The sequence below is a fragment of the Barbus barbus genome (assembly GCF_936440315.1).
Source record: "Barbus barbus genome assembly, chromosome: 17".
In the NCBI taxonomy this organism is placed as follows: domain Eukaryota; kingdom Metazoa; phylum Chordata; class Actinopteri; order Cypriniformes; family Cyprinidae; genus Barbus; species Barbus barbus.
The window spans coordinates 12,331,563-12,462,518 of NC_136745.1; the positions used below are offsets into that span (position 1 = coordinate 12,331,563).

Below are 130,956 nucleotides of genomic sequence, written 5' to 3' on the forward strand. Positions count from 1 at the left end.
AAAATCACTTGGGCGCATTCTCATCAGGCTATTTTAAAGAAATTGAAGAATAAAACTAAAGTTTAATTTAAAGACAATAGACATCATGACTTACTTTAGTGACACAAAGTGTTTAAAACTGTAGGTGTAATTGTTTACTGAGAAGTTTTAAGTGAAATGTATATTTGTTCTTTTACAGTACACATACTATCTACAGTCTAGATTAAAATGAAAGCATTTCTTAAATAACAACAAAAAGTAAAAACAACATATACGATTTTGCTCGTATTTAAAATTTAGCATACTCAGATTTGTGTGTATGTTTTCTTTATCTATCTAATTTAGGTCCCATTCCTAAAGAAAAATCTGTGTAAGTGTCTTGCGTTACTCAGAGGATCGTTTGACTGCTTCTAATCCTTGCTCTAGTCTAAAGGATTGTGGTTTTAGGTTTGAAAGATCTAAAAACTTATTTGTTAAAAGTTATATCATTGTTTAATCATGCTACTTTTCATCACCTTGTAAAGATACCCAGTGTGATTCTAAAAGTTTTTAAAAAAGGTTTGCATGAGACATCGTAAAAGTCTAAATATTTAACTGTATGGTTGTTTATGTGGATGTTTATGTGTAGATGTGTTGAGTGTTTGTTTATTTTTGTGAATGTGTTGACTGTTTGTGTTTGTGTGTATGCGTGCGTGCATGTTTATGTTTGTGTTGAGGGTTGAAAAATATATGAGTGAAAAAATAAATAACAAAACTAGGTAAAATGAAGTAAATAAAAAACAAGTAAATAAAAGGTATTAAGCGTGAATAACGGTAATGTAGGTGTGGCCTGACAGCGCTCGTAAGCTCCTTCTGAGTCTGACACAGAAGCGAGAGGTTATCTGACGGATGGTCAGGGCTTTTTCTTTTTGTTTAACTTTATGTCAGTGTAGCTAATGATAGACTACAAGATAGATTTCGACAAGTATCTTATGCTGGTGTTTTAACGATTGCTGTAAGATACACATTTGTTTAACTTTTCTCCTTCTTTTTAACTTTGTCAAACTAACTAGTTTTAAATTCTAATGATAGAAAAACTAACGTATCTAATGCTTTTTTCTATTTTCTAAGTTTTTTCCTAAAACTGTTTTAACAACACTGTCTTGACTTGTAGGGGGGGGCAACCGTTGTAACTTGTATGTGAAAACACTTTAATAAAAACTTCCCTTTACTCCATTTAACACAATTTCACCATTTAAAGTTTAAACCACATTACATTGCGCCCCCCCCCCCCACACACACACAAAAACACATTGTCATAAATTCCTTAAGATTACCCGGGTGGATGAAACAGATGGTCACTTAGACGGGTGAGGGGTGTACAAAACAGGTGTCCAAACAGGTGTCCAGTTATGGGGGGGTTATGAGGGGCAATAAATAAATGATTTTGACACATGGTGCATTTATTTCTCTCTGCTCTCTGTTCACATTATTAATACCATGAATTTAATTATTTGATTAATTATTAAAGTGCAAATCATTGTTTTGTTTTTTTAATCTTACATTAAGCCCTAAAACATTTTCAATATGGTCTTCTCTTACACTTATGGACTCCACTGCACTTCCTTATCCACATGTAAATATGGACTTTGTATGTTAAATATTTTATACTGTTTTATAGTCTACTTACATTTAATTTTGAAGGCAACATATATTTGTGTATATATCTTTTATTTTTTAAGATTAGCCTACTTGTAGTGTGCATTAAAAACCATTTGGAAAACATAACTCCAGACTTGTTTGGACAAGGACTGAAAAGTGAAAGTGAAAGTGAATGACCAGATAAAGAAGGTGTGTTGTGAAAGCGAAGACAGAACCAACCAATAAAGACAGAGTGCGAGAGAAAGAGAGGTCAGAAGATTGCACGGAAGAGACGAGGCAATAAATCAAACTGGTCACAATCAAAGCTAAGGTAAGCTTGAACATGTATTATAATTTCTTATAATCAACCTTCTTATAATTTGAAATGTACAGTAATTGTATTAGAAGGCAAAATATCAAAAGCAAGCAGCATTATAGGTGAAAGAAAGCACAAGGATACTTTTAAACCTTTTATCTGATGCACTTAATACATGGCTTTAGAGTCCAAATATTTTTGGGGACCAGTGTATGTGTTTAAACTTCGCAAATCAGTTTATTTTTTATAGGTTATTGCATTTAACATTTTTATTAGCTGAACGTTCCCACACCGGAGGTATGACTTTCTAAAACGGGGGATAGATAAAAGAAAATAAATATATGTTTTTAATCGTTTATCAAATCTTTCTAAAACTGCATTTGAATTGAAGCGAATCCACCCAAAAACTCACACCCCTTTCGACTGTTAGATAATGACACTGAGCATGATTGATAGTCCACTGGTAGTCAACACCGAACAAGCCGTTTTATCTTTATGAAGTTTTGTATGCGTCAGGGTTAAAGTCGAGTAATTTCTGTGGTTACAGTATATCGAAATAGTTGGATATCGAAATAAAGCAGCAGGTGCTGAGAATCTCTCACACAACTGTAGCAGGTGTTTTTCCCCTCACTTGTGATTTGCGTTGTCCTTATCTTTATGGTGAAGCTCTCCATCTGTCATATCTGAAATGCAAACAAGCTCCACTAAATTATATCCAAATGGCATTCATTAAACTAGTAATAGGCTAGCTCCCATAAACCCAGGTCATCTGTACGATGAAATCCATTGCACATCTGTAATACAACACTATGTCCAAAACAAGAACCCATTCAGAATTGAAAGTAGAAATAGAATTTATCTGAAATTTAGACGTATGAAGCACAATAAAAATAGATTTAGATGTAGATGGGTGTTTCTTTAACTATGGACAGTTTTTTCATATTAAAGATATCACAGGGGAATTCTGTAATAAAAACCATAAACATTTCCACCAAATCCTAAATTCTGTGTTGTTTTTAAAAGCATTCTGTAGTGGAAATGTTAGTGCTGGAAATGACATTTTTGGAACATTTTAGTCTTGCGAAGGATAATTTCACTTTAAATGTCCTGAATAATAATAATATAAAAAAAACAACAATCACATTATAATCTAAGAAATTAAATTCATGATAAATATATAAATAATCAAAACATAAGGGTTTAAACCTGATAGTTTTGATAAGAATCAACCACTGGGGCATGAAAGTGCATTATATCTGTGGAGTTAATGATTGGTTGATATCTACACTGTGAATGTGATGTGTTCAGATGTCTGGTGTGATGGGAGAGGACGGTCTGGTCCCCAGAGTGCGCAGCAGGCTGCCAGTGGTGTGTTCAGCTGGACTGGGGCTTCTCATGCTGCTGTTTGCTTGGCTGCTGGACCCTAACAGGTTCAGTGAGAGAGCTGGAATGATCGCTTTTTGTATCACAGTAGAAAGGTTTATTCACAGTATGTGCTTGCTTGCAGAGGAGTGGCTCTTCCATTCAAGGCAAAGGTTAGAAAACAAGTTGTATACCATGTATGTCATTGTATTATACAGTTTAGTTGCAGAATGTGATGAAATATTGTCTTCACTTTTAAAAATAAAGATTCTAAAATGTCTTTTTGTGCAGCAATGCCATAGAAGAACTATTTTTGATTCCCCAAAGAACCTTAAAAAAAAATCTAAAGAACCTATTGCACTATTTTGTGGGATGGAAAGTTTCCATGGATGTTAAAAGTTCTTCATGGAATTATTTGCCAAAAAAAAAAAAAAACATTGTGTTGGATGAAAGTATTCAAAAATGTATTGTTTCAATATATAATTATGCTCTTTTCTAGGTATCACGGCAGAATAAATGAGATCTTTCAGGCTTGCTTTAGAGGGCATGTCGTTTTCGGAATGTGTGCAATATTCCTGATGCTAATGTTGGGTGGAGTTTCATTCTCTGGAGAACAGTGGAGCACCATAGCCCTCATGTGTGCTGTTTACCTGTTACTCAAAAGCTTGGGGTGTCTGGTAAGATTCATCACATGCCAGGAGAGCAAAGTCTAAATCAAAGGATTATGTGAATAATATTCAGTGCATACTTGTTCAACTGGTTCAGTTACATGCAAATGGAACAGTATGCAATGTAGCACAGCACTTTACGTTTGCAGTGGTTTTCAAGTGGTCTACACAGAATCTATAAATAGAGGGCCTTCAAAAATATCAGATAATCACATTCAAAAAGCAGTTTGGAAAATAAAAGACATTCAGTCTTCATTTGAAATGCTACACAGGAAAACACACCCAGTACTGAAAAACATTCTTCACTTTTGCTTTAACAGAGACTGGTGGGATTTATCAGGACACCTGATTCTGATATTTAATACTGATATTAATGGCTCACAGATGTTCAGAATACGCCTGTGGTTTTCTGATCGCAGTTTCTCTCTTCAGCTCGGGTTTCCAACTAAAACCACATCTAATTTTTTATATTTATAAATTACTATTCATATTGAACGTTACACAATATCATCCTCCACAGCAGCTTGGTTCATTACTTGTTCTTAACTTCAGGATTACTGTGGAAGCTAAAATTTCCATTCCAGCCATACATTCAGAGGCGGACAGGAACTAAGTACTTGAGTATTGTACTTAAGTATACCTTTTGAGTATCTGTACTCTACTTGAGTATTATTTTTCCTGGAAACTTATGACTTTAACTTCACTACATTTGAAAGACAAATATTGTACTTTTCACTCCACTACATTTCTATCAAGGTCCTCGAAGTAGAAAGTCGTTACTATGTAGCAGCTTTGAGTCAGTGGGTGATTTTTTGTTCTCCAAAACGATTAGACAGCATTTTTAAATTTTTTGTTTTGATGTCAAATAAGTATTGCTGTTTTGCTTTTTTGTTAAAGCAGTGTTGCTACCGTTGTGTTGCTGGGTTTTAAAGCAGGTTTGATTTTTTTTTATATTAACTGTATTTAGGATTTCACTGTCCACTCTGTTCAAACGTGGATGAATTGTTACACATAGATGTGTGCACACACTATCTGAGCTGTGTGAGATCACTACCATCCTGCTTTTCCCCATAGGTTTTTAACATTCTAGAAGCTCTTTATTCCAAAGATACTACAAGCTAGTCAGTGTATTCAGTAGGTGTAATTTATTGTAAGTTGCTTCAGAGGTATTGCAAGTATTACATACAACAATAAAGCAGTGCATTGACATAAAAAGGGAAATTTACTTTTGGTACTTAAGTACTTTTAAAAGAAAGTACTTCTGTACTTTTACTTAAGTAAAAATCTGTTTTTACAACTTTTACTTGTAATGGAGTAATATTTGACCAGCAGTATCTGTACTTTCACTCAAGTAATGGAGTTGTGTAGCCTACTTTGTCTGCCTCTGCATACATTTATCTCCATACATAAACATCTCACTTAATTATAATTTCTTGCAAAAAACTATATGTTTGTACAGCAACTTATCTGTGGATGGTCAAAAATAAAACAAAAAGAAAACAAAAAAACCCCCTCCAAATTAAACAAGTATATATATTTATCAAAATTATATATTTTTGTGTTTTTGCAGGGTCCTGCTCCAGTTGAGATCTCAGAAATCTGTGAAATGAAGAAGATGAATGTGGCACATGGTTTGGCCTGGTCTTTCTATACCGGCTACCTCAAATTTGTCCTTCCAGGTACATTCGTTTGCACTCTACATGCGAGACCATATTTGTTGAGGCCTCTAGGGGGCAGTAATGACACACGGTTTACTCAAAGGCTGATAACTTTTAAATAGCTATTAATCATGTCATAGTTGTAACTTAGATTCATTTAAACTAAAAAAGCCAGCAAATAATTAAAAGTAAAGATAAAATTGTTCTTGTGAGATCCCATAAAGTAATAACAAGCTATCTTGTAGTAGTAGGCTAATTATTGGCTGCATAGACCTTAGTCAGGGTAGGCCTTTAATTTTTGACAGGAATGAAAACGAGGCTGTAATAGTCCTGTAGCTTAAATAATAAAACATGGTGCAAGCAATACCAAGGTGAATGCAATATAAGTCACTTTGGATAAAAGTGCCAAATAATGTTGTGTATCCACAACTAAAGAATAGGTTAGACTAAGGCTGATGATACATGGGACAGCTTTTTGAGCAATGTTGCTGTCAATGGGCAACGGGGTGAGACACAGGGCCCATGACCGATCTAAAGTAACCAGATTGAAATTTGTTACCCATTCTCAATGGGAAAGTGCCCAAGCAGCATTGCTCAAAAAAAGTAGCCCAGCAAAATTGCTCAAAATGTTGGCCCATGTATCATCAGCTTGATAACAGCCTAGCATTATGCAGCTCTAAATGTGGTTGACGTTGTGTATGACTATGCTTTTTGTGTAACATTAAGGGAGATTTTTGCAGAAAGTGCATAAATAAAAACAAAGGATCATTTACACAACAACATACCACAACGTTGTCAAAATGATCCCCTTTCAAACTGACCAGCGAAAACAACAAAAAATGCTACATTATGGTTGTCAATACTTGTGCATGTCTATAGACCAAACATGTAATACGCAGGTGCATGATGTCATTGTTTTTATTGTAGTTCACACAGAGACAATAACAATATTATTTTTAAAAACTTGCACTTTGAAACCCGTTTTCAGGCCCCCAAAATGCCATTGTCGTGTAAATTATATAATACAAACAATAATATATATGTATAATACAAACTAACAGCAGACAACTTTGCCACATTCTTCATTAATAAAATTACAAACCTCACTGCACAATTTTCCACACCACAATCTGTCAAACACATCTTACCAGCAAACATACACTCATTCACACCCTTCTCTCCACTCTCTGAGTCTCTAAACTCATCCTTTCCAGTCATCCAACTACTTGTCGGCTTGATCCTATTCCATCTCATCTCCTTCAAGCCATTTCTCCTGCAGTTGTACCTGCACTCACTCACATCGTTAACACATCCCTTCACACTGGAATTTTTCCCTCAGCATTTAAACAGGCTCGTATAACCCCACTTCTTAAAAAAAAAAACACTCTTAACCCAACTCTTTTAGGGAACTATAGACCAGTATCCCTTCTACCTTTCATTGCAAAAACACTTGAACGAGTTGTGTTCAACCAAGTCTCTGCTTTTCTCACACAGAACAACCTCCTGGACAGCAACCAATCTGGCTTCAGAAGTGGACATTTGACCGAAATTGCCTTGCTCTCAGTTGTTGAAGCCTTAATTTGCAAGAGCGGCTTCCAAGTCTTCATTACCTATCTTGCTGGATCTGTCTGCTGCTTTTGATACGGTCAACCACCAGATCCTCCTGTCAACCCTATTGAGAAAGGGCATCTCAGGAACCGCACTCCAGTGGTTTGAGTCTTACCTCTCAGATAGGGTCTTCAAGGTATCGCAACATCTAGCTACTGGGGTGCCTCAGGGCTCAGTTCTTGGACCACTTCTCTTTTCTGTCTACATGGCATCACAAGGTTCTGTCATTCAGAAACATGGCTTTTCATATCACTGCTATACTCAACACTACTTCTCATTCCATCCTGATGATCCGACGTTAGCTGCTCGCATCTCAGCATGTCTAACAGATATTTCTTGCTGGATGAAGGACCATCACCTTCAACTCAACTCAACCTAGCTAAAACAGAACTGCTTGTAGTTTCAGCAAACCCATCACTTCATCACAACTTCACCTTCCAGTTAGGCTCAACAACTATAACTCCTTCAAAAACAGCCAGAAACCTTGGAGTTGTGACTGATGATAAGCTGAATTTCTCAGACCACATTGCTAAAACTGCCCGGTCCTGCAGATTTGCATTATGTAATATTAAGAAGATCAGGCCCTTTCTCTCGGAACACATGCAACACAACTCCTTGTTCAGGCTCTTGTTCTGTCCAGACTTGACTATTGCAATGCTCTCTTGGCAAACCTTCTAGCCAATTCCATCAAACCTCTACAATTAATCCAAAATGCCGCTTCAAGAACGCATGTCACACCTCTGTTCATCAATTTGCACTGACTACCAATAGCTGCTCGCATTAAATTCAAGGCATTAATGTTTGCCTACAGAACCACCACTGGCTCTGCACACTTTTACCTAAATTCATTACTTCAGACTTATGTGCCCTCTAGAAGCTTGCGTTCTGCAAGTGAATGACACATTATTGTTCCATCCCAAAGAGGCACAAAATCCCTTTCACTGACTTTTTCATGTTACTTTTAAAACACATCTCTTCCATCTTTATTTTACCCTCTAACTCTTCTTTTTATTAAAAAAACACACACACATTTGACCCTCTATCAATTGCATATTTATTCGCTAACTGCTAGCTTTCTTTTTTCTATTCTATCTACTTGTTTCATATAAAAAACAAAAAACATTAGGTTTCTTTTTTCTATATTCTATCTACTCGTTTTCTTTAAAAGAAAAAACAAAAAAAACCTTTCTACATGTGCTGGGTTAGGCTAATCAAGACTTGTAATAGCACTTGCATGTTGATGCTCTTTTGTTGGTTTTGATTTCTTGTAATGTCCTCATTTGTAAGTCGCTTTGGATAAAAGTGTCTGCTAAATGACAATGTAAATGAACAGCCAAAACGCAAAATGTTTTCTGTTTGTAGTTGAAAATGGTGTCATGTGAACGCCACCTAAAGATTATATAGAAATATTATAATAAGGACTTAAAATTTGTGTTCTTCACATACACAAAGTTATTAAATGGCTTCAGAAAATGGAAAATTTAGTGCACAAGACTAATGTGAACTAATTTTATGGTGGTTTTTGGGGCACGGCGGTCCCTGACCACTTTATGGTTTCATATGAAAGTGTGCGGTGCATGTGCACATTCTTCATAATTTCAAAGTCATGTTTCCAATGTGTGATTAAAATGATGACCCTGAGCTGTAAAACCATCTGATCATATTCAAGATTCTGCTCACTTTCCACATTCATGTTTCTGTTCTTTCACCTGCAGATTTACAGAACAAGGTGAGCCAGTACTCCTCCACCAGGGGGAAACTGAGCTCTCCACGTCTACATATCCTTCTGCCAGTCAACGCAAAGGTTCCAGACAAACCTGAAGAGGAGGACACTAATGTGATCTTCCACGAGAACCTTCCAGAACTGGAGCGGGATACAGCAGGGGTGCGGAAACGTAGCTACAAGAACAGTGTCTACAAGATCACCCAGGACAAAGAGGTGGGCTAATGCTGATTACTGATTATTGAACTTCTTTGATACTGGAAATGATCAAGAACTTTTTCAAAGAAATCATTGCAAAGATATGATATACAGAGCATTTAAACTAGCACAAGTGTGTCCAGAGATAAATGTATTGTCTGTTAATGTACATGTTTCTAGTCTGCACTTCCATACTTTTAAGTAGGCTGTGTGGTAAGGTTATATGCCAGAACTGATGCAGAAGTTTGCACATCTTAGTGATGAGAGAAACAAAAGTTTATGAAACTTTGAATCAACAGAATCAGTTGCTTCGCAAAATGATAAACACCACACGCTGGTGACACTGGTAAAAAAATTATTTTGTTTTTTTCACTTTTTACGTTTTATTGAAAGTGTTATCTATTAAATGCAATTAACAAAGCATCTAATATCATTAACATTGTTATTTTATTAAACTGCAGAGCTTGTTTTATTTTTTGTTTTATAGAGAACTTGGTTAATCAGGCTAATAGACTATTAACTACAACTCCTTTTTGTTATACAAATGTGCCTTTAAAAATGTTTACAAATTTATAAAACAGATCCGAGACCAGGTAAAAACCATACAGACACTTATTCATGGGCTCACAGAATCACACCCGATAGCAGCAAACCACTGAAAATTGTAAAAGTTTCAACATAGTTATGGTGTAACAAAGCCTCATTTACTGAAATCACTGAATCACATGAGTTTGGCATTTTCTCCGAATCAACAAATGATCCACAAAGGTTTCAAAGCTTCACAAAGCGCTCATCACCAGCACACACATAACTGAATTAATGTTTTGTTTTTTCTTCAAAACCATCTACATGTTTTTGCCTAAAAGCTTGGATTACTTTAAGACAAATATAAATGGTTTTTAGATAAAAAATATATTTCCTTAAAATAAATGAACTGCCTTAAAATGTTATAATATTTGATTACAAATTGAAAGACAAGTGGCAGCTTTGATCTTCTATTCCTCACCAACTGAAAATGTGAGCACTAGTGTTGCACTGATGCTACGATAGTTTTTGATAATATTTTGAATTAGATTTTTATATATATATATATATATATATATACTTTCTGTTTTCACTTTAATTTTAGTTAAAGTCTTAGTCATTTTGTTATATTTGTTGTGAAAATCCACCTGAAATACTAGGCACCACAAGCATACAGTTTTCAATGAAGTGTATTGAAATAGCAGGGATAGTAAAGTATAGGATGGATAATATGCAAATTGAGATGCAGCAACACAAACATTTGACTGTCAAAACAGCATCTCTTTGTGGCTAAAAGCTGCAGTGGCACTGAAAATAAATCCAAGGTCTTACCTTCTCTTTGTGTTCCTATAGACTTTTAGCTGTGTTCTGGAATACGCCACGCCACTGCTGACGCTGTATCAGATGTCCCATGAGAGCAGTGCAGGGTTTGGAGAAAGAGAACGAAAACAGCAGGTCCTGTTGTTCTACAGAACGCTCAGCCAAATTCTGGAAGATTCTCTAGAGTGCCGGAACCGTTACCGGCTCGTCCTGCTCAACGGTCAGAATTAAAATAGACTATAAAATCTTATCTGGATAAAATTCTTGTAGTTTTCTCCAACAGTTCTCCTACATATCTAATACTAAATTTTATACACCTGTTTTTCAGATGAGTATACAGGTGACCCTCATTACCTCTCCAGAGAGATCATCCAACACCTCAAACAGCAGGACGGAGAGATTCACATGGACCCCATTCAAGAGCTACCAAATGAAGTTCATCCTGTTCCAGAAGTGGGTCCGATTAGGAATTTTAATGGTGTGCATCCAGAAGACCCAATAAGCAATGACCCCACCCTCATGTTCAGCCAACCACAATCCTTAAGATCTGAACCAGTGGAGACCACTGATTATTTTATTCAACCTAATACAAAGCGATTGAGATGAGATTGAATCATGCAGTGCTCTGTGTGAGTTCTTGGTTGCTTGTGTTCAGTCTTAGAATTATTTAATAGAATAGACCTTGATGTAATAATAATATTTAAGAATCCATCAAATCAGCTGCTCATTAGCACCCTCATTTTCTCTGTTTCATCTCTGTCGTTTCTTGTTCTGTAAATTTGGACAGTTTCAATGAGTATTATCTGCAAGCACCCGAATAAAGGCTGATGACACATTCACACTTTCAGTGTTATTTTAAAAGCATTTATATTTTAGTATATTACTTTATTATTATAATATCATTGTTATTTTATTACAACCTGAATTCCGGAAATGTTGGGACGTTTTTTAAATTTGAATAAAATGAAAACTAAAAGAATTTCTAATCACATGAGCCAATATTTTATTCTCATTAGAACATAGATAACATAACAAATGTTTAAACTGAGAAATTTGACAATTTTATGCACAAAATGAGCTCATTTCAAATTTGATGCCTGCTACAGGTCTCAAAATAGTTGGGACACATAGGTATGTTTACTATGGTGTAGCATCTCCTCTTCTTTTCAAAACAGTTTGAAGACGTCTTGGGCATTTGGGAGGTTATGAGTTTCTGGAGTTTTAGTGTTGCAATTTGGTCCCATGTCCTGATATAGGTTTCCAGCTGCTGAAGAGTTTGTGGTCAACTTTGACGTATTTTTCATTTAATTATGCACCAAATGTTCTCTGTAGGTGAAAGATCTGGACTGCAGGCAGGCCAATTCAGCAGCCGGACTCTTCTACTATGAAGCCATGCTGTTGTAATAGCTGCAGTATGTGGTTTTGCATTGTTCTGCTGAAATACACAAGGCCTTCCCTGAAATAGACGTCGTCTGGAGGGGAGCATATGTTGCTCTAAAACCTTTATATACCTTTCAGCATTCATAGTGCCTTCAAAAACATGCAAGCTGCCCATACCGAATGCACTTATGCACCCCCATACCATCAGAGAAGCTGGCTTTTGAACTGAATGCTGATAACACGCTGGAAGGTCTCCCTCCTATTTAGTCAAATTTGGACTCGTCTGACCATAGAACACTTTTCCACTTTGAAACAGTCCATTTTAAATGAGCCTTAGCCCACAGGACACGGCGGCGCTTCTGGACCATGTTCACATATGGCTTCCTTTTTGCATGATAGAGCTTTAGTTGGCATCTGCAGATGGCACGGTGGATTGTGTTTACCGACAGTGGTTTCTGGAAGTGTGGCACAGCCATATCACCCTGCAGCCCAAGACTGGTTGCCCACTGAAGCTAAGCAGGGTTGAGCCTGGTCAGTACCTGGATGGGAGACCTCCTGGGAAAACTAGGTTGCTGTTGGAAGAGGTGTTAGTGAGGCCAGCAGGGGGTGCTCCCCCTGTGGTCTGTGTGGGTCCTAACGCCCCAGCATAGTGACGGGGACACTATACTGTAAAAAGCACCATCTTTCAGATGAGACGTTAAAACCGAGGTCCTGACTCTCTGTGGTCACTAAAAATCCCATGGCACTTCTCCTAAAGAGTAGGGCTGTAACCCTGGTGTCCTGGCGAAATTCCCTCCACTGGCCCTTATCAATCATGGCCTCCTAGTAATCCCCATCCACTTGATTGGCTCTATCACACTCTCCTCTCCACCTGTAGCTGGTGTGTGGTAAGTGTTCTGGCGCCGTTGTACTGTGGCTGCCGTCTGCCAAGTGGATGCAGCACACTGGTGGTGGTTGAGGAGAGACCCCCACATGATTGTAAAGCGCTTTGGGTGTACAGCAATACACAATAAAAGCGCTATATAAATGCATCATTCATTCATTCATTCATTCATATTGGAGGGCCTCTGTCCATCTTTACTTCTGAGAGACTCTGCCTCTGTAAGACATCCCTTTTATAGCTAATCATGTTATAGACCTGATGTCAATTAACTTACTTAGCTGCTAGATGTTCTCCCAGTTGAATTTTTGCCAAATGTTTTGCTTTTTCAGCCCATTGTTGCCCCCGTGCCAGCTTTTTTGAGACATGTAGTAGGCATCAAATTTGAAATGAGCTCATTTAGTGGATAAAAGTGTAAAATTTCTCCGTTTAAACATGTTCTCTATGTGAGAATAAAATATTGGCTCATGTGATTGAAGGTCTTTTAGTTTTCATTTTATTCAAATTTAAAAAACATCCCAACATTTCCGTAATTCGGGTTGTATTTCTTTTTTAATATGCTATAGTTTTTGTTAATTTTGTGAATTCTTTATATTTTCTGTTTCAGTTTGTTTTTAGTTAAGGTTTTAGTAATTTTGTTGTATGTTTTGGTCATTTTTATTTAGCTTTTTAAAAATGTGTCTATATAGTTTTGATTATTTCTTATTTTTATTAGTTTATTTAGTTTTAGTTACTTTAGTACTTCAACTTACAAGAAATCAACTTAAACTTAAATAAAAAAAAAGGTTAAAGATTTTTTATATTTTATTTTATTTTATTTCAGTTAATGTTTACTTCATTTCAAGTAATGAATGTTTTTATGATACCTATGCCACTAATAAATGTAGCATCATTTATTTACACATTTTTATATTATATAGGGTTTTTTATGCATCAGAGACATATGAATCTTTGAATATGTTGAAAGATATTGCTTTGCTAACACCTACAAAAACTTTTACGTAAAGATGTTTTGAGGGCTTACTGTTGCTAAAAAAAAAAAAAAGATTTTACAAGAAATAAAATTCTTTTTTGCCTTAATTAAATTAAATGTTAACCTTAAAATAAATGTCTTTATTCCTGTGAATGCTTTTTCCCTACTACTTATTCTCAGTTAATGCTGTTGAAAAATTCCTTACTTCTTCCAGTGAAACAGCTCTACTCTGACTGACTCTTTTACTTTCCATGTCCTGCGGCAGAACAATTACAGTGAATGAGAAAAACAAGTTTAAACAAGTCACGATGACAAAGGTGATGCATAACACTGGGAATGATCATTTAAGCTGAATCACACTGCTCGGCCATGACAAACATGTTTAAATCTAACATTTCATTCCACAGATCAAATGTCTTATCCAGTTGAGATAGCTAATTTGAAATAATCTATAAAGAGTTTACTCTGAAGCTGAGCAATTTAGCTGAGCAATATTTTTTTATGAAGCCATAAACTAGTCCATCAGGTTTCTGCAGCTGAGCTGATGTAATTTGGATGGTGTATAAAATTATTTATCCGACACTCAGATGATAAATGAAAACTAGGCGTTAAGTTTATGGATGGTTTATCTCTCTGCACATTTGATCATCTTTTTATTGTTTAAAAATGACTTGAGGGGTTTCCTATGAAGGGATCCATATGCAGCTGATTGAAAGAACATGTCCATCAGGTTTTGATTTGACAGTGATAGATGATCTATCACGGGTTTCTGTTTGTGATCAAAATCAACAAAGACTGGAGTCGTGAGGGGTTGTGAACTGGAAAGGAGGAAAAACTACAAATCATTCAAAACATATGGTTGGAATAAGTTTAGTCTAAGGTCACATGAATGTATTATCTGATTCAGTGAAGACAACCATTTTCTGTATGTCACATTATGAAAGCACTCCATGGTCAAAGGTTTTCAAATAGTTTACTCTTCCTTCCTCGTTCACCCACTCAGTAAAACATATACGATATACGAGATCTGTGGTTCATTTATTCTGCCCTCATTTACATAACTTCTGGAAGGTGCTTCTACAGATGTCTCTTCTAGTTCCTCATTGTAATATCGTAAGATGATTCTCCACTTCTGAGTGGGGCAATGTGACGTCACAGCGCAACCGGTTGGTTAATGACAGAGAACAAAGGTGAGGTCATGAGGAAAAGTCCCTCATCGTGACTTAGAGACAGACAGACGGCAAACAGACAGTTGCTGATGATGCCAGTAAAACTGTCAAAGCACTTTCTAGATCAAACCTGCAGCAGATCAGAGAGACTTAAGTCACAGATTTGCTTTCTTTTGGTTTATATTGTATTATTTACTTTATTAAGACATTTTTTGTGTGAAAACAGTCAGAAAAAGAAACTTAATGTTAAAGCTGTAAATTAAGCAAATCTAAACAGGAACTAAAGGGGTAAAAAGGTTATGTTTGTTTATTAATTAAATGTCATTTGAAATATTAAGGCTTCACAGAGTAATTGTAATAAGAGTGTAAACGTGTTTCATAGAGAAGGCTGCTGAACTGGATTTTACTGACCACATGTTTGTCTCTCTGGTCATGTGAGTCTCACCTGTGAATAATCACACCTCATCTCACACCGTCTGAATCACCCAGAAATCACATTTTTAGTACAGCACATACTTGTTCTTTCCATTAGCATTTATGTGCATGGGTGTTGTCAGTTTGAATGACCTGTCACAATAATTAAGACATATAGGCACTTCTGTTTATTTAAAGGTCACTAACCTTTACACTAAATTTCTTTGTCTAATTGATAAATTATTAGAATATTTTTTTTTTCATGTTGTTTCAGTGGTTGTAACTTCTTTTTTTTTTTTATCCAAGGGTCTCAAATGTAATATTCCCATAGTTGTCCGCAATAGGCTATTATTTGAGAAACTATACATGTAAAATAAGTAAATAAATAAATATGCAAGGAATCATTTCAGGACTAGTACATTTGGAAAAAAGGTAAAAGTAGATTAACAACTGTGGAAAAAGAAATAGTAAATAAAATATAAAAATACTATATATACAAAAATATATATAATATTTCCATAAATGGCTGCTATGGATGAAAGTAGTTTAATAATGTTTAGGATATCATATTATTTGTGAAACTACATGTGAAAAAACAACAACAAATTAATATTTTAATTAAGGAATGAATAAATATTGCAGGATACTTGAGTTCATTTCAAAAACGTTATAAAGGTCGATTAAAAATTGTGGAAAAGAAGTAGTAAATTAAATACAAAAATGGGGGGGGAAGTTATATATTTTTCCCATAACTGTCTGCTATGAATTTAGTTAAGTACTGTTTATGATCTCATATTATTTGAGAAACTGCATGTAAACTAACAAACAAATATACAATTAAATGAATTAATAAATTAATATTGCAGGACTAAACGTTAAAAGTTGATTAAAAAATTGTGGGAAAAGAAATAGCGAATAAAATACAATAAATAAACAACACAATAAAATAAATAATAATGCTATATTCCCATAATTGTCTGCCACTGATTAAAACAGTTTAGCTGTGTTTATGACCTAATATACTACATGTAAATTACATAAATAATAACTGTTGTATTATTTTATAGCATTTTTTAATAATAATAAAAAAAGTTAAATGATTAAAATTGTTGAAAAAGAAAAAAAAAATCTAGAACAAACTGCCTGGCTAAAAATTATCAAACATATAAAGGTTATTAAAAAATTTCTTTTTAAAAAAGAAAATGTGACCAGCCAGATTATCGTAAAATATACAATTTCCATAAAAGAAACAGTCTACATAAAATGTTATCCAAAAAGTGAATGTCCATGTTTATTTGTCAGCTACTGTTTGCTTAATATAAAGTTAATATAATATAATATAACCGCAAGAAGCCGGCTCGGTTGCATGTACTCGAGGCGTAATGTAGCCCATCCCACAAACTTCAGCTGATGCAACATTACATCTCAGTATAAAACCGGCTGCCGCCAGAAGAGCAACACATTCAACCTCTCGGCTCTCGCATTCATGGAAGGAACAAAGAAACATTCTGTGGAAGAGCTGCGCGAGCTGTCGGCGAAACACTCAAAATTCACGTTAAAATGGTCTATACACAAGCCCTTGTGCTCGGTAACGGGATGTCCGTCAGGAACGAGCAGGAAAACCTAGCTGAGGACCTGAGCTTTCTACAGCACTTCAGATCAGACGGACACAAACTCAAACACTGCGGCAAACTCATGAAAGCACACAGCTCGTCAAGTAAGTATCCTATTCCTGTCTAAATCATATATTGTAAGAGAAGCCGGGGCTAATTGTCACAGCTAGGCGCTCTCTCTCTCTCAGTAACAAAAAGCAAAAGTTTTGGTTTTGCATGTTGATTTGAATTAACCTAGCTCAAATGTTAAATTGATATATTTAAATAAATAAACGTGGGTCACGTGCTTTGTGTAGGCCTACATTTTTATATTTTTTTAAAATGACAGAATATCCCCATTATGTCAACTTATCCCTTATAGTGTACTAAACCTTTCTTTTAATGTTCAAAAGCTTTTAGATCAGACATATGATTATTTATGAGCAGGGATGTTCATTGTTCCAGCTTTCCAAAATTGCAACACATTAATTCTAACCACTTAAGTCCATGGCACTTTAGATCAGCTGATGACACTGTATCAGAGGCTGACGGTGTTAGTTTCTTGATTCTAATCTAATGAGCCACTGGTCACTCTCAAACTGCTGAGGCGTAAAGTTCCTGTCCGGTCAGCTGAGCCTGACGTGTTCTTATTTACTCATTCACAGGTCTGGGATCAGAGTGCAGTTTGGAAGAGGAAGAAGAAGACGTGTGTCTTCAATTCGACCTGGCCAAACGCATCGAGAAGTGCCTTTATGAGGCCAAAGGAGCCAGTCTGAGCTGTCAGGAGCTGCGTCTGCCCAGGCACATGACCACACGCGTGGCCGGAGACATCCTGCGCTCATCCACGGATGAGCCATGTGGGATACGAGGCGCGCTGATCCACATATTCATGGAAAGCAAGGGCACGCTACTGAAACTGGGCACCATCATTCCCGATCAGAGTCTCACACCGACTTTTGAGGTCTCGGTAGTCCTGAACCCTGATCTGGGTGGATGGCCTCCACTGAAGATCCTGTTCAGAGGCGGGAAGGTCTTGAGCCTCAGACGGGAATATCGGCTGATCAAGAGGAAGCTCTACTCGTCCGCCACTCCTACTGTACTTGAGTTTTGTTAAAAGTTTGGTATTAAGAGTAAAGGGGAGGAGAAGACAATGCCTGAGGTCTTAGAGGAAGAGGACAACTTTAGGAAAAGCTCATTTTGCACATTATTGTTATAACTGTTACATCAATGTATTTCAGAGTTCACTGAATGGTGTTTAAAAACGTAGATGATAATGTTCAGTTCAATGAAAGAAGGTGATCTTGTGCAACTGAAATTTCTAACAACGTATGAGCAGCTGTTGTTATAATACTGCATTATGCTTGCTTAAAATATCATTTAATATGCATACAAATAGCTATAACTTCGAACCTGATGCATATACACTATCATTCAAAAGTTGGGGTCAGTAAGTTTTCCATTTCAATAAAATGTATTTATTAATTTGATGGCAAATCTGCATTTTTGGCAGGCATTACTTCAGTCTTAAACCTTCAGAAATCATTTTGATTTGGTGCTCAAGAAACAGCATTATTATCAATGTTGAAAACAGCGGTTGCTTAATTTTACATTTAATTAATATATTACATATACATTGTTTTTAGGATTCCCTTGATGATCAGGAAGTTCAAAAGAACACCATTTATGCCTAAAAGTAATAATTTCTTTCATTAAAAAAAATCTCACTGACCCAGAGCTTTTAGAACGGTAATAATATTCATGAGATTTTACATTGTTGTAAAAGCTCAAAGCATTGTCATATCTTGAGGTTTGTGACAAACACTACTGTCAGGTGACACGGCACATGAGATCAGATCATCTTTGTATGACTATGATGGGTGTGTTGAGACTGCAGTATATTCAGTTTCAATTCTCCACTATTGTTTACTGATGTTCAGGGATATAGGATGGTTCACATTGTATATGAATCACGCCACTGATACATGTTGATGGCATTAATGGATATTGAGTGGTTGGTTTTTTTTTGTGTGACTTTGAACAGGACAAGCTGGTATTGTCCTCCCGGTTAAGCATTTGTACTATTATTTTTGTTTGAAAGCACAAGTTGAATAAATTATTCCTAAAATGACATCTTGTAATTGCAGACTCTCATGTTTTATTAAAACATTTCACAACACAATATACAAAAACACTGTACACAAAGACCCTGTACAAAACTATGTTCTTTCTAAACACAGATGTCAAATTAACTCGCTTACAGAATGAAAACAAACTGAACATAGTACAGTAGGCCTTTAACTGTAAACCAAAGCATCCATAATCCTGACTATAGGCAAAAATGGAGTCAAAAGAAACTTCAGATCCATCTTCATTCCTATAGAAGAAAAAAAGCTTACTTTTATTGCTCCTTCCTCTGTCGTTCAGCGTTCCACATCATCTCAAACTGATAAGGCGACAGTAATCTTTGTTTTGAACAATGGTTTTGTTTCATTCTTAGCTAGAAAATGACATTCTGATTTCTAACCATCTAGTGGTCATGACAGTGGTACATTCAGCTTTTTATTTGATTTTATTTTTTTAAAGGCCAGTGATAACAGCTAAATCTGACATCAACACTCTTAAAAATAAAGGTGCTTAAAAGGTTCTTCACAGAGACGCCATAGATGAACCATTTTTAGTTCCACAAAGAACCATTCAGTCACAGCTTCTTTAAAGAACCATCTCTTTCTTACCTTTTTATAATCTGAAGAACCTTCTTTCACCACAAAGAACCTTTTGTGAAACAGAAAGGTTCTTCAGATGTTAAAACTTCTTTAAATGGAACCATTTAGACAAAAAAAAAAAAAAAAAAAAAAGGTTCTTCTATGGCATCCTGAAGCACCTTTATTTTTAAGAGTGAAGTCAAAAACTTTTAAGCAACTATAAACTCAAATAGACACAGGGTCAGTTTGTCCTGTCCTGTGAGTCTAGAATCAGAGCACACTTGACCAGTGTTTCCGGTCTAGGACTGAAGGGATTCTGTGAAGGTGGGTCAAGCCCTTCAAAAAAATTACCTTCTTTCTGTGTCCTTCTGTAATTAGACTGTCAAATTGCTTCGTCAAGCCACCGAGGCATCGAGTAACAACTTAGCCAGAATGTCTAAACAAAACAGGGAAATAACGCCTATTTGAACTTCAGTAACAGCTGCAGTGTGGCATCTCAGTTCACTTTTTCATCTTCATATCGGCCTCAATGGCACTGCGGCGCCCTCTGGTGCCACCATCCTGGAAGAGCAGAGAAGCAGGCCAGCCGTGAGAAAGTGCAAACAGCCTCACTGCACTAACACACCAGACCATCAGTGTGAGAAACTAACTAGTTTGAACTAACTAGTCAGGAAGAGTGAGAGTGAGAGTGAGAGAGAGTGTGTGTGTGTGTGTGTGTGTGACTAGAACAAGCACTTCATCATCTAGAACAAGTGACTTCAGAACAGTGCAATACATAGCTACGAAATTGAAGAGTACAGGCTGAAAAACTGCCACAATAATAGTGCTTAGGAGTGAATGTGTTAATAGTTCAAGTTGCTCACGGAGGTGTTGTGTCATTTCTTGAAGACAAATAAAAATGAGTAAAACTCAAACTGAACCATTTTAAAAGGAAAGTTCTCCCAAAAATAATTTATAATTTATAATTTTTTTGGTTTTAAAAACATCTCTTGTGCTCATCAAGGCTGTATTCCCTTTGATTAAAAATACCATAAAAAATAGTAATATTGTCAAATATTATTACAATTTAAAATGCCTGTTTTCTATTTTAATATATTTTAAAATGTAATTTATTCTGGTGTTGGACAGCTGAATTTTCAGCATCATTGCTGCAGTCTTGTCATGTCACATGATCCTTCGGAAATCATTGTAATGTTGATTTGCTGCTCATTAAAACATTTTCATTAGTATCAATGTTGAAAACCGCTGTCCTGCTTAATATTTTGTGGAAACAGTGACACATTTTTGTTCAGGATTCTTTTGATTAACCCTTAAATGTCCAATCATTATTACTTATTCAGATCTTTAGCATCCCGGGCCTATATAACCAACATGGATGGATCTCGAACTACTGCAATAGCATAAAATTCTCCTCATATTTTAATAACAATTACAAAAGAATGAAATAAAAACATATTTCATTACTTTTGAAACATAGAAGGGTTCAATTTGAGCAGATGCTTTTACCATCGTCACCATCAGAGCGCATTTCCCCACTACATTCATAATCTGGCTCATATTCGCAATCTCAACCATATTCTCAAAATTATCATTTTCAATTACTTCAAAAATCAATATTGTGATAGCTGGCAGCTTATTCACCACATGCACCATCAAATGACAGTGACACTTATATTTAAGTGCTTACAATAATTGCTCTGCAGTAAAAGCCATTCAAGCAATTCAGTCAGGTTCAATATTGCTGATGATATTCTTTTGTTTTATGCCTAAGGTAATTATGAATAAAACATCACGCCATCATTGTCTAACAAACAGTGCCGCCTTGAGGAATAAATGTGATTATTTGTTTTACAAAAAATGTATCAGAAAACATTTTTATATATTTTTTTTCTTGTTATATTGCTTATAATGAATAGATTAAGGAATACTAAGATAGTTGACTTTAAAAAAAATGAAAGAGGGAGAGGGTAGTGAATGACGTCCCTGGTCGCTAAAGACCCGAGGTATGTATTTAAGGGTTAACCGAGTTTCAAAACAAAAGAATTTATTTGAAAGAAAAATGTTACATTAAAATGTTTTGACTGTCACTTTGACCAATTTATCACACCCTTGCTGAATAAAAGCATTCAAACCTTAAAATAAATCTTGATGGAAAAGAAATTAGGATTTAATAAATGAAGACAATTTATTCACTACCTTTTAACATACAAACCTGGACCCAAGAGAGTGATCGGCTCTAACCAATCAGAGAACTGTGTCAGAGAATAAATGTGTGTAATTGTGTTTGGTAAGAAGGGATGGGAAATATCTTGTGATCTTGAGCCTGGATACTTACAAAGAGAGAGAGAAGGAAAGCAGGAGAGGCCATGGAGAGGCTGTCCTGTAGAAGGACAAACAGCACAGTGAGAAAAAGAGAGTTCACTATTTAAAACCTATTCTAGACACAGTCAGAGAGACAGACGTACAACAGAGCAAAAGCAGGTGTTACGGGAGCACACAGCAGGTATACTATTCTAAAACCCTGATCATGAGATGGAAAATATCAGAGACATGTGCAGAGAGACTAGAATGACCAGATGTTTTTTTTATGAGACATATCCAATGTCTTGATGGACTTGCATTCACTTGACCCATTAATTCTTTAGTTTTTAGTTTGATTGCTAGAAATAGAGCAGAGTGGATGGGATATCTGTTGCTTTCCCTTTATACTATGAAGAGATAAGATGAAAATATCTGTCATGCATGTGCAAAATGATTGACAATTTTTAAGGAGAAACAGATGCTCTTATTTCATTGTTCTGACAATAAAATCTGAAAAAACATGATTTAATTGTCGTCTAATTGCTTATAAAAACAAACCTACTCATAACAAATTAATTATTTTAAATTTACACATTTTGCAGACACACTTTTTTTAATCTGGCAAACCATTTACATTGCCAGTCATCATAAAAACATCTTACGGTGACATGACGCCAACAAAACATTTGCTTTCCACTGGATTTTTTTCCCAGATGGTTGTGAATTAAAACATGAACGTTTCCAGTGGGATGGATCTGAACTCTAGTTTCCTGCATATAAAACGTGGGAGGACAGAGCAGTTTTCTATCACGGTCATCTGGTCACCCTAGAAGCTTCTCTACATACAGACACACGCGGCTGAGAAAGAAAAGGAGGATGAAATGGAATCACGAAAAAGCATGGAAAAGAGAATCCTAAGGCTGCAGATAGTAAAGAGAGGATTTGAGGGGTTGGTGAGTAACAGTGATGTGTATATATGTGTGTTAGCCGGATGAAGACATGAGGTGTTCATGTATGTGTGAGTGTTGTAACCGTTTCCATGATGACCGCAGCACTCCAACATAAACTCAAATAGATGGAGATGAAATGAGTGTCCAGTCATTTGAATGACCTCAATCACACTGCAAACAGCTCAGTGTGAAAGCATCACTGAGACTGAAACCAAAAAAATAACTTGCATAACTTTGGTCTGGTGTGTGTTAAAAATAAAAAATGGCACACGGATTCAACAAAAGAAAACGTCAAGTGGCTGTTTAACCCAACTCTTGCATCACACACATACAAATACATTATTTACATGCTTACAATAATCACATTTCTATTCTGTTTATAATAAAATAATACAATACTGTTCAAAAATTGTTTAATACTTACTAAATAAAATACTAAAAATATCTATATCTCTATCTATCTATCTATCTATCTATCTATATGATTAAATAGCTGGAGTAATGATGCTGAAAATTCAGCTTTTGAATCAAAATATCACAAAAACATTACAAAAAGATTTTACTGACACTAAACTTTTGAACAATATTGTGTATAAGCAGACAGACAGGTAGATAGTCAGATATTCTCCCATATTTCTGAAAATGTTTGATTATTCTACGCATAACCGCACTTGCGATTCAATTATTTACAGAACAACTGGGTCACAAATATGGTGCCATGTGGAAACCTGGAAGAGAAACTCGAGTGTGAGACTCACGGTGTTTGTGCATGGGTTAGTACAGAAGACAGTCCTCTCACCTGCAGTGCCCTTGATTCTCACCTGTGAGTGTGTGTTTGTGTGTGTACAGCACTGACCTTCTCATTAGTGTCTTGTTTGGAGTTGTTCCTTTTCCTTCTGGCTGGTGGTTCTGGCTCTAAATGAGGGTCTTTGTGTGCAGGACTCAGGGTCTACATACGAGACTGTGTGTTAGTGCAAGTAACGCTAACCTTACTGTCAGGGACTTCAGCAGTTCACTTGTGTGTGTGTGTGTGTGTATATATATATATATATGAGTGGGTGTAAGGGACACAAAAAGTATTTTATTTGGGTCCTATCAGAAGGGGTTTCATCTATGTGAAACGTGTAGAAACCAATCGCTTTTGGATGAATCTCACACAAACATGTCCGGCCCCATTTCTGCCCAAAATAAAAGGTACAGTGCATTCAGAAAAACTCAATAACTCACTTTTTTTGTGTTGTAGATTTAAAATGCTTTGTATTATTATTTTTTTCACATCCATCTATACTCCATACCCTATAAAGCTACATTTTTGAGTCTATTATTTCAGTTGCATGTGATATTTCAGTTTTTAATTTTTAAATCTTTCCCCGCCAGCATTTTAAAAAAAAAAGTTGCCGGCCACCACCAGCATCTTTGATGATTTTCGCTAAAATTCATGGCCCCTAGAATATTTTGTTGTATGAATATCTGAACATGCAGTATATCAAAATAAAGAAGAGAGACTCTACTTTAAAAAAAAAAAAAATCTGTTTTATTCTAGCTTCAAGCATTCTTTTTTTTATCAACACTTGTATGTAGGCAGGTTTCATAAAAAGGCTACATTTTGAGCAAAAAGCTGAGAAAATGGCATTTTTATCAAACACTATGTCTGGATCATATTCAGCACGATGATCAAAGCAAAGATGCAGTAGATGGCTTCCATCAGTACCCCCAAAGCTTGCACATTTCCATTTACATGCTGTTTATTGTTGATGATCACATTATTTTCCATATGCATCTGCGATTGCTCGTTTTTGCATCTTAATCGCCTGTGTTTTTGATCGAGACATTTTAGACTCATTCAGGAGATGCATAATAGCGCCCTGAGTGTATAACAGCAAGAATGCAGAAACCCCAAAAATTCTGTGTTTGGTGGGGAAAGAGTTCATTAATGTGTAAAAACATTACAAGTCTGGTTTTAACTTTATTATTGGCTATGGATTGTAGATTGCTGTGAAATTATGTGCATTTTAAGGCTGCCACATAATAAATATATGAAAAAAATGAAGGGGTCTGAATACTTTCTAAATGCATTGTATTTTTTATTTGCCATAAAGAAACAGAACTATTGTCATGACAATTAAACATCTGGTTCTTATTTTATGCTTCTCATTTTGGGGTGAAATATGAACGAGGTTTTGTGAGATTCACCATACAAGGTTTGCATTTCTGAGTTCGTACAGAAAGTATTTGGACAGTGACACTTTTTCCTGCATTTCAGCATTTTTGGATTTTAAATAAAAACTTAGCTCAGGGACTAAGTGCTGAAACGACAATTTGAGCGCAGCCATCCCATTAAGAGCTAGAAAATCAATTTGTGCAGATTACCTATGAGTATTACAACAATGTCATGTGCAGTTCGTGGTCGCAAATCCATTTTGTGTGTACTGACAGCCATTAAGTCTGCAGGCTAAAGACATTATGAGTCATATTTCCTGATGATGCTTCAGTTTGTGCTTTCCCCTTCATTCGCAGATGGACTGAAATCAGGTCAATTTGCAGGTACTGGCTGTTTGGTGCCACTGCCAGCCGATAGTTAGAGGCAAATGGTTTTAAAGTGATGTTTTCAGGACACTTTTGAATTAATGCTGCTTCAACAGAGACAGAAATAAGAGCCAATCCCACAGCTTCATCCTCACAGATAAAGCTTCATGCTGTGATGTACAGGAAGCTGTTTTTTACTTTCCTTTCTATGACTCTAAGCTCACTCTTCCTAAACTGTTTCACTGTCCGCAATACTTCACCTCAGATGTCCACAGACTCTTTGATGTCCTGATTGAGACGTTTGAAGCTTCTAGCCTGCTCTCTGAAAAACATCTCAGCCTATATCCTGGAAAAGGATCAAGCATCTTGATTTGTTCTAGAGATGCTATTTTTCTTTATAACTGCACATACCAGTCCAGTGTTGTTGTCAACTAAAAGTAAAATTATTAAAAATAATTTTAGAGAACTGAAATAAAGATGTAATAAAATTAAATATAAGTATTAGAAAAAAAAAAAAAAAAAGCTGCCTTGGTAAAAACTGAAATAAGTAAAATAAATAAAAAACAAAAAAAAATGACTAACAAAATTTATAAAATTAAAAAGATATACCAAATATAAAAATAACAACTAATTAAAAATATTAATAACTAAAGTCGCATGTAAATAATACTAAAATAACCGTCTTAAATATATTTTAATGTCTTCCTGCTTCTTTAAGCTCTCTTTTGTCTAACTGAATAGTTTGTCTGTTGAATAACTATTAAATGTCACTGGTCAGATACTTAGCAGTGAAAGCCCTGTGTGATTGTGCCTCCTTATAGTGTCACTGTGTGTGCGTGTGTGTGTTGATATTCCTCCAACCTTCTCCACAGCGTCTTGTTTCCACTTGTGGTTTCGGTGTGTGTGTGTGTGTGTGACTATGCATGTGTGTCTCTAACCTTCTCATTGGGGTCTTGTTTGCGGTTGGCCTCCCTTCCGCGCAGGCTCTTGGTGCTGATGCCTGATTCTGATGTCTGCATGATCAGCTGAGTGGCCAAGAACTGCTGGATCTGTTCCAGAACATCTCTCTGCATCTCTAGGGCCATGTGGTAGACGTCATGATCCGAGCTGTTGTACATCACCGCGTTCTGGAACATCAGCATGATGTCACGCTGGAACTCTGCCGTCGTGCGGATCTGCCCAGACTCGATGTTCTTCTTGATGGCTGATAGGTCCATCGGTCTGAGGTGGTGGAGATTTCAGGAAGGACAAAAACATAATGAGCCAACAGAAAAACTGGTAACACTGCAGCTCATGAAAGTCAAAATACAGTATCTCAAAATATTAGAATATTTCCTACAAGAGATACCCTGAATTTATACTGTAGAGATGGTCGTTTAATGAAACTCAAATATAAATATTCTAATATATTCAGATACTGGATTTCGACTTTCATTAGCTCTAAGCTCTAATCATCAAAATTAAAACAAAAAAACTTTTGAAATGTCTTACTTTACATGTTATGAATGTAAAATATATATGAAAGTTTAACTTTTTGAAATAAGCTACAAAAAAAAATGCAGTTTTTCACGATATTCAAATTTATTTTAGATGTACCTGTACATTAACATAAACTAACAGCTGTTTGGACTCTCATTTTAAATGGCACCCATTCACTGCAGAGGATCTACTTCAAGTAATGTAATGTAAATTTCTCCAAATCTGTTCTGATGAAGAAACTAATTCATCTACATCTTGGATGGAGTACATTTTCAGCAAATTTTCATTTTTCTGTGAACTATTCCCACAATACTAGTAAATGTTGACGTTAACATAGATCAGTAAAACCTTTAGAAGTAGTTTTCATTGTCAGTTCTCACATTTTTATGATAACGTTGTTTTTGGTTTTAATTTGTTTGGACACTTATGTTTTCATGGTTAAATATTAGCAATTTTAGTCATTAAAAAGCATGTCTATTCCCTTGAAGTCACAAAACGTATACTATTTAACCAAAATGACATTTTTACAGCCCTATGAAATGTCTTTTATTTTTTCCCAAACTGTGTTTTATTCTTCCCACATTCCATGTTTGCGGTTTTAATTTTTCTAAACTTCATTTTAATTAATTAAATATATTTTAATAAAAAGCACATCAAATTAATGCATGACACTAACAATTTAATAACCTATTATCATTTTTTACAACAATCGGGCCCTATGAACCATTTTATTTATTCATTCATTCATTCATTTATTCATAATTTTTTAATAAAACTTTATTATTATTATTCAAACACACTCATCCATATCTTGATTTGGTTAATTATTCAGATTTATTCACCCAAAATTTGCCATTCGGTGTTATACAGTAAATTCAATTTTTATGACTGGATTACAAGTTTTCTGCATCACAAAAATCAGTCATAATATGATTATTATGACTACATACTCAAAAAATTAAGAGAGTCTCATCTTGATACCTGTGTACAATGCTGTGATAACCAGGGGCGATATCATCAGACACAGGCTGCAGAAACACACTTGCATACCTGAAACACAAAACAATAAATGACAAACGCATACAACACATTTCCGTCTACAGGTCAGTGCTCATCATAAAACAGCAGCTGAGGCAAGTATGAATGAGAAGCTCACCTGTGATTGGCTGCGGCCCGCCACACCAGCATGATGGCTTTCTTCCAGATCTTCTGAGCCTGCAAGGCCTCTTGATCTTCACTGCACATGGAGCTGAGAGAAAGAGTTGTTAAAGGCAAATGAAAGATTGAAACACAATTCAAGCTCACACACAAACACTCACAACTGTGACGAGGCAGGACTGCTGGCGGTGGAGTCCGCTGTGGTGTAGCGCTGAGAGTGACTGCCGTATCCATCCTCACTCTCACTGGCAGGAGGATCGACCTCTGAGAGATACGGCCCCTCTCCGTCCCCATCGCCACACTCTTTCATCTCCATCCCTTCATCCACATCCACCTCACTGCCTCCATCCTCTTCCTTCACCTCCTACAGCATTTGAAGAAGGAATATTAAACAGTGTTGCTAATTCATCCTTTAAGTCAATCTGTGAGGGAAATGCAGGGGGTTTATGAGTTGAAGAGTAAAATTTTAAATAAAAAATAAAAAAACTATTTGCTTACCTGTATGTCATGTGACAATTAACCAACATCAGAGAACCAAGAATATTTGAATTTGTTAAATTATTAAAATACTAACATTAAAATCTCAGAGGTACCTATTTTAGGTCAAAAGGGTTAAAAAAATGCAGTTTCTGTTATAATTAGCTCATCCTAATTCTTCTGAATTGCTTTTCTAAAAGGAAAAAATAGCCTTTTTTGCAGAATGTCCCAATTATGTTGTTACTGAATCATTTTCTTACAATTCACTACAGCTCAAATCACATTTGCATTCAGTCATTTAAATATAGCGAGTCATCATGCTTCAGACCAGGTTTGATGCCTAATGTGTCTTGTCAAACATATTTGAATGCAAATAAGATTGAGTTTCAAAAGGTATAATTTTTAGTGATTAATAACATAAATTTTGTTCTTTTACTCACATAAAGCCTTGTTGTGCATGTGTATTATAGACCATTTTTATGGTGCTTTTTTTTGTCATTTTTGGAGGTAATCAGTGTCTTTGTTCATTCACTTTCTAGAAAAAAACATTTGTTTGTAACATTTTATGCTTTCATCTGACACTATAATTGTAAGTGTTTTATAGTAGACTAAGCTAAATGTTTTTCCAAACATGTTATGAAAGCATGTTAATATTGTGAACTATTATTACGAAATAAAATAACTTTTAAATTTTAAAATGTATTTTAATCCAGTGATGGCAAAGCTTTTTTTCAGCATCACTACTCCAGTCTTCAGTGTCACATGATCCTTCAGAAATACATTCTAATATGCTGATCTAATATGCCGAGTAACATTTCTTATTATTATTAATGTTGAAAACAATTGTGCTGCTTCATAATTTTGTGGAAAACATGATACATTTGGATCAGAATTCTTAGATGAATAGAAAGTTCAAAAGAACAACACATGTATATGAAGACAGTTTTCATTTTGTTGCTGTTTGCTGATACCTTTGTATCTTTTGCCGAGGCTGAGCTATCTTCTGAGTCCAGACAGGGCGTCACAGTCTCTGGCTGAACCCAGTCATCCCTCTCACACTTCACAGTTGGACTCGGGGTTCTGTTCTCCTGCTGCGTTTCCTCCATCCCTCCTTTTCCCTCTCCTTCCCTCTCACCCTCAGTCTTAACCTCAGAGTCCTGGCTCTGCTCTGTGTCAGGGGCGGCAGGCGCCACAGTGTCCCCTGTCACTTCGGCAACTGCTTCGGTTTCTGTAGCCTCCTCTACCAGAACCTCCATTTCTCCCTGCACACCCACAGGGTCAGGGCAGCTCTGTGTGACTGCTGGGGCAGGACTTTGCTGGACGATGGGCTCTGGTTCAGCTGCCTTAAAGGTCTGTGACTCCCAAGGGCTGGTGAGGGGGTGGCCACCAACTGCTGGGTCCTCACAGAGAGAGAGAGCCGCCTCCACTGCGGCTGCGTCCAAAGCCTCCACAGGATCGTCCACCTAAGACAGATATATTAGTTTACTTCATTTCAGATTTGGCAACAGAAAAGAAAAGCTTTTGAGTCTATTTAAAAAATGGAGGGAACTGTGAAAGTACTTGGTGGGTCAGAGAGTTGAATGGTACCCACAGACATCCATGATATATTTTTTTTCATACTATGGAAGTCAATGACTACCGTCAACTGGTTAGTTAGCAAAATTCTTCAGAATATCTTTTTTTTGTGCTCAAGAGAAGAAAGAAAATGTACAGGTTTGGAACAACTTGAGGGTAAGTAAATGATGACAGAACTTTCATGACATGAACTATCCCCTTTGACACTACATGAAGAAGCAACCAATCGCACCATGACAACCATACATGTGTCTGGGTGCATATACCTTCTCTTCTATGATTGCAATGATGTCTCCCACGGTCTCCAGGTCCAGTTCGTGAGCCATGTATGACACTGACACAACTGTGTCCTCCTCCACCAGCTCTGCCTCCTTCCCCTCCACCTCCGCTGGTGTGGACGACCCCGCCATTACCGCTTCTGCTCCAGAACCTTCAGCAACGGCTGCAGCTCCTAAACACAACAGGAAACATATCGCTTAGAGTACTCTTACTATGGTTAATTTCTTTCATGAGTACTCTGAAGAGGAAGTAATGACTCTTTTTAAGAGGAAAAACCACAACTTTTTTAAAGGGGTAGGTTACCCAAGAATGAAAATTCTGTCATCATTTACTCACCCTCATCACTGTTCCAAACAATAAGTCACTTAAAAAAATACTATGGAGGTGAATAGCTCCCATTAACATTTGACTGTAGCCATTGATTTGCATAGCATGGGAAACTAAATACTAGGGCTAGTCAGTGGCTACTGTTTGGTTACCAACATTCTTCAAAATATCTTCTTTTGAGTTTAATAGTTTTGGAAAAATTAGAGGTTGAGGAAATGATGACAGAATTTAGATTTTGAACCCTTTAAAGGCTGAATTTGGCCTTTGCGGTCAGTGCCATTACTTTTGAAAGAAATAAATGCTTTTATTCAGCAAAGATGCATTATATTGATCAAAAGTGACAAATACATTTATAATGTTTCAAAAGATTTTATTTTTGTATTCATGAAATGAATCCTGAAAAAAAAAAAAAAAAAAAAAAAAAAAACATACATGTATATATATATATATATATATATATATAAAATTTTTATATAAACTGTTTTCAACATTGTTAAGAAGAAATATTTCTTGAGCAGCAAATCAGCATATTAGAATAATTTCTGAAGGATAACGTGACACTGAAGACTGGAGCAATGATGCTGAAAATTCAGCTTTGCATCACAGGAATAAATTACATTTTAAAATATCATAACTTGGAAACAGTTATTTTAAGTTGTATTAAAGTTTCACAGTATTACTCTATTTTTGATTAAATAAATGCAGCCTTGATAAGCATAAGAGACTTCCTTCAAGAACATTAAAAAAATATATATTGTCGACCACAAACTTTGTATTAACTGTTATTCTAGAATATAATCCAAGAACTCTAGCACTGTCAGTGCAGTCTGAATGATTTGTGATTGGATGAAAAGAAACTACACATCACATGACACAAACAGCAAACAGACTGCCTAAGCAAAAACAGATTGACCGTTTTACAGAGAGAGTGCTGAAGAGAGGAAATCAGAGAGATCAGAGACCTGTTTTGGGCACAGAGAGGTGGTCCGGGGCTGGGGGGAACACTGTGGGGGGCTTAGGGGGATCAGCACTAACAGGTTGCTGTGCTGGGGTGGCGCTCTCCAACAGACGAGATAACGTAGGAGCATCTGACACAGAGACACACACATATAGCGCTACAAACACACACACTAAAGCACACAGCTACTCTCACAATAATCAAACTACACAGTAATAATGTACTACAGAGCATGAAATCTAAAACTTGCATGCAGGATGCATGGTAAAAATGCAAAAGAATTGTGCTAAAAGAAAATCAAACCAAAACAAACAGCATAACTCAAAATTCTGTTTGTTCAATGACACGGAAAATGTTTAATGTTGAAGAGAGACATTTAAAACATACAGAAAGAAAAGTGTGTATTTGTTTACCAGCTGTAATGTCTTGATTAGCAGGCAGAGCGGTTGCAGCAGTGTGAAGCTCAACTCCATGAGATCCATTACTCAAACCTGTGGCCACGTCACCTTCAACCACCTGCCCAACAGACACACGCACACAACAATATTATGAGAAACCATTCTCTAAATCTACAAACACATTCGCTACTTTTAATGTATGTTAGTCAAGGTTTCTTGCACCAAAATCAATCATAGTTTAGTTTTTACACTGGGTTATTATCGTTAACTAAAAATAACACTATTTATGAAACATTTTTGTTAATGCAAATTAGGCTGAAATAAAATAAAAATAGCCTAAATATTCAATGAAAAACCTTGCACAAAAATTCTAAATCTTGCCTAATTAATATGAGAAAACTACTAATAAAACAAGTAATAAATATGAGAAATATATATATATATATAAAACAGTGAATAATACTAAAACAACACTAGCTATACGGCTGCTTTCTGACTCATATTAGTAAACATGCAGTTTTGTCACAGCACCTCTAAAAATGCTGTTCACATAAACATAGGGCGAAGGAATTGCAAATAATGCTGTCAAGTGGATATTTACAAACAACCGAAAAGCAGCAAAGCACAACCTAAAAAAGTGTTTGGTGTAAACGGCCCCTAAAACCTTCATATATAAATGTACTGTTATGACCGGCTAACATTGTTGCATGTGGAATGAGGACTAAAAACTTGGCCCTTGTCAAAATGCAGAATACTCAATGTAAACTTTTGTTGTTAAATGTTAATGTGCTAATCTTTGTGATGTAAATATCAGAATGTCTGATTGTCCATATTTGCAGTTTAGTTAGTATAAATGGGCTGGCCTGAAGAGGGAGCTTTACATTGTGAATGTTAGAGTATGTTGACTACCACCAGAACCATGGGGTTCTGGTGACTTTATTTATAGGACAATATAAAATAGACATGAATATAGGGTTGAGAAAGGGAAAATGGGTCTGGGACATGACAGGCAAAATCCTATTTGCTGTAACATGCCCTTTTTAATCAAAAGGTTTAAACATTGAGTGCTTCACAGTATCCCACACTCACCAGTCTAGAACTGGCAGCGATGAGACTTCCCTTCTTCAGCAATTCAGACAGCAGCGGGGAGGGAGGTGGTGTGGCTTTTGGGGCAAGGTGCTTCTTCTGCGGGGAGTCATCTACCATAGGGGCCAGACCTGACTCTTTGGGCCCTGGACCCGTGACCTCTGACATAGGCATGAAGACGTTCAGTCCTTGAGCCTAGACGGAGAAATCATGAGTATGACCTCTTATTAGAGTCAACTTTAAGTTTAAATTTTAATAAAAAAGAGGCAGGAATTCACCATGGAACTGCCACAGGATTCATCCGTCGTTGGCTGCAGTGTGTCTGGCTGCGAGACGTCCATGCTGGGAGAACTAGCACTGGGTGGAGAACGTATCGTCACGCTGGAAACTCTCTTTGGTGTGTTTTTAGCTGCCTGACGAACTGGAAAAAAAAAAGAGAAAAATGTATTATTGTTTTATGTAAAATAAATGTATATCATATATTTATGCAAAATAAACATTTCACTGCCAGAAACAACCCCAAAGTAATAAAAACTTCAATTTCCTAATATTAAAAATTCAATATTTGCAATAAGATGCATGGTAAACTAATATTATTTGCAAGTACATCAGCAATATATTACACTGCTGAGTTAATATAATTTTAAAAAATAGTTTCTTTTGTGGAGGCATTAACTTTTGGAAGTGCTGAGTGAATGTAAAACTCACCCTGATATGCTGCCTCAGTCGCCCTCTTCTTCTGCTCCGCCTCCTCTTCTTCCTGCTTCCTCTTTCTGACAAGCATGAGAACACACAATCTCATGATGATACATTCACAGCATACGCAGGTTTTTTATTGAATTTTTAAGTTTGAATTATGTTTGAAGATTATGAGTCACAAAATGTTTTGTCTGTGTTCAGATTTGAATAATCACGATGCGAAAACTGACAACAAAATCGAAAACTTTGACAAAGTAGTCATTGATATCTAAATATATATATCCAAATGCAACAACTAATAAAAGTATGTCTGAAAACACACACACACACACATATATAATTAAAAAGGAATAAAATGTATTTTTATAATATTTGTTTTACTTAACACAGGGATAGGCAACGTCGGTCCTGGAGTGCCGCTGTCCTGCAGAGTTTAGCTCCAACCCTAATCAAACACACCTGAACAAGCTAATTAAGGTCTTCAGAATTACTAGGGCTGTATCCGAAATCACCTGCATTCTGGGGATTTTCTAGCCGTTGAGTGTACATCGGTTGTACACTCGTTTTTGCAGTGCATTGTGGGATTGAATGAGTGCACTCGAGAACGTCCACTATGGTTTCGGAAACCACTAAAAATGGCCGTCCCCTCAAATAGTGCCCTATTTGAGGGTATAGGGGGCGATTTCGGATACAGCCTAGGGCTACAGGCAGGTGAGGTTTTTTTTCAAGGTTGGAGCTAAACCCTGCAGGACATCGGCACTCCAGGACCGACGTTGCCAATCCCTGATTTAACATATATACATGATGCATAATTTGATGAATACCAAATTAATATTGTGTAATACTATGTAATCCTCTCGAAATACATAATATAAAAAAAAAAAAAAATAAATACTTTTTTGTAATGAAATAGAGTGCATTCATTTCATAAAAACAGGAAAAATGAAATGAAAGCCCAATAAGATAAATGACAGAAATGACAGAAAAAAGCAAAACCGGTACAGAATTGTCTTACAGCTCTATATCTGCCCACAGCTCCTCCAGTTTAGGGTCCAGATGGCCCACCTGGATCAAATCCACCTCTTTCTTCAGTTTCCTGAAGGGACAGAACACATTTATCACATATATGTGAAAGATACAGACAGTGAGAGGGAAAAGTAGGTGGAGATGTACCTGTATTTCTCCTGTGTGTCTTTGATCAGCCTCTTGAGCTCCTCGATCCTCTCTGTTGTCAATCTACGCACAATCACATCCTCAATGGTCTCGACCACCTCCCCTTTCTCACCCCGTTTACGTCTGCAGGGAGTGAACATGTCAAACTTACCAATGAACTTGTGAATATGCACTGAGATGGTTTAGGTTGCCAGACTACACAACAAAACTACTACAACATGCTAACTGGCTAAGACAATAGCCAGAAGTCTAATTACCCAATGTCTGTGCAAAAATCATAAAATGCTTATTCTCATGTTTACTGCTTTCCATGCACAAATATCAAGTACAGCTTCTATGCTGATTATTAGTTTTCATTGTATACACAGACTAGGTCGTAAAATGTAACTCTTTTGGGTTTTGAGAGAGCAATGGCAATATTTAATAAAGACGCTCAGCACAAATGTTTTGAGAATGAGAGAGAGATTTACTTACTTTGGGGCCTCTGTGGTTTCCAGCAGCTCAGAATATTGGGAGGCACAATGCTGCAGAGATCATATTGATATGTTAAAACATGAATCACTAAGCAAATCACTAATACTAATAAAATCACTCACAGTCGCTCATTTAAATTACCTTCTGGGAGAACCAGTCTGGGGGTCGTCCAGACTCTGAGAAGGGCTTGATGGCTCTGCTTACAGACACCCTGACAAAAAATATAACAGTGTATCATACATATTTAACAGTAATTCTTTATCAATAATGACATACATGAAAATTTGGTGTAGAAACAATTTTCACCCAAAAAATTGCTATTAAACTTCACAAACAATTACAAAGAAACAAGTAACACATTGAATTAAATTAGTGCTGTCAAACGATTAATCGCATCCAAAATAAAAGTTTTAATTTACATAATAAATGTCTGTACTGTTTATATGTATTATGTATATGTAAATACACACATACAGTATATATATTGAAAATATTTATATTTATTTACATGAATATATTTCTATTCATATAATTTATTATATAAGAATATGTTTAATATAAATATAACATATTTTTCTTAAATATGTACATACATGTGTGGGTATTTATATATTTATACATTTTTAAGTAGAAAGATTGAAATAGTATTTTCTTTTAAAATGTACTCCAGTAATCTTTGTTTTATTTACAACTTCTTGGATAATATATTCAAACTCTAAACTTGGAAATAAAAACAATATGTTTTACAATTTTAAAAACATAAATGTGATTTCCATAAATGTGTGTTTTTCTTAAGCACAGAATCCTCTTTGAAACACTTTCAAATCTCAATCTCTATTTAAATTATGCTCATAATGTAATTTGTAATGAAAAAAAAGAAAAGAAAGACAAAAATAGATATATTTTTTACTAGTGGCTCCCATTGTAAATATTCTTATTTTTGTTTTATACATTAATGAATGGATCTTCAAACAGCCAAAAATGTCACTGCACAAACTACAACTGATCTGTTTAGCAATGCTCGCTGATTACGTATTAATGAATTGCAATATTAGAAATTAATTGCATTAATTTATTAACAAAACACTTTATATTACTAACAGTACATTGTTATTTAAACTAGAAGCAATCATAGATATTTTATTATTAGTATTGAGTTTTGTTGTAATAATCCTGTTAATAATAACTTTAAAATTAAAATGTGTTTGAGAAAAAAAAAAGTTACAAGTTATGCCATAAATTTAAAAAAAATTCACTGCCAGCAATAAACTCACAGTAATAAAAAGTAATAAAATTATCATAAGCTGCATTGCTTAGGTAATGTTAAACTAATATTTTCTGAAAATACAGAAGCAAAGTGTTGTGCTGCACCGCTAATTTATTATTACTAAAACAGTATCAATTAAATTAGACATTTTAAATGGTAAGTAAATCATAAATATATTATTTTGTTTAAAGTGATTCAAGTTTAGAATTATTTAAAAAAATATTACTATTACAAGAATTACTATTTTGGGTAACTCCATATATTAGTGATGGTCGCTTTTGAAACCTTTGCGAATCATTTGTTTCGAAACAGTGGTTCGGAGCGCGTATCAAACTACGCAATATCGCGTTCATTAACGCAGATGAATCTCCTTTAATAATGAACGTGATATTGCGTAGCCTGTCAGTGATCTACGGCTCAGTGTAGATCACGGAACCGGCTTTACTGGCGAGATGCGCATGATCATCGCATGCGATATATCGCCCAGTCTCTATCTCGGATCAGTTTTATCAATTCGTAGACATTTTTAACAAGACACTTGCGTAATTAAAAGTAGTAGTTGAAGTGCCCCTATTATGGATTTTTGAAAATTGCCTTTCATGCAGTAACACAGCTCTAAGTGAACGAGAACATCCTGCAAAATTTTAAATCTGAAAGTGCACCGTGTATAAAGTTATTGTCTCTCAAAGGAAAGACTCGACTTTAAATCATTGAAACAACTCATTTTTAAAACGAATCCCAAGCCGTTTCATGTTGACATCAACATGAAACATTAGCATATTGCAAATTCATTCTTTGCCACCAGATGTCGCTTTTGGAGCAGGAAAATACGCTGTACACAAAGCAGCACTGCTCTCACAAACGCTGCTTTATCAGACATTACCGGCAAGATGAAATGAAAATGATACCAATCGGACCAATCACCACAGATACACTCACGCAAAGGATGGGCTTGGAAAAATAAGTAAGGTAAAAACCCGTTTTTTGACCTTGCATGCATGTCAACCTGTTGTTGGGGACTCCCAAAACCAAAATATGAGCCTTTCATTACCCATTATTGGGGCACTTTACTTTCTTACTGGCCCGTTTAGACAAGCTCTCCATTAAACAAACAAAACAAGCCCTGAAAATGCATGACAATTATTTTAAAAACGCATGTTATACAGACACTTCATATATAATGGCATTTCATTATTTTGATTGCATTTAATATATTATACTTTCAAGAAAGCATCAGCATTGCTCTTGTAAAAGCCTTTCTTTTTCTTTTTTTTTTGCCTGTTACTTGCAGTTTTGACCAGCAGGCGTCACCAGCGTGTGGTATTTCGAGTTTCTCTCATCACTACCATATAACATTACCCCTCCTGAGGGCATCTGTCCCCCCGCAGCTCCAGAAGGGGGGTTAGCTCAGATGGTAGAGCGCTCGCGGGATCGATGCCCGCATCCTCCAATTATTATCTTGCGTCCTAATCATAACTACTAACATAAATCTGCCACAATCCTCTCTAAAAGTTTTAAATTCACGTTTGATTAAGGGTGATTAACAGTATACTCATATATTAAGAAAAGCTACAAGCCTCTGCAACGGGGTAAAGCGCTGCATTATGTAACATGCTTCAGTCTTAACACAGTTGTATGATCACGAAGGTTAATTGTTTATTCTTACCAGTTCTGATCTCCGCTTCTCATCACTGAGGAGGCGAGGCAGAGTTTCTCCCGAATTGACCAGGGTTCAGTCGGACCCAGAGACAGCATCTTGTGTTCTAGTTAGGTGTTGAAAATATGAGTTTTATTTGAATGCAATTCATGACACAAAACCTTGGGGGGGAAATTATGGCAAAATAAAAAAAGGCTGATCATAATGTAGTATGACGTTAGGTGCTTCTTTAAAACATTTATTTAACACAAGACCATTTGTTAAACACAATTATTTATATGACATATACAGAACGCAAAATAGCACATTTTGTTCAAGAACAATGTAAACATTGATCGTCTTTGTTATGAAGCCAGCTAGCGCAGCAACTAAGCGTTACTAAGAGCATTAGCTACTCTATTAAAACAGGATAAAATACTTCAGAATCCAATTTACAATGTGATTTGATTTTAGACTGTATTTTGAATATGTTGAGGAAATAAAATAACACTTACTTCCCACCCCGGTCGACATTTTCGCCTATTTGTAACAGGCCGCGCGACTGGTTCTACTCACTTCCGCCGGAACTATTGTAGTGTAACACTCTCATGAGGTGTCGCACAAATATCCTTCCGACAGTCAGGCTAGCAGAGGGGGATTAGCTCAGATGGTAGAGCGCTCGCTTAGCATGCGAGAGGTAGCGGGATCGATGCCCGCATCCTCCATTTATGGTGCTAATTTTAATAACTTCAAGTAGGTACAACACAGGAAACACACAGAAGCGATTGAGGATTATTGAGAGAACACTAAAAACCCAAGTAGTTTGCTATCCCCTTATAGATATTGTAGCAATGAAACATTTGATATTTGCTCTATAAACGAAATGGGAATCTGAAAAAAACCAAAACATTATAAGCGTCATTAAATACATATTTAAAATATATTGTCATATATTTTGCTGTATCTTTTCTATAGCACAAATAGTAATTCACGCATTGTAAATGTAAAATGACTTTTGTTACCTTTAAACTAGGAAAAAAGAAAAACAAAACAACTTTCAAGCCTGATGCATGGCCTCGTGGTGGAAGAAAACACAGGAACCACCAGGTAAAAACTCTGTGTATTGTATTGATTTACAACCAAGCTGTGGTTTTGTCAAATTGTGCAAAACATGTGAAAGTGTATATTTGTGCACAGCCTATTAGTCTTCGTAAGACAATCAAGCCGGCCATTTTATTCCACAAATGTTTAAAATATAATATGCATACACAATGTATAATTTGAGATGGTGGCGGAAATGTTCATGCCTTAAGAAATATAACGTTAACAAAAAAAGTATTTTCTGAAACACCACAGGGCCAAAATTGGCCAAAGGTAAAGAAACCTCAACAGCTAAGTGCCTTTATTTTAAGCATAAATAAATGTCACTGTCCGTTAGATAAAGATTTGTTTACTTATTTGACGTGGGTGCAATGAGCCAAACACCATAAAATACGTATGATTCATGTCTCTGTATGTATAGAGCTCAAATTAATCGTGTAGTTTCCTTTGCAGCCACCAGGTGACAACAGCACATTGCAATAGAAAGTATTTGAACGCATGTATCATTCACACTTAAGAGGGCCCTGAAGATGCCTGCCTCAAAATCCCCATTTATGAGAGACTCGTACTCATTTTATGGTTAAGATGTGTTTTATTGAATTATATAGGCCTAATACTTATATAAGGATTTTCACAGTTACTATTGTTATTATGCCTATTGAAATATAGCATACCTCCCACCTGTTAGTTTGGATACCTATTGTATATTTAGAAGCCCAAATGGGAAATGTTTATTACTAGCAGTAAGTTGTGGCCATCAGAACTATTACTCCTCTTAAAATGATAAGAACATGACTTGACAGCAAACTCTACATCAAAAAAAAGCAATCATTCTGAAATGATCAAGCCACCCAGGATCTACCAATAATTTAAGCAGGCATTCTTGTCTGAGTAAAAGTGCTTATTTGTCAGGATGAGTTAGCATTAACATTTAATATGAACATTTTGTCTGAAGAATATACTTATCAGGATGTACCGTTGTAAATGTGCCTTTGTCATGAAGAAATTACCTGTAACCCTAACACTAGGCCTAAACTGGCAAACAGTGCAATAATTGCAGTGACAGCTATATTTGTGGCAACAAATGAGAATCATATGTTCAATTAACAACATTGTTTTGCTAACTGACGATTTTTAGAAGAAACATAGCATGAAGGTTCACCACAAACCTAGCTGCCAGTGGGCTGTAAGCAGATATATAAAAACAAGAGTGTACTAATCCAAATGTACAAGTTAAAGGAACTTTAACTAAAAATGAAAATATACTCACCCTCAGGCCATCTAAGATGTAGATTAGTTTGCTTCTTCATTGAAACAGATTTGGAGAAATTTAGCATAGCATCACTTGCTCACCAGTGGATCCTTTGCTGTGAATGGGTGCCGTCAGAATGAGAGTCCACACAGCTGATAAAACGGTGAAGCAGTGCTTGATGTGTTCATTTTTCTCTCCTGATTCAGACAAGGTGACTTTATTCACTTAAGAAAGATATATTTTGGATAGAGGACTCATGTTTTAGTTGGAAGCAACAAATTGAAGTTAAAAACATCTTAATAATGGATTTGTTTCTTATAAACATGCAGCTTTTTGCTGTACAAAATGTTAATTGATGGACTGGAGTCATGTGGGTTACTTGTAAATTGTTTTGATTTTATTAGCTTTTTAAACACTATTCCTGACAGCACCCATTCACTGCAGAGGATCCATATAACTGTAAATCAATGGTTATGTAATGCTACATTTCTCCAATTCTATGCCAATGAAGAAGCAAACTCATCTTGGATTGCCTGAGGGTGAGTGAATTTTCAGCAAATTTTTATTTTTGGGTGAACCATTTCTCTAACATGAATTATCCGCCAATTCTCCAAAACGTAAATTGCCACGAGTGCTGCATTTTTTAAAGCCTGAGCGTGGATAATATCCTTCTAGGTTCTCTTTTTCAGGACACCTGCCAAATATGCCAATCAGACACAGTAATTGTCCAAAACAATACTGATATCCAGATCTGGCCGAATTATGACTAATTAATAAAAACCCTGAATAGCTACATTTTCACAGTTTGCGCTATTGAGCTGTAAGTTTATTCGTCAGCACTATCAGACTAACAGATCCATGTTGAATTTCTGAGCACTCCACCAGAGAACCTGCTCTGTCTGTGTTCTACAGCAAATATTAATGAACGCATCGGCATAATACGATGTCCTCGGGCGTCTCCACGGTTATAACACCATTCACTTGAATCAATATCTCTGTTGCATTTAATTGATGGGCTCATCTTATTCAGCGAAGGGCTGAGAAACGCCTGGGGCAAAAGAAGAGTGTGAGGTGAATGTCTGAGGATAAGTGGCTGGGTTTTGTTGAGGAGAACCTCACTGATGTATATGCTGTAATCACACTGATGTGTCGGTCAGACGGGACCGCACAGCGGACCGGGGCACCCAGCCTTGTAGTGTGGGTTGAGTTCATTGCGTTCACTTCTCTTGCCCGTAGGGGGTTTGAGGAGCAGCTACACAACAACAGCTGTTGCTAGCGAGAGAGAGGGAGGTCATATTGAGACCAAAAGAGAGGAGTGTCAGATAAAGAAATGGGATGTTGGAGACCAACAGCTCAGAGGCGTAAACACAAGACCTGTTTTCAGTAGCTAATGAAACTACGGTTGAATATTGACCCATTTTCCCCTTTCAGTGCAGCAATAGAATTGAATTGGACTCACTCACTAAGGTGACTAGATTTAAGAAATTAAAACCAGGGACATTTCTAGTTCAGCGATCAATTTACATTTCCAATGATATAAACTATGAATTAAATAATTAGGAGGGAAAAAATTCTGGTTTTGTGTACTTTGACTGTGGTAATTGTTAGTATTATGGTAAATCATACTCTGTCATAGTATTGTAAACTACTTTATTTAAAGGACACAGAATATTCTGTTTTTAATTGTCTTCATTTCAATGAGTTTTTTCCACCTAAAATTCTGTGAACAGTTGAAGTTGAAATTGAAATTACCCATTGTATGCTGTGGTGATAAAGGCCTAATATTTTGCATGCAACATCTGGCTTATTACATATAATTTCACTTTTCAGGCTGTAGACGCACAAGACAGCTCCAGACGGGGACCAAAAAAATGAGGACTGCCCCCAGAAAACTGGAACGCCTGGTCACTGTGGAAAGAGAGTGGTTAGTTACACATGAGCCGAAATGATTTTATTTGGCCCTGCTGTGTTAATACGAGCCATTAATGCATCATACTTTCAATAACTCTCTCTCTGTCTCTCTCTCTCTCTGTTCATCTCCACTGTCTTTTCTGCCCACCGAGTCCATTAAGCACAGAAAACTGAAACGGTGTACAGGCTGATGATAGTTTCTCTCTCAGCCTCTGGCCCTCTCCACTCCATCAACCTCTTTCTCTTTTTATCTGTCCCCCCTCTCTCTTTCTGTATCTCTACATTTTCTGTCTTTGCTTTCATAAACTCTACCCCTTTTTGTGTTAGCTGAGGTTAAAAACCTCACTGAAGTATGTGTGTGTGTGTGTGTGTGTGTGTGTGTGTGTGTTTCATGTGTCCTCTGGGCCAAATTGTGTTGGTATTCCTGGCTGAAATCAGGGCATGCATCATGATGGCCTCAATTGGCTCATTAGGGCAGAACCCACCTGAGCCCCAGAATTACACACACAAACAGAGTTAACTACAGAGTTAAAGCAAGATATCTTCATTAGTGGCACTTACTAAGGCACACATTACTATTACTTTTATTGCACAGTTTGTAACACTGCACTTTGTGCTACAGACATGAATGATACCTAAAATTGTTGAGCAGAGGTGTTTTACAGAGTTCAAGAGTTGGGTTCTGGAAGTAAAAATGCCATTTATTTCCTCTATATGGAAATTGATTTGAACAATAACTTGTATTGTAAACATAAAGGGGTAGTCCACCAAAAAAAAAAAAATGACATAATTTATTCCGTCTCATTTTGTTCCAAACCTGTATGACTGACCAAAAGAAGATAGTTTCATCAATCTGGTTAACCTAATGGTTTTAGGTCACACTGACTTCCATAATATGGACAAAAATCCTTTGGAAGTCAATGATTTTAATGTCACTCAGAATGCTTCATGGGATTAGTTCTTTCCCTCATTAACTCTGTTAGGGACACAATCTTGTACCTTTGTCTTTTTGTCCAATTTCCAAATGCCTTAATGCTTCAAATCAAAGTTTGTAATGTGATTCACCTCATAGCTGGTTGGTTTAATTCACAGCTTATAACTCTTAAACAAAGTCTTTTTTAAAATCCCTGTGGAAAAAAATATTCCAGGAAATGAGGCTGCTGAAAAAGTAGACTCTCACTTTTGCACTCTATTACTTTTCTAAGTGACTGAACTTGTCATTTTCAACCCTAACGCTATATGTGCAATAGTGATGCTTGCCTTTGCATGCATCACAAAAATACTAGGGTAGTATATAGTGCACAGTAAACAGTGCACTAACCATTCCGGATGGCATTCCAGGTGGCATGTCTCTTTCCTCACCTTCCCCTCCCGCCTCTTCTCTGGGGGATTCTATAATATCATGTCTCTGTGTCACCCCCCTCTGCCCCGCCTCTCTCCCTTGGGACATTAGCCAATTTGCCAAAGTGCCTGAGCGCCCAACCCCCCAACACCCTCTCGCTCACACTCGACCTTTGACCTCACCATTATCAGTGCGGTGTGACACCATAGCGTGACACTTCGCTGAGGCAATGGGCCCGCACGTGCTCGTAACAGCAACAAATCACCAACGCAGCCATTTGTGTGTGTGTGTGTGTGTGAGTGTGAGTGTGTGCACGCACATGTGTGTGTGTGTGTGTGTGTGTGTGTGAACGAACAAAGAGGGGGAGTCATGTGGGATTGGATGTGTTGGCTTGTTCGAATGTGTGTAAAATTCTGATATATGGAACATGGGCGAACTAGCAGTATGTGTGTGTCTGACTAATGATAGCACATATGTGTGTGGGGTGTAAAATAGATTTAACCTCAGTCAGCAGGGACTGCGCCATCTGAGAGTTGTTCTCTGATGATAAGCTGTTTTGCGCGGCTGGTTTTGCACACACGCGCCTGCACAAACACTCACAGAAACTGTCCATACTAACTCACTGTACAGATGGACCTGACGGAGTGACGCGCACACACATACACACTTCTTAGAGTGACGCCATCCTCAGCCTTCAGCTGGTGATAAATCATACTACTCTTCCACACTCCATCACGCAAGAGAGAGAGAGTAGAGATAGAAAAAAAGGAGAGATGTCACTGGGCAGTCCATCACCTTTTTGTGAAAGAGACCAAAGGTAGAAAGATGGTGAGGGGGAAACAGAAAGCACTAGAGAGACGTTCCATCAGCTCTTTCCAAGGACAGGTGTGCAATCTTGTGAATGTCATAATTGAAAGCTGCTTTTTTCTTTAAGCTGAGCCAGATCGAATTCTTTTCTACAGCCGAGTCTTTCCTGAAAATACCCACGTTGCACTGCTCTGCAGGAGCGCTGTATTATTTGAAAAATTCCCCAAGATAAATATAGGGTTATGTACGGTGTAAGTGGATAGGCAAAGTGCTCAAGAAAACGGATTGTAAAGAAACACATAAAAACAACAGCAAACTACCATGGTGGCTTTTCAGTCTGTGGGGTTTTATTTGAGTATTTGAGTATAATCTGTGGATTTCTAAAAAACTTTCTTTGATGATTTTGAAGGAAAATTGCAGAATGGATTTGAACAGGGTAAAATATGATAATGGAAATTAATATTATGTTCCAGTTTATTCACTCACATGTCGTTCTAAACCTGAAGGATTTTCTTTGTTGAACAACAAATTTTTTTTAGCAGAATGTTCAAGCTAATTGGGTGATGTTAAGCTCTAAAAATAGCTAAATTAAATACAATAAAGGTATTCATTTAAGGGAGAGTTCACTAAAAATTAACATCCACAGAAGACTGCCATAGTATTGGTTACCAGCATTCGTCAAAATATCTATTTTTGTGTGTTCAACAGAAGAAACAAACTCATGCCAATGACTAAATGATGGCAGAACTGTCCTTTTTGGGTGAACTATCCTTTTAAGTTTGTCATTCCTCCGTCACAGCATTCAAAGTTGTTCAAAAGTTTGAATTTGTAAAATGAAAAAAAAAAAAAAGTTTTTGAAGGAAGTCTCTCATGATCTCCAAGGTTCTATTTATTTAATCACAAATACAGTAATAACAGGAATATTGTAAAATATTAACATTTTACAAAAAAATTTTTTTTTAAATGTAATTTACTCTTGTGATGGCAAAGCTGAATTTTCAGCATCATTACTCCAGTCTTCAGTGTCACACGATCCTTTAGAAATCATACTAATATGCTGATTTGGTGATCAAGAAACAATTCTTATTATGATCAGTCTTGATCAATCATTATTAGTGGAAACTAACATTTTTTCAGGATTATTTGATTAATAGAAAGTTCAAAAGACCAACATTTGTTTAATCTTTTATAATATTATAAAGGTCATTGCTGTCATTGCATTGTATTGATTTAGTACATCCTTGTTGAATAAAAGCATTAATTTAAAAAAAACGTCTCCTGATTTTGAAAAGTTGTGTATATTCAAATATGGTGCAGTTGATATATCCATGATGCCAAACATCATAAGTTTCATCATTGATCACATAACCCAGTGAAGTTGAATATTTCCAGTGAATAAACAGAGCACAGAGACCTACGTTCTTAGATTGGCATCTGAAAGCATTATCAAATTAGCCCAAATATTTAATAAACAAACCCTCAAGGGGAACTCTGGGAATAGCGAGCATTCCAATTCTGATTAGTTATCTGCGGCGATTTCTCTGGACACAGATTCCATGTGGGCCTGTCCGTTGCATAAAACGAGGCATTGAGATCTGACCTCAGAATGCCTCAGAGCGAGTGGCATTACCTTTGACCCTTGTGCCCTCTGCCACATTGATCTCTGTGCTGATTGGAGCGAGAGTGGAGGGTTTTTGTGGCTAAGTGGTGGAAATGAATGAGGTTTTGTTCTGAAATGAAAGAAAGGAAGCTTTTGGCCTGACTGAGCCGTTGTTGAAGCGCTGCGGTTGTTTTGTTTTCCCTCATAATTCTGTAATGACATCATAATGCTCATAACGATGTCATAATGATAAAAGCCGCCCACTTTCAAATGCATTTAGAATGCTACTATTCATCCCAGGTGTCAAAATTTTTTCCTCGTTCCTGTTGCTAGGCCTCTCCATTCCTTTTTCTCCGCGTCCCTCTTTCTCAGTCCTTCTCTGTTCTGAGTCAGGTATAAGGGACAGCAGAGAGGGACGCGTGTTTGTGTGTGCGCTGACAGTTGATTGGATTAGAGAGGGATGCGTTTGTAATCGGGGGGTATTATCTCTGTTCGTCTTGTGCATTAGGGAGCATTAGCTCTCTTGGGATGGGGTGGGGGTGGGGGGGGGGGGGTACTGCTGCAGGGGTACTGTACACACTACCTGCCCTCCTGCTTTCTATCTCCCTCCATCCACCCCCGGGGGACCTGCAGATAGCACCCATTACTGTCAGCCTCGCCTGCCTCTAATTGGTCCAGATAGGAGCCCATCGCTGCTGAGGGAGGGGTTTTAGATTCTATTAAGAGTTTTGATATGCCGTTTCTAAATTTTTAATGACCAGTAACTGAAAAACAATGCAGCACGTTAAATGGAGCGGGCAACCCAAGTTGACCGAGCCAAAACAAAAACCTAGAGACATATGATGCTGGGACAACTGGATGTGCAGGACGTTTATGGCCCCCAGGTGCAAATCAGGAGTGTTTTAAGAGAAATTTTATGATTACGAAGGGAGTTTGCTGAACTCATAAACTCTTTACTGAAACTAGTGAGCTGCCTTGCTGTCTGCTGCGTACATAGACAACTTTCTAACTGAAACTGTCTGATAATAAGTGACTTGATTTTGTTTCGTAACTCCACTGGCCCAAAAAGCTTTGCTACACAGGAGACTTGATACACGGAACTGATTCCGGTAGAGTTTGGTAGTAGCATGTTGCTAAGCTTACTATGTTAAAAATACATATAACTCACAAATATTTAGAAAAATTCTGTCATTAGAAAAAGTATAATGTTTATATAAAGTACCCTTCAATTAGTAAGCATAAAATATTAGTAAGCATGAAAACATTAATAAAAAGACTTTAATAATAAAGACTGCTTTTTCAGTCTTTCTATTTTAAACTTTTATGCTTAATATTCAAATAAATCATATCATATATATATATATATATATATATATATATATATATATATATATATATATATATATATATATATATATATATATATATATATGAAGAGTTCATTTGCAAAAACAGATAACTCCATTTTTAACTATTCTCAGAAATCATGTTTTTTCATTGTGCATTCCAATTAATCTCATTCAAACTGCAGTTGGGTTATTTTGAACAGGTTAAAAAAAATAACGAAGAAATATAGCTGCAAGCAGCAATTACAGGGCCAAGCACTCCAGCGGCAAAATGAGGAGCTAAGCATAGCATGGAGCATCAGACCAACTGCAGAAATGAGTAATTGAAGCCATTTTAGGATTATTTTAGTCAAAATCATTTATTTAAAATCATAAATAAACCTTTAGTAATATGATTTATTGGCTTATCACGTTTGACCAATAGGTGGCGCTGTTATCAAATCGATGTAGTGTGTTCTGTGTGACTTGACAATGGCACACAAAGTTTTGTGTCAATATGCCAAAGCGTTGCAGAGATCCAGCCTCAAGTGTCATTTTGGCATCATACCTCAAATTCGTTAAAATGGTATGCTAAAATGGTTTTGTCTATTGATACGAAATCCATAACTATTGATACTATCCATAAATAGTCTGAAGATGATATGATTCGATTTTGGTGAAAATCGGACCGACGGTCTAGGAGGAGTTCGAAAAAGTAGGTTTTTAAAGAAAATCAAAATGCAGACAGGAAGTTTGGCTGACTATGGCAACATTGGTATCACTGTTCTCAGCAAGACCCAAGGAATCTATTAATACCAGTCTCATTACAATAGGCAAAATTCACAGAAAGCTATTAGCATGTATTTGAAATTTCATTGTAACTTTTAACCACAAGGTGGCACTGTTTCAAAACATTTTGAGTACTTTCAGGCCATGGTCTCGATGGTACATACAAAGATTTGTAATGGTACACCTATGCATTCAAAAAATATAACATTTTATATCATAATACTCTATTGTAGTCAATGGCAATTTCATGTTTTGTTCAGTTATAGCGCCACCAAGAGACACAATCCCACCAAATTTTTTATTTGTCCTTAGTGTACCCATACATATGTGTGTCAAATTTGGTGAAAATATCTCATTTTGTTTTGGAGTTATAGACATATTTGTATATGAGTAGATGAAAAATGACTGACTGTTGACTTTGTTTGCATTTTTGTGCCACTTACTATCAAAATTTTGGCAACTGGGTATTAGTGTATAGCTGGCATGCTATGTTTTCAAACGGTGTCCTACGGTGGTTTTGTGTCGATCGGAGTAACGTTTCTAAGATATTGGCAAATGTTTTTTAAGCGCTAAAATGCAACGTAGCACAAACCATAATGGTAAGTTTGGTATCGCTGGACTCTGCAAGGATTCAGGACTCCAAAAAGGTAACGCCGGTGAAAATAACTCAACCACACCCAAAGTTATAAGCATATCAATATCTGATTTTACCACTAGGTGGCGCTGGCTCAAAACTTCTCGGGTTCCTTCAGGGCATCGTGCTGATGACCCATACCAAGTTTTGTAACGACACGTCAATGTGTTCGTACAAAACAGCATTTTAGTACAAAAATGGTCGACGCCCAAAATGGCTGATATGGGAAAATTAGATATGGCTCGACTGATGCACCGAATCTAAAGAGACCAGTTTTGTGATTTTTGGCCAAACCATTGAGAAGTTCTAAGCAAATATAGCCATTTTTCGTATCTCCTGACCACTAGGTGGCACAGCGCCGAAACACTGCAGGTAGTCTCAGATCATGCTTGTTATAACACACAACAAGTTTGGTCTCAATACGCCAAACCGTTGTGGAGGAATAGCCTCCGATCCGTTATTCAAGAACAGTTTGACTAATCGACTTGAATTCCATAACTTTTTGCTAGCATGGTCTGTAGATGATCTGAGCAAATTTTGGTAAAAATCAGATGAACCGTCTAGGACGAGTTTGAAAAAGTAGGTTTTACGAACAATCGTAAATAGCAAAAAAACTAAACCTTACGATTTTTTTATTTTGGAGTTCATTAGACTCGCCATGAGCCAAGGAATCACAGGGAAAATTTTCTGAATTTTCCTTCTGTGCCTCATGATTCAAAAGTTATTAGCATAAACATGAGTGAAATTTTGGACAAGTGGTGGCACTAGAGAGTTTGAGATAGAGAATCCAAATTTGCTATGGTTAATGTTGTTATCAGTGTGCCAAATTTTACAACTTTCCTGCAAGTGGTTCTACGGGCTGCCATAGGCTCAAGAGTGGAAGAAGAAGAAGAAGAAGAAGAAGAAGAACGCCAACGGATGCAATAGTTGCCTACGCACCTTCGGTGCTTGGCCCCTAAAAACAGCAAACTAACACAATACAACACAATAAAAACATGATAACATAATAAAAAACATGATTTTTGAAAATTTTTAAAAATGGTGTTATCTGTTTTTGCAAATAAACTCTTCATATATATATATATATACACATGTATATATATAAATAAAGAAATGGATGGATGAATCGGTCAATTAATAATTTCTCATTCAGATAATTTTTTATACTGGTCTCATAGCATTGCATTCTGAGATTGGTTTATCTGTGAAGGATGCATGTGATGTTGCCTTTGAACTTGGTTACAGTGATCTTAGAAGGCTTAATTTTGCTGCCTATACCTTTTGTAACATTTTTGCATCGGTAACATTACAATGCTGTCTATGTAGGAAGCAGACACAGACTTGGAGCTAAAGTTGGCCTGACTGGAATACAGTTCACTAAATTTCCCATTGGAGCTATGTGTCATTCTACCTTTAACTTTGGACTTTTACTGTACACTAAAACTTTATGACTAATACTACAGTTTACTCTGAACTCAGTCAGCAGTATGAACTCTGTACATTAAAGAACAGAGTCAAAGCGAGAACGAGATGTGGTTATAAGGAGAGAGAGCTTTATTTGTTCCAGCCTAAAAAATGAAATAATGTTCAATCAACACGGCATTCTGTTCTGCGTCTTGAGGTCTTTCACTAGTTTGCGTTTCCCAGTAGATTCAGACTTTATTTATTCAACAAAGCTCCGGCGCTCTCTGCTGATCGCAAAGCCAATACGCTAACAATGTGCAAAAGAGCTACAACATCTCTTAAATAATGTACAACCTTCAGAGCATCTCTAATATTCTTCATCTCATGCACGGAGTTGACATGGTGGCATGTCATAATACAGCTGATACTCAGGCTATTAACTTGTTGACACTTTGGGGTCAGTTTGACAGAGGCCTAATGCTCAGTGTGACAGAGTGGAACCTCTTCATTATCTCCAATGTAATGGTCTCATCGCTGAGGGCTTTCTTCTCCTCTCTCTCCGTCTCTGTCTCCTTCTCTCTCTCCCTCGCGTTCCCCTCATTCCTAATTTGCAGCCTGGTTCAGTTCGGCAACATTCTCCTTATTTCCTTCACCTATATCCTTCCTTTCTGCTCTCGCTCATCCCTCATTCTCTTGCTCAGCATCCTGTCCTGCTCCTCTGGCCTTCATTATTCACCCTCCATCTTTCATTTCTCTCGTTTGGCTCATCACTTCATCTTTTACTCCTTCTTCCTCATGTTCTCTCTCTCTCTCTCTCTCTCTCTCAGCTGTTCATACATTCACCACCACATTTTCTCCTTCTTTGCTCATCTATTCTTTATTCCATCTGCAATATCTGAGAGAATTTCACAAAACCGTCAAGAACAAGTCAGAATCATATTTCACCCCAAAAACAGAGCGATTACAGGCGTTTTGCTAACTTCTGCTAGATTTAGCCACTGAACTGGAACCACACACACTCTCCAAAAAACTTACATGTGTTTAATTTAAATAAATCCTTATAAACTAGCTGTTGTCAACAATAGAGAAGCTTCCTGTGGTTTTTGTTAAAATAAAAGTTTGTTATTTAATGTTTCAAAATAAAAAACATTACTCTATTATTTTTGCAGAGATATATTGACATATAAATTATTTATTTATTTAAAAGTATTATTATTATTATTTTTTAGGCAGACAGTTGGAGAGATTTTTTTCTGATTGGCTTAAAAATGATGGGCAGCTCCCTAAAGCTTTGTTTTGGAAGTATTGGTTTTAATCAATACATTGGTTTCAAGTTATTGTGATTTGCATAAAAAAACATTGTATTACAGTAATTATTTATTCTAATGAGATAATCTAATGGTTAACACTTGAGAGTTCAAAAAATCTAAAGTAAAATGTCTATCCATTACGGTAACGGGATTTTGGTGGGAAAATGTGCTTAATTGTCAAGAAAATAATGTCTTAAAAATCTTAATGGTCCTTAAAAATAGGCTTCATTTTCTTAATTCAAAATGTGTTTTACATTTTTTATTTTGCTTTTGGGCCAAAATATAAACTGGATATGTTTTTGTGAAATCTTCCTGCTCATTTTCTCTCTCTCTGTGTGTCTACAATTTTGACCCGCCTCCGTTTCCACCTTCTTTTCCCTTTCAATTTGTATTCCTCCTCTCCACCTCCCTCCTCTTCTCTAATTCTCTCTTCTTTCCCCTCCCTCTATTTTTTCCACTTTATTACTTTCTTCGATTATCCACTCCTATCTTCCCCACTCAATACTTTAATTTCATGCTCCTCTCCTCTAATCTTTCACCCAATTTCTCCCTCGTTTGCTCCTGTCTTCCTGTTTTCTCTGTTTTAAGAGGGTGTCCCATGCTTGCCTCACTCTGTCTGCCTCTCTTTCACATTCTTCTCATGTTTTCTCACCTCATTCTCACGTTTTCTCTCGTTCGCTCCAGTCAGCTGAAAAGTTCCTCGGTATTCACCTCCACCGACTTTACAGGTGAATCTCACAACTAAATATCTGGGTTATATTTCACCCCAATGTTGAAAGAATAAAATAAGATAGAAATAATATTTTTGCATGAAGCTTAATGAAAATGAAGCCTCCTTTAGCACTATTAAGTTTGATTCATTTAAAAATAATTTTAATTTTATAAATAATAAAATGATTGATTTGTGATTTGGTGCACAATAAACATTGCTTATTATTATCAGTGTTGAAAACAGTTGTGCTGCTTAATAGTTGTGTGTAAGCATAATCTTTTATTATTAAATCCTGAATAAAAAGTTCAACAGAACAGAATTTTTTAATTTGAATATTTTCTAACATTATAAATGTTTTTACTGTCACTTTTGATCAATTTAATGCTTTCTGAATCAAATTTAAAATAAAATTTAGTTAGGCCAAGCACAACTGTTTTCAAATTTGATAATAATAATAATAATAATAACAATAATAAATGTTTCTTGATCAGCAAATCAGCATATTAGAATTATTTCTCAAGGATCATGTGACACTGAGTAATGATGCTGAAAATTCAGCTTTGCATTAGAATAAGTTACATTTTAAAAGATATTAAAATAGAAAACGGTTTCATTTGTAATAATATTTCACAATATTACTGTTTTTACTGTATTTTTGATCAAATAAATGCAGCCTTGGTGAGCATAAGAGTCTTCTTTACAAAACAATAAAAAATCTTAAAAGGCAATCACAGTTTCTGTTTCCTGCCGACTTGAACAGTTTTTGTAAGATCCTTTCAACCATTTCTGCTGTACTGCAATCCCTAGTTTCCCTGGGGAAAAACTGAACCCAGTCTACTGAACTGACCGGGAAAGGCTTTTAACTTTTTCACATGCCACTACATGCACACTTAAGAAAAAAAATGATGGCATAAACAATTGAAAACATGCTGTCTTGGCACAGCTAATACACTCTCTCTCTCACACACACACACACACACACTTGATCTCTTTTCGTCTGTGCTCTATCATTCTGTCATAGCATCCCTCCATCTCTGCAGGAGTGTATTTGCTGATGCCTGCAGACGTAATTTACTACGCCTCATTCCCACATGCCGGCTGACTCACAACTTACTCACCGCAAACTTACCTTCATAAACGCTGCCCTGTGTGTGTGCAATGGCAATCACTTAAAAGGACGTTCTTATAAGTATGTCACAGTGTGAGCCCATTGGGTTCTCAGAAGTTGTTAATTCAGGAAATATTCAAGTTGCGTTTCACTGAAGTACTATCTTATACATGGTTATTCAAATAATAGTGAATGCGACAATACTTGACATACAAACTTGACAAAAAAATAAATAAATGGAAAAACAATATTTTTTTCTTACCATTGGCAGATATTTTGTCTCGTTTTAAACAAAACTCAATTTTCATACATTTGTCAGAAAACAAGACTTAATATCTTATTTCATTTTGCTTCTCAAGTAAATTCATCTGAATTTAAGAATGTTTATATTTTTGGACAGAAAACAAAAACACAGAGTAAGGTTTTTTTCAATTTAGAGGTCGTACAGAGATTGAGTTTGAGACACTCTCTTCTGAAATTCTCAAGGAGAACTAACAATCAAAAGTCTCTTTTTCGCTTCATTTGATCTCATTGCTGTCTAGTTGAAACAAATAAGATATCAAAGAGCTCTCATTTTTGTTTGGGTTTATTTGTGCATTTTAGCACAAATAAACACGCACATATGCTCAAACATCATGGTACCGCTGCACAGATGGCTACATTATCCCAATATGATCACATGATTTTGACGGACCACACCAGTGATTAGACTGATACCTTCATTGACCAATCAGACGTCCCGACTTCCCTCCTGCTCCCTAACATCTCTGATGCCGTATAGTCCTGTCACCTCCCTGGACTTAGCAGTGCTAATACATCATGTGACGGTCCGTCTGGCCGTCCTACATGCGCGAGTCGTAAATGTATAGATCAGAACGGGTGACAGTCTCACGGCCCCACGGTAAAAACCTCACGGCATTGATGGATGTGTACCCCAGAGAGAACATCAGCCAGCAGCTATCAATCAAAAGCACAACAGGAAACAGCAGTTCTGCTTGACGTGGGGTTTTGTGCTACAAGACTCTAATTAGAGGATGAGATACAGGGAAAATCAGATCCCTCGCTGCCAAAAATCACTTTTTGGATCAGTAGTTTTTGCCTGGTTATCTTAAATATAGATTTACACTATGTTCAAAAGTTTTGGGTGAGTTTTTTTTTTTTACATTTTTGGGGGAAACACTTTAGTTTATCATGTATATTATGAGCATATTAGCCTTATTGCCTTAGTCTGTATGATCATATTTTAGATTCCTTAGTCCACCCCATATCTAAACTTAACAACTACCTTACTAACTATTAATGAGCAGCAAATTCGAGGCAAAAGTTCTGGTTAATAGTTAGTTAATAGTGAGAATTGGTCACCAAAGTAAACTGTGCATCACCAAGACTGCATTTATTTGATCAAAAATGCAGTAAAACAGTAATATTGTGAAATTGTATTACTATTTAAAATAACTGTTTTATATTTTAATATATTTAAAAATGTAATTTATTCCTGTGATGCAAAGCAAAATTTTCAGCATCATTACTCAAGTCTTCCGTGTCACATGATCCTTCAGAAATCATTCTAATATGCTGATTTGGTGCTTAAGAAACATTTCTTATTATTATCTCTGATGAATAGAAAGTTCAAATAAACAACATTTATTTGAAATAAAAATATTTTTTACATTATGCATGTCTTTTGTTTTACTTTTGATCAGTTTAATGGCATTGTTGCTAAATAAAAGCTTCTATCCTAAATAAATAAATAATCCCATTTTTGGGGGGTTTCAGTGTTAAAGATTAATTCTGAGCCACTAACATCACCAAACAGAATTGCATAAATATTTTATAAAAATATTTCTGACAGGTTTCTTCATATCCCATTGGTTAGCCCAAAAAAATGTAGGAAATCTAGATAAAATCTGCAGAAAATCGTGTCATGTATAATTGTGAGTCCACCTGGACTCCAGAGTGTAGCTGTCTGCAATGCCTGGTCAAACAAAAATGTCTAATACATACAGAATAAAAATACACTGTAAAAAAAAATAAAAATCTGTTACATTCATGATAAAAAGGGCAACTGCGTTTGCCAGAACTTTACTGTAAAAATATGGTAACATTTTAGGTTTTATGGATTCAACTTGCATTAACAAAAAAATAAAATAAATAAAAGTCATGTATTTCATTAACTGATTTATAATGTTAATGCAGAGTTTCTTGAGAAGGTCTTAATTTGCCCATCCACAAATTAAGGCCTGAAAAAGTCCTTGGAGAAAGTCTTAAATTCATAAAGTCATGGCATTAAATGTTGCACTGCAAAAAATGTATCTTCTTCAGTATTACTGTCTTGTTTTGAAGTGCAAATATCTCATCTTTAAATCAAGATACATGCCAGAGATAATTGATATGATATGAAAATTAAAACAAGAACAAATATCTGCTAATGGGAAAAAGTAACTTGTTTTCCTTTTGAAAAGGTCATTTTATTTGCAGATATTTATTGTTTTGATAAACATTTAATTTGTCCCCTTCCATTTTCTTTGCTTTGTCTCATAAAGGGCTTAAAAATTACCATCATAAAACCTGCAGAAATCATGCAATGTGTCTCATCTGACACAGTTTTGCTTCTCAAGTAAATATGTCTTGTTGTAAGGGTGTTCAGATGCATTACTGGAAAACAAGACAAAATACTGATTAAGAAAATTCTGTTTTACAGTGCAAACGACAGGAGCTGTGATATGCTGCCTATGTGTGTTTATGCCCGCTGTACAGCGCCAGCCATATGTCAGCATTCTGTGGTCACATCTGTCGAAGGGGGCACTCACAGATTGGGAGTGTGTGAATGTGTGTGCATAAGAGAGAAAGAGAAATAGAGAGAGAGAGATTTCCGAGCCCTATACGCCTGCCATATCTCATATTCATGTCTCTTTCTGTCACCTGTTCATTTGTATGGCTGTGACAGATCTCATTATGGCTTTGGCACCGCTTCAGCCCGTCTTGCCAATGCAGCATTCCGGGATGGAATTTTGAACGTGTGCGCTTGTTCTGCATCGCGTGCGCACGCACACACCCGCCCGCATCACCAATTACTGCCGTTGTCCGCTGCTACAAACATGACAGAAACAACAGCATTAATTATCTGTACACAGATAGAGCGGTTTGAGCGTGTCGATGGCGACGCCGTCAGTTGCTGAGAGTGTTTTAATTGTCGAATAGCTAACGAGGGCCTAATTAACGAGAAAAAACGATTAGTACCATCTGTCATGCGAATGTCAGGGATATTGTCATGCTGCAAGATGTTGATTAGCAACAATGGGTTTTTGACCTGCAGGCTGCAACACCTCAAGTTAGGGTTAGTCTTAATGACAAGGTTAACCTGCTAACAGAATGTTATGTGTAGAGTGGGTTTAATGGCACTACCTAAACACAATATGGGTACAACTATTGTAGGGCAAAGGTCATTTGCAGGGACTTGAACAATATTCTTGTTTACATAATATATTTTGGAACTTTTCATAATTTCCTTTTGAAATGTACTTGAATCTATACTTCCTGTTTTTCGTTGCAAAGCAGCTTTGTTAATATGCTGCATGTTGATTGATTATAACTAAGCCATCCGCTATGTTACATGGAGAGCTTAAAAATGTTAAAGTTGCTATTTTCCATAAAACAGAAATGGATAGCTAGCATTAAGAAGTTAAACCACGTTTTTTTTTTTTTTTTTTTAGGTTTTTCATTAATAATGAATGTTTTTCATTGTCCCATGAATTTATTTATTTATTTATTTATTCATTCATTCATTCATTATCCTTAACTTTATTTATTTTCATTTATTAAATGTATTTATTTCCATTATATTTCATTATTCAACTTTATTTGTTTTCTTTCATTAGTTAATTAACATTTATTTATTTACTTTTTTCATTCATTTTTTTCATGAATTAAGTAACTTATTTTAATTCATTTTAATCAAGTAATTGGCATTATTTACATTTTAAATAATGTTTTTCTTTATTATTTTCGCTTTTATTAATTAACTTTTTAAAATTATTTTATTTTAATTATTTGTTGTGAATTCATTAACATTTATTTTCTGTTTTCATTATTTTTAATTCATAATTTCATAATTTTCTATAAGTTACTTAAAATGTATGTATTTATTTACTTGTTTATTTATTAATAATTGTTTTTATGAATTAATGAACTTTATTTATTTATGTATTTATTTATTGATTGATTGATTGATTTTTATTAATTAATTCATACTTTTTTATCTTAAATTATATTTATAATATATATATATATATATATATATATATATATATATATATAGAGAGAGAGAGAGATTTATTGGGTGATTAATTGGCCATTAATTGAACTCTATTTCTCTTGCTAGGTTCAAAAACTTCTATATACTGTGTTATATATCCTTAAGACTCATGCAATGCAGATCAGTGCATTAACTGAATGAAAAAGAAGTGTTGCTGTTGTTTAGTGTATTTAAGTATATGGTTAGGGCCAATTATCCTTCACATACTATAAGAATTGTTAATGGAATCATTAACTGTTCAGTGGATTCAGAACCAGAATCGTTAAATTCTTCACAATTTCCCATCCCTAATGGCAATGTTGGTTAAAAATCATCTCTGACTTGCTTTTTGGGAAATGTTGTGAATTGCAGCGTCTGGTAATATGTCTTAAGGTAATGGCTGTTAACGCAGCGTTCTTCATTGTGAAGAGCGCATTTGATAACGTCAGACGGATAATGTATGAAGTGTCAGGGAAGATGATTTGCTCTCTTCTCATCTCTCCGTGCTGCATATGGCCCTTATTGATTAAGATTAAACCCTCATCCTTTCTGCTTATTAAAATATTGATCAGGGAGCAGAGAGCAGCCGACGGGGGAGTCCAAAATGGAACTGTGCGTGTGTGTGTGTGTGTGTGTGTATGAGCGTGTGAGTGAGAGAGAAAGAGATTTTTGAGCGAGTATCTGCATATAATGTTGTTGTCAGCTCCTTTTTTGTTGTGGGACAATAAAATTATAAAAATGACACTTATTAAAATGGTGTTATTAATTGTACAGTGAAAGCTAAACAGATGGGGGTGACAGTGATAAACAATGCAGCGTGTATGTGTGTGTGTGTGTGCGTGCGTGTGTGTGCGTGCGTGTGTGTGAGCGTGTATGTGTGCGCGTGTGTCTAGAGACAAGTTTAAGTGTGAGAATATGTGTGAGAGAGTGTTTATAAGTTTTATTGTGTGTCTGAAGTGTGATTGTGTGTTAAATGTTTGTGTGTCCATCACTTACGAATCACTCCAATGGTATTACCATCATTTTTATGATAAAGTACCATGGTAATATTATGATTTTCAGACATGCATAATCCCATAGTTTTTCAGACATAATACCATGGTAGTGCCATGTTTTTATTTTTTGTTTTTGGGATCTTGGATATCTTACTATAGTATTTTACCATAGTACCTTTTTTTTAAGATATATCATGGTATATTAATGGTATTCCAAGGTATTACCAAGTTTTTGTACATGGTACCGTAATAATTCCGCTATTTTGCCTGATATATTTACCAAATATTACCATGGTAATACTACACTATTTTGAACCTTTACCATGGTATATTGGTATTCTTGAAAGTTCCATATAAAACCATATTGCATTATACCATTACTGTATTATTATTATTATTATTATTATTTAGTCATTTAGCAGACGCTTTTATCCAAAGCGACTTACAAATGAGGACAACAGAAGCAATCAATTGTAGTATTAAAACAACTAAAAACAGATCCAAAACTAAAAGCTAAAACTTTATAAATACTACCTATACATATTTTAAAAATAAAGAAATTAAATAAAAATGAGATATGCATACAACAAAATTTCAAAACTTAACATTTAAATGAAAAAAATAAATAAAATAAAGCTAAAAACAATTCAAAATATTAAAGAACAAAAGGTATAAGAGTATAATAATGATGAAAATGTCTTTACCACCTAGTATACTTGTACTGGAGTACCACCACAGCACTTATTTATAATGACTGTGTGACAGTGTGTTTATGGTTTGTGTGTGGTCTGTAGGAAACATAAGGAGCTATTGTTTTGTGACCTGCGAGAACGCTGCCATTGAAGGGATTTCAGAGGGTGAAACAGTGAAAATGTCGTGTCCCACACACATACACAAGCTTTCTTTTGCACTTGTGTACCTCTGGTGATGTCATCAGCGATGTCAGTTTTCGGTCGTGTTACTCCCATTGGGAGGTGTGTGTGGAAGGTTTTTATTTATTTGGAAAGTTTTGTGTGTGTGAGGTACAGTGTGTTAGTTTAGTGTGTTTGCTTGTGTGTGTTCCAGATAGAGAGGATTGTGTGTTTATTTGTGAGAAGTAGGGAAATGTTTTGCATTATGCTGTACTCCCCTACAGAGGCAGTAACTGCACATTTCATGTAATTATGTGAATTATGAATGAAAATGTATCTAGACCAAGGGTTTTCAAACTGGGATTGCAAAAGAGTGCTGTGGGTCCATTGAGAAGTTCAAGGAAATAATAAAATAAAATATCAAATAATATTTGATTCTTCTTTCCAAAGACTAGAACCTGAGATTATCTGATTAATCACAGTTGTTTTATTCTATTCACAATATTTTGTGTTTCCCTTCAGGTTTTATGTAATTAGTAATTTAATGTTAAGTAGAAAAACTGTGATGGACAGGCTTGACTAAGTTATGCTAAGAGTGTAAAAAAAAGAGTGGTTATAAAAACTGAAAGAGAAGTGAAACACAGGATTTATATATTTTTTTGAAGTAGGGATATGTTGTGTTACAGTGCTAGTGTGTGTGATTTAGGAGGGTGTTTTTATTAGCATGTGTGTGTATGGTAGGGAGGTGTTTTGTGCTCAGACAGGTGTGTAATAGGTGGATGAAAGCATCATGTTACACACACCTTTACACACGATCACTGCTGACCTGAAAGAGAGAGAGAGAGAGAGAGAGAGAGAGAGAGAGAGAGAGAGTGCATATCACACATTGAGCTGTAGTGAAGGAGGGAGGAGCAGATGTACTGATAGAGAGATGCTCTTAGTAGAATTGTTATTTCAGATTGATGTGTTGAATAAATAAAGTGCTTCATCCTTCCCTCTCTTGCTCGTTCCATCCAGCCGATGAGTGGTATCAATCTCTGCCCCAATGTAATGAAATACCCTCTCCCATCATTTCACACACACAAACACACACATCTCTTTTGGTTCAAGTTCAATCTGATTATGGTCTGTCTAAATATTTTGCCCCACAGAGATATGATATGAAGATATCTGTCCTGAGGAGCCAGAGAGAGAGAAAGAGAACATGAAGAAGGGAGGGGTAATGATGCTCGGTGAGTGATAAAAAGAGACTCAACCTTCCCCCTGAGGACCACACACACACACACATATTGACTTTTACTATCTAACACAAAAATGTACACAAAACCATTATTGTCATAAGCCTCACAGCAATAACAGTTCAAATTCTCACTTGTGCACACACTCTTTAGGGTATAGCTGTTGTGGAGACGATAAGGATATGATAATGTTATTGAGTGATCGGTGTAGACAGGGGAAAACAGAAGGGAACCGGAAGTAAAAATCCCATTCATTTTCTTCATAGAGAAATTGATTTTTGTGATAACACATAAACCTTTCCAGACAGACCTACCATGAGCTCCAAGGTTATTAATCGATGGTGTAGGCCTACATCTCTGAAGAAGCCACATCAGTGTGATTTGAACTTCATTTTTCAAAGAAATACACTATCCTCAATCTCTATAGACCTAAAGAGAGACCAACCAACCAGAGACGTTGTTGTTGCTGTGGTAAATAAACTCAGCAGTGACTGTTTGCTCCAATGCGGCTTTGTGAATGATATATTTGAATACATTTTAATATTTATTTATCTATTTATGACTTATAATCAATAGCTTGTAAACACATCACAATAATCCACAAGTAATCCGCATGACTCCAGTCCATCAATTAACATCTTGTGAAGTGAGATGTTAGCTGGTGTTTGTAATAAACAAATTGATAAAGACAATTTTAACTTCAGATCATGGATTCTGTCCAAAATACGAGTGCATAATCCATAATAACGCTTCCTCAGTGAAAACATGCAGCTTTTCCCTTCACAAGATGTAAACTGATGAGGATTACTTGTGGATTATTGTGATGTTTTTTCAGCTGTTTAAACTCTCAATCTGACGGCACCCATTCAATGCAGAGGATCCATTGGCGAACAAGTGATGTAATGCTAAATTTGGAGTTAAATTTCAATTTAATTCCAAATCTGTTTTGATGAATAAACAAACTCATATACAGCTTAGATGACCTGAGTAAGTTTTTGGGCAGATTTTAATTTGGGGGGGAACTATTCATTTAAGTCTTGCACACTTCTTTTATTTCCAAAATTTTCCAGAAACCCTTTATGCCTCAAATCAAATATTTATTGAAGATATTTTAAAACGCTTATGGAGAAAATGAATGGAAAAAATAGTGCTGCTGAAAACGTGGCCGGTCCTTGTAGCTAACCTTGAGACCTCTCAGTCACATCTGTTGTTTTTAATATAAACTGATGCACAGTTCAACTAGATCAGCACTTCTCAACTGGCATTGCTTAAGGATGCAGATTTTACATTAGACACAAAGAACAGGGTTGAGAACCATTAATTAGACACTAGATAATTAGACATGACATAATGATGCCTTGGGACATGGTGCAAAATCTGTTTTCTTATAAATGTATGCATTTTTTCTAATTAAATGAAATTGAAATCTTAAAATTAAACATTGCAATGTATGAGTATTACCACCATGAATCAAAATGTGAATATTTATATATAAACATAAATATAAGCTATGTTGGGGAAAGTTACTTCTAAAAGTAATGCATTAGAATATTGCATTACTCCCTAAAAAAGTAACTGATTGTTTTACTTAGTTGCTTTTTATGGAAAGTAATGTGTTATGTTACTTTTGTGTAGACATTGGTAAATAAAATGGGATAAAATAGATAAAGGATATTTGTGTTTCTTAACATATATACAGTAATTATTGCAAGTTTGTCATATTCTGAGTTTGCATTTCACTATTTTTATTCGTTTTGAGGAATACTGAATCTGTCTTTGTGCAAGTGAGATGAGTGAATGCATGTTCACATTTATTCTAGAACTACAGTAACGCCATGTTCACACAGCGCACACAACGCCTTTACACTTACTCCCAATTTCCCTCAACATGCAGACAGAAGAGCTGTCAGTCAATTAATGGATTTTGTACACAAAGAAAGCAAAAATAATGACTTTATTCAACAATTCTTCTCCTGCTCATCCCGTCTGCTGCGTCGCGTCGCCATTGTGGACAGAGTATCACAACGCATGCGCTTGCTTCCGCTTCATGTAAACAGAGTCATGTGAAAACGAATGCGCATGGTGCTGCTGCTTATATTTAACACGCACATGCGTCAGCATGCGCATGCGTCGTTTACATGAAGCGAAGCAAGCACATGCGTCGTGATACTCTATCCACTGTCTGTGCTGTCTATTGAAGGTCAGAAAGCTCTCGGATTTCACCAAAAATATCTTAATTTGTGTTCCGAAGATGAACAAACATCTTCGAGGTTTTGAACGGCATGAGGGTGAGTAATTAATGACAGAATTTTCATTTTTGAACTATCCCTTTAAGTTTTTCATATTTAACATTTCATAATTAAATGTTACTTGCCATTTCTTTGTAATTATTTGTAAAATTTGCTAGCATTGGTTTCAAATAAATCCTACTCAAAAAAATGTTTTTGTGTGTGGTAGGTGTTTTCCCCTTTATTGTAAATGTTGATTAGTGCATTTAATTTGTTATCCTAAATATGGTTGGTTATATAGTTAGTTATAATAATTTGGCTTATTTTTTTATTAAATATGAAAGTGACCTGCAAACCATTTTGAGTCTCTATTTTTCTGAGGACTTTCTCAGAAATTTCATGCCTACAGGAAAACCAAAAGCACACACACACACATTCAACATTGCAGGATCCTGGCATCATTAATTTCTCTCATTAAGCCTCATTGTATCTAATGAGAGTCTTGGTGTCAACATCCCTGCTGTGTTAGAATGGCCCTCTGCAGACACTTACCATATCAAGCAAACCTTTCGTTCATAATCACATAAATGTCACCGGCATAAACAGAAACAGACTGAAGTTCGTCTTCATAGCTCGTCAAACTCTCAGACATGATCTGTCTGAGACGTGGCAGGATTGAGGTTGACATTGAGAGATTGTCCACTATCTGCCACCTGCCTGGAGCTCTGAACCTAATTCACATCTGCGTGATTCTTTTTTTCCCTTCATGTCACCCTCTAATGAGACTGCTAATGACCAACACCTGTCTAACAGTCCATCCCGATCTGAGAACGGTTTCTTTTGCTCTGTGTCTAATCCCGTCACTAATGAAGAGTCTACATCTGTGGATCTCAGATCAGTACTTGCTATTTTCCTCATTCGATAGCAGCATGAGCTCAGGTTTGTGTTCCAGCTGATTAAACTCTTTTTCAAACGTGTGAGAATGTGCTTTAATGGAAATGGTTTGGAATAAAAGCGGTGTTTTGTTGCAGACAGTTGTGCTGTGGTTTGGCGTGGAGTTCACAGCGTTGATGGAGGCCCAGGGGAAGAGCTCTATTCACAGCGAAGCGAGATGGACACTTGTGCTGGATGAGGGAACAGCAGGAGGACTGAACTCAGAAGCTGTGTGAACGGTTTAGTGCTTGTGTGTTGCAGAATGAATATGAGTGTTGGGTGAGTATCAATGTGTTTTAGTTCTGTGTCTGAAAACCGAAAAATGCTGTCTTTGTAGAGTTAGGAAGCAATGAGTACAATTTCAATGTTCGCGCAACATCCTATCTACTAAGATTCCTGCATCATGGTCGGATTTTGATATTTGACTGTGATATCCCACAATCCTTTCTGTGTGGTTTTGCATTTGTTGTAAAGAATAAAAATGGTCTTAAAAGGAGTAAATTTATTTATCATTTCTGTTAACTTATGACTCCATTTATACTGAGAAATAAGCACTGAGGTCTCTAAATGTTTACTTGGTTGTGATTAAAGCTCACTTGAATTTGTTCTAGATCATTAGACATGACATATAATGGTGTCTTGGAACCCAGTCTAAAAAAACTATCAGTCTAAAATAGGAATGTGCTGGAAAGGGAATATTAGTGTACTACTTACTAATGTGTGTGTATATAAATATAATATGTCTGTACATAATGTGTGTTTGTGAATAAATATTATCTATATAAAAAATAAAATATCTAAAAATAATAACACACCTGTAGAAATGTACGTGCACACACACACATGCACACATCAAGAAAGCAAACACACAGCAAACACTTTGCACCGCTACATCATCTTCTCTTCCGTCTTCTGCCGCAGTCTGAACTTCCCTCAGCCTCGGAGACAAAATGTCCTATAAAATAGAGCAATTTGTGTGTGTTAGATGCGTTTAATGTTTATTTTATCGTCCTCAGGGAAAAATTACATTTGAAGAGTAAAAAAAGAACAAAACCAAGTGATGTGCGCTAGAAATTTAATTAGGCTGAATCTGTGTTTGTGTGGCTTGTGCAGATGTACAAGTGTGTGTGTATGTGTGTGTATGTGTGTGAGAGACACTTGTATAATGGCTAGATCAGACACAGAGACAGCGATTCAATTACTGCGGCCTGTTCTCACTCACACCCCCTGGCGATACACCAGCTCTCATTTAAACACACACACACACACACACACACATTACTCATTACACATTACTCAAAGCTCTGTAATATTGCAGGAAACGTAATATATAGCTCGCTGTACGACAGCATAAGAAAATAAAACAAACAGAGAAAGCGCACAAATAATCTTAAGAGATCAATCGTCAAACCCCGGCGGAAGAGAGCGGATGATCGGTGTATTGGAAAGCAATCAGTGAGCTTTTTGTAATTATGATTATTTATACAGGCCTTTAACTTTGGTATTGTGCCTGACATCAAATGAATATGACAATCGATCGTGTGGATTCCTCTGCAGGGCGCACATTTCTCATGGCCTACATTTCTCCTCATCCTCTTTCCCTGGCTCTTGCTCTTTCTTTAAAGAAAACACACACCCACAAGCTTACACGTGCACACACACACATATCAGTGCAGCTGACACTATTTTAATGGTAATGTGTATAATTTATACAATATATAGTTTTACTAGCTTTGCCAAACAGAACTGTATAATAATTAGGGATGCACAATATAACGGCACAATATCGGTTGATATTAGTATTTTTTTTTATATTAATATTAAATATATTTTATCTAGATTATATTATTAAATATATAGTACTAATATTATTTATATATTAGTTGATTTTGGATGTTTAATTGTGCATGCTCATTTCTTCATTTTAACATTTAGATGCTCACTTAAAGTTAATCTTCAAAACCATGAATATTTTTACGAACACTCTTAAGTCTTTGAAAATGAATCATAATGTTGTGAGGCATAAAGCATTTAAAATGAATGTATCTAATACACGTAATTATGAGCGCAAATGTAAATTTTACAATTTCTTTTAAATTACAAATATCGTATATTTGTTATAATTACATTGTTATAAAATTATAGTAATATAATAATACTAATAATAATGTCATTATTTAATTTTATATGATTAAATTTATTTTTATATAATTATACATGTATTTAAAATTTAATTTTAATGTAGACATTAAAATTTTACTTAATATTGTTATTTTTGGAGAGTGTTCTAATATTTTTCCCTTTCTGAGATATTTGTTGTTTAATATACAGTTATGTGCAGCATGATTTTAGGCCAATAGCATTTGACTGTGGGCGGAGATTTCCTGTGTGATTCTCCACAAATATAATCTTTGTAAAATATTTTATGGGCTGTTTGCAGCTGATTAGGATAAACTCTGATTTAAGAAGACGAGTTTTTATTGCTTTTCACTCTATCGTGTGATTCTTTTAAATTGTCACTGTTTTCTTGTCTTGTTCTTTTCACTGGTGCTGTTTTCTCTTTCTGTCTGTTTCTCTCATTGAGTTTTCACTGTGTTTCATATTTCATCCACAGGTCTCACTCGAAATCTCTGCCGCAGGGATAATCCAAAGCAACATGTACGCAAACCCTCCTGAAATCTCTGAAAAAAATCTATACGGGAGTGCAGGGTCCAAGGACATCACAAACACACACGTGCACCTTCCTTGAACCATCGGCTGCTGTTTATCAATCCTCAGTGCTGCAGGTCTGACAGCAGCTACACCTCCATCTCGGGCTGTCAGCTCTAACACACCACACCATCTGATGAAGAAGGAACAGGAGGAAGATAACATAGTCAGATAGCATGCTAAAGGTCAGCATTGCTGGTGTTGCTTGACTTTGTAGGTGTCTGGTATCTCAACATTATCCTATCAGCTGTTTTTGCTACTTCATTCCTCAGTGTTTCGACATAACCCAGAGGAAAATTCAGTTGCCCTGAGGTTGCTTTCTCGTGGATAGCTCAGTTATGAACTATATTTGCTGAAAATTGTTCACTTTGCCACTACTCTAAAAACTCATTTCTGTACAGATTTGACATCAACGCCAAAATGTTATTGGAGCTAGTGTGTCATATAAAAGATTTGTTGATGAAATAATGTTTATTATCAACTTTGGTCTCAGATGTTTCTTTAAAAATAAGACATATAAGTAGAATTTTAATATTGATGAATGAAAAAAAATAAAAATAAATATTAAAAAGTAATATTTAAATGTAATAATATATAAATATACAGTATATTATAAATACAGTGCCCTCCACTAATATTGCCACCCTTAATAAATATGAGCAAAGGCAGTTGTGAAATTAAATCTGCATTGTTTATCCTTTTGATCTTTCACTCAAAAAATGCACAAAATTCTAACCCATCATTGAAGTAAAACAATTGAAAGTGGGGATAAAATCTCATTATGAAATAAATGTTTTTCTCCAATGAATGTTGGCCACAATTATTGGCTCCCCTAGAAATTCTCATGAGTAAAATACCTCTGAAGTATATATTTCCATTTTTTAGCACACCAGGGTGAAATTGCCCAGCCATGACTTCCTGTTCCACAGGATTATAAATATGAGGAACACAAAGGCCAAATTCCCTTAATCATCTGTCACAAGGAGTAAAACCAAAGAATATAGTTATGATGTGCAGAACAAGATTGTTGAGCTTCACAAAATAGAAAGTGGCTGTAAGAAAAGAGCTAAAACATTAAAACTGTTTATAATTAAGAGGTTCCAATCAACTAAAGATGTTAAAAATCTGCCTGAAAGAGGACGTGTCTATATCGTCCTAATGCGCGGTGAGGAGCAGAGACTCTCCAAGGATCACAGCTGGAGATTTGTAGAGATTAGTTGAGTCTCGGGATCAGAAACCTAAAAAAATATATATATCAAACACCACCTACATCACCACATGTTGTTTGGGAGGGTTTCAAGGAAAATTCTCCTCACTCATCCAAAAACAAACTCCAGCATATTCAGTTATCAGACAAGACTGGAACTTCAAATGGGACTGGCTTCTATGGTCAGATGAAACTGAAAAAAAGAGCTTTTTGGCAGCAAGCCCACCAGATGAGTTTAGTACAAACAGGGATAAAAAAGTACTGCATATGCACGGTTAAATATGCTGCTGGATCCTGGTCCTGGACGTCTTGTTCAGAGACATGACAATACCAACAGATAAAAAAATCTAAACCTGACTGCCTCTGTTAGAAATCTTATAATGGGCCTTGTTTGGATCGTCCACCAGGACAACAATCCAAAACAAATATGAAAATAAACACAAAAATGGGTCACTGAGCACAAAATAAATCTTTTACCATGGATGTCCCTGTCCTCTGACCTGAACCCTACAGAAACTGAGTGGGATGAACTTAAGAGAAGAAGTACTAACATGGAGCTGTGAATCTGAAGGATCTGGAGAGATTCTGTATGAAGAAAATGGTCTCTGATCTCTTATCAGGTGTTCTCCAAACTCTTCAGGCGTTATAGGAGAAAACTCTGAGCTGTTACCCTGGCAAAAGGACGCTGCATTAATTGGGTGCCAATAATTCTGGCAAACATGAACTAGAGAAAGCATTTATTTCACAATGAGATTTCCCCCCTGCTTTCAATTGTTTTACTTCAATGATAGGTTGGAATTTTGTGATTTTTTTTAATCAAAGATAAAAAGGATAAACAATGCAGATTTATTTTCACAGTTGCCTTTGCTCTTACAGTGCCCTCCATAAGTATTGGAACAGTAAAAGACACAATTGCTCTGTTGGCTGTGGAGTCAAGACATTTGCAAATATGATTAAAAGATGAATATGAGACAAAACTACAGAATGTCACATTTTATTATTAGCCGTTTCAACTCATAAGTGTTTTACCAAATAAAAAGAACAGCACTTTTAGAGTTCATACCACTCATTGATGTGAGCATAAGTATTGGGACAGTTGAACATAAGGCAGATATAAAAGATTAAAAGCTATTATTTAGTTGCAGATCCCTTGCGCACAATCACAGCAGTGAGTCTGTGACCCATAGACATCACCAGACTCTTGGTCTCATCCTTTGAAATAATTTTCCCAGCCTTTAATGCAGCCAATCCCAATTGTTGCTTGTTTTGGGGAGTTTCTGCCTTTACTCTCCTCTTCAGCTGGAGAAATTCATGTTCAATTGGATTTAAATCTGGAGATTGACTTGGGCAATCTAAGACTGTATGCTTGGGATCATTGCAGTTCCCTTTTTTTTCTCCACATTTTTGCTTTCCCATCACTTAGATAAAGGTTCATCTTTGTCTCATCGGTCCATAAACACAGTTCCAAAACTCTTCTGGCTCACCTTTGTGATTTTTTGCAAACTCTAATCTTGCCTTTCTATTTTTGGTGCTGGTCAGAGGTTTGCATCTTGCTGTGTAGCATCTGTAATTCTGTGTCAAAGTCTCCTGAGGACAGTAGATTGTCAGAGCATCACCCCAGCTTTCTGGAAGTTGTTGGTGATTTTACAGACACGTCTTTTAGGATTAATTTTCACAGCTTTTATGATTTGTCTTTCATCAACTACTGTTGTTTTCTCAGCCGATCAGGCCGTTGTTGATTGCTGGTGTCGCTGGTGGTTTCCAAACTCTTGATTTCTCCGTGCCCTTTGTTTTTGCAGAGCTCTAACTGACTTCCTCTTTTCTTTTAGTATCCAAATTGCTTGCTTTTCTCTCAAAGTCAGCTCCCTCATTTTCATCCTGGTTTGTGTGTGTCATCATCGAATGCAAGATTCAGAATACAGAAGTAATGGATATAACTGATACGACACATTCCCTGCTTTTAATATGTGAAGAATTAATGCAACAGGACACAGCTGATCACTTAGAAAGACCTGTGAGGCAACTGTTCCAATACTTATGCTCACATCAGATAGAGGGATGAACTCTAAAAGTGCTGTTCTTTTTATTTGGTAAAACACTTATGAGTTGAAACGGCTAATAATAAAATGTGACATTCTGTAGTTTTGTCTCATATTCATCATATTTGTAAATGTCTTGACTCCACAGCCAACAGAGCAATTTTGTCTTTACTGTTCCAATACTTTTGGAGGGCACTGTATTTACCAAGGGTGCCAATATTAGTGGAGGGCACTGTATATAAATATATTTCAGTTCTTAATCTAATTAAGAACCGTTCTTAATCTAATTTCAGTTCTTAAAGTGCATATTGCAGGTAAAAAAATATGAATATATAACCTTTTATGAAAATACCATATGAACCGTTAATGCAGGATTTGAAAATGTTTTACAAGACACGAGGGCACAAATTTAGATGAAAAAGTGACGCTTTCCTTGACAGAGTTCTCAAAAAACGCTTTTTTTCAACATCGCGTCATATTACGTCACATAAGGGAGTCGTGTGCCGCACTCTGCTTTGAGCGCGCGCGAGTCAGTGTGTTTTCGGTAGTTATTTTTATGAAAATTTTTCATTGTCATGGTAAATTATTGTGTTTGTGGAGGTTGCACAAACTCCAGCCTGTCAGGACATCGAGTCCACAGGTTTCCTAACAAGAAATAGGACGGTATCTTCCGGGCCTCAGTGCGTTACTGCAGGTGAAGAGACGGGACTTCACTAATGCATCTGCTTCAAACACTGCGGTGGTGTGTAACTTAACAGATGTGATGGAGGCCAAGTGGAAAAGCATGGTCAGCAGTGAATGTGATCTAAACTTGTGTTTGCTTCTCCCAGCATATGCCGTCTGAGAGAGGAATACTGCAGGTCACCACAGGCTCCAGGAGAACACAGCACTGTCATGTCCACTACACCTGCACCTCTTTCCTGCTCCATTTTCCTTATTAGTTTCTATTACTGGTAAGTATCAATACTCAGATGATCAATACTAGCATTGCTATTAGCTAACGTGTGTATATCTGTAAGCTAACACTGATCTCTCACCAAACACTCTTGGCTGCATAGCAGGCTCATAATTTTATCTGTGGTCCGTCATACGAGTGTAAATACACATTTAACATTTCCTCAGCGTCCGAACTGTCTGCGATCCATTGTTTTCCTGGGGTTTAAATGGACCGCTCTCCCTTTTGATGCGTCACTTCCGGTTTCAGATGCGGAAGTAAAATTCTCTCACAAAAACGACTCCAGAAGCCTTAATAGCGTATTTTAAAGAAAATCTAGTTCTTACAGTATTTTTCTATACATCGACTCACTGGAGTCTCTAACCTGCAATATGCCCTTTAATCTCATTTTTGTTCAAATATATCACATGAAGATGTGTCATGATCAGTTTGAAATTAACACCAAAATGCTATTGGTTCTCATGACATAAAAAGATTAGATAGTGAAATTATTTTAATATTTCTGTAATCTTTACATCTTTTCTAGATATTTCTTTAAAAAATGAGAAATAAAAGTACAAATTTCATATTGAGGATGAAATAAAATGTAAAATCTATTTAAATATTAAAATGTATATTTAATTATATAGGCTATATATTTTTACATTCATTAATCTCATTTCCATTCCAATATGTCACATAAAGATGTGTAGTAGTCGGTTTGAAATCAACACCAAAATACTGTCGGTTCTCAAATGACATAAAATAATTCATGATGAAAAAACATTTTTGTGTGAATGAAGTATAAACTTGGTCTTACATATTTCTTATAAAATTAAAAATACAAATATAATTTTAATATACTGTAGATTATTAAATATATCTTTATAAAAATGATCAATATTATTTAAATATAACTATACATATTAACTCTTAAATCTTATTTCTGTTGAAATATGTTGCATAAAGACGTGTCGTGGTCAGTTTGAAATCAACACCAAAAATCTATCGGTTCTTGTGTGTCATATAAAAGTTTAATTTAAAAAAAGTTGTCATTATTTCATAAAAAGTTGAAATAATAAAAATATTTCTTCTAATTATTACTGTAAGTATCTACTTGACCTAAGAAGTTTCTTTACAAATGAGAAACATAACTAGACTTTTAATATTGGTGATGAAATGTTTATAAAATTTCGATGTTATTTAAATTGTAATAAATTATTGTTGTCGTGCAGTAAAATATAGAGCTATAAACTGAATGTGGATAGTGTCACTTCAGTTTGGTCTTGGGAGAATCTGACGAGAAATATTTGAGTTCAAATTGAGATTTGATTGCAGACTTTGGTGTCTTAACAAATATAAACTATATATATATAAAGTTTAACCCATCCAAGTGCACACACACAGCAGTGAGTAGTGAACAAATGCACACACACACACACACACACACACAGTGAACACACACCCGGAGCAGTGGGCAGCCATGCTGCAGCGCCCGGGGAGCAGTTGGGGGTTCGGTGCCTTGCTCAAGGGCACCTCAGTCGTGGTATTGAGGGTGGAGAGAGCGCTGGACATTCACTCCCCCCACCTACAATCCCTGCTGGCCGGGGACTCGAACCTGCAACCTTTCGATTACGAGTCCGACTCTCTAACCATTAGGCCACGACTTCCCCAATATGAGAGCAATCTGAGACATTAAGACCTTCTCAATCTCTAAAAGAGACCCATGTGAGATTACTGGGACCTTTTTCTCAGGAGAATAGTCCTCTTGTGCTCTCCTAATCTAACCAAGAGAGAAATTAAGAAATTAAGGCATTTTTCATCTCAGTAAGGAGAAATCAAAGAAAGAAAGAAAGTAAAGCAGAAGCGATCAAATGGATTTATAGTAGAACGAAGAGGAAGGGCAGGAATCGGCAGCATTTCTGTTCAGATCAGAGCAGAAGTTTGAAGTGTAGATGAGAAAGTGATGAAGTAGAATCACGACCTTGAGAGAGAGCTGCATAAATTATTCACCTCAGTAAAAACACACAGAGAGATTTGCTGTACGTTAGCTGCTCTCAGTATCGACCTCTAACCCCTGCGGTGTGCGTCAGGGCGGCTTACGGGTAAACAGCCACGCACTTGGCTGGTGTGTGAACGTGTGTGTGTGTGTGTAGGAGCCGATCTGTGTGATGTTACAGTGTGTTACGTGTGCGTGTGTGCTGTGGGAACACGTGTTTGTGTTGAAACCCCCATGAGAAAGGGTTTGTCTAAAGTTTATGAATATAATCAGGTGATGCTCATTTCAAGGTCTGTTTTACCTTTTTTATAGTGGTATAATTTGACAGTTAAGTACCTAATTCTCGTTACAGTTATGTGTCCAGATGTTGTACTTCTGACAGTTTTTGTAACTCCCATTATTCTTATATTTATCTTTAGATTTTTATTGATGTAAAATAGGAATGAAAATGAACCTATTTAGACATTTTTTAAATATTTTTAAATATTGAAATAAACATAAATTAATCATTAACATATAATATTTAAAATAAATAAATAATATTAAATAATTCTGCTTTATGCTGATATATCATATTTCATATGGTAATTTTCTTCTATAATTTCAAGTATAGTCAAGCTTTATTGTCCAGTGTGCAAAATACAATTAATTTCTTACTTTAGACAATATACGTTTGTATATTAGTGCACACTAAATAAAATACAAAATATTATGCCAATAATAAAAAGGAAAAAATAATGTAAAATAAAAAAAATTGACAAAATGAAATTCTAAAATATATATATAAAAAAAAAAAAATATATATATATATATATATATATATATATATATATATTATATCCCTATAGTGAAAAATAAAAAATACTCAACTGTACTTTTAAATACATTTATTTCATGCTAAATATACTACAAAGACATTTACATATTTATGTACTTAATAAAAATGACCTGCAATTGTACTTTTAGTACACTAAACTGGTATACTCAAAGTCTGCTAAATTGGAACAACTAATTTTCTACTTAATGCACTTTATTGGACTGAATATTTGATTGTGCTAAAGTGGAACTATTGCAAGTACACTTTAAGTATCATGCACCAATATTATTCAAAGATCATACTGCCCTCGTCAATAGTGACATTAAAACACATTTTATGCTTAATATTAAGAAATGTGCATTGTGCACAAACTAGTACTCCAAATAAAGTTGAATTAAAATGTTTATATCAGTAAGTCTTGAGCAACATGTCAGTAGTTAATAGATTGGAACTAAATTAAATAAATGTATTTTAAATATATTACTTTTTTACTAGTAATATATAGTATAACATTAATATAAAAGATTAAATGTGTACAAAAAAAACTAAACAAAAATGACGAAATGTAATATTATGTATATTTAGGGTGAAATATGACCAAGACATTTTCTTGACAGAGTTTGTGAGATTCACCCAGGCTCTCTTTTCTGACAAGAGGAATGGTTTGCTGAGAGCCTTTGTGATGTCTATGTGCCCACAAATTTTATGGTTATTTAAAATATAAAGTCTCATCTCCTCAATGATCAGGCTTATATGAGCAAAAGTGACGACAAGAAAGAGACAGAGATAGCAACTGATGGAGAATTTCCGAACATGAGAGATGGATAATGTGTTTTATTCAGAAGCCCATGATTGACAGTCCATTTACCTCTTAAAGTACTTGAGAACAGTGAACGTCTCTGTCCTGATTGTTTCTTGGGAGAGGTATCTAAGGAGAGCCGTGTTCCTCCATTTAGCTCTCTGCTTCCATCTTTTCACTTAAAGTTTCGCAGAGGCCTGGAGATTGACTCCTGTTGTGTCAGAGTGAAAAGCATGTTCTCCGAAAAGCTCATCACCCCATCCGGGAATTATGTGAGTCATCCGCAGGTTCTTGAACACGGTGCTTCCGATTGCATTCGCTCCTTTAAAAGATTACATTGAAAATTTCCAACTGTCCCGGATTGTGTAAAAATGGCTGGAAAAATAATTGGCTGCAGCTTGCAATGTGCTTTTCTCAGAATAGCTAAAAATATTGCAGATTTTATTATATTCTAGCAAAGAATATTACACCGTTTACACACCTGCTTTATAGGACCTACGTTAATTGCTTGAAATGTTCACTGAAATTATTTTGTCCTATCTGCAAATAGACGAAATGAAAAGGAGTGTTGTCTTTCTTAATTTAACTTACTTTTAACTCATGTTTCTTATTTAATTAATGAAATTGTGACATTTTTGGGCAGGATTTCCAATTGCATTTGACATATTGCACAAATTAGAGTTAAACAGTCTATTCAGTCTATTCTTTATTCTTTTCTATCTGTCTATACATGTTTTCTTTAGTATATATATACAGTATATATATTTTTTTAAAATTTTAAGATATGTTGTGTGTGTGTGTGTGTGTGTGTGCGTGTGCGTGCGTGCGTGTGTAATTATTTATTGTTTCAAATTTATTTTTAATACATTTTATTGAAAATAATATCTCATATATAAATTAAAAAATATCTCCAATTGCGTATGACATATTGCAAAAATTAGATTAGTAAGGATTTTGACCAACAAACTGCTTCTGCAAGTCAAAACAGGTCAGATGGATATTATATTTAATAGAAACTGACAAACCGCTGCGGTTATGATTTAAATGCATTGAATGTACAGATGAAAAAGCATGTCAGCAGAAATAAGGTAACTATGGGTAATGTGCCTACATATGAAGTAAAAGCAGCAGGTTCTGTGTGCATATATATATATATATATATATATATATATATATTATCAACCCCCTCCAGCCTGTCCTTCCTCAGTAGAAATGTACTGCATTTTATTACTTATATATAAATAATAAAACTCATCTATCAGTGACCCTGACTTTGTCAGACTTTGCTATAAAAACTTTCTGAATATGTCATGCTGTTACTTGCATTATACAGCAGGTCTACAAAGGAAAGGAAATCTGAGAACGCATAATTGGGAATATTTTGAATAGTGTTGGTCTAGTTTTATTAATCATTTGGTTGGTTTTTGATTGGTTTTATTGATTATTTGGTTGGTTTTGGGTTGGTTTCAATTGGTCATTGGGGTGTTTTTATTGCACAGACCTGGCAACCATGTATTTTTGTGAAAATCCAAAGGCAAATTTGCACAGTAGTGAACAATTACTGTGATATATAATATAATATAATATAAATAACTTGGACTTGTGGCTCGCATGCGACCACCAGCTGTGGCAAAATGATGCAGTTGAGAAAGAAAGCTCACATGTAATGATCCAAACAAATGCCTACAAGAAAAAATGAAAGAGAAGGAAGAGAAAAAAGGCGACAAAGTCATGACAGAAGTTTTTGTGTGTGTGTGTGTGTGTGTGTGAGAACTTCTCATTGTACAGAGGAGGTTTTGAAGTTTCTCTCTCTGCTCTTTCCCCATGAGAACTGGCCTCCCTCTTTCTTCCTGTCAGCCCTCCAGATTGTTCTCTTTTCTCTGCAGCACTCTTTCCCTCCATCCTGCACAAACGAGTGTCGGGTTGCACTCAGCACCTGTTGGGGGTTGAAAGCATGTGGGATTAGACTGTTCACAGCTAACGAGTTCAAGGACTCCATTACTGCATCCACAGAACAAGCCAGACACAGCAGTAGTCGCAGGGCCAGGTGTAGATGTGTGATAGAGAGAGAAACTGCTTTCTGAAGTGTTCGTTGCTCCCTACATACTGGGATATATCTAGAAGTTCACTAGACAAAATACAATATATATGAAAACAATATATTGCAAAGTTACCCAATTTTTTATTGCTTTTAATTATTATTTTATTTAGTAATTATTTTCGATATTCAATCTATTCTTTATTCTTTAAAAATCTGTCTATAAATGTTATATATATATATATATATATAGTTATAGTTTTATATATATATATATATATATATATATATATATACACAAATATATACATATGCATAGTTCTGCATATACATAGTTTGAAGTTTATTATTAATACATTTTTAAGTTTAAATAATATATCACATATAAATACAAAAATATCTAAAATCTCCAACTGCATTATAATAATAGATTATTATAATAATTATAATATTGTATAATGTTAGAATAATAGATTAATTATTTATTTTTAAAAAGTAAAAAATAAAATGCTTAAAAACCCTATATAGCCTAATTAAAAATATAAAACTTGTGAATATCTTAAATGTGTTTCGGCATTCAGTATACTTTCCCTTAAGCATTAAAATTTATATGAAGTTGATAGCATATTTGCATAAGTCCACCAGTTAGATTTTTCTGCCAACTGAATAGACAAAATCCCCTTTCATACTGTACTCCATATGAACACCCTGAAAAGAGCACTTGACAGGGCACAATATCGGGCGATTGAAACGTACTCAGAGAGAGAGGTGACCCCCCTGACGGAAAAATAAAGAGGAGAAGAGCGAGAGGAAGTGAGAGCGATAGATCTGATGTCATCTTGAATTAATGACAAGGAAAGAGTGAGAAAAATGGATGGAAGCAGCGCACAAACAGAGTGATGGATGGAGCGACGGAGAGATAAAAAGCTCAGATATGCACAAGGTTCTGCAGATGGACAGTGGGGGTGGGAAGGGAAGGGAAGGGAAGAGAACAGAGCGAAGAGGGGAAAAAATTAAAAGAGGACGAGAAAAAGGGGGGAAGAACAGGAAGACAGAATTTTAGCGCCTGAGGTGATGGCATGAGCAAGCATCAGAGAGAGAGAGAGATGAAGAAGGAGAGAGTGGCCAGACGAGCGTGACTGTGTGGAGCAGGTGTATTAAACATGCTGATGCCTTTAAAACAGACAACAGACTATAAATTACTGCAGCGGCTGTTATTAGTGCAGCACAAGAGCAGTGAAGTATAGAAAGACTTCAGTTACCACCCTACACCCATACTAATGCACCAAGAGAGAACAAGAGTAATTAAACTACAGAAAAGAAAGAAGTGGAGTGGAGAAATGCTGTTCAGGTGATGGAGGGATGGAGATGGAGAGAGAGAGGGGTGATAAAGAAGTAATGAAGGGGACCGAATATGAGAGTGTGCAAACGGCTAGAGCTTAGTGCTCATTAAAAACACAGGCCCCATTAGAGAGCAAACTACCCGTTTGAAAACACACTCGCACACACACCCTGAAAGAGTGCAAGAGGCTGAGGAGAAAAAGAGACAAAATCAGATAGTAGGACATTGTCATACTGTTTGGAAACAATGTTTTTTAACATCCGAACAAATCATTGTCTCATATCTGCATTAGCAGACATATTTACCCAGCCGTACGCAAATGAGATCTCTTTAGTATGTCAGTTTTTTTCTCTGGGAAAATAAATATTTCATCCATAGAATTATCATTTTGCCATTATTTACACACAAAAAAGACTTTTCTTGGCTGTTATTTTCAATATAATGTCAGTGAATGAGGACTGGTGCTCGCAAGCTCCAAAATTACCAAAAAGCATCATGAAAGGACCATAAAAGCGGTTAATTTTTTTCGGTTAATTTTTGTGATAAACAGTCCAAAAAATGTAGATCCTAGCGCTGAGTTGCCAGATTTGTGAATGTATAATTCTTTTGAGTCTGATCAGTTGATTCAGGTCACAAAAATGAATTAGACTTATTTGGTTATCAATTTCAACCCAATTATTCGGTCACAACCTAAATTTCAGCCTGTTCATGGCGCAAAGCTATCAAATGACTTCAGAAGACCTATATATAGGTCTATATACCTTAACTTCTATCTCAGTATTTTTGTCTGGTTTGCTAGTAAAAATATTTAAACACTCTTAAATCAAGCAAATTAGTCAATATATGAAGTTTTGTTTTCTAAAAAATGCAATCAAAATGAGTTTATGCCTAAAACAGAAAAGAAAAAAAAACCTAATGGGCTAAGAAAAATAACCTTGTTTGCCCTTTGAATTAATTTTATTTTTCTTATCACTCGGGCAGATGTTTTTCTTGTTTTAAGCACAAACCCACTTCATTTTCATGCATTTTTCAGAAAACTAGTCTTAATATCTTAAGGCACTTCCCGAGTAAATATATCTTGATTATGAGAAAGCTCCGATAATTATGCATTGCATTGTTTATAGTGATTTTACATATAGTTTGAGTCCTGAAAGCTCCCGTCTTCATTCATTGCAAGTGCGTGGAAATAAAAGACCAATGCACACTTCAAACTTTTGCTTATGTATCCTGCCTCTCAGAGCGAACACTGTTTCTGTTGTTACTAGTGTTACTTGGACTCTGGTACTTGGTGAGTGTTGTTCTGGTGACTATAACTGGTCTATATTTGCTGTTTGTTTGTTTTATTTATCAATATTAAATTGGCAGTGTTATGCACTAAGAAATTCCATTGCTTTGGCAAAGCCATTGCAGAACAGTCAAACTAGATCTGAATCCAGACTATTGATGTTGTGCTGTCTCTTAATCAGATGTAGGAAGAGCAGCAGAAACAGACGGAGCCTTCGAGAGACACAGACCGACTGCTGAGCTACTGCTGTAATGAAATAAAGATGTTCTGGAATGATGCCTGGCGCTCTGGACACCAGCGGGGATCTTCACAGAACAAACCTCTCACAGGCTGGACTGGGCTGAACCACAGTCTCTCTAAAGCATGTCACTCCTCGGCGGCCATCACAGCTATGCTATTGTCATGTGAGTATCTGTTTGTATGGGAAAAGCCTGAGACCTCCAATCATGTTTGCCTAGCTTGCATCACATCACTACCAAAATTCAACAAACATGGTATCTTAGTAATAGTTTGTCTTTTTCATGTTGGTTCAGCTCATGGAGGTGTATAATACCTAGAGCAAGCTATTCGTTCTCAATTTCGTTCATTTCCATTTAACTCTAAGACTTGAAAGGCAACAAAAAAAAGAAAAATAAAGGGCTATTTTACACCATAATATTCAATTTAAATTAAAAACAATATATTAATACTATATGTGTATTATATTTACTTAGTTAGAAAATCTTATTTTAATATTTTATATTTTATGTGTTATTTCAGATGAAATAATACATATAAAAATTCAATTGTGTAAAATTTAATTTGATTCGTTTTTACACCTTTAAGGCCTGTTCACACCATAACTGTAAAGATAACTTTAACAATAACTATATTAGCATTCACACCAATGGTTGATAACATTGTTTATTATAAGCTCACACTGATCTCAAGCTCTTTAAAGTGGGCATGGATTCTGATTGACTGTCAATGTTTTTATTTTTAATTAGCTGGGGGAAAATGCTCTGAAAGTGATTCTAAAGATATTGTTCCTCTGTGTCATTATCATTATAGTTGGTGTAGACTTTCCTATTCTCATAGAATTAGAACGATTAAAACGTTATTGTAAGCATTATAGTTATTGTCCTTGGTGTGAACCCACCTTTATACTGTCTGTGGCCAATTCAGACAGATCTACAGAAACCTAACAACCCCCGAATGAATCAGGTTATACAGAACTAAAATGACAAAAGACAAATGGATTCAGTCTGTGACTACAGGTCGATCAGTCTATGACACAGTATTTCTTTGTTCTCATTGTGTTCTATGAAATGGCTCACTTTGACCCCTGTCAGAAGGAAAATTCTGGATCATTTTCATTGTGTGTGACTCAATTAAGGGTTTTAATACAGAAAGTACCATAAAAGAGCACATTATGACACGCTTCAGTAGACAGTATTGATATCACAACCCTATCTCACTCTCTCTCTCTGCAGTGCAGTGTTCTGTGTTTCCTGTGACAACCTATCAGTGTACTCAAATCTATGAGCCATGGAGATGCACGGCCGCCTCCAGCCCTACTCTCAAAAAGCATGACTCAACAATCCAGAGAGTCCTCCCACTCCATAATCCTCTGCCTAAGAGATGGTCACCACTCGAGACCAAAGCCATGTTGCCGAAGGTAAAGCCTTGCTCGCGATAATGGATACATTTCCTTAATGTGATGCCTTGCGAAAAATGTGATATGTGGCGGTGAAAAAAAATGCAATGAAAAATTTCCACTGTAAGCACTAACATCTGAGACCTTCACCTGAAGCAGGTAAATGGATGACTCCTGCACGAGTTTTATGCGAGTCTGCTTGACCTTTTGACCCTCAAGGATTTTGATAGACGTGGAACTAATCAGAGTCAATTTCTTACAAAAGCCTGTGCCAATTTGTCAGCAAGTCTGTATTGGCCCGCTGTTCCAGTTTCAGCATTTTCTAAAAATATCCATTTGTGAAGACGACGTCCTCAGGGAAAAAATGGAATAAAATCACATATTCAAGAAGAATAATGAGATATTTTTGTGGGTTATTAAGTGGACTTGAGGGGAAAATTTACTTTTTTTCAGAGTAACAGAAAAGTTTGTCTCGGACAACAACGAGTGTCGAATCTAATTGAGAACCTGATTTATTAACACATAAAGTCAGATTTGCTTGGCTAAGGAATGTGTGCTATGATTGGTGGGTAAACTGTGGATGTGAGCAGTGATTGGTTGGCTTACTGGGAATGATTGTAGCGACCGGCTACTGTGAGCTTGAGACAGAGTGTATCATTCATTGATCAAAATTGACAATAAAGACATTTATGATGTTGATTTTTTTTTTTTATTCCTGAAAAAGTATTAAGTAGCAACAATAAAAAGCATTGCTAATAAGAAATGTTTCTAGAATAGATAATCAAATCAGCTTTTAGAATGATTTTTGAAGGATCATTTGACTGAAGACTGGAGTAATAATGCTGAAAATTAAACTTTATATCACTGGAATAAATTACATTTTAAAATGTATTAAAATAGAAACTGTTGTTTCCAATTGTAATATATATATATATATATATATATATATATATATATATATATATATATATATATATTTGTTTTTTTTTTTTTTTTATTTATTTTTTTTTTACAATATTACTATTTTACTTTATATTTGATCAAATAAATGCAGCATTGGTGAACATAATCAGAATCAGAATCTGAATGAGCTTTATTGGCCAGGTATGTTTACACATACGAGGAATTTGTTATAGTGACAGAAGCTCCACAGTGCAACAGAGAAACAGCAACAGGACAGGACACAGATAATAAAAGAATAATATACAAATAGGCAATGTACAAAATAGCAAAAACACAATATATAATATAGACAATTATATGTGTACAGGTCTGATATGTGCAAATTTTAAATGAAAAAATAAGTATGTGTGGTGAATAAATAATGTATAATAGTTTTGTGTGTTCCACGTTTAATGTCAAGTGTTCATGAGATGGATTGACTGAGGGAAGAAACTGTTTCTGTGTCTGGTCGTTCTGGTGCTCAGAGCTCTGTAGCGTCGACCAGATGGTAACAGTTCAAAGAGGGAGTGTGCTGGGTGTGAGGGGTCCAGAGTGATTTTGCCAGCCCTTTTGCTCACTCTGGATGAGTACAGTTCTTGGAGAGTGGGGAGGGTTGTACCAATGATTCGCTCAGCAGTCCGGACTACCCGCCGTAGTCTTCTGAGGTCAGATTTTGTAGGTGAGCTGAACCAGACAGTTATTGAAGTGCAGAGGACGGATTCAATGATGGCGGAGTAGAACTGTATCAGCAGCTCCTGTGGCAGGTTGAACTTCCTCTACTGGCGAAGGAAGTACAACCTCTGCTGGGCCTTTTTCACAATAGAGTCAATGTGAATGCCCCACTTCAGGTCCTGAGAGATGGTGGTGCCCAGGAATCTGATTGACTCCACTGCAGTCACAGTGCTGTTCATGATGGTGAGTGGGGGGAGAGCAGGGGGGTTTCTCCTGAAGTCCACTATCATCTCCACAGTTTTGAGCGTGTTAAGCTCCAGGTTGTTAAGACTGCACCAGACAGCCAGCTCCTTAACCTCCTGTCTGTAAGCATCTTCTTTGCCCTGACGGAGGTGTCTGAGTTTTGGAGTGAACCATGGTTTGTCGTTGTTGTAAGTTAGATGAGTCTTAGGAATGCACATATCCTCACAGAAACTGATATAAGAAGTTACAGTCTCTGTGAGCTCGTCCAGATCATTTGCAGCAGCTTCGAAAACAGTCCAATCAGTAAGGTCGAAGCAGGCTTGTAAAACCCGCTCTGTTTCATTAGTCCATCTTTTAACAGTTCTTAATACAGGTTTTGCAGATTCAAGTTTCTGCCTGTAGGTCGGTATGAGATGAACTAAACAGTGATCAGAGAGTCCTAAAGCTGCTCGTGGAACCGAATGATATGTGTCCTTTATCGCTGTGTAACAGTGATCCAATATATTACTGTCTCTGGTGGGACATGTGATGTGCTGTCTGTATTTTGGCAGTTCGCGGGAGAGATTTGCTGTTTAAAGTCCCCAAGAATGATTAAAATAGAGTCTGGGTGTTTTTGTTCTGTGTCTGTGATCAGATCAGCGAGTTTCTGTAAAGCTGATTTCACATTCGCTTGCGGTGGAATGTAGACACTCACGAGAATGAACGAACAAATCTCCCGTGGCGAATAGAACGGCTTGCAGTTAATGAAGAGCGTTTCTAGATCAGAACACCACATCTTCTTTAACACAGTTTCATCTGTACACCACCTCTCATTGATGTAAAAGCACGTCCCACCGCCGCGTGATTTCTCTATTGATTCTGTGTCGCGATCTGCTCTGATCAGCTGGAAGTTAGGCAGATGTAGCACACTGTCCAGTATGGCATCATTCAGCCAGGTTTTCGTGAAACGCAGAGCAGCAGAGTTTGAAAAATCCCTGTTTGTCCGGGAGAGCACAAGGAGTTCGTCCGTTTTGTTGGGTAGAGAGTGGAGATTCGCTAGATGGATGCTAGGCAATGCCGTTCTAAATCCGCGCTGACGAAGCTTCACAAGCGCGCCGGCTCGCTTCCCCCATCTGCGCGTCCTGAAGCTTTGACCAGAGCTACAGCTCCGCCAACTACAATGTCCAGCAAAACGTCCGAATAATCAAAATCCAGTAAAAGATTTTGTGCTGTGTTCTGCCGATTGTTCATCAGGTCATCCCTGGTAAAACTGATCGTGTTTGAGAAACAAAAAACAGGAAAAACAAACAAAAACAGTACAAACACTGAAGAGCAAAGCACTGTAGCTGCCATCTGCGGCACCATCTTACAAGCATAAAAGAGCATATTTTTAAAAAGCATATTTTTACATAATAGACTTATATAAAAAGCATTCAAAAGTCATACCGACCCCAACTTTTGAACCGTGTGTATATGTGTATAGTGTATATTTCCTCATATTTAAGAATTTAACTTTTGTGGGTGGATGAACACATCATTGCCCAAAATGCATTACATGTGTTAAATTAATTTGAATTGCAATCTAGTCAGTTCCTCTTTCTGTCTTTCTAATTGAACATTCTGTGAAATATAGCCAATTAAAATCAAATTCACACTTCTGAATTGAAAGAGAGCAAATATTTAATTCTAAATTTGACCCAACCCTAATGTGAGCAGTCATTGGTCAGTTTCGTAGTAAACGTAAGCAGAGATTAATCAGTTCCTGTCAGGGCAAAGATTCATTATATAACTGGTTTAATGTATGCAGGCTAGCATTAAAGGGGCCCTTGGCCCTCCAGGGCCCCGTATTGTGGCTCTAAAAGTGAATCAGCCTGCTGTCTGAAGTCAAAATTGATACAACTAATGTCAAGTTTGCACTATTGTCTTCCGCAGCATTAGCCACATGAATGTTTAATACAAACCCAAACATTTTTTGTGCTTAAGCTATTAAATGAATCAGACCATCCCTCCATTAACAGATTAAAAGCTTTACATTGTCTCCTTGTGTTCTCCATCTCTACCTCCCTCCTCCATTTCTCCATTTCTAATTGACTGTAGATAGAGTGGAGTAGAATAAAGCTACCCCGGGGGACCTGGCTGGTTACAGCGGGAATCTCAGTACTGAATCATCCCAATGTTTACAAGAATAGTTCAGCCACAGATGAAAACTCTGTCATCATTTACTCACCTTCAAGTCGTTCCAAACCCCTATGACTTTCGTTATTTCGTGGAAAATGTTTGAATGATGTAATGTTCGCTCTTTTGAGTCACAATGGGGACTGAATCTTTCAAGCTTCAAAATAGCAAAAGCTCCATAAAAAATAGTCTTGACTTGTGCACTCTGTTTCAGGTCTACTGAAGCCATACGATAACTTTGTGTGAGGAACAAACTGAAATTAAAATCGTTATTCACTAATAATCTCACCTCCAGTAAGCTATTAATGGCAATTAAGAACCGGATCTGTTCTTTTTTTGTGAACTGGATCAATCGATTCATTAAAAATCTGACTTAAAATAATGATTCGTTCACAAAACTCTAATGACTTTCAGTGAATAATGACTGTTCCTCACACAAAGCTATTAAATGACATCCAGAGATATTATTTTGAACTAAAACTGTTTAAAAATATATTTTTTAATAAATTTAAATAAAATGTGTTTTATTAAAGTACTGAAAAATTACTTAAAAGTACTGAACATTTTTACAATTACAATGAAAATGTATTAAAAAAAACTTAAAATATAACAATAAAAAATTAAAACTGAAAAATATAACAATAAAAGCTAATTCAAAATATTAATAAAATCTAATAGTTCATATGTTCATGAAATAGTAATAGTTCCAGCCCGATCTCACGGCAATTCGTACATGTTGTACGAGGTGGCTAATTCGTACGAATTCGTACGACCGCACTTGTACAAATTCATACGAGTTTTGCCAAATCGTACGTATTTTGACCTACACCTAACCCCGCCCCTAAACATACCCGTCACTGAGGTTTAGACAAATCATACAAATTCATGCGACTGAGGTCAGACAAATTCGTATGAATCAGCCACCTAAAACTGATGACAGGCCTGAAAGGTTCTCATGGACTGCTTTTATGTTACTTTTATTAAAGACATTACACTGAAATTATTCATCAGTATATTTAAAAAAAAAAATCACATGCATGTTCCATGGAAGAAAGTAAGTCAGACATGAGGTTGAGTAGTTAATGACAGTGTTTTCATTTGTGGATCTCTTTAAAGAAAAACAGAGAGAGCGAGAGAGAGAGAGAGAGTCTGACTGATGTAGTCGATTGCCTTATTAAATGATAAAACTATCAAGCCTGCCTTCTGGCTAGAGAAGGAGACGCTGCACAATTATAGAGCAAAACAGAGAGACGCAGAGGAGGGGTGCTGGATTTCTCGAGCCATCAGGCAGAGACAAATCCTCGCAAACACAAAACCCAAACATTCCCCGGTGTAAAAGTTGATGTCTCTTTGGAGAATTATGATCCGAAGTGCTCATCGGAGGGCAGTGGCTTTGGCAGGAGTGTGTTCACGTATGCTTCTGCTAACAGAGATGTATTCTGGGAGGGGAAAGTCAGAGATCGCAGACAGTGTGATTAAACTCAGTGGGACACAGAGAAATCTGATTAATAAATAAACGCTTTCTCACCGGCTTCCATATGCCGGAGAGACTCCACCAGAACCTCGGCTGCCTGTATCAGAGGTGATGATGCTCTGATTAATCCAGATGCAATTAGAACAATGACATGCCCCAGGGGAGGTCACCGACTGCACAAACTCACTTCAGAGCCACTGTGAATCACTGATAATATATGCAAAACATCAAACATTAAACACACACCCAGATCACAATTAAAAAGGAAAGTTCACTCAAAATGAAAATTCTGTCATAATTTACTCAAACCTGAATGACTTTCTTTCTTCTCCAAGATCTTTTGAAAAACCTATTTTGTGTACACAATAAAAGTCAATGGGGTCCAATGTGGCTGTTGGACAATAATACACGTACCCCCGGTTTCACAGACGAGGCTTAAGCTAGTCCCAGACTAAAATGCATGTTTGAGCTGTCTCAACTGAAAATATCTTGCTCGGACATATCTTAAAATATGTCAGTGTCATGGTTCTGTGTCAAGATGCACACCTTAATGTTTTCTTCTAAGGCATTTTTGTAAAAATTGCTTAAATATCTTAATTTAACTACGGCCTAGTCCAGGCTTAAGCTAAGCCCCGTTTGTGAAACCGGGCCAAAATATCTTCTTTTGTGTTCCACTTAAGTCTTAATTGTTTAATTCAGTAATTAGCTTTATCTCAGATGTTTCTCCTAAAAGCCTAATGAATAGATTTACCACCACAATGTTTGAGGGGTTTCCAGGGTGTTGCTAGGTAGTTTCTAACTCAAAAGATTCCACTTGTATATTTCTTTGATATTCTGATTTCTAGATTCGAATCCTTCCTTCAGTTAAAGTCTCTGCGATTTTTCTTGTCTGATTGCCTTTGCAAGCAAAAATCATTCATGAGTCGAATGTTGACATACACTATACCGTTCAAAAGTTTGCAGTCAGTATATTTAAAAGAAAAGATACTTCAATTCATAAAGAATGCATTAAATTTATCAAAAGTGACTGTAAAGACATTTATAATGTTACAAAATATTTCTATTTAAAAACCACTTTTGAACCTTTGAACTTTCTATTCATCAAAGAATCATAAATCAAGGTTTCCACAAAAATAATAAGCAGCTCAACTGTTTTCAACATTGATAATCAATAATTTAATTATTTATCATCAATTATGCCATCATTTAAAATATAATACAAAACCATTATTTTAAATTATAATTATATTTCACAATATTACTTTTTTACTGTATTTTTGAGCATAACAGACTTTTAAAAAGTATTTAAGAAGTGAAAGTAAGAGACTTATAGAGCTATAAAATAAATAATTTAATTATTATAAATTATCTCATAATTTAAAATATAATACAAAACTGTTATTTTAATTATATTTCACAATATTACTGTTTTTACTGTATTTTTGAGAATAACAGACTTTTAAAAAGTATCAAATTAGTAAGAGACTTTTAAAAACATGAATTATTCTTATCAACAGTAGTCTAGAGCTATAATTTGAATATAGATAATTCGAAAAGAGTTTGAGAAATGCTTTAGCTCGTATTGAATCTGTTTTGACTGCAGACTTCATGTGGAAACACACAGGCTTTTTCTCCAGCGAAACCCCTGAGAAGCAGCAGACTTATGCAAAAGTCTCAGTTTGAGCTCCATTTAATCTCATTTTTGTGCATTCATGCTGACACACGCTGCGTATCTCAGCTACCGCAGGTAGAGAAGATGACATCTAGACAAGCACGGTTGATTTGTTTTCTTTCTTTTATTTGAGATGGTACATTATCATGGATCACAGAAACAGTGGATTCTCATTTTACACCTGATAGGAAACAGGGCACATTAACAGAAGATGAGCAGAGGAAAGAACCGGCACAGTAAAACAGGTCCGAAAAGTGACCTAGAGGGCAGTGGTCGAGGAAGGGTTCAAGTGTGTTTGTGTGGAGGAGGTTTGTTAAAGGCAAGTTCAACATTGCACAGAGAGACATGCTCGAACCACAGCACACTCCATATCTCCACTCAACCAGTCAACTAATTGCAAGTAGTTCAAGTATAATGACTATTAAAACTTAATCTTGTGTGCTATTTAAGTGTTTTCCCACTTCAGTTCCTTAATGTTTTTGAAGTGTCACATGAAGCATTGAGCATGACTGAGCATGTGCAGTAATGAGGGAGCTCTGATTGGCCGGCTGCATGACTCTGGGTTATGATGGACACAATCATCATTCAGCGCCAACATTGAGGCAAATAATCAGGCCCAGATGGAATCAGCACACGTTTCTGCACTGGATTGGAGGTAAAAGCACAGTAAAATGTGTGTGCGGTTGTTGTCAAGCTACACCAGTCACTTCTATTCAATCCTGATTCTTTGTTGATTAGTAGATTCAGCTGTTGATGCATACAGAACTCATATTTGGTCAACTCTGACCTGCAAATTTGTGTAGTGAAAAGATTTTTCACCAAAAATGTAATGTTTTCTTGTTTTGTATTCCTCATTTGTAAGTTGCTTTGGGGAAAAAAACTGTCTGCTACACCACAAAAAAAATTATTTTCTTAATGAGTATGTTTAACTTGCTTTACAGTACAAATATCTAAACATTCTTAAATCAAGATACATTTACTTTAAAAAGCAAAGTTAGTTAAGGTTTGAAGTCTTGTTTTCTGAGTTATTAATAAAAATTAAGTGAGTTTATACTTAAAACAAGATGGTAAGAAATGGGGTAAGAAAAATAAACTTAATTCAAAGTGAAGTGCTTTAAGCGTGAAGTCACTTAATTTTGATAATTTATTCAGAAAACTATTTTTTTGTAACTTATATAATTTTGCATAATCTTGATTTAAGAATGTTTAGATATGTACCAAAAAACAAGACAAAAACTACTTGTTTAGAAAATCATGTTTTTGCTTTGTAAATCAATACACATAAATGTAAATTTAACATTATTGACCTCATATCTCAATGCAAAGAATAAGAGCGGCATGTTTTGCAGTGCAATAAATTAAAGCAGTGCAATCAAGAGTGCTTTTATAAAATCAGATAACTGCATTGGGATAAAAGTGACCAACGTTCAATAAATAATTTGTTAATGATAAGCAGAATAAACAATTATCCTGCCAAATCTTATACTTCATTAGCACAATTAAAGCCTAAAGTGTGACTGCACTTAAATTTGGAGTTGCAATGACACTCACCTACAAGTTTCTATGTTGAAATACATTCCTATTTCAGCTGAATATACAGAGAAAACTATACGTAAGCAATTTGTAGACTGGCAAAAAAGCCCTTTCAAATCTTTTCTCTTTTTGTGAATCCTGGGCTGGACTATCAGTTTTACAGACCATTGGCAGAATCTTCGGGCAACCTGTTTGAAAGCAATTTACGTAATCCGTGTGCAAAGTCGATTGCATTTTAATAAACAAACACGTTCCAATTCTCCAGAAATCAGCAGCCGCTGATTCCATGTGGGCCTGCAACGTTTAAGTATAGTAGAGTGCTCATTGCTGATAGTTTCATTAAAATTAACAGCAAAACAAGAGAAAATAAATCTGTCAAGCCATTATTAAAAGTTAAAATACAGCACTGTGAAAAAAACATAAGTGCACTCCATAAAAGAAGATTAAATACAGACTATTTTGGGCATCTTCATTAGAAAAACATTAGCAGTGGTGATTATTTTCATGCAATTGATGGTGCATTGTGGGGTGACAAACAGTGGCACACAGTCCAGTGGGCTCACAATGCAGAGCCAGAGGAGAGAGAGTGAATCAACATCAGTACAACTGAAATGAGTTTCAGTACGGGTGCCTGCAGCCACCAAATAAATCAGTGTCCGCATACTATAATAATAAAGCTATGAGCCTACAGGGTAAACTCCTATCTCTCCTCTCTCTCTCTCTCTCTCTCTCTCCTGCAGTCTTCCCGCTCCTCTCTTTCTCTCTCCATCATGCTTGCAGCTGTCTCGCCGGGGTGCTTTTTTCTCTAACCCATACTCTCGCTCTCTCTCCTCCACTTTCTCCATCCCTTTATCCTTTATTGTGTGTTTATCTCTTTTCCTGTCCCTTGCTCCCTGCAATCTAGCGCTCGGCGCAGAGGATTCGCCGTGGCAGGTTTCTCTTGTGTACACAGGCGCAGATGGGCGCAGAGGAAATGTTAGACTCGTATTAAGCAAATCTGTGTACGGGCCAAGACGTGGTTGTAATGCAGCACACGCAAGCAAACAGCAAAATTTATATGGTTAATTTAGTGTGGGATCCGTCTCTCTGGCTCTGTTCCAGAACTGGGCATGTTTTGAACACTGGTTCACGACATGGGTGTTCCCAGGTGGATTAGGTTAACCAGCTTTATTAGTGAAGTTGTGCTATAAGCATGAAAACTTGACTTAGCCTACTATTTTGAGTTTGATGTTAGCATGTTGCTAAGATAACAGGATGATATGCCAATACATACAAAATACAGTCTTTTAGTCTTGTTTTACAGTTAAAATATATGAAATCCTCAATTAAATTACTTGAGAAGCAACACAGCATAATGTTGTCTGAGAACTGGAGTGTATTTTGTCTTTTCTGCACTGGCAGATTGTTTTAATCATAAATGAATAAATGAACAGACAAAATACTGTAATATTACATTCAAGTTATAATGTGGTGTTGCTCAGGTAATTTCTTTTAAGGATGTTACATATATTTTACTAAAAAGCAAGTCAAAAACTAATAATTGTGGGGGAAACAATTAAAATATCTGAGAATCCTTGAAACAAGATAACTTGAAAAACAGCATGACAGAAAATATTAAGACTATTTTTAGAGAATACAAGTTTATTTTTTATGTATTTTACTGACAAGTAAAAAAGACTAATTAAAAAAAAGACATTTTACAGCATATTCAGAATAATTTGGTTAATTAACTTTTTTGTCTTGTGCTCAAGACTTAGACTTTCCATAAATCCTTGAAACAAGATAACATGACTTGAGAGACAACACTGCATAAGATATTAGTGTATGATTTCCGATAATACAAGTGTATGTTGCACTAGCAGATTTAAAACTCTTTAATACTCATTAAAAATACTTAAGTTTAAATGTCTTATGTAGTGTTGCCGGAAGGATTTTTAAATATGTTTATGGATAAGCAAATTAAAAAAGACTAATTAAAAACTCATTAAGAAATCATTTTTGCAGTATATGCACAATAATTAGGTAAAATAGTCATTCTTTAATTAGATTGAACTATTTTATCAGTTTTTAACAGTATTTAATTAAACATATTTATAATCATAATTATATGACATTATTCACTCACATCCTGGAAAAGTGTAGGCCTACTTTAAAATTTGACCAAAACAAGGTATTGTATCTTACTGCATTTCAGTAGCCTTCAAATGCTAAGTAGGAAGCTCGCTAGGTCTCGGAACAGAGCTAACACTGCTCTTCTGTCTATGCCTCCCAAAACTTTTCTGCAATGTGCATTTATTTAACGCATGGCTTATTTGTTTATTTTTTTAAAATATTGTAATGTGAATCACTGACACCCATGCCTTTGCTCTCCTCCTTCGATGTCACTCATTCTCTGCCTCCCTCTGTTATGGCTGGGCGGACGACACTGGCCCCCGATAACAATTAAAAAATAACAACAGCCATCATAAAGGCTGCCTGCTATTTCGACAGGCGCATCAATCCAGAGGCCCTCTCGTTTCTTCTTTTAATTAACCCTACTGATTGAGCGGGTGCGCTGCGTGGCTCGCTGACCTTGCCACAGAGGAGAAAACGTTGAGGAGCACGACGTCTGTTCAATCAGAGCGCACCCCTCTATGTTCCTCTGCATAATAGATCAGTTCAGAATCTGATTGTTAAGTCATGTCGGTGTAATCGAAGGTGCTTCTTGAGAATGCTAGATGAGATATGAGCACTTTAGCTAAGCTTTAATTTCTTCCAGAGAAGAGGAGGAGGAGGAGGGAGGTGAATGTGTTCAGTAGCCCTCATGCTCTAAAAACCCATCTGGAAGGAAGACGGAGGCTGCATCTGAACTGAATCAGTTTTTTACTTATCAGTAAAATGATTTGAATATCCTTAAAACAAGATTAATTTACTTACATTAGCACTACATTTGATATTAAAAGCAATGTATTTTTAATGTGAGTATTAAAGAGTTTCAACTAAAGCTAAAAAATCTACTAGTGCAGTAAGACAAAATACATTTGTGTTTTTTAAAAACAAGTCCTAATGTCCTTTACTGTGTTGTTTTATCTTGGTTCAAGGATTTTGTGATGATTTTTTGAAAGAAGACATTTTTTATTAATGTCTTAAGTTTTTAATTAATCTTTTTAACTTGTTTGTCAGTAAAAAATCCTACTTTTGAACTATCTATTCATCAAAGACTCCTGGAAAAAAAATGGGTAACACTTTACTTATGGCCTTTATGTGTAATGCATTATAAAAGGTTATTAAAGGGTATAAAGGGTATTTAAAGGGTAATAATTATAACCAAATTTAAAATGCATAGTGTTACAATGAATTAACTGTGGTTACAATTATTCAAGAGATTATACAAGGCATTGTAAGTTGCATTACAAGACATAATTAATTAAAACTACTTTTATAATGCAATATACATAAAGGCTTTAAGTATCATATCACAGTAAACTTTAAAATTGTTAATATATATATATATATATATATATATATATATATATATATATATATATATATATAGTTGTTTTTAATTGTTTCCAGACTAAATTATTAGCAACTGAAAAGTTACAGAAATGACATTATTAGTGCTGTCAAGCGATTAATCGCGATCAATTGTTTGACAGCACTAGAAATTGTCAAATAATTTTTACCTGCAATCTAAATAAAAAGGCTATTTTGATTATCTAGATAATGTTGTGATGACGTGTCATGTTTTTGAACAGACATTACAATGGGCTGCCACTTGCGGTCCAAGGGGAATAGGATTCTTGGAGGCAACGAATCTCGTATTTATACTACATACCTACTGAACATACTCCATCAACGGACCAGAAGTAAGTTCTCGATCGAATCCAGTATGAGTGCACCCATGTTCTCTCTCTCACTTCCACGGATGGACATGCACGAGAGCGAGGAAAAGAAAAGAGATTGAGAAAAAAGCATCGGTGTCAGCAAAAGATTTATAAGAAACAGAAAAAGCATGTGATTCTAGACTGTATGTTTTTTCTCTTCGCTGAAGGGTTTGAGTCTCTCCCCGTCTCCGTCTGTTCCTTCCCTTGATCTCTTTTTTTCTGTTTCATTCCCATCACGAGTAATTCGTCCCCATGAACACACAACAAGATAAACAGTTTGTGTAGTAAGCCATTATCTCTGTGAAAGTAAAACAACAGGCACAGGGAGAGGTACCAGGCGACAGGCGGTTGGAAAATGACTTCCTGTTTCTTCCCCTCGGGTTCTAAACCCAGACCGGACTCCAGCACCTGCTGTGCGCCGATATATTTATTTATTTAGTGTGTTTTATTTCTTCATTTTCGGCTTTATTACTCATGTTTTTTTCTGTTCGCAGACGTGTTTTTTTATTTATGCCCCTGGTTAGAGTGCACAGTCTGTGCTGAGTCAAATAATGAAAGCACATCGCAGATAGAGCAATAAATGAAAACCGCTTGCATCTGCGCGATCGGCTCCGCAGCAGGGCAGAGGCGTGTGTGTGTGATTAGCTGTGAGGCCTGATTCCAGAGACACGAAGGCATGAGAAAGGGGAAGATTCAGAAATTGTGCTCGACAGGTTTTTTTTTTGCTCTCATGTCAAGCAAATCACGTACTTACAAACACATACATTTTGTCTCATTTCATACGACGACATGATCAGCGACAATAAACACGGCGGGTTTTCCGAACCCAAGGAAAGCCAACGCTTTCCTGGTTTAACTCGCTTTTCTGAAGCACACTGACATTATACAATAGATACATGGCAAGACCAAATCATTCGTTCACCGTCGGCTACTGTCAGTCCGAGGAGTCGTGAATCTTCTGTGTGATTCAAATGATTCAGGTGGGGAATTCCGTTCAGAAAGTGATTCCCTAATGAGCAAGCAGCTATATCTATAGCAGACCCTCTTCTCGAGAAGGAGAAAAAGAATGAATGAAAGAAGGAAAGAGGGAAAGAAGTTGTCCGATCGTTTCGCACTTCGATCTGTCGTTCTTGTCGTCCCTCAATGATAGAGTCTGGATGTGAGCGAGTACTTCAGGAGGAAGTGTGTTTGCGTGTGTTGTGTAAGAGTGTGTGTGTAGGTGTGTATGTGTGAGTGAGGGTTTCTACCCCCAGCGGAGGGCAATCAGCAGCAGGGCTGCGAGTAAGAAGTAAGGTATGGGGAGGGTGAAGGCCGAGCTGTGGACTCTTCCGGCCTCAGAGCCCAGGTTAGTGACTGTCGCCTTGTCTGAGAACGGAGGGATGATGTTAAACCCTCCTCCTCCTTCGGTTTGGTCTTCTTCCTCCTCCTCCTCCTCTTCCTCCTCATCTTCTTCGCTTTCGATCACCTTTTGGAAACAGAGAAATGTTTCTTTAATGGGGGTTATGCACAACAAACTTTTGTAAAACAGGTCACGTCACTTCTGGTTCAGGTCTTTTGTATGTGCTTTGTTAAATATGGAGATACCATTCATAATCAGTGTCCAGATTGTTTCTCAATAAGATTTTAATATTAAAAATAAAAAACTTTTAGTCCATATATGATCATGTAATGAGACCTGATTTTTGGTTTGGTCAGATGATGTAGCCCATTGTTTAAATTGTTGTTACATTGGCTCAGGCAAAAGGGTGCAACAGTGCCTTGCAGGATTATTAGTTAACTAAAATGTAAAAAAAAAAAAAAAAAAAAAAAGGTCAAAAGTTAATATTTTTAATTGCAACTAGTGGCCAATACAACATTTCTAATTTTAATTTAGTTTAGATTGATGACTTTAGTTTAACTAAATCTAAAACTGAAATAAAAATGTATAAAATCTATAGACATGTATGGAAAATTCTAAAACTGACAAAAACACAACAAAATAAATGAAACTTTAACTAAAATTAAAATGGAAAATATAAAATAAAACCAATTCAAGCTATTAGTAAATGTTATTATTAATAGTAGTAGTAGCAGTAGTAGTAGTATTTATTAATAAATATTAAAAACTGGTGTTTTTCTTGTGGTGATTAAAAAATCATCATTTATTCATGATTTAATTACAAACCCGATTCCAAAAAAGTTGGGACACTGTACAAATTGTGAATAAAAACAGAATGCAATGATGTGGAAGTTTCAAATTTCAATATTTTATTCAGAATACAACATAGATGACATATCAAAGGTTTAAACTGAGAAAATTTATCATTTTAAGGGAAAAATAAGTTTATTTTAAATTTCATGGCATCAACACATCTCAAAAAAGTTGGGACAAGGCCATGTTTACCACTGTGTGGCATCCCCTCTTCTTTTTATAACAGTCTGCAAACGTCTGGGGACTGAGGAGACAAGTTGCTCAAGTTTAGGAATAGGAATGTTGTCCTATTGTTGTCTAATACAGGCTTCTAGTTGCTCAACTGTCTTAGGTCTTCTTTGTCGCATCTTCCTCTTTATGATGCGTCAAATGTTTTCTATGGGTGAAAGATCTGGACTGCAGGCTGGCCATTTCAGTACCCGGATCCTCCTTCTACGCAGCCATGATGTTGTAATTGATGCAGTATGTGGTCTGGCATTGTCATGTTGGAAAATGCAAGGTCTTCCCTGAAAGAGACAAGAACTTGTTCTAGAACTTGGATATACCTTTCAGCATTGATGGTGCCTTTCCAGATGTGTAAGCTGCCCATGCCACACGCACTCATGCAACCCCATACCATCAGAGATGCAGGCTTCTGAACTGAGCGCTGATAACAACTTGGGTTGTCCTTGTCCTCTTTAGTCCGGATGACATGGCGTCCCAATTTTCCAAAAAGAACTTCAAATTTTGATTAGTCTGACCACAGAACAGTTTTCCACTTTGCCACAGTCCATTTTAAATAAGCCTTGGCCCAGAGAAAACACCTGCGCTTCTGGATCATGTTTAGATATGGCTTCTTTTTTGACCTATAGAGTTTTAGCCGGCAACGGCGAATGGCACGGTGGATTGTGTTCACCGACAATGTTTTCTGGAAGTATTCCTGAGCCCATGTTGTGATTTCCATTACAGTAGCATTCCTGTTTGTGATGCAGTGCCGTCTAAGGGCCCGAAGATCACGGGCATCCAGTATGGTTTTCCGGCCTTGACCCTTACGCACAGAGATTGTTCCAGATTCTCTGAATCTTTGGATGATATTATGCACTGTAGATGATGATAACTTCAAACTCTTTGCAATTTTTCTCTGAGAAACTCCTTTCTGATATTGCTCCACTATTTTTCGCCGCAGCATTGGGGGAATTGGTGATCCTCTTGCCATCTTGACTTCTGAGAGACATCTTTTTATACCCAATTTTATACCCAATCATGTTGACAATTGACCTAATGTTGACAATTGGCCTCTTATTGCTACCTGTCCCAACTTTTTTGGAATGTGTAGCTCTCATGAAATCCAAAATGAGCCAATATTTGGCATGACATTTCAAAATGTCTCACTTTCACATTTGATATGTTATCTATATTCTATTGTGAATAAAATATAAGTTTATGAGATTTGTAAATTATTGCATTCCTTTTTTTATTCGTAATTTGTACAGTGTCCCAACTTTTTTGGAATCGGGTTTGTATTTATTTAATCGTGAAGTGTTCTATTGGCACAATTTACTTATTTCTTATCTCTGATTGGTGGAGATTTGTTTGCTGAATCATGGGAAATGTAGTTTCTCACCAGTTTAAAATCTAAGTTGAAATAATGCGGGCTGATGTACTCAAAAACATACCATCAATTAACAATCTCATAGCTCACAGTTCAATTGTTGTCCTCTATGGTGGGAATTTGGGGGTGGAGTTATTTGTGGTCCAACCAATGGCAGAAATACAGAAAAATAATATATAATGTAATATAAAAATTACATGAATATATATATATATATATATATATATATATATATATATATATTAAACTTTGTTACATGGAGTTTTATGAGAAACATCTGAGACCAAATTAGTTGAATGGTGATATGAGAAATTAATCATATGAGAAATAAATGAAACAACTGAGAATTACAGTTTTAGAAAAGTAGGAGCAATACGATGGTGAGTGTTGTCAGGGAGAGGGACGGAGAGATTGTGAGGGAGAGAGATTAGGAACGAACGATAAAAGGAGAACGAGAAAAAGAGAGTTAGCTAGAGAGACAGACAGACAGATGGGTACGAATACATTAATATTAATGAAGTTTGACTGATGCACCGCTGCTTGCAAACACCTTTAGCTAATCCGTTCAGAGAGAGAGAGACAGGCCAAGAAAGTGAGAAGCACATCAAGAGAGACAGATCAGGAAAGACAGGGACATTTGGAGAGGAGAGATTTGCTGGAGAACACAAGTGAGAGAGAGAGTCTAGGAAAGAAATAAATGACAGCAGAAACTGAATTGAATCCTTTTTGTCTGCAGGCCCAGATTATCTCTAAGCTGAATGCTGTGGTCTGTGTGTTCTGAGAACAGAGGATGTGAACGCGGTCCAAAGCGAGGACACGCGAACACAAAGACACACAGATCAGAGCAGCGTTTCTTGATAAAGTCTGTATGCCTATGGACGCCAGGGGATTATTTGCTTCTCTTTTATGTGGGCAGCAAATATACAACCCATTTTACAATACATAGTCAAGTAAGTGTTGCTATCACGAACTGTGTCATTCCCTGAAGCGCTAAAAGCTGATCGGCTATCAAGAAATTACTTTAGCTGGATATTATGCTACGGCTAATGTTAATAACATGGCCAGGGGGTCAGGGTTTTGTTGGTTAGCTTTAGTATTACACCATAGCATAATGTCAAAAAGCATTGACATCCATTCAAAAATAGCTAACAAAATCATTTTTGCAAGAAATCTGCAAAATAGAAGATGTTTAAACAGTGACTACTTTTGTTGGATGGTGTCACTCCCTGTAGCTCTAGTAGCCTATTTGTCTATCAAGAAATGGCTCTGGCACAAATTATTATACTAATGCTAATACCTTGTCTATGGGGGTTTGGGTTTAGCCGGTTAGCTTTAGTATTACACCGTCATGCTGTCAAAAAGCAAGTTTCTCTATTGACATCCATTCAAAAGTAGCCAACAACTTGCTTTTTGCAAGAAATATGTATTTAATTATTATGTATTTAATTATTAAATTGCACTATATATATATATATTATATATTATATTTTTTGGTTAGTTAGTTAGTTCCAGATCAGAGCTGGGTAGTAACTGATTATATGTAATCTGGATTACGTAATCATATTCCAAAAATTAAGTACTTGTAATTACATTTAAATTACAATTTAAAATACTGGTAATCAGACAACAGATACTTTTTTATGGATTACATGATTACTTTACCAAGTATTATTTTGGAAGGCATTTGTCTTTCAAACACCTTAAAATGTACAAATTCACCAATTTTTTGTCATCTGATCCTCTTTCACCTAATTTATTTTATTTGAAGTATCCCTGAGATATAAAAAAATATTTTAATAATGAAGCATCACATTTGCCTGTTCGTGGTTCTCTAACATTGGTTATGGTCACATGACATGCAGGTAAACAAATATAACTACAATTTTTGTCATGTAATTTGGAATCAGTAAAGGATTACAATTTGTAAGTATTCTACCCAGCTCTGGTTGGGGTGGTCACTGGCTGTTACTAAATGTCTTTGCGAATTCTATGCTAATGCTAATAACTTTTCACTGATAACTGTTTCAAGAAATTGTGGCTCAAGCTGTGCAAAGTATATGGTCACTTTCAAATACAGCATAAAACCAAGGCAACCACAAGACTGAGGAAAATTAAAGATCTGATTCAGTGACTACTAAGTCTCATTGAGTCATTTAAAGTTTGGCGGACGGCCATAATGAAAGAAAAATAAAGCTGACACCCTCATTCCAAAGCACAATATAATCTGACTAAAGGGAAGAGCAAATCGATATAGATTTAATTCCTTACCATGATTGTGTTCTTGAGGGCCTGTGGGTTGTGTGATTATTTCTGATTGAATTGAAGGTGGCAGTTCAGGCAGTTTGATTCTGACCCCATACTGATCCCTTTAGGTGCATGTGGCATTTGTTTACCATCTTTGTGTATAGATGAAAACCAAGTGAACATATCCGTGAAATTAACATTTTAAAGTAAGATTGGGCATTTTAACAAGGTCATGTGCGTAGAGGTCAGAGGTCGGACCTTTAATTCAAAGTATCATGACCTATTGATTAGATCTAAGAAATGGGTCTCTTTTAAAGATGCTAAAGAGACAGAATAACAAAATCTCGCATTCATTGCTCTTGTTCCAAAATATAAGCACCACAGTTGAATCAATACTGTAAATTAACAAGGAAGGTTTAGAAGCATCCCACGACATACACAGGAAACCAAATTAAATGCAGAAGGTGGGTTTTCTGAGCAAGCGTTTTTGTGCTTACTGTAGCGGCTGCAGGGTGATGGCGTGTGACTGTGTGTTTCTGCAGTGACACGATCAGCCGTGCATAAACGTATCAGTTCGCTTCTCGGATCCATCAGTATGCTCAAGGCGCAAGGACTGCGGGTTTGTTGGACCTGTCGTTTTTGCCAATCTCATGTATCAAAGGCCAGAATTAACCACAAAGCTATGACGAGAATAAGAATCAGGTTTATCCTGATTATACAGAACTTGTACATGTGGGCGGAGCTTTATAAATGGTCCTTCTGTGTAAATTATGTTGAGTTAGCATTGCAGCTGGAGGAGTTTGATTGTGTGGTGGTTGTTTTAAGAAAATGTGTTCCCTACTTACTGCATTGGGTTCAGGCAGTGTGTTGATGTTAAGCTCATCACGCTGGTCCTGAGGGGAGGGGCGAGGAGGAGGTAGGGGCGTGCCTTCTACTGGACCAGGGGTGGAGCTTCCCATGTTATCAATGGCATTACCTGTTAGGTAAAGAGACAGAGTTTTAGGCTTCATTTACTTAAGTCCTATTTGCAAAATAAGAAAGGATAATGATCTAAAGAATAAAACATTTTAAAACCAATTATAAAGTTTTGTGGGTTTTAGTTAAATCTGTTATGCTTGTCTACTGTGAAAAGTTGACAACATATACTTAAAGTCCATACCCACATTTAACATTTACAGTCATCTGATAAAATTGATAAAATATTGATATGATCTTATGCGCAGGGGTGTATATAAACGCATAGCTCAGATCATTTTGTTGAATTTGATGAGAATTTTTTCAGTTCATATTGAAATCTTGATTGCAGAGAAATAGATATCATAGTTTAAGCATAGTGTTGACATCTATTCTGATATTTTAGAGCAGACACACTGTTGTTTAAAAGTCTGGGGTCGGTAACATTTTTTAAGAAGCCTTTAAACACAGTAAAAACAGTAATACTGGGAAATGTCATTACAATTTAAAATAACTGTTTTATATTTGAGTATATTTTAAAATGTAATTTATTCCTTTGATGCTAAGCTGAATTTTAATCACTCCAACAAAGGACCTATGCCAACTTCCTGTTTCAGAAATATGTCATACACAAAAGAAAAGTGTGAACGTTAAACCTTTTAAAGGGGTCTGTAAGAAACAGCAAATCTGTCAGAACAGTTCCATATTTACACTCTTCTTGGCAAACATGAAGATGGTGTGTAAATGATATTCTGGGATACTCACGCAGGCAGGTGTTGCTGTTGAACATGTGCAGGATTCGCAGACAGTCCTGCCACTGATTCCCGCTGCCTTCGCAATTACACCACTGCGACACCTCTGTACTGCTGTTACTCACGTAGTTTGGTGTCATGATGGTACCTGCGGAGGGAGGGAGAAGGAAAGAGGGGATGAGAGACAGACAGAGGAAAAAATCCCATGCCGATTAGCCCGAAGCCCATCTGGGAGAATCTCCAAGCAATGTAGTCTATCCACCCCCCTCCAGTTTAATTATGTTGCTTCAGGCTGTCCTGCTAATTCAATATAAGTGGCACACTGGGTTAAAGTAAACTCACGACATGAAGTTGAACCCAAACTGCTCTGACCAGCCATTCCCGATACCGTTTCCATTTTCAGTGAACTCACTCCAGCAGGACGCAGAAGTGCTCGTCATTAAAAATGTAATATTATTTAAGTACAGACTGTGCAAACGTATCGATTTGTGCGTTTTGTACTCTTCATTAAGCTTGCGTCCAATTTTTTCAAGGTCGTCTTAGGTGGTTTCTCACCGATGAGGCCAGCGTAGGCCTTGAGGCACACGGCTCCACTTTCCCGGAGACAGCCGGAGGGAGAGAGAGAAGACGGCTGACAGTTCTGCTGGAAATCAGCCAATCTTGACCTGACAAATTTGAATACGGACACAGGATGATTAGAACATAAATGAATGTCAGATTTTGACAGAGGAAATCTATACACAGAATGCATGTTCAGTTGCTCAAATCTGATTTTTACTGATTTATACCATGTGCTTTTGTTCTGTGGAGTGCATTCGGTTTTTGTCAGGGGCGTCTGAACAGTTCGAAAAGTAAGGGGGATGTGTTATAAACCTTGTCTGTGTTGTTCATGAATATTAATTAGGTGTTTGCCTTATAGTCGTAACTGATTTACTGGCTTCTGCTTTGTCTTTAAAAATGCACTAGTTTTTACAAAACATTTAAAATTGGAGAAAAAAAATTTCACGATCCCCCTACAAAAGTTTATCTGTTGGTGCTGCCGTAGAATAGTGTTACTTTAGAACACTTTTATTTATATGCTATATGTATTTATTCATATTTTGAATTAGCTTTATTATATTTTTTCTTTTTTGTATTTTATATTCAGTGTTCAGTTTAATTCATTTATTTATTACTTTTATGTGCTTTAGTCATTTTTATTCATTTTTTTATATTTCTATTTAACTAATATTCTAACATGGTATTTGTATTTCATTTTTATTTCAGTTTTAGTCATTTTACTACTTTAAACACTTTTTATTTCATATAGTTCCCTAATCTTTCTCATTTTTAAGTTTAGGTTTTTTAAATTTTAGAAATTTAGTATTTCAGCTTGATTTCAACAATTTTTAATAGTTTTAGTTTACAACAACAACACAAACATAGTGATTTTTTGCTAATTACTAGTGATTTAGCAGTTTAATGAATCATTTGATTTTTTTATCAATATCTAATGCAATTTTTTTTTTTTTTAATTCTATTTTGTACAATTCATTATGTAAATTTGTACCTAATTTTTGAATGACTTACTTCCTCTTCTAATATGTCCATGCTGAAGGATAGTCTGCATTTTCCAAACATTTCTCATTTTTATCTTTGTTTAAATACAAGATGTGTCTAATGGTATAATATGCGACCTGTTGTCCTTTCTTCCAACTCAGCATGTTCTGTGCTATTAATGATGCTTAGATAAGCATTACTGCCAGAGACATCTGTTTCTAGAGGAAGATAAAAGGGAAGTCTTGTTTTTCAAGAAGAAAGGTAGAAATGATCATGCTGTGCTGTTATCAAAGCTGAGGTTTGAATGAGGGGAAGAACATCTGATGAGAGTGTAATATGTCACAATCAGTTACACAAATTAGTTCTTTCAAACAGTTCATTTCAAAGAACCAATTTAAAATATTAATTCAGCAGATCTTTACATCATGGTTTTTACATAACGGGTGTTTGTTATTATATGTCCCATTTCAGTTTGTTGCAGCCATAAGCTATGAACGTAAATATGATTTGCATTTTCAAATAAGAAAATACAAAAATTCATATACATCTCTTGGCTGAAAATGTTTTTGGATGATTTATAAAATGCAATTACATACATCTAATTTCTTACCTATTATTCTAACATGTCATTTATTTATTTAATTATTGTTTTTTTTAATTAATATACGCTATTGTTCAAAACTTTGGGGTCGGTAAGTATCGGTAAGTCTCTTATGCTCTTTAAGGCTATATTTATTTGATTTAAAATACAGTAAAAACGGTAATATTGTGAAATATTATTATAATATTTATAATATTATTATAATTCACAATAACTTTTCACTATTTGATTATATATTACAAAGTTAAATGTATTCCTGTAATGGCAAAGCTGAATTTTCAGAATGCGTTCCTCCGATCTTCAGTCACATGATCCTTCAAAAAGGATTGTTTTTTTATTATCGGTGCTGAAAACTTTGTGTGTGTGTGTGTGTGTGTGAAAACTGATAATTTTTTTCTTTGATAAATATAGAAAGGATTCTTTGAAGAACAGGCAAAGGCACAGGCAAAAAAACCCCCAGCATTTATTTGAAATATAAATATTTTGTAACATTATACATTTCTATTTAATGCATTTAAAAAACGTTTGAATGGTAGTGTGGGGCATTTTCTTAGAACAGGCAGTAAACATATTCATTTGCATGTTACTTTTATTTGTAACCTTTTTTGTTATAAACTCTTTTGATGGTTTGGTTTAAAGCTTTTGTGAGTTGTTGACTTTGAACTGATTAGTGAATAAAACATTCACATATGTTTTGTGAACTGGTTTGGTTGACTGATTTAAAATATCAGATTCGAAAACATGACTGATTCACAAATCAGATATTTTACTATGTCCAACTGCTAACAGACGTGTATCTCACCTGCACAGGTTGTCTTTGAGGCAGTAACTCTCCAGATTGAGGCAGTTGGGCTGTCCATCTCGCTCCTCATAGGAACAGGAGGGCACGATGGTTTTTCTCCTTCTCTCCCCACACAGAGTATCCGAACAGGGACAAAATAAGACACCAAAGCTGTACTCCTCTGGCACACGCTCCAGGAACCTCCGCAGGGCCCGGTGACATTTGTGCCGGTTACAGTGGCTCGTGCCAGGTATGATCTTAGTGCAAGCTAACGCATACTCAGAGCGCAGGGAGCCGCACTTCTCATACAACCCACAGTCCTGAGCTGCTTTCAGACATTGGTTCTGATCCGTCAGAGGAAGGGAGGACACTGAGAAAGAGGAAAAGACTCTTTCAGTTAAGTGTCCAAATTCTTTATTTTTTGGCCTGTAAAAGACAGTATGTTATGCCTTTTATATTTCCCACACACACACACTGTAAAAAAATATATTAAAATATAGGTTACTGGAGCATGTTTTGCAAGAAAATACTATTTTATTCTTTATACTTAAACATTTTGCACTTAAAGGAATAGTTCACCCAAAAATAAAAATTTTCTGAAAACTAACTCACCTTCAGGCCATCCAAGATGTAGTTGAGTTTGTTTCTTCATCGGGACAGATTTAGAGAAATTTAGCATTACACTTTCTCATCAGTGGATTCTCTGCAGTGAATGGGTGCCGTCAGAATGAGAGTCCAAACAGCTGATAAAAACACCAGAATAATTCTCAAGTAATCCACACAACTCCAGTCCAACATTTAATGTCTTTTGAAATAAAAAGCAGCTGTAAGAAACTAATCCATCATAAGGTGTTTTAACTTTAAACTGTCATTTGTCACTAAAATGAGTCCATAATCCATAATAACGCTTCCTTCAGTGAAAAAGTTAAATGACTGTTGTCCTCTCACATCAAAATCCACCAACATATTTGTTTAGAACTGGCTGTTTTCACTTATAAACTGTGTTTTTATTTGTACATATTTCTCTCATGATTCAGATGAGACGACTTTTTCACACGTGAAAGCAATATTATGGTTTGTTAAAAAAACTTTATTGTATATTACAAAAAATAAACTTTTCGCTTCACAAGATGGTAATTGATAGACTGGAGTGGTGTGGATGATTTGTGGATAATTATGATGTTTTTATCAGCTGTTTTGACTCTCATTCTGACGGCACCCATTCACTGCAGAGGATCCATTGGTGAGCAAGTGATGCTGAATTTCCCCAAATCTGTTTTGACGAAGAAACAAAGTCATCTACATCTTGGAGGGACTGAGGGTGGGGATATTTTCAGCAATTTTTCATTTTTGGATGAACTACTCCTTTAATTAAATGTTATTTCCCATTTCTTTGTAACTATTTGTGAAAGTTACTAGCAATTTCTGAGTGAAAACTGTTTCAAAGTAAAACCCACACCAACTTTTTTCAGTGTTGAAATACAACTGCAAGACAAGGAAAACATATTAAGCACAAACATACAAACATGCAGCGATACACTGGCGTACATCATCACAGTGCATTCAGCTGTGGAGGAAAACACATTTTGTTTGGTCGTATCACTGAAGTGGCTGCAGTACCTGAAACTATTGAGGCTAGTTTTGATGTTTCGCTATTTCTCACAAGTTCCAGTTCAATGTCTTCATATGGGGACGTCTCAATGTCATCATAACCTGCAATACAAACACACACATAACCGTTTGAGACTAATTAAGCTCACCAAACTGCACCATTACCTTATCGTTACGCCTAATTAACAGCACAGCATATTATCAAATTTCATATGGTATTTCTTTAATTATGATGCACAGTCTTACAGATTTTAATAAGAGGTTAGTGTTTGAGATATATGCATTGGTTGAACTGTCCATCCACAGATTGAAGGGTCTGGATCAAGACACAAGTTAAAATAGAGACCAGTCTATTTGTATCACAAAACCCTGGGGACACTGCATGCCAAAATGAGTGAGTATGAAACCATACACACACACACACACACACACACACACATAAGCTTATACTGTAGGGTTTTCTCTTGTCGGGACTTTCTGTTCTTATTTATTGTATTTAAAATAAGATAATGTATGAAAATATTAACCTTTGGTATACATCTTGTCCTATACTATTTTGCTACAAACGTGAATGATACAGTAATTAGAAATAATTCACTTACATTCAAGCGGGGACTGGTAAAGAATTCTGTTTACCTGTGCATTCATTAAATAAGCACAGTGATGCATTTTACTGAATGCACTTCATTATTTTATTAATATGTTCTTTTTCTTTCCTTTTTAATCATTTTTGATATTTTTATTATTATTTGTATTTAAGTTTTAAATAGAACTTTTATTTATAATTTTTTCATTATTATTAAGATTTTGTTATTTTTATTTAATGCATTATTTTGTTATTTTATATATTCTTTTTTCATATTATTTATTTTAATTATATTTATTTTAGATTTATAGAATGTATGATTTATAAATTTTAGATTTTTAAAATTTCATTATAATAGTCATTATAATTTCTCTTTAAAAGTTTTAGTTTTATTTACTTACATTTTTTAATTGAACTTTTATTTATTGTTTTTCTTTATTATTTTTCATTATTATATTGAGATTTTCTTTTTCCTTTTATTTGCTTTATGTATTTTTTTCTTTTCATTTTTAAATTAAACTTTTCCTTCCTTCCTTCCTCCTTCTTAAATGATGTTAAATTTAATTAAATGTGTCGCATGAATTAACACTTTGTATGAACTGTGCTACAATATATAAATAAACCTGCCTTGTATCATCTATATGTACAGATCTGAATATCACAGAGATTTAGCAAAGCCCTAGATCCACCCTAGCAACAACTTCAAATTCCTTAATAGATTAGCAATAGATTAGCAAATACTGTAAACATTTTTCAGCAAACACCACTCATATTTTCTTCAAAAAGTCATGTTACAGTTATTAAACTCTTAGCCTAACTCCAAAATGCACATTTTGTCATTTCACACGCCTGTTATTTTTGTGTCGACATCCCCAGAAGGAATTTTTGTCAAGTTGTGATATTCTTTTGGGGACATTTTCTGAAATTCCAGTTATCAAAACCTACGCACACACAGACTCTTCAAACAAATGCAAACAGGCAGAATCCCTCCTGTCATCTTGTTCGCACGCCACATTTCAATCTACGGAGGCGCCACATCAAGTGTGCTACATTCACAATTACGTGCCTTGCGTATTCCGCCGCTGATAGTTTTCATTTGCAGCACGCAGGAAAAGAACACTTGACATTTCCAGTTGATGTGTTTTAAAAGCACTTATTTCTGAGACTGACGATCAGGCCGGGCCCTTCTGGCCCCTGCGGCCCCTGTGCTGCACTCAGACACATGACGAGTTCGCTGCTGGAGAAGCCTGGGATTAGTCAGCATTTACAACAGCTCTTGATGAGTCGCTGTGGGAACCCATCTTCCTGTTTCATAAGGTTTAATATTAATAAGCCATATTGGGTGGGAATATGGACTCCGAATCAATTAATTTTGCAGCCGTGCTTTGACGATCCCCCGGACGTCATTCACCAGCGTCTCCTTAATCTCTTTTGCTCATGAGCAAACACACGAGCGTGAAACGTCTGCCGTGAGATGGAACCAGACGCCCTCAATGGAACACGGCACATTCCGGTTCCTGCATGTATGTGTCCGTCCCGCCGAGCGTAATGAACAGATGAGGGAATGGCGAGATTAATCACCATAGCACTGTCAGAGAGCCAGTCGTTTGTTTAGGTTCTGACTGGGTTTTATGCTTCCTTGCCATTTCATACACATTACTGAGCTCTCATTAAATGCTATTACTGCCTAAATCTAAATCCTATGGTAGCTCACTCAACACTCTCATTAAAGCGTTTTGGCATGTCCTGAAAGAACATAACAAACGGCATCCACTGAGATATATGAGTTCACTGTTTATGACCGACAGAACAAAGGCAGTCATTTTGAAATTGTTTTAACTGAATTCTTTATGTATGACTTTTCTCTGAAGTTACCTACTCCCTCTATTCACTTTATTTAAACCTGCTCCTTTCATCATGACATTCACTGGTTTGAGAATTTCTGGACATGAGCAGTTCAGTCAGGGAATATTCTAGGGAGTCTTAAATAAACATGAAACTGCATTAGCAATTTAACTTCTATAAAATTATATATTTCTGAGTGAAGCTGAATATTCAATATGCATATAAATATATATATATATATATATATATATATATGTGCATACATATATTTACACCCTTCAAAAGTTTGGATTTGATTTAATTTCTTTGGTTTTTGATGTTTTTGAAAGACATCTCATACTCCACAAGCCTGCCTTTATTTGTTCAAAAATTGTGATACTGTGAAATATTATTACAGTTTAAAAGAACTGTTTTGTCTTTTAATATACACTACCCGTCAAAAGTTTACGAAGAGTACGTTTTTTAATGAGAGCAGTCTCTTCTGCTCACCAAGGCTACATTTATTTGATCCAAAGTACAGCAAAAACAGTAAACATTTGATATATTTTTACTATTTAAAATAACTGTTTTCTATTTGTATATATTTTAAATGTAATTAATTCCTGTGATTTCAAAGCTGAATTTTTAGCATTATTACTCCAGTCACATGATCCTTCAGAAATCATCCTAATATTCTGATTTGCTGCTCAAAAAACATTTATTATTATTATTATTATGTTGAAAACAGCTGAGTAGACTTTTTCAGGTGTCTTTGATTCAGAAGAACAGCATTTATCTGAAATAGAAATCTTTTGTTTAGCATCCATGCTAAAAGTTAGCATCCTTGCTAAAAAAAAGTATTAATTTCTATAACCCCCCCTCAAAAAAAATAAAAATAAAATAAAATAATTATACTGACTCCAAGCTTTTGAATGATATAGTGTCCAATGTTACAAATCTTTGGCTCTTTCTATTCATCAAAGCATCCTGAAAAAATGTACTCAACTATTATAAATATTGATGATAATAATAATAATAAATGTTTCTTGAACAGCAAAGCAGAATATTAGAATGATTTCTGGTGGATCACGTTCTGATGATCACAGGAATAAATTACATTTGAAAATATATTCAAATAGAAAGCAGTTTTTAAAAGCAGTACTTTTGCTGTACTTTGGATCAAATAAATGCAAGCTTGGTGAACAGAAGAGAACTCTTTAGAACATTAAAAAATCTTACTGTTCAAAAACATTTGACCGGTAGTGTATTTTAAAATGTAATTTACTTCTGTGATGGCAAATCTGAATTTTCAGCATCATTACTCCAGTCTTCAGTGTTACATGATCCTTCACAAATCATATACTGATTTTCTGCTCAAGAAACATTTCTTATTATCATCAATATTGCAAACAATGCTTACAGTTTTTCTTGATTGCTAAAACACTATAACCAGGCTTTTGAACTACAATTTCAAAACCATAACGCCATTTTTCAAAAAGCACACCCATTTTGCTGAACTATAAACACTATTCCCTGCTTTAACACGAGTCAGATTTGGTGAACTGTTACTGCAAAACTCTACACACAAGTCCCTACATTTCTCAGTGCTTACACCATGTGGTCATTTAGAAAGCACTAGCATTCAATATTGTTCACTCAAGTCTGCACAGTTTGAGCTCAATTAGCACACAATTACCCAAGTGGAAACACTAGGAGTCAAAATTTATCACACACCAATCAGAACCTTCGATAGATAAAGGGCTAAAGTCAACTACTTGTTCAACCTCCACATCATCTAGTCACTTGTGCACATCATAAAAAGTTTCTCATTCTTCTGAACAAGTTGTGATTGCTTTGGTACATTCATGCAATTGATTATGTACATTTGTCTGTGGTTTCCTACATTATCAGTTACTACTGTCATGTTGCTCAAGATGTATTATATAGTTCTCTGTGCTTGGTCTGTCCCAGACCAAAGATGGGATACTGGGGCAGAATAATTCTTTTTGTTGTTGTTTGCTGTATTGTACTGTACTCTACAGTACATTAAATTGAGGAATAAAACATTTGGGGAGTACCACAAGCAAGACTTATTACCGTTTTTTGTAGTATTGTTTTGAATTTACCTCATCAGTGTGTAAAACTGTGTTGTAGTGTGTGTGTTTTTGACTGTTTGTGTGTCATGTCTGAGAGCAAAGTTTGGTTTTTCAGCAAGATTGAGTTGTTTTGAGCGGAGAGCTTCATTTTGACCTGAATATAGGAAGTTTGAGGAATTGAGTTAGAAGTTATGGATTTGTGTTTAGACGCAAAAAAGAGGCATAATTTCAAGAAATGTGTTTAAGCAATCGAGAAAAACTGTAATGTTTTTTTTGTGGAAACTGTGATATTTTTTTTTTATCCTAAACTGTAGTAGGATTCTTTGATGAATAGAAAATAGAAAGTGGAAAAGAACAGAGTTTATTAAAAATAGAAATCTTTTGAGCAATTTAATGCATCCAGGAACTTAAAGGAACTTAAATTTGTGAATGGCAGTGTGTGTGTGTATATATATATGTTATATATGATGGTATTTTTGATTTTTTGTTTTTACAATCCTTTTCACAGTAAATATTGGTCTAAAACTAAAAGTATTGGTCTTTTTTGTTTTTTTTTTTTGTTTTTTTTTTTACTATCCAAATACTATTGTTGACAACAGCCACCATACAAAAAGTAAAAACTCTCTCTTACGCCTCTTACCCTGTGGAAAACGGACGGTCCAATAAATGCTCAGGCACTGTTGTTCCAAGCGAGAGCCTCGCTGACACTTGCATTCTTGCAGGTTCTGGTAGTGCATGAGGTTGTTCTGGGCGTCGACGCAAGCCTGCCGTCCCTCCAGACTGAGGGGAGCCACCGCCTCCTCGTCCACGCAGTACTCCAGGTGCCGGAACTGCCGCTTACACTCCGGGTCCACCATACATTCATTTACAGCCTCTATGCAGTCCACAGTCCCGACAAACACTGGCACCACAGAGGGAACAGCCCCTGGAGGATTGTGAGTAAAGTTCATTTTAAAATCAATAAAGTATTTATTACAACAATATGTTTTACCAGTGAGCTAATTGATTTAGCAGACAGAATTTAGCTCCACAGACAGGCATTTGGACACAGTTGTGGGTAGGCCCAGATGGAATCACAAATTTTTTGGTTGTCATACATGCCTTTTCCTACATGGCATTTCAGTAGAGCAATGGAATGCATTTAAACATCATAAAAAGTCTTAAAAGGAAACCGAGAGCAACTACAACATTTCAAAATTAATATAGAATTGTTATATTCCCAATCATCATTTCCTGAATTTTAATTGAATTGGAGGTACATTAGCAAACAGGTTGCAGAATGCAGTCCGAATTTCTGTGAGGAAGTAGTAATAAATTGAATCCAAAGAAGTTTTAATCTAATTTAAAACGGGACAATTCACCCAAAAATGAAAATTCTGTCATTAATTACTCAACCTCATGTTGTTCTAAGCCCATAAGACCTTTGTTCATCTTCGGAACACAAATTAAGATATTTTTTATTAAATCTGAGAGCTTTCTGACCCTCCATAGACAGCAATGCAACTGACACGTTCAAGGCCCAGAAAGGTAGTAAGGACATTGTTAAAATAGTCCATTCAGCGGTTCAACCTTAATTTTATGAAGCTACAAGAATACTTGGTCTTATGGGTTTGGAACAACATGAGGGTGAGTAATTAATGACAGAATTCTCGTTTTTGGATGAACTAACCCTTTAAGTAGTAAAACAAAGTTTGTTGAATGTTGGCTTTATTTATGTTTAAAATAAAAACATAAATAAAAGTCTTCAAGTTTATAGGCCGAAATATACAGTTATACGGTTCACATGGCAAATTCCAAATGGAAGTGATCATCCCTATCCCCTTGCTTGGTGTGGGTACTTTGGAGTGAGCAGGGCACGTGCGTGCCATTATGTAGTCGTTTGGAAGGAACCTGGTAAGGAGAGAGACGTAATTTCCTCATTATCTGCAGCTGGGATGTTCCCACGACAACGCAGCACGATGTGCGTAAGCAGATTCGCTGATGGACACCGGCATAAAAAAGTATACATTTTATATTTTAAAAAGTTTTATACATATTTGTTTCCGTTCGGTATGCGTACCGTTACACCCCTACTATTTAGTCATTTCTACTTCCTGTCTTCAAATTCCAATTCAACTTCCTGTTGGGTATGGCCAATCCAATTCACATCTGATTCATGAATTGGTCATTGAAAACAGACATACTGGCCAAAATATTTAAGAAGAGAACACACAAAAAGTGCGGGGAATATAAAGAACTTTGTGAATGAGTTTTCTGTTCAATTCTGATTCCCTGTGAACCTGGTTATGACAAATTACAGTTTGTGAATTTTCATCTGTTTCACTATAATACATCAGAGTTATAATATCTGCATTCTAGACACATAGAAAACATTCTGACAGTGGCCGTGTAAAAACGAAGATCAAAGTCCCTTAACTTGCACTCAAGGGCAGAATTAATAATGTGTAAAATAATTTAAAAGAGACCTTTTCTCTGAAGGGAATTTCCCGGCTCGCTATTGCAGGAGGACAGATAACTTAAACGAGCAGAAAATCTTCATTCACCAACTTCATACATCAAGAGTTTCAACCCAAGTCCTTGACAACAGACACTTTGTGCTTTGTGTCCATTCTCAGGCTCAGTCCTGACAGACGTCATCAACTCCAGAGACCCTCGCCGTCAGCCGGGTCTCAGGGTGACCTGAGGGGAAACTGTGACAGGGCTGTGTAATTTCATGGCTACGTTTGCTGTTTTTCATTATGTAGTGACAAAAAAAGCCTTGCACTCCTGTAGAAGCATGAGACATGTGTTTCTCTTTCTTGTATTTCTCCCCCCTGACCCCCATCCCCCTTTGTGTCTGTTTTCCTTCGCAGTGGCAGGGGCTGTAATTGCGCTAGGCCTCATGTTAAAGCGTGTGGTGATTGAGAACCCACGGCTGTGGCCGGCAGACTAAGCGTTGGTCATGGCTTAGGACTCCACTACCACAAAATGGCACCTCCTTCCACAGCTCACAGAGCGATGATCCATGCGTGAAAGACCATCTACTGCGGCGGCCGAAGTTAAACAGACAAGTAAACAGACTTTGATCTCGCCCATATTTGACAAACAGTTCAATATTGAGATGGTACGTGCTATTTTGAACTTAAAGACAGGTGTTTGATCTGCCACTGTTTTCATTTTTCTTCTTAAAGGTGAAGTGTGTCGTTGCTGCACCACTAGTGGCACCAAACAAAACTGCAGAATTTATGTCTGCTTTCAAACAGGTTTTCTGTCTGCCATCAGATAGCTCCACCCCCCCCCCCCCCCAAACTCACACCATTGGCTGAGTCAATGCTGCTGTATTCGATGCTTGTTTGGTAGCTCAACACAGCCAAAGTATACATTTTTCAGTCAATCACTGAATGTCTTGACACTGCATATTTAGATTAGATACAAGAAACTATTTTAACATCATGAAAATGACTTATACAAAAAGGAAGACACGATTAAAGCATTTTTTAGCTAGACTGTTGTGTATTTGTTAATTTTAGATGTATTAATAATCATTTATTTATTAATATTTATTCAAATGAATGAATAATACATTTTAATCAATAAATAATACCAGGGAAATTATCTAAAACTTAAACTAGTTAACTCAAATTAAAACCATAAAAAACATATTTTTAACTTGAAATGAAAGTTAACGGAGTTCAAATAAAATGTAAAAAAAAAAAAAAAAAAACTATATAGACATTAAAAAACAATAACTAATAAAAATTACTAAAAACAAATTGTATTTAAAATACAAAAATAAAAACTTTTTAAAACATAAAGGCCTGGTTTCACAGACAGGGTTTAGACTAAACCAGGATTAGGCCATAGTTCAATTAGGAGTTTTAAGTAATTTTATAAATGTACCTTAGAAAAAAACATTACTGGTCTGCATCTTGAGACAAAACAAGGTCACTGATATATTCTAAGATCAGTCAGTGCAAGTTTCTTACAGATTAAACTGCTCAGATTTACATTTTAGTCTGGGACTAGGCTTAAGCCTTTTCTGTGAAACCGGGGGAAAAAGCTATAATAATATCCCAATTATACTAAATAACAGTGATTTATGTTAATATTTGTTCATATTTATTTTGGTCACACTTTATTTTATTTTAAGGTCCAATTCTCCATATTAACAAACTCTTAACTATGACTTGCCTCAATAAACTCCTAATTTGCTGCTTATTAATAGTTAGTAAGGTTGTTGTTAAATTTAGGTATTAGGTAGGATTAGGGAGGTAGAATATGATCATGCAGAGTATGTGCTTTATTAGTACTAATAAACAGCCAATACGTTAATAATAGGCATGCTAATAATATAAATTAATTTGAGGTGTATCACCAGCTGTTACTACTGATAGACAGAACACAATAGAATAGAACAGGTTTCCAAGACATGTTTTTTAAACCTCATGGCATTAGATGCTTAAAAACAGTGAGACACAAAGCAACAGCATATGCAAACAATTTAAAAAAAAAAGTTCAAAAATACATCCTGGATGGAAAATCCCTTAAATCTGTACCGGACAAAACAACAAAGTCGATTGCAAAATGGACTGTTGTGGACTGCAGCCCAGTGATAGACTTACGTTCAATGATTTGGATATATAACAAAGAGTATATTGACCTTCTGTCTGCAACAATCTTTAAAGTATCTCCATTTGGAGGCTTTTCTGAGCAAATATATGTCTGCCTTTAAATCTGCGTTGTACAAAGTTTTATTGTATGGATTAACAGTCCAAATTACATTAAATATGTTTATTTACTAATACAAAAAAACAATAAATAAAACTAAGATATCAATTTTTTTAAGTCTTTCCTTTTTATAAAACAGGAAACGATTCAGAGAACGACAAGTGCATAGAAGAGTTGAAAAGTGAGCGATGGAGTGAGAAAGAAACAGAAAGAACGAAAAAAAAGTCAACAGAATGACAGACAGCAGACGCCTCACACAATAGGAAACCATCTCAGTATGGAGGCTGATGGCAATCAAACACATGCTGGTCGGGTATTACGAGATATGTGTGTGTGCGAGCACTAAAATCACATTTAGCAAGTGACAGTGACACACACACACACACACACACACACACCTTGAGGCTTTAAGTCTCATGCACACACTGAGAGAGAATGACAGACACAGTTTCTGCAGTGAAGCTCAGCTGTACAGGGGAGTGAAAGAAATAAAGAGGTGAGTGAAATAGAGAAAGACAGCGCGAGCGCGTACTGTAAGTCTAAGTATCCTTGTGTGACCGTATTTATGGCCGGCGACAGCAAACTGGCTCCAGCTGTCGATATTTGCGGGTCTAACGTGATTAACTAATCAATGCGTACAGCGGTCTAAACCTCTGTGGTAAACCGAGCTCCACTATATCAAGATGCATATCAAGAAAACGTCTCTTCTGTCGATCCACACAAAACTGAAGAATCCATCAGCTAAATTACAGCATGCTGCATCTCAGGGCCTAAACCAACAATTTAGACAAATTACTCGACAAAAATGCACACAAACAAATCCTCGTATCCATTTAAAACAGTGAATGACTGTTTTTCAGCAAGGATGACAAATGTCAAGGAATAAAAAAGAAGCCATTAACACTATATTTAAGTATCTTTCTGACACCAAATGTGCTGTGTATACTTCAAGCACACACTGTTATTTGCTGCATTGAGGGTTTTGTCAAATGTGGGTCAGAGCGCCGTATCTATTCACTATTGGTGACACGTCACATCAAAGCTTGGCGGCGATATTAAAAGAACCGGGTCGGATGGACCCGTCTGATTGACAGGGAGGAGAAACGGAAGACAATCCGAAAGCCCCGGGAGGAAGGAGTGCACTGCAGGGACGTGATGCTGAGACGGTCCTCGTCGCTAAATCACAGCGCTCAGCGCCTTTAATGAAAATTGGCTACAACATCATCATAAAAGCCGTGTGTGACTGGAGCTCACGCACACACATGCTCGCACACGCTCTTTCTGATTCTGTCGCTTGGCTTGAATCTTCCAGTCGAGGCGAGAGAGTCCAACACCATCTGCCGTCACCGTGTTTGCCTTTCCAAATCCTGGTTATCAACAAAACACACACGCAACCCTGAAAAGACCCTAAACGTCCCGTCATATGTGAAGAAAACATGCCCGGAGGGAAGATTACCTTTTTGTTAACTAGTTCCGTGTGGTTTATTGAACCTGTGTTCTTACGATTCCTCTTTGATTTGCTAAAAATGGCCGTGTAATTAGACTGTCCGCCTGTTCCTGGGTATATCCTTGGCTGGGAGTCCATTATGGAATATTTTTTTCCATGCAATTAGTATATGCGCTGATGAAGCCTGGTTCACCTGTGTGTATTAAAGCATCCCAAAACATTTCTTAACTTGTGCAGCTCATGCTTTTTGCAAGAATCTCATTTGGGTAAAAGCAGAAATGAGGAAGAAACCATTACACAACAAAAAATATTTTCATGCTCAGTATTTTTTACTCGTTTTACAGTCCAAGTATCTGAAGATACATTTACTTGAGAAGCAAAATTGCTTTAGGTATTAAGTCTGAAAAAATAATCAAAATTAAGTGAGTTCAAAAATATCTACCACTGGGGTAAAAATTAAGTTTATTTTTCTAACCCCACTGGCAGATATTTGCTCTTGTTTTAACCCTTGTGCTGTGCTGAAAACCTACTTTGGTGTTCTCAGTAATTCTCTCATTTTGCAATATTATCACTAAATCTTGCATTCAATCTTTTTGTCAACCTGTTTTCTTTCAATTAGCAAGTTTTGCATTTCTTTTTGGACCTGATAGATCATAGGCCTCACTGATCTGAGCTTATGCACAAAAAAATATAATTTGTGGATGATTTTGGCAGTGTTCCCTCAAAAACTGATGTGCAGAAGCTCAGATCAATGAACCCTCTGATCAATCAGGTCCAAAAAGAAATGCAACACTTGTGCTAATTGAAAGAAAACAATTTTGAATCCAATATTTGGTTGCAATATAGCATATTTAGAGCAGTCATTTTTGACTGAGAAACACCACAAGTATAACAAGGTAGGCAAACAATCCTACAAAAATGATGTTATACCCTGTGTGAACAAAGTCTGTAAGTTTTAGTCCAATGCGCTAACATTGCAGCGGATATGCCAGACATGTTTTTCCTAGACCTGTCAGCATCTGTCGCTGGCAAATGAGTTGAAGCTGCCAAAGTCCAGAGTTGCGCACGCATACCTTTTCTCAAACACACCTGGGCACGCGGCTGGCACGAGTTTGCACATGCGCACCTGCCTGAAGGTCGTCAATCTTTGACTTGGTATGTTTGTACACATCTCTCCCCCTCAGGTCGCCTCTTAAAAACATATTCAAGGATGCGAATCTTTATGCAAATACACTGTGGAAATTAAATCTTTTTGCCACTTGATATCCGTCAGGGGGTCCCTTTGCGATTCGTGTGGCTGATATACGACCCGACCCCCGGGGATACACACAGCACGAGCGAGCACATCAAATCTGCAATCATTAACACAGCTAATAAATAAACCTGTCGATCAGCAGGCGCATTACAGCGTGTTCTCATGGCACCAGGGTGCGACAAACACCACTCATGATGATGAATGCCACTTGGGCTACAAAGCACTCGCACAAGACACTGGCAATATTGCACCCTGTCGTCCCAGGTGGGGAAAGAAAGTCAGATCCCTCAAATGTTGCTTGCTGTGCTACGGGAACACCATGGAGCTGCCCTTTACCAGCCTAATCTGTCTCTGTTTATATGTGTGTGCGTTTCTGCCATCACATAATTAGGATAATATTGACTGTGACAGATGTGTCATAACATACTGTTATTTGTTGACGGAATTATATTTTTAGACCTGGCCTGTGCGGATTATCGTTCTCAGAAGAGCTCCTGTAATGTCTGAGATATTAAAACTATTATGCTGTTGTGATGCAAAGGTGTGAATAAAATAAACACAGGGCTGTAAAGTACATTTAATTGGCTGAAAATTTCATTGTTGTATTTAACTATTAAAAGTACTGTGTATGAATGAAATACAATTACCTATTGTTCAAAGCATAAGGATGAGCTCAGAATGCTATATTAAAAGATGGTCTCTTAAAGGTCATTTTTGTTTTTGTACACATTTAACAGTAAGTGATATTAATAGTTAAGCTCTTTTAAGCTCTTTCTGTTGGTTTTACAACATAAAGGGTTGTGCTGTTGTTACAAGCCGCATATAAAGATAATCTGGTGCTATTGGGGATATTCTTAAGTGTGTACAGCGTTTGTTAAATGTAATAAGCAAGTACACAGATATGTGAGGGAGTGACAGACACATCTGTTCCGCTCAGCTTACAGCACTCTAGAAAATGAGACGCTTTCTATTGTTTCAGCACAAGCACATGGTACAGCGGTCACCCTAAAACACACCTGTGCAATAAGTTTCCATGCAATTGTAATTTAATCACTGCTGTTCTGGCTTTTACAAATGTTCTTGATGCAATGGTATGCACTATACATGACATGTAAAATATAATGCATGCACAATGTGTATAATACATCCAATACACAGCATACCGTGTTCAAATTGTAGAATTTTTTATGTTTAAGTTGAACTCTTGTTTATGATATCTGTCGTGCTTATTCTTCTCGCTTGGTCTATTTGTCTGTAATATATTGTGTATTGTGTAAATAGTTTATAAGGTAGACTTTTCTCATCTTTCTATTGTGCTACGCTCTATACATGTCTGGCTGTTAACGCAACCCAGAAATAAAGTATCTATCTATCTATCTATCTATCTATCTATCTATCTATCTATCTATCACCTTTTCCCTCAGACAGTCCTTCCCTTTACAATACCATATAGTTTTATAGTAGTAAATTTCGTTTAGTTTAGTTCACCACCAAAGAGCCATTCATAAAAATCAATCTATCTATCTATCTTTTCCATTTGAAAATGTATAATACCATGGTTTTACTATAGTAATAGTCCCTTTTAGTTTGCGTTCATCTTTCACCGTACGTTTATATTACTGTATATGTAAATATAATGAATCACAATAGTTATACTAACAAATTGCTTTTGCAGGCAGCTCTACAAAACAGTTAAATATTATTCACGTTGTTCTTTAACTTAAGTAGGCTAAATATGCAATGTAAATACTTATGTATTCAAGTAAATGTACTGCATAAACACTGTCATGTAAAGCGTGACCCTAATGTGTCAAAATATGTCATGGAGGCTGTTTTTAAGTCTTACCCTTAATGACGAACAGATTTAGAAATATTCCCAGAAGGATCATGTCGACTGCTGCTGGATGCGCTCGCCTGGACGGTGATGCTGCTGGGGAATCTCGGGGAAGCGCGTCTGGAACCCCCGGATCGGTCCGACTCAGTCCGAGCCACTACATCCATACAAGAGGACCACCGTCCGACTGTTAGAAATCTCCAAAACGACGTGTCCGAAAATCAATGCCAGCTACAAACTTGTGCGATATATCGGAAGCTTTCTAATGCGTAAGAGGTGTCCGAAGAGCAATGATTTCATACAACATACAAACAAGGGGAAAATTACAAACTGCCAAACGCACTAGCAGCTGATGTCCGTTATACTCACGATCGGAGTCTTTCTAAAATAATAATCCTCGATTCAAACGCGTATCACCATGATAGAAGCGTAACCAAAGGCGCGCGTCAGATGTGCCAGTGTGCGCATTAGTGCGCATCAGTTTAATACAGTATATGTGAGCGCGACCCCAGATGCTTGATTCCTGCTGTCCCACAGCACAATGTGCTCAATCCAGTCCTCAAACTCAGCGGCGAATTTTACATGCATCTGCCTCCCTGTGATTGGCTCGGGCATTCTCAGGCGCATCCATGCAAAATCCTTGACCAGCCTTCTGGAGAGCTGGGTCGGTGCTCCCATAGTCTAAAGAAATTCCGCCTGCTCTGCAAGTATCTAAGTTTGCAAGTGAATCTTTCGGCAATAGTGAAATGTTACGGCGATTAAAGAAGTGAGATAAAGGTCAGTCAAACTGTGCACTCTAAAAAAATAGAGAATTTTTAGGATCCCATCACTCAGTGGTATTTAAACGGTTCATAAATTTACCAAGGAATAAAGAAATATTTTAGGCTGTATGTTGTTGTTGTTGTGTGTGTGTGTGTGTGTGTGTGTGTGTGTGTGTGTGTGTTTTAGATTTAAAAAAAGCTCTCATGTTAAATTTATGAACATTATCCTATGGTGGTTTTTGTTCTACTAGAAACCTATTTAAGTGTGTAAAGGCCCATTCACAGCAGAGCAATAGAGTCCAATAGAGTTCATTCATTCATTCATTCATTCATTCATTCATTCATTCACAGCAATGAACGATATCATTCTGTTAACTGAGTCATACTGTAAACGCACGCTGCATGTTATGCTGTCTGTAGCTTTAAATGCTCTCTCTTTAGAAGCAGGATGGATTCTGATTGGCTATCAATGTTTTATCGTTCATCAGCTGAAATAAATAGTTCTAAAAATGGTTCCAACTATGTTCCTCTGTGCCCTTATCGTTATGGTGTAGACTCTGCCATTCCTTTAAGTTTATAACAATTTATAAACTATAGCTTTATCAGTATAGTTATCGTCCTTGGTGTGAACAGATGTTAAAAGGATGTTAAATAATTTAAAAAAATCAAGCTGCTAAATTCCATTGCTGTGTGCATAGCTATTTCTTTTTAACCTGACCCATATAAACTAATGTTTAATGTTATATTTAATTATAAAATTTAACAAACCCAGCTAATCTGGATATAAATTTTGAGATCACCCACAAAACAATATTTAACAGTGCTGCAAAACATAAGTATGGGAACAGGCGAGACTTCATTGAGAGAGTTCACAGGGTATTCTGTTTCAGTTTGTTTACAAAACTCCATACAGAGAAATCCCATAAGGGCCATGAGCTGTCCAGACCGTGGATACTACGAACACAACACCGTTAGAACTTTAGATTCTGAAGTTTATTTGGCAGGACAACACAGAGATATACCAAGGCTGTATTTCTGTTCCAATTTCAGGATTTGCGAAAGAAACTTTAACGAGAATTTGATTTGTCCAAGTGGTCTGACTTGGTCCAACAACTGGGTCTATAATCAGGAGGCTTATGCAGATACACAATCGGCTGATTACCGCCATGCAACAGCCTGCACGGTCATCTGTGTGTGTGTGTGTGTGTGTGTGTGTGTGTGTGTGGTTTGCTGAGCGGACAATCATGGCCATTTAACTAATCAGAGTAAATGCCATACAGAGCCATTGCCCTGATGATGTCACAGCTCTGGAGTCTCTCTGAGTGCTTCCATCTGGTTGGGCTTTTTAGTGGCCGGAGAGTCACACTTCACTTTTTCTTTTGTCCACTCTCATTTTCAGGCAATCTGGCCATACTTTCTGTCCTCTTTTCAAATGCAAGATGCATTTTTTGCACCATTTTTCAATTACCAGATGTAACAGCTTTTTACACTTTTTTAAAAAAGGTGTTTAAACTTGAAACTACTTTGAAACTGTAGCTTGTCAAGTTATAACCTAATAACAATTGTCAGTAAACTGCAGTCAAGATGGGTTTTTTTGGCTGGACTAAAAGCTTCAGGGAAAAAAGTAGCTAAATACATTATGATGTGTAATTTTTCCTGAGGTTTTAAATGAACAATCGCGATTAGGGTTACAGTATCACATTTTAAAAGGTAAACGTATGCTAAATCAAATATAGACTCTTTAACCAAGTTGAAAATACAGTCCACAGTAATTGCATGAATTACCACATGACCCGATTCCCTAGAATGATTCGGAATTTCCAAACGGGATATATCGCCTTCCGAAGGGCACTTCGGAGTGAAAACAATCATGGCCGCCATATTGAAGGGTCGTTCCAAACCTAAGTGCTCAAAACTAGCCACTTCAAAGGGCCCTTCGGAATGGAGGATTTCGAAAGGTACAACTGATGGACACTTCGGGCTCCCATGATCCTTAGCGCAGAATCTTTGCATGATGATGTCGCCTCCTTGTGGGAGTGATGATGATGCAGAAGGGCACTTCAAGAAACAGTTGTTTGGCCCCCTCCACCCTTCAACCCTTCGAAGCTCTCACTCCGGAGGGTAAACCCTTTGAAGGGATTAGGGCATAGGGATGAGCCCTTCCGAATGGAACGCAGGGTACATATGAAAGAGCGAGCCTTTTAGGACGAACCAATTCACTAGAATCAATCAGACTTCCTAACACAACAAATGACAAAAAACATTTAGAAATTAATCTGACTTTCCATCTCAACATATGAAAGAGTAGACCATTTAGGACTAACCAAGTAATTAGCACGAATCATACTTTCCAACACAACATGTGAGAGAGAGCCATTTAGGGGTAAACTAAAATGATTCGGATTATACATCAGAGGACCATTTAGGATGAACTGATTCATTAGAATGAATAAGACATTCTAATGCTACGGCTGCATCCAAAAACTTAAAAATGCTGACTTCGGAGGACATATTCCAAGGTAGGAAGCCATCAAGGAAAATCCGAATCCAAAGATAGCTTCACTGATCGATGATCATCTGATCGAATATTTTTGAAGGCAGTGTAGATGTATCCTTCGCTGCCTTTGATATCCCACAATCCTGTGCGTTCCATTCCGTGACGGTTGAGCTAAAAAAATAAAGATGGCGTGTGAAAATGTATATTTCTGATGAACTTTTTGCACTTTTGATGTTATTTCTAGCGAGAAATTAGTATTATAGAACTTAAATATTCGTTTAGTTATCACCAAAACTCGTTCTATTTTGTTGTAGATCATTAAACCGTTACGCGGCCCCAGAAGCCTGTCCAAAATGAGGTTTCGTGAGATGCCTTCGTGCAAAAACGCTGCCTGCAAAGTCATTGCCTCATAAGGCCGCGAGGCAGCAAGTCAGCTGCCTAAGTTTTCGGATGCAGCCTACACATGAGAGAGAGTGGGTCATTTAGGACAAATCGATTCACTTGAAAGAATCAGACTTTCCAACACAACATATGAGATCTTCATTTAGGGGTGAACTGATTTAAGGAAATGAATCGGACTTTCCATCACTATATATGAATTAGAGGACCATTTAGGACGAACCGATTCATTAGAATGAATCAGACTTTCCATGAGGAGGACCATTTAGGTCTTTTTACTTCTCTTCAGTTGCGCTACACCTAAAATGTTTAGCTAATTTAAAAGCTGCACTATGACAATAATTAAAGGGGTAAGATTACTGAACAATATATTCTTCGCTACTTTTTCTTAGCTACTCATCAAATCTGTAATAGTTCGGGGTGTTGCCAGGGTTGCTATGGTTTTGTGATCCAGTCAAAAGAGTCAAAAGTTCTTCAATGCATTGTCCAATTTATCCATCTTACTAAATATATATTTATGTTTTACCTTTCCCTATTACCACACCGTTTCTTTCTTGAAATTTCTTCTCTTCATCAACACAAAGACCTTTCTATTCGTCTGTCCTCTCTTGCTCTCTGTTTCTCCTCCTTTCCACTCATCCCTCGCTCAGCTCATCATTGCTTTACGATAGCTGTGACCTTTTCAGTGGCACTCCACTATCAGACTCTTATCTCACTGCCAGTGTAGCCGAGCGGTCATTTATGAGGTCACTTCACAGAAGTGGACATTAGCGATAATGTACTTCCAGTGACTCAGGTGTCACACTAAAGCAAAGGCAAGCGCGCGGACACGCACCCACTTTTGCCCGGCATATAATCATCTGGCTCTGTGTACATGACAGAGATGTGGACGTCGTAACAAATTAAAATGTCCGTAGGTGGAAGGAATATTTTGCTTGATGAGAGAAGAGAAAAAAAGAGACAATAAATTTTCTTCAGAGTATTACAAACGCACACACAATTTCTCGATCCCACTCGGTTTGTACGCTTGTTAGTTCCACTTGAAATGGCAAATGACAAACAATCAGAGGCAGTGAAGCAGTGGCTTACCAGCTCACAGAACCAGCCAAAACAAAACAAACAAGGCAATTACTGCAATTCACACTACACCAGTTCTCCATGTTAAACACACACACGCACACACACAGATAAACACAAAGGCCTTTGCAATTATAAACATTATTCTCATCTCTTGCAATCTATTTTTGACATGCAAACTAACACTACACATATAAGCTCGAGCAGCGGGGATGTACACGGTATATTAAAACGACTAAATCCACTGAATAAAATATTTTCTCATCTCCAAGGTTATGAAGAGAAGGTGGAGAAAATCTCCAAACTGATTTTTTATACATCACTGGCTTTGCAGGGCTTTGATAACCTGAGGCCAAAAGAGGAAGTTGGCAGATGTGTTTAGTTTACGGCCGTTTGAATGTCTCCCTCAAAGATATAGAACAACTCTGTGCCTCTGTGCTACCCAAATACACACAAAATATAAAGCCATGCCCACTAAGTATTTTTAGCACTCTTGCTTTAGTTCATGTAATTAATTCATATTATTAATTGCTAAACGACAAGACCTACTCACATAATTTGTCAGCAGGAAGCATTCAGCAATATTTGAAGCCGTTTGTTAATGTTTACATGTTTAATACAAGTTTAATACAAGTTTACAAGTTTTTGTTTGTTTGTGTTTCTCTCACACACACTGGTTTTATAGACTCATTTGACTGGCAGTAAATTATAGGCCTACAAATTGATAGAATTGCATGGCATGAACCGTGTAACAAACAAACAGTTGGCAAGAAAGAAGTAGACAAGTTGAAAGTTTTGTTTGTCATATATGAGTAATTCTATGAACACAACCGATCATTTGTTCCAGGCAGTTCCAGGCAACCCGGAACTTTTTCCGTGTTTTTCCAACCTTCTACCTGTGAAAGTGCACTGGAACGGCAGTCAAACCCGTGACTTCCCTCCCGTGAACTCATACTAGATCGATCGACGTCACATAGCCCGCGAAACAACAATAGCACCCCCTACGGATGCGGTGTTTATGCAAGTGGTACATGGTGAGAAATAGACTTTATAACAATATAACGTTGCAATCAAATTAATAATAATATAATAATACAATTCCATAATTCCTTCACTGATAGCACACATACATCTCGGAGACATCTATTTGATGTCTGCATTTACATCTGCAAGAAGATTTTTTAGGGTGTTTGCTCATCTGCAATACGTCTATAGGACGTTTCCTTTTAGATGTCAAATAGACTTCTATTAGATGTCTTTAAGATGTTTATGATTTAGAATGTATGTAAAACTGACATCTTACAGACATCTGCCAGATGTTTGTTGACAGCAGATGCTTTCCAGATCAAGAGATCTTTAACAGACATCTTGCAGACGTATGCATGCTATCTTGGTTGCGCTCAGGCAGTTTGGCGTGACTTGCCTGAACGCTACATAGTCGTGAGTCGTGGTTTGAAGTTGTGACTTACGGGCTCAAAAACCTGCCTGGAACGCAGCATTAGTGCAGTAAACACAAAAATATGCTGTTAAGTGCTTTACGGGCTTAAATATATGATTATATTTTATTGCCATTTTTGTATATATACCTGTATGTGTTTGTGTGTGTGTGTGTGTGTGTGTGTGTACATATTAGATATAAAATTCTATTTAATACAATTTAAAAAATAATAATAACCCACCAGAACATTACCAATATGGAATATGGACTATACTTTTCTCACTCACACTATATTATTAATGTCTTTTTTAGTCCAGTGCCAAAGGCAAATTTGAACAGAAAATGAAAACAATTGAACTGAAAAACTAATTTTAATTAAAACAGAATCATTTATCTGTGTCCACAAATTCTGATGCACTCCCTATCACTATTGTATGAGGAAAAGACAAAACTGCAGCCATGTTTAATTAATTAATTAATTAATTAATTTTTTACATATCCACCTTGTCAAATAAAATAAGCAGGAAATCTGTTTATTTAGTTATTGTAGCTATTTATAGAAAAGTCCTGTTGAATCTTAATGCTAATGAGAAAACCTCATGACTAAACATTTTGGTTTAAAACATTTCATCCTGCCATGTTCAGAATAACCAAACATATTATTTTTTAATTTTTTTCAGCATATGATGACAGTGCAACTTGTTAACACTGAAATACATTCTTTGTCTGGTAGAAGTTTTACAATTAGAAATTTATTTGAAAAAGCAGCTTGACTCATATTCATCTGGTACAGTACATGGCATTGTTTTGTTAATGATCTAGGGGCAAATATGCAAAAACACAGTGATTTATGAAAGCAGATCAAATAAATGTGTGTAAATGTTTGTTAGTTATGCATGAAGTTATTGGTATGTGTGGTTGCGGGCCCCTGATTAAGGATCTGGATGGCTTGAGGAAAGTAGCTCCTCCTGACCCCTGCTGGCTCTACAGCTGCGGTAGAGCTTTATCTGACCACAGCAGTGTGGATGAAATCCTTAGTGATTTTTCTTGCCATATAATCTTGCCTAGATGCAGAGATGTCCTACAAGCAAACCAGAACAATGGGAGCCTGTTTTATTCATCTGTCAGGGAAAAATCACAAGTTTGATAACTTAAAGAATTAATTGCACACATCTCCTTAACAACATGCATAGATCATGTGCATTACTTGCATCCCATGTGACCACTAACCAACATCAGAGAACTGTGAACTAATGTTATTTTAGTATAATTTGAATAGTTTTTATTAATATTTTGAATTAGTTTTTGTTTTTATATTATAATTTAGTTAAAGTTTTAGTAACTTTGTCATGCGTTTTTGTCATTTTTATCAGTTAATTTTTTAATGTCTATATAGTTTTAATTTTTTAATTTATTTATTTTTCCTTAAGTTGTATTTCAGTTAACATTTATTTTATTTAAAGTACGTTTTTTATGTTTTTAATAATATTAACTATAATTCTCCTGCGAATGAACACGTGAATGTGGTGTTAAATTATTGAAATATTAACTTAAACTCTTCAAGTAAATATTTTACGGGGCTCAGCTTAAGAAAACATTTGGAAACTCTATATTGGTAAATGTAGAAATTAACATTAACTAAGATTAATAAATCCTTTAGCATTGTGAGTTAATGTCAACAAATGGAACCTTATTGTAAAGTGTTACCAAGTCCACTATCAGGGCCTTGTTCTTGCTGACGTTCACCTGTACTTCCTGTAGATAGGCTTTGTCTTGGCTGTCAGCATCAAACCCATCACAACAGAGCAAGAGAGAGCGAGATGGCAGAGAAAAGGAGGAGGGTGGGGTGGAGGAAGAACAAACATGTCCCTTTGAGATAGACTCTAGTACTAATATTGACCAGCACGCTTCAGAAAACACAGACGCACGACTCCGTTACAGTAATGAAAGCCCCACAAAGGAGCATCGACACGTTTTATCAGCAACCTGAATTAGCAGCGTCTGTTCACCTTGATTGGTAGTGTTCATATGTTTCACTTACACACAAACACACTCACCACTGCACATGCAATCAGCCAGCAAATAAGAGCATGTGGCACAAAAGAAAAAAAACACAAAACACATTTCATGTGCTCAGCAGGTACGAGTCCAACTATTAAAACACACAAATGCACATGAAAACACATACACACATCACAAAGCTAAAGTTGGTGAGCTGATAAATTAGAAATGTCATTTCAGACTTCATCAAAGGCTCCAGTCCATCCATGCAATGTTTTTCTGCCTAATAGATTTGAGCTGTCATTCATATCTGTAGCACAAACTGAAAGTGATACTCCAACCAAAAATGAAAATTCTGTCATCATTTATGTAGAAGATATTTTGTAGAATGTCAGTAATCAAACAGTTTCCCGTTGACTGTCAGAAAAAATGTATAAAAGCTGTCTTACTGGGCTGGTATCTTACACTTTTGGACCTTTTATATCCCTAAAGGGTACATAGTAAAGTGTGCATATCAGTGACAGATTTTGTAGGCTACCTTTTTTACCTATAGGATACGAAGTCAATGGGAATTGAAACTGTTTCTTTACCAACATTCTTCAAAATATCATCTTCCATGTTCCACAGAAGAAAAAAAAATGCACTCAGGTTTCTAAAAACATGAGTGTATGACAGAATTTTCGTTTTTTGGGGGTGAACATCCCTTGAATGAGTTACACATTAAAGTTTAATGCTTCTTATGTTTGATGAAACTCCTAACCTTAGGTATGAGCTATAATAATAATGACAACTGCCTTTTAAGTACGCACATATTAGTTTGAGATGAGAGAATCAGGTTTTAGTGGGGCTGGAGGGAGGAACGCACAGAAACGTGAGTCACATTTTTCCCAGGTTAAAACATCAGGGAGCCTCTAAGCTATGAGCAAGCTGTTCCTCGCTCTGAAACAGTTACTGTTTACTATTTATTGTGGCGCTGATAGGCTTTTAAGAAATGATAGCTCTTCCTGCACTTAAGATGGAAGCTGCTTAATTACTTCCTGAATGAATAAATGAATGAATAAATAGCTAGTCAAAAGAACAAATTAAGAATGTGATGTAAAGGGTATAAAATCAGCATTGATCTGTTGAGATATGACATCTGAGTTTATATAAATATCTTTTATAAACTGTAAACTGCATGGACCGATATATCCGATATGGACCGATTTTCAACCAATGGAGAATATGAACCATTATCATTACCGCCCTCTAGTGTCAGTTCAGATTAACCAACTCTCAATATAAGACATATTTTGTTGTCAATATTTGTAATGAAATTTGAGCTAGTATTGTTTAGAATACGTGGATTAGAGTAATGACTGCTGAAAATTCAGCTTTGAATCACAAGAATAAATGACATTTTAAAATGTATTAAAATAGAAAATAGATATTCTAAATTAGAATATTATTTCATGTTATTTCTGCTTTTCTGTGTTTTTATTAAATAAATACATATTTTATTTTAATGCATTTTATTTATTTATTAAAAACAAAAAATTACAGTGGCATAATTATTCATAATTGTCTAGAAAACTAATTTCACAGCAGAAATATATATGGAACCTTATATCAGATCAAGCACTACTCCTAAATGTCAAAAGAAGATTAAAGTTCATTGAGACGCCCTGAAAGTTAGTGTGAGTGTGTTTACAGGGTGAGTGACAGGACTGAGGATATGAGTTTTGACATTGGACAGATTGCGAGTCCCTCGGTGAGCCCCAGGGTGGCAGAGGGGCTGGGATCAGCCTCTTTATGAGGTGGGGCAGCTGGGATATGAGAACACGTGTGTGCGGATTTCAGGACAGACTCACAGATGTGCGTGACGACCCCACGGCAAAGGAACTGCTGTCGCTACGCAGCACACATTGCATAGCAACCGGATAACATCAGTCAAATAGGCCCAATTTTAATGTTTAGACATAAAAGGTTATAAATTAATTAGCCAAAGGCAGAGACAAGGCTCTGGATAAACAAGAAACACAGTAATATCCGAATACAACTTAATTTTAGGTATGGTTAATACCTTCAAACCTGGCGCTGAATAAAACCATCAATCCACAGGTTACCTAACTAGCAGGTCACAATTTCCGCACGTCCAATTTGTGAAAATGACATGCACAATCTCTAAATCAAATGAAGTGTTTAATAATATTATCATTGCGACTGCAGTACATGTGACAGTGTGAGGCGGCTTTATGACCTTCACTACATTAGGACGTGTTGATGTGTTTATTTCCATGCAAACAAACTGTAATTGCACTGCAGTAAAAATACGAATCGCACATCTCACAGCCCGGAAAATGGAAAGATGCAAGGGATGAAAGGTGCAGAGGGGAAAAGGAAAAACATATGGCAATTGTCTATTCTGTCTGTTTTTCTTTTCAGAGAATTAAAAGGCTGTGAGGCAACGGAGGGATTTTCTCCTGCTAAAAAGTCAGAGCTGGAGGCCACACTGAGAACTAAGCCAGGCTCTGCCTTTTATCTGGCACAGCATAATTTTACACTGACAAACTGTGTACCTGCACTCATGCATTCGCTAAGCTGGTGCTAATTCAAAAGTCGCTACATAAAATACTGTCTTTGATCATTTTTATGTCATTTGTGCTCCAGACCTACATTTTATTGTAACTTGGCCAGAGCTGTATGACACACTAAACTCTTTAATTAATCTGCCAGCATCTGAAAAAACAACAACAAAAAAACAACTCAGATGGTGTTTATCTGAATTAGGCCTATGTATATTCAAAAACTAGGTATCATGGTTTTGTTTAAAACATCAAGATGAGTCTGAAAATCAACAAGCATGGTCTTTGAAGCAAAGTTACAAACAGAGTTATTTTGAGATTATTTATTCACACTTGACAGCTCAAAATGAAGTGTGAAAAATTATGTTAGGAATGGAAGTCTTGCATGCACACTGTGCAGTGTATACTGTTCCATACAATAAGATAAAAAATGTGAAGATGCTTGTTTCAAATGTTACTATATGAATTCATCAATTTGTACATTATCAAAAGCAAAAACAACAAAAAAGCAAATTAGCTCATGAATAAATGAATAATAATATAATATAATATAAAGTAATGTAATGTAAGATATTATAATACATAAATCTACCACATCTCAAATGAACACATACATTGAGATTTATTCACAACTGACATCTTAACATTAAGTGTGAGAAAAA

The 130,956-nt window shown here is 36.2% G+C and overlaps 4 protein-coding genes and 1 long non-coding RNA gene across 9 annotated transcripts; 3 read left to right on the forward strand and 2 right to left on the reverse strand.

Annotated features, from left to right (window-relative positions):
- Positions 1-1,827: 1,827 nt before the first annotated feature.
- LOC306883102 (stimulator of interferon genes protein-like) lies at positions 1,828-11,433 on the forward strand. Its single transcript, XM_079438198.1, has 7 exons — positions 1,828-1,930; positions 3,224-3,450; positions 3,777-3,954; positions 5,516-5,624; positions 8,927-9,150; positions 10,510-10,696; positions 10,805-11,433. The coding sequence occupies exons 2-7, from the start codon at positions 3,224-3,226 to the stop codon at positions 11,080-11,082; spliced, it is 1,203 nt and encodes a 400-aa protein (XP_079294324.1). The 5' UTR covers positions 1,828-1,930; the 3' UTR covers positions 11,083-11,433.
- A 5,286-nt stretch (positions 11,434-16,719) lies between these two features.
- On the forward strand, positions 16,720-19,013 carry LOC306883046 (DNA damage-inducible transcript 4-like protein). The gene is made up of 2 exons (XM_079438114.1): positions 16,720-17,009; positions 17,550-19,013. The coding sequence occupies exons 1-2, from the start codon at positions 16,853-16,855 to the stop codon at positions 17,996-17,998; spliced, it is 606 nt and encodes a 201-aa protein (XP_079294240.1). The 5' UTR covers positions 16,720-16,852; the 3' UTR covers positions 17,999-19,013.
- A 5-nt stretch (positions 19,014-19,018) lies between these two features.
- LOC306883045 (bromodomain-containing protein 8-like) lies at positions 19,019-38,948 on the reverse strand. Of its 5 annotated transcripts, XR_013785318.1 has the most exons (20): positions 38,865-38,948; positions 38,380-38,476; positions 35,588-35,657; positions 35,447-35,496; positions 34,973-35,095; positions 34,815-34,895; positions 33,809-33,873; positions 33,379-33,521; positions 33,104-33,295; positions 32,030-32,132; positions 31,621-31,746; positions 30,319-30,503; positions 29,449-29,940; positions 28,162-28,364; positions 27,999-28,091; positions 27,824-27,892; positions 26,302-26,584; positions 23,694-23,786; positions 19,938-20,147; positions 19,021-19,258 (listed from the first exon to the last, which is right to left on the reverse strand). XR_013785318.1 is itself a non-coding variant. In XM_079438111.1 (19 exons), the coding sequence occupies exons 1-19, from the start codon at positions 38,881-38,883 to the stop codon at positions 20,088-20,090; spliced, it is 2,547 nt and encodes an 848-aa protein (XP_079294237.1). In that variant the 5' UTR covers positions 38,884-38,948; the 3' UTR covers positions 19,019-20,087. The 5 variants fall into 5 exon arrangements, 3 of the variants coding, with proteins under 3 accessions (XP_079294237.1, XP_079294239.1, XP_079294238.1); XR_013785317.1 differs by lacking the exon at positions 23,694-23,786 and having other exon boundaries at positions 19,019-19,258; XM_079438111.1 differs by having other exon boundaries at positions 19,019-20,147.
- Positions 38,949-39,009: 61 nt separating this feature from the next.
- Positions 39,010-61,016, forward strand: LOC306883047. The gene is made up of 4 exons (XR_013785319.1): positions 39,010-39,102; positions 39,383-39,456; positions 42,533-42,626; positions 60,936-61,016. It is a non-coding gene; the product is annotated as an uncharacterized lncRNA (long non-coding RNA).
- Positions 61,017-93,636: 32,620 nt separating this feature from the next.
- Positions 93,637-120,328, reverse strand: LOC306883353 (GDNF family receptor alpha-4-like). The gene is made up of 8 exons (XM_079438543.1): positions 119,570-120,328; positions 110,955-111,239; positions 105,818-105,910; positions 104,219-104,567; positions 101,832-101,941; positions 101,290-101,424; positions 100,416-100,546; positions 93,637-95,009 (listed from the first exon to the last, which is right to left on the reverse strand). The coding sequence occupies exons 1-8, from the start codon at positions 119,610-119,612 to the stop codon at positions 94,788-94,790; spliced, it is 1,368 nt and encodes a 455-aa protein (XP_079294669.1). The 5' UTR covers positions 119,613-120,328; the 3' UTR covers positions 93,637-94,787.
- Between the last annotated feature and the right edge of the window lie 10,628 nt (positions 120,329-130,956).

What these genes read in the sequence shown, in the direction of transcription:
- LOC306883353 (XM_079438543.1), bottom strand. Translation starts at nt 119,612, where the DNA reads ATGATCCTTCTGGGAATATTTCTAAATCTGTTCGTCATTAAGG. An exon ending in GACCGTCCGTTTTCCACAGG is followed by an intron (nt 105,911 to 110,954) that starts GTAAGAGGCGTA and finishes TTTGTATTGCAG; the next exon opens with GTTATGATGACATTGAGACG. An exon ending in CAACAGCAACACCTGCCTGC is followed by an intron (nt 100,547 to 101,289) that starts GTGAGTATCCCA and finishes TTTACCTAACAG; the next exon opens with GTAATGCCATTGATAACATG.
- LOC306883045 (XM_079438111.1), bottom strand. An exon ending in CTGTGGGCAGATATAGAGCT is followed by an intron (nt 33,874 to 34,814) that starts GTAAGACAATTC and finishes CATGCTTGTCAG; the next exon opens with AAAGAGGAAGCAGGAAGAAG. An exon ending in TCGCTGCCAGTTCTAGACTG is followed by an intron (nt 32,133 to 33,103) that starts GTGAGTGTGGGA and finishes TCTGTTGGGCAG; the next exon opens with GTGGTTGAAGGTGACGTGGC.
- LOC306883046 (XM_079438114.1), top strand. Translation starts at nt 16,853, where the DNA reads ATGGTCTATACACAAGCCCTTGTGCTCGGTAACGGGATGTCCGTCAGG. An exon ending in GAAAGCACACAGCTCGTCAA is followed by an intron (nt 17,010 to 17,549) that starts GTAAGTATCCTA and finishes ACTCATTCACAG; the next exon opens with GTCTGGGATCAGAGTGCAGT.
- LOC306883102 (XM_079438198.1), top strand. Translation starts at nt 3,224, where the DNA reads ATGTCTGGTGTGATGGGAGAGGACGGTCTGGTCCCCAGAGTGCGCAGC. An exon ending in AGATCACCCAGGACAAAGAG is followed by an intron (nt 9,151 to 10,509) that starts GTGGGCTAATGC and finishes GTGTTCCTATAG; the next exon opens with ACTTTTAGCTGTGTTCTGGA. An exon ending in CCGGCTCGTCCTGCTCAACG is followed by an intron (nt 10,697 to 10,804) that starts GTCAGAATTAAA and finishes CCTGTTTTTCAG; the next exon opens with ATGAGTATACAGGTGACCCT.